Source organism: Dromiciops gliroides, chromosome 2, assembly GCF_019393635.1.
Source record: "Dromiciops gliroides isolate mDroGli1 chromosome 2, mDroGli1.pri, whole genome shotgun sequence".
Taxonomy (NCBI): Eukaryota; Metazoa; Chordata; class Mammalia; order Microbiotheria; family Microbiotheriidae; genus Dromiciops; species Dromiciops gliroides.
In genome coordinates this window covers 318272513-318416691 of record NC_057862.1, presented here as the reverse complement: position 1 = coordinate 318416691, position 144179 = coordinate 318272513, and the positions used below count along the sequence as shown (strand labels likewise).

The window sequence follows — 144179 nt, the reverse complement described above, 5'->3', positions numbered from 1 at the left end:
CCTTTGGAAACACTCCAGCTTGTCCTTCCCAAAATTCCATGCTTAGAACTGAACCTAACATTTCACAGGTAAGCTAACCAGGGTAGAGTGTATGGGTGTATAGGTGTTCGGGAGGACCTCTGTTGTGAAGGCTTGCTGAGCCCTTTTCAGGGCTGCTCATCCACCTTTGATGTCCACCCTTTAACCAGCTCTTACCTGTGGCTCCAAGAAGCTATAGCATGTACAGTGGCCACACCCTGGTAAAACAGGCTCAGTAGGCTAAACCAGGTTGCGGGTCACCAATGGGCCTAAAACCTATTGTTGAGTTAGGGGGATATCTACCCACACAAGTGAAGATTCCCCCCAGCAGAGTCGGTGGATGAGAACAATTTGTTCCAATGGCCATGAAGGTGGCTGAAGTAGGTGCTGTGAGAGCTTAGAGCGTGGTCAGACATAGAAGATGCCAGGATCATCCAAAGCATCCTGGGCCATCACCAGTCATCTTGACTTTTGTCTTGCCACTGGACTTTGATGACGCTGGAAGAGTAAAGCTGATACTTTGTGCAATCCTGCCTCACTTAAATCCAATTCACACAAGAGTCAAGACATCTCCCTGTGATGTCATTGGTCCTCTTCAAAAACAATGGACAAAGAAAAAAACCCCAATGGACAAACAACAAAAACAACCAGGGTAAGAGAACAGTGGGGCCATTCCTCCTTCTGAATACTCTGCTTCTATTACACAGGCTAAGGTGATAATTACTTTTTGGCTTCAGTGTCAAATATTATTGACTCTTGGAACTCACAGTTTAGTTAATCTCTTAGACCCTTTTCTTACCCCTGAATTTGTTTGTTTGTTTTTGCAGGGTAACGAGAGTTAAGTGACTTGCCCAGGGTCACGTAGCTAGTAAATGGTCAAGTGTCTGAGGCTGGATTTGAACTCAGGTTCTCCTGAATCTAGGGCCGGTGCTTTATCCACTGCACCACCTAGCTGCCCCCTCTTAGGCCTTTTTCAAGGAGTTTTAAAGAAACCTGGGAAACTTGCATGAACTGATGCAAAGTAAACTGAGCAGAACCAAGAGAACCATTTATGCTATAACAATATTGTAAAAATGAACAGCTGTGAATGACATCATCATCATGCACATCATCATAACTAACAAATACATAGTACTTACAATGGGCCAGACACTGCTGAGCACTTTACAAATTTTATCTCATTTGATCCTGTGATGTTTAAAATCTAAATGTGTGGTCGCCTTAAATTAGAAGCTTTAGCACCAGTCTTTGGACATTAAGCATTTACTAAAGCACACTAGGTATTAGGGGAAAAAAAAGAACACATGGAGTTAAAAAAAGGCCTATCTAGCCTAGAGTTGCAGTTCTGGTCTGGTTCTCCCTCAAGTCCTTCGCCATGAGCCTGCTTTAACCATGAACTCTCTCAAACTGAGTGTGGAAGCTTTTTATAGGTCTGGAGCAGAGTCAGTCCTTACATGCTGCTTCAAGCTGATTGGTAGGTGTCATCCAAATCCATTGGTTCACTGAACTTGAAGGTGGTCTCATGTTGAGTTCAAAGTCCTTAGCTTCTGAGAACAAGATCTTCTTAAGGGCCAGCCATGCATGGTTACATTCTAATTAACTTGAAGTAGGCTAATCAGCAAAGTCAATCACTCTCACTTAATTCAATCAGTTTAGATTAATCTCCAGGTGAGCCTTTGAGTATCTGCCTAAATCCCATTATTTTCTCACAATCCTTATAACAATCCTAGGAGGTAGACACTATTATGATCCCCCTTTTACAGGTGAAGAAACTAAGGTAGAGGTTAAGTGACTTGCCTAAGATCAAACAGATAGTAAGTATCTGAGGCTGGATTTGAACTCAGTTCTATCTGACTTCAGACTCAGCACTCTCTCCACTAATGCTCTTACCTACCGTTATTCCAGAGGCCTGATGATAGAGATTGCTGATAGAGAGTTGATGGACTAAACAAGCGAAATGAGACACACATTTTTTTGTACATGGACAATGTGGGAATTTATTTTGCTTATTACGTACATTTGTTACAAGGGTTCTGTGGATTTTTCCCCCCTTCATTATGGGGAAAATTGGAATGGAGAGAAAATAAATGGAAAACAATTAATTAAAAAAATTACAAGGCAAAAACCAAACAAACCCCAAACTCCTATATCTTCTTCACACAATTTGTGTGTGTGTGGGGGGGGGGGGGCAATGAGGGTTAAATGACTTGCCCAGGGTCACACAGCTAGTAAGTGAGGCTGGATTTGAACTCAGGTCCTCCTGAATCCAGGGCCGGTACTTTATCTACTGCACCATCTAGCTGCCCTTGACACAAATTTCTATTAGCTATACCTCCTCCTTCCTGTAGTTGTGAAGTTGACTTCCTTGAACCAAAAGGGGAGATTTACATTTATCCTCTCAAAATTTCTCCATTGTTTTAGTCACTTGCTAGCTGATGGGATTGTGACCAGACACCATTTTGTAATATGTGTATTCATCTGGGTCCTATCTCCCTTGCTGAAGGTGGGCTTCCTGAGATAAGGAAGATCTCATTCTTCTCTGTTGTTGTTTTTTTCCCTGTCAGGGGCCAGCACTTGGTCCGGGGCAGAGAAGTTTCTCTGGAATATTTGTTAAATGAATGAATGAACAATCAGTTAAAATAAGTGTCCAAAGGAACAACTGTGCCAAAAAGCTGGCTGGTGAAGAAGGGAAAGGGATCCTCTTCCTTTGCCCATAAACTGTTAGAAAGGTGTAAAACGTGTAACTGGAGTTCAAATCCCACATCAGACAATTACTGCCTCTGTGAACTTGGTCAAGTGACTCAATGTTCCTGAGGCTTGAATCAGATGACTTCTGAGTTCTCTTCCAGTTCTAGATCTATGATCTTGATTCCAGTGGAGGGTAGAAAGTCTGCAGTGACCTGCCTTCTTCTAGATGGTGATCCAACATGGATTTGTTGTTGTTCAGTTGTGTCTCTTCATAATCCCATTTGGGATTTTCTTGGCAAAGATACTGGGCTGGTTTGCCATTTCCTTCTCCAACTCATTTGACATATGAGGAAACTGAGGCAAACAGGCTTAAGAATATTTGCTGGGGGCAGCTAGATGGCACAGTGGTAAAGCACCAGCCCTGGATTCAGGAGTACCTGAGTTCAAATCCAGTCTCAGACACTTGACACTTACTAGCTGTGTGACCTTGGGCAAGTCACTTAACCCTCATTGCCCTGCAAAAAAAAAAAAAAGAGTATTTGCCCATGGTCACACAGCTAGTAAGTGTCTGAGGTCAGATCTGAACTCAGGAAGATGAGTCCAGGCCCAGAACTCTACCCACTGCACCACCTAGCTATCCTAACATGGATTAGTAAAGTCAAATACTAGACTTCTTCCAGAGAACAGCTAGAAATGGAAGCACGAACCAGTTATCAGGGAAAAAGAACTGAAGTATGTATGATGGACGGATCTCCATGTCATATGAGTGGCCAACCTGATAAAGCCACCCAGATAGCCTAGGAACTGCAAATCCAGTCAAGGCAGAGTCTTGACTGTTTCCCTTCCCATCTATAACAGGAAATCAGTCACAGGGGAACAAAGCAGGAATATAATCACTGACTAATCCAGTTATCAAGGCCAGAATGAAACCAACAGAAAGTCTGACTGAGCCTCCTCTCCTTTCTCTACATTCTCTCCCTTTGCAAACTTCTCCATTGCCATGGTATCAATTATCATCTTTATGCAGATGACTCCCCAAACTGTTGCTCTAGCCCTGACCTCTCTACCCAGATCTAGCCCTGCATGTTCAACTGCCTTTAGGCTATGTGGATATCCCCTCAATTCTGCAAACTCAGCATGTCCCAAATTGAGCTTATTATTTTCCCCTGAAACTTGCTCATGCTATTGACCACTATTTCTGTTTGTGGCACCACACCATTCACTTGGTCTGCCATGTTCTAAACCTTGAGGTTACCTTTTACTCTTCCATCTCCCTTAGCTCTTCATATCTAATTAGTTATCAAATCCAATTGATTCAACTATCTCAAGACCTCTCCTGTATGTCCCTTTTCCCTAGTTCAGGCCCTTAACACCACTCTCCCAAAATAGCACAATAACTTCCTAAAAAATCCTCCTACTTCCATTCCCTTTATACCTTTAACCCTCCAAACTATTCTCCATATTACTGCAAGGTTAACTTTCAATGTGTTTAAATCTGATCATGTCATTCTTTTGCATAGAACCCTTTCATTTGCTCCCTGTCATCTAAATAAAGTTCAAATTATTCTGCCTGACACTTAATGCCCTCTTGTACATTAATTATCTCTCTAGTCTGATCTCACACTATTCCTCTCTACATGCTCCATAATCCAGCTGAAACATGCTATTACTGTCTCTCAGTACATTTCTTGAACTTTCCTGCCTTGAATGGGTGGTCAGTGAAGAGATGCCATTTGCCAAATTTTTTCTTTTCTTAATTTCTTTTACATCCTACCTTATTTTTTTTTGTGGGGCAATGGGGGTTAAGTGACTTGCCCAGGGTCACACAGCTAGTAAGTGTCAAGTGTCTGAGGCTGCATTTGGACTCAGGTCCTCCTGAATCCAGGGCCAGTACTTTATCCACTATGCCACCTAGGTGCCCCCCTACCTTTTTTTTTTTTTTTTGGTGAGGCAATTGGGGTTAAGTGACTTGCCCAGGGTCACACAGCTAGTAAGTGTCAAGTGTCTGAGGTCGGATTTGAATTCAGGTCTTCCTGAATCTAGGGCTGGTGCTCTATCTACTCCACCACCTAGCCACCCCTCAACATTCACCTTTTAACTTATTTATTTATTTATTCATCTATTCATTTATTTATTCAATTATTTATTTATTTGCAAGGTGGTGGGGGTTAAGTGACTTGCCCAGGGTCACACAGCTAGTAAGTGTCAAGTGTCTGAGACCAGATTTGAACTCAGGTACTCCTGAATCCAGGGCTGGTGTTTTATCCACTGCGCCACCTAGCTGCCCCAACATTCACTTTTGATGTGTGTGGTTCTTCTTCCATTTAAATTGGTGTAATTTATTGTATATATTGTTTTCTTGACTCCACTTACACCACTCAGCATCAGTTCATACAGATCTTTCTTTGCTTCTCTATATTCATCACACACATCAATCTCTTACAGCACAGTAATATTCCATTACATTCAGGTACCACAATTTGTTTAGCCATTCCCCAATGGATGTGCATCTATTTTGTCTTCAGTTCTTTACTATCACAAAAAATGCTGCTATAAATATTTTGTCATATATGTGAATTTTCTTCTTTATCAATGGCTTCTTTGGAGTGTAAGCCCAATAATAGAATCTCTGGATCAAAGGCTATGGATATTTTAGATGCTTTATTTGAATAATTCTAAATTGCTTTACAAAATGATAGTTCCCATTCAAAGTTCCAGAAATAATGCATCAAGTGTGCCTATCTTCCCACAACCCCTCCAACACTTTTTATTCTCATTTTTTGTCAACTTAGTCAATTTGCAAGGTGTGAAGTGAAACCTCCGGGTTGTTTTGATTTGCATTTCTCATCGTTAGTGATTTGAGCATTCTTTCAAGTGGTGGTTAATACCTCGCAAGTCTTTTGAGAACTGTTTGTTTATATTCTTTGACCCTTTATCTATTGGGAAATGGCTACTTACCTCTTCTTATTATACAAACAACCCCACCTTAGTTCTGGTCCTCATAACCTCTTACCTGAATTATTGCAACAACCTACTAATTGATCTCTCTGCCTTAAATCTCTTCCTTCTCTGGGCCATCCTCCACATGGCTGCCCAAGTAATTTTCCATTAAACACAGCTTTGCTGGTGTCACTCCCCTACTCAACAAACACCAACAAGACCTATTTCCTAGAAGAACCAATAGTAACTCCTTTGTTTGGCATTTAAAGACCTTCACAACCTGCCGCATCTACCTTTCCACTCTTATTAGACATCACTCTTCTTCCCAAACTGGCCTTCCTGCTAATCCTTTCCATCCCTTAGCCCTCTCTTCCCTTTGTATCTTTGCTCTGACTGATCCTCATCCCTGGAATTCTCTCTCTCCCCCCCTTTGCTTCCTAGAATCCCTTGCTTCCTTTAACACTCACCTACTTGAAGCCTTTCCTGATCCCTCTGCGCCTCCAGCTGCTTGTGCCCTCGCTCCTAAACTGCCTTGAATTTATTTTATACATAGCCTTTATATACTTCTATAGGTATATATGGTTTCTCTTAGTAGAATACAAGCGTCTTGAGGGCAGGGTTTTTGTAACTCTACCACCTGACACAATGCTTGGCACCTCTGTGATTAATAAATGCTGGTTTTCATTGATAGTCCTGAGTCAGCAGAGCGCTGAGGGCAGGTTGCCTAGGGTGAAAGTTGGCTCACAGATTTCAGTCTGTTATATAACATTTTGTGTTTTCCCCTTCCTTCCATCATATACCTCAGTTCACCAACAGAAAGAATATAATGGAGGTGGGGGAGGAAGCACTAGATGTTGTACCTACCCCCTGAACAATGGAGTGAGATAGTAATATCTGTATAGTATTTTAGGGCAGCTAGGTGGTTCAGTGGAATAGAGTGCCAGCCCTGAAGTCAGGAAGACTTATCTTCCTGAATTCAAATCTGGCCTTAGACACTTACCAGCTGTATGACCCTGGACAAGTCACCTAACTCTGTTTGCCTCAATTTCCTCATTTGTAAAATGAGCTGGACCAGGAAATGGCAAAGCACTGAAGTGGTTTTATTTCATTCATTCATCCATTTATTTATTTATTTTGGAAAAAAAATCCAAATGGGATCATGAAGAGTTAGACATGACAAATGACTGAACAACAACCCTGGGAGCTAGGCAGGACAAGCCCATTTTACAGATGAAGAAACTTAGTCTCTGAGAAATTAGATAATTTGGCCAGGTTTACACAATCAATAAATGTTGGACATGGTATTTAAGCCCAGGTCCTTCTTGATTCCAAGTCCATGGTTCTTTATATTAGCAGATGCTGAATAAGACCCCACTGTTCACACCAGGAAACACTTGCTGATGACTCCTTTTTGCACCTTCAGCCTCAGCCAAGAAGTACACTGTACCATGACTTCACCCTATATCCTGCTCAGTGTGAATCGGGGACAAAAGTGTTTCCGGTGCCCCAGCTGGTTCACCTGACTCAGAAGTTACGCAGGTTATGTTGTGTGGAGATGTCACTGGACAGCTTAGCAGCGCCATGCCCGGCATCGGCCCAGATGGCTTTTATGGGATTTGTTAAGCAGGCCAAGCACTTGGGGCATGTGTGGGTGTTTATGGCCTGTCTGTCTGACTTATACTCAAGGCAGCTGGGATGGTGGCAGGAAGCACATCAGTCGTAGCCTCCAGAGATGTTGGAATGATACTGCGGCTCAGGGAGAGTAGTGGAGAAAGCTGGTGATTTCATACAAAGCAGGAGCTGACTGAGCCTGGTCTCTGGCTGATGATTATTCTTCTTCCTCCCCACTCCATGGATTAATCTCTCCACTGGCACTTTTACTCCCAAAGGGGTATTTACTTTTCTTTTCTTATTTTTTTTTCAAAGGGATATTTGCTAAGAAGATATAGCAGCTAGGTGATGCAGTGGATAAGAGTGCTGTGTTTGGAGTTAGAGAAACCTAAGTTCAAATCCAGCCTCAGATACTTACTAGCAGTGTGACCTCAAGCAAATCACTTAGCCTTTGCTTGCCTCAGTTTCCTCAACTGCAGAATGGGGATAATAACAGCACCAACCTCTCAGGATTGTTGTGAGGATCAAATGAGATAATAATTGTAAAAAGCTTATTTATAAGCACATAGTTGTTGTTTGTCCTTCATTCTTGGAGACCAATGACCTCACAGGGTGATGTGTTGACTCAGATGTGAAGTGGATTTAAGTGAGGCTGAGTTGCAGAAGGCATCAGCCTCACTCTCTCTTCCAGAATCATGGAAGTCCAGTGGCAAGACCAAAGGATGCTGGTACGGGATGCAGTGAATGACCATGACATCTTCTACTTCTGACCAAGCACTTGTGCCTGATTCACGGTCATGGGAGCAAATTGTTCTCATCCATTGCACTGGGGAGAGACATCCCCCTAACTCATCCAAAAGTTTGAGGACTAATGGTGACCTTCAACCTGGTTTAGCCCGTCTGCAGAGCCAGTTTCCAGGATGTGGCCATTGTGCATGCTACAGCTTCTTGGAGCCACATGTGAGAGCTGGTTAAAGGTAGGAATGAGAGTCAGAACACTTCTTGCTCACTACCAGACCTTCCCTCTCTTACCCTCACTCATCAATTTCTCCTCCTTGGAGGGTTACTTTATCCATGATCCAGATCTTACTAATTGTATCTATCAATCCCTAAGATATTCTTCCTTTTTTTCCAATGAGTCCAGCCCCTGGTTTACAATCTCCCTCCCTACCCCAACTCCTGCTTTCATAGTACAAGACTTGAACATCTATATTGATTTTCCCTTAAATATCCTAACTTCTGGATCCTCAGTTCTCATGGCCTACTCCTCTGCTCTACATAGGGATGTCATACTCTTGATCTTGCCATCACTTAAAAATTTTACACATTCATGTTCTAAAACTTTGGAATTCTTCTAACTCACCAACACCTTCCATCATCCTTTCTCTTCTCTGCCTCACTCCTCCTATTCCTATTCTTTATCTTCCCAGGGAACATCAATCTCTACCCTTTCAGTACTTTCTCAAGCCATCATCCCTGCTCTGTCTATATTCTCTTCCCTTCCCAATCTTGCCCCCTTTTGAGAACCAATTCAACCCTACACTGTCCTCTACTCTCAACCTTGTCCTATCCCTGTTCATATCTCACTAATCTCCAACTTTGGATTATTCCCACCTTTCTCCTTTCCCACTTCAACTTTATATGTTGCCGAATAGAACTGGAGGCAGCTACAGAACTGTGCTGACTAGGTGCACTATCATTTTATGTAATTCAACCAAATGGACCTTCTGCATAGTAAGGACATCCTTTTGCTCCCCCTTAATGAAATCTTTTTTTTTTGGTGGGGCAATGAGGGCTAAGTGACTTGCCCAGGGTCACACAACTAGTAAGTGTCTAGTGTCCGAGGCCACATTTGAACTCAGGTCCTCCTGAGCCCACAGCCAGTGCTTTATCCACTGCACCACCTAGCTGCCCCCATTAATTAAATCTTTTTTTTTTTTTTAGTGAGGCAATTGGGGTTAAGTGACTTGCCTAGGGTCACACAGCTAGTAAGTGTTAAGTGTCTGAGGCTGAATTTGAACTCAGGTCCTCCTGACTCCAGGGCCGGTGCTCTATCCACTGTGCCACCTAGCCACCCCATTAATTAAATCTTTATCTCATTTGCCTTTGCAGTTGTTCCAGACCTTCCCCTCTCTCCTCAAACCTACCATAATTCCATCACCCTACTGCATCATCTTCTCAGATGAGAACCTCATCTCATGCCTTATAGAGAAAATCAAAGTCATTTGCCACAAAGCTCCTTCTCATCTCAGCCCTTTTACTTTCCTCTCTTCCCCTACTATGTCTTATTTTACTCTAGGATCTGATAAGAAGACATGGACTTTATTCTTTGTTTTAATTTTAAAGTAGTAAACATTTTTATTCATACTTTTGGGTTCCAATTTTTATCCCTCCTTCTCCCTTCCTCTCCTCCTCCCTGAGGTGGTAAGCAATCAGATATGGGCTATATATGTACAATTATGTAAAACATTACCATATTAGTAATTTTGTATAAGAAAACTTGAATAAAAGAAAATAAATGAAAGAAAGTAAAAAGTAGCATGCTTCAGTTTGTGTTCTATTAATATCAATTTTTTTCTTTGGAGGTGGATGGTATGCTTCATCATTACTCCTTTAGGACTGTCTTGGCTCATTGTATTGTTGAGAATAGTTGTCATTCACAGTTCTTCATCAAAAAATATTGCTGTCTCTGTGCACAATGTTCTCTTGGTTCTGCTCATTTCACTATACATCAGTTCATAGAAGTCTTTCCTGGCCTTTCTGAAGTTATCCTGCTTGTCATTTCTTATAGCACAATAATATTCCATCACCATCATATACCACATCTTGTTTAGCCATCCCCCAATTGATGGGTGAAATTCCTTTGATTTTCGATTCTTAGCTACCACAAAAAGAGCTGCTATAAATATTTTTGTACAAGTAGGTCTTTTTTTGCTTTTGGGGGATGTCTTTGGGATATAAACCTAGCAGTGGTATTGCTGGATCAAAGGGTATACACAGTTCTATAACCCTTTGGGCATAGCTCCAAATTGCTCTCCAGAATGGTTGGATCTTTTCATGATTTCACCAATGGTGGATTAGCATCCCAGTTTCCCCACATCCCCTCCAACATCCAATATTTTCCCTCTTTGTTATATTTGCATGGACTTTATTCTTGCTAAAGCAAATTCTTCTGTGTCCCTTCGTTCTCACTTCCTCCCATTTTCTTTAGTGGATTGCCCCACTCTGTCATCTTCAATCTCTTCCCATACTTGTTTCCTCTCTGCTGCCTACAAACACACCCATCTCCCCCATCCTTAAAAACCAAAACCAAAATCTCTTGTTATTTCCCTTCTGACTAGAATCCTATCTCTCTCTTCCCTCTCTTATCTAGACTGATGAAGGAAAAGTTCCACCCTCAGTGCCTCCACTTCCTTCTTCTCACTCTCTTCTTAGTTCTCTGCAACCAATGTTCTGATTTCATGACTCAACTGGAATTGTTTTGTCCAATCACCAAGGAGGTATTATGTTTCTTGTATTACATTTTTTCCCCAATTAACAAAGAGCTATTTTCTCTTCCAACTCTCCCCTTTCCCACTGGAAGAAGAAAAAAAAAAGGGGGGGGAACCACAATGACAAATATCCATAAACAAGTAAAGCAAATTCCTGCATTGACCAGGTGCAAATATTTACAAATCTATGCAGATATATGTTTTGTCCAAATGTATATGTCTAAATATATCTTACTATGCATTAATTCTGCATCCCCAGTCACTTTCCCTCTCTATAAAGTGGTAGGTAGCATACTTCCTTAGAGGTCTTCTGGAATTACCGGTGTTCATTGTGTTGAACTAATGATCTCTTAATTGCTTGATCTAATGGCCTTTTTTCTCCTGAATCCTCATCCCTCTTGTTTGTTTGTTTGTTTTTGGCTGGGCAATGAGGGGTAAGTGACTTGCCCAGGGTCACACAGCTAGTCAGTGTCAAGTGTCTGAGGCCAGATTTGAACTCAGGTCCTCCTGAATCCAGGGTTGGTGCTTTATCCACTGCACCACCTAGTTGCCCCTTCCTATCATCCTTCTTGACCTCTCTGCAGCATTTGACACTTGTAACTGCTCTCTCCACCTGGATACCCCCTCTTTTTTGGGTTTTCACAGCACTGCTCTCTCTTGGTTCTCCTCTTACCCTTCTGACCTCTCCTCAGTCTCCTTTTCCAGATCATCATCTGTGTTCCTTGTCTTGGGTCCTCTTTTTTCTCTCTATTTTCTCACTTTGTGACTTCATCAGCTCCTATGGGTTCAATTACCATCTCTGTGCAAATGATTCCCTGATCCATCTATCCCAATTGAAATCTCTCATCAAAGTCCTAGTTGTGCCTTGTGAATCCCCTATTGTTGTTGTTGTTCAGTACTTTCAGTCATGTTTGACTCTTTGTGACCCTATTGGGGGTTTTCTTGGCAAAGATCCTGGAGTGTTTTGCCATTTTCTTCTCCAGCTCATTTTACAGATGAGGAAACTGAGGCAAACAAGGTTAAGAGACTTTTCCAGGGTCACATAGCTAGTAAGTGTCTGGGGCCAGATTTGAACTCAGAAAGATGAGTCTTCCTGCCTCCAGGCCCAGTACTCTGTGCATTGTTCCAACTATCTGCCCTGGTGCTACCTAGCTATCCAAATGTTATACTCCACCTTCTACCTCCATGTCTTTGTACTACATGTCTCTCACATCTGGAAAGCTTTCCTTACTCACCACTGCTTTCTGGAATCCTGGTTTCCTTCAAGACTTAGATCAAGGGACAGCTAGGTGGCACAGTGGATAAAGCACTGGCCCTGGATTCAGGAGGAACTGAGTTCAAATAAGCCTCAGACACTTGACACCTACTAGCTGTGTGACCCTAGGCAAGCCACTTAACCCCAATTGACTCACCCCAAAAAATTCTATTTACCTGTATATGACCATATTGTCTTCCTCATTAGAATGTATGCTCCTTAAAGGTAAAGGCTATTTTGTTTTTTATTTTGTTTTTCTCTTTATATGCCCAATGCCTTAGAGTGACTAATTCAGTTTTCTTATGGATATGAGAGTTATACTTGAGTCAATTATTCTTGAAATAGGCTATGAATTGTAAGAGTTAAGAGCAGAATTTAAAATAACTAGGAAAAAAGTATAGTAACAAGATGAATCAGCCTGCAATTAAGAAGATTAAACCTAAATTACTTAAACAAGTAAGTAACTGAAAGTCAAAAATGGGAAATGGACAATAGAAATGACATGGACACTGATTATGATAATTTAATTCAGGAGCTAAACTGATGTGAATTTATTGCTACAACAAGAATTCCAAAAGAACCCAAAGTGCCTTAGTCAGCAGATATTTGACCTATTTACTAAGTAGAGAGAGATGACTGCCAAAGGCAGGCTGAGAACACTGAGTAAGAACATAAAGTCATTTGTAAAATCCACTGAAGAAGAATGATGGATAATTATGAGTAGTATTTTTTTTTCATAAAGCAGAGAGAAGCAGTGGAGGGTAAAACCAATCTAAAGAAAGCTTGGGAAGATATTAGATAAAGTAAGATCATCCCCAAGGGCATTCAGAGGTGAAAATAGAAATAGAATAGAGAATAGAAATAGAAAAAAGAAAAATGGAAAAGATTTGCAAAAAATCTATTTTCTCCATCAAGGATAATGGTATCACCACACTTGGAGTCTAGTATCTTGATCCCCAACATGTTTGCAGAGGAAATAGAGATGTCCCCAAAGAAAAATAAGATGGAAATAGCAGCTGGATTGAATCAAGTATAGGAGAGGAAATCTATATTGGAGGCATTATAATTGTGAAGGCATTGAGGGACAAATTTATGAGGCATCTAAAGGTGACAAAAATACTGAAGGCATAGAAAAAGGCCTCAGATCTTATTGATTTTGAAAGAAGGTTCCCCCTCAAATACCATCAATCATGATCTCATATCCCTATCCTCCCATCTATTTAGAAGCTGTATGAGGACTGTCTATACACAAATTGAGCACGTCCTTGATGAAGATATTAGTATGGAACAAGCAGGCTTTTACAATGTTCAATAATGCACCTAGTTGAGGGGTTTTCATGTTATTTTTTTCAAACGAAGATCCATCTTGTCTCCCTCCCATTTCCTCTCTCCCCAAATGGGAAATCAATAACCCCACCCCCATAACAAACATATATTGTCAAGCAAAACAAATTCTCACATTGGCCATACTCCACCCACTCACCCCCATCCCACCCCAATTATGTCCCAATTTTCACTTTGAGTCTATAACCTATCATGTTCCACATCTGTTAAATGAGCTGGAGAAAGAAATGGCAAACTACTTCAGTATCTTTGCCAAGAAAGCCCCAAGTGGGGTCACAAAGAGTTAGACATGACTCATTGTACAGATGATGAAATTGAGGCAAACAGGTTTATTACGTGACTTGCCCAGGGTCACACAGCTATTAAGTATCTGAGGAAAGATTTGAATTCAAGTGGTTCTGACTCCAGCCCCAGTGCTCTATTCACTGTGCCACCTACCTGCCTTGCAGAACCTTATTATACCTAGCAGGTATTCTACAAGTGCCCATTGAACTTAATTGGCTAGTGACTGCTAGTGACTGCTAGCCAATGAGTGTGCTGGTAAATCTTTTAACAATCCACCCTCCTCTAGGCTCTCTTTTAAGTTTAATTTGATTGATTAACATTTTCTCCAACACTTTCTTAAGTCAAGACAATAACATATTAAGCCAAGCCCTTGATTTATGTATAGTATTTGCAGATTTCCTGAGGTATAAATGCTCACACAGAAAATTTAACCGTCATCTTGGGAGCTAGTACGAGCTGGCTCCAGCAGACCTGTGCTGCTAGGTTAAAATGGCTTTTTTATAGGAAAATAGAATGTCAGACTAGGAAGGATGTTAGAGATCACTTAATTCCACTTCCTTATTTTACAAAGGAAGAAACTGAACTCAGAGAGATGAGGGATCACAGAGGTATGATTTCAACCCAGGTCTCTCCAATATGATTTCAGTGGGTTTCTCTCTATACCATACTTCCTCAGCCCAGGATATGGACTTATGGCCTTTTCTCTCTTATATTTTAAAGATGGACAATGAGGTGGCACAATGGATAGTGTTACAGGCCTGGAGTCAGAAAGACTCATCTTCCTGAGTTCAAATCTGGCCTCAGACACTTACTAGCTGTGTGACCCTGGGAAAGTCACTTACTCCTATTTGCCTAGGTTTCCTTATCTGTCAAATGAGTTGGAGAAGCAAATGGCAAATCACTTCAGTATCCTTGTCAAGAAAGCCCCAAATGGGGTCTCAAGGAGTCAGACATGAATGAAAAACGATGGCAATAGCATGGTGGGTGTTAGCAAACTACAACATATAACTAGCAAGTAACTGAAGGACAGGAAATGTCATCAAAGCATTATGAAAAAGAAGATGGTATGGTGAAGTGGCAAGAGTGAGGGCTGACAAGGCAAAGGTGCTCTACTGATATTTTCATAGTGTATAGGGAGAAAGTGAGCAAGGTGAAACAAATGTTGAAGAGGACAAGGATGAGGCTTACACAGGATGGGCAAGTATGGACAATTCCATCTTTTGGAGGAATTCCCAGATAAAGGTAATCATAGATCCACTAGAGTAATGAATATTCCACAGTGTCTAGCACATAGTAGGCATTTACTAAATGTTGATGGATTGATTTCTGTTCAATTCAACAAGCATTTATTAAGCACCTACTATATACATATACATATGTAACACGTACACATACATATACACATCTGTGTATATACACCAGGCACTTTCCTTAGGTACTGGAAACACAAAGACAAAAACTAAACAGTCCCTGGCCTCTAAGAACTTCTATTCTACTGGGGAAAGCAACATATGTGTGTACGTATACACACATATGTGTGTATATATGTATGTATACATATATGTGTGTATGCATATATTATATATTTATTATATATATGGTGGCATTTCCTAGGATGTGGAGAATACTATAGGTCAATATTTTTTAACAATAAAATGAGGTATGATCCTGGGCAAGTCACTTAATCCTCACTGCCCTGCAAAACAAAACAAAACAAAACAATAAAATGAGGTTCCAGAGAAAATAATGAAAGGATATGATAGAACAGGACAGGGATATAGGAGAAATGAAACTAACACGGATAGGTACAAGAGAGAATGGTGACTATCAAAGGGATTTCTGCTTGGGCAGTCTACAACTCAGAATCCCAGGGATTTTAAGTGAAGATTGTCACTCTTCGGAGTAGCAATGGTAATGCTGATTTAGTTGTCAATCCCTTTTCCAAGGGCAAAAGGGATGATGGAACCAAATGTTGTATGTCAAATACTTCGCAAAACTTTGAGTGCTATATAAATATCAATTATTATTATTCTAAGAAAATGCTGTAGATACCATTATTAGGTCTTTATCCCAAAAAGATCATAAAAAAGGGAAAAGGTGGGGCAGCTAGGTGGCGCAGTGGATAGAGCACCGGCCCTGGAGTCAGGAGTACCTAAGTTCAAATTCGGCTTCAGACACTTAACACTTACTAGCTGTATGACCCTAGGCAAGTCACTTAACCCCAATTGCTTCACCAAAAAAAAAAAAAAAAAAGGAAAAGGACTCACATGTACAAAAATATTTATAGCTGCTCTTTTTTTGCGTGTGATGGCAAAGAATTGGAAATTGAGGGGATGCCCATCAATTGGGGAATAGCTAAACAAGTTGTGGTATATGAAGGTAATGGAATACTATCATGCTATAAGAAATGATAAGAAGGAGGATTTCAGAAAAAACCTGGAAAGATTTACATGAACTGATGCTGAATGAAATGAGCAGAACCAGTAGAACATTGTAACACAGTATCAACAACACTGTGTAATGATCAACTGTGTTAGACTTAACTCTTCTCAGCAATACAATGATCCAACATAATTCCAAAGGACTCATGATATAAAATGCTCTCCACATCCAGAAAAAAGAACTGTGGAATCTGGATTCAGATTGAACCATACTGTTTCTATTTTTTTTCTTTTTTGAGGATTTTTCATTTTGTTCTGATTCTTCTTTCACAACAAGACTAACACAGAAATATGTTTATTGTGATTGTACATATATAACCTATATCAGATTACTTGCTGTCTTGGGAAAGGGAGAGGTAAGGGAGGGAGGGAGAAAAATTTGGAACTAGAAATCTTATAAAAACAAATGTTGAAAACTATCTTACATGTAGCTAGAAAATAATAAAATAATTTTATGATGATAAAAGTTAAAAAAAAAAAGTACTGCAGAGTTGTGAAAAAAAATACTGGACCTGGAGTCACAATTCCAGGATTCTGAGATCCAGGTTAAATCACAGCCTTTCTGAACTACAGTTTCCTCATCTATAATATGGGCTAACAATACTTGCCCTCAGGAGACTTTTCTGACTGTCAAGTGAGAAAAATGGATGAAAAGTGTTTTATAAAATATTATGCAAATATCAGCTGTTATTATTTTTCTATGGAGGAAGGAAGGAACTACACCATGTTAGCGGCTGGCTGTAGCTAATAATAACTCATTTCTATAGCACTCACAAGCTTATAAAGTGTTTTCCTCACAACAATCCCATGTGGTAGGTAACACATTATTAACCTTATTTTGCAGACATGGAAACTGAAGGTCCAAGGGTTCATAGACTTCAAAAGGACCTTAAGGACCATCTAGTTTGTTGCTCTCATTTTACATATGAGGCTCAGAGAAGTTACTTGTCTAAGGTTACACAAAATACTAAAGGTCAGAGTCAGATTTCAAACACAGGTCTTCAGACTTTAAATCCAATGCTCTTTCCACTGTACCTTGAAGCGAATTGCTCTAAATAAGACAGCTGGTGTTAGAACCAAGACTTAAATCCAGCCCTTGAAACCTTGATTACAAATCCAATGTTCTCCCACTACACCAGTGGATAGTAATTTTTTTTTAATTTAATTTTTTTTGGATGAGGCCATGAGGATTAAGTGACTTGCCCAGTGTCACACAGCTAGTGTCAAGTGTCTGGGGGTGGATTTGAACTCAGGCCTTCCTGAATACAGGGCCAGTGCTTTATCCACTGAGCCACTTAGCTGTCCCTGATAGTAATCTTAGAGCCTTTTTCAGGTCTGTGCACTATAGCATGCACACAATGGACTTGTTCTAAGTAGGAGGCCCAGAGTCTCTGGACTGTTGATAGAATAGTAGATTGTTGATTCCATACTGTTAAGACCAACTTTGTGTAAACAAGTCCTAACTTGGAGTTTCAATGTTTTCAGAACCAATGAAAACAAAAGTAATTCTGTGTTATTGTTGTTCAGTTGTGTCCAACTCTTCATGACCCCATTTGGAGATTTTCTTAGCAAAGATACTGGAGTGATTTGCCATTTCCTTCTCCAGCTCACTTTACAGATGAAGAAATGGAGGTAAACAGAGTTAAGTGACTTGCCCACACAGTTTATAAGTATCTGAGGTCAGATTTGAACTCATGAAGATGAGTCTTCTTGATTCTAAGCCCAGTACTCTATCCACTGCTTCACCAAGCTGCCCTGAAAGTAATTCCACTAATACTCAAATTACCCCCTACTACTCAGTTATTCTCCCAATACCTTTTTCTTCTCTAATACTATATAAACAATCACACATATTTCAGACCAGCAGCACCACTAGATCCTGTCTTAAAGGTGATGTCTTAAATGGCAATGACTATTTAATTATATCAATTCTAGAATGCGCCCAGGGCTCTCTGTGACTGTGATGATGGGATCAGCAACATTACCTGTGGCCTGACTTCTGACCTCACCTCTCAACTCAAAATCCTCTCTCAATGTGACAAATGATCTCACTGTTCCTAAATCAAATGTTTTTTCCCAGGCTTTATCCACCTTGATCTTTCTTCAACTTTTGATTCCACTGATCAACCTCTTCTGTTTATTTATTTGTTTATTGGGGGGGGGGCAATGAGGGTTAAGTGATTTGCCCAGGATCACACAGCTAGAAAGTGTCAAGTGTCTGAGGTCAGATTTGAACTCAGGTCTTCCTGAATCCAGGGCTGGTGCTTTATCCACTGCGTACTAGCTGCCCCCAATCAACCTCTTCTGAATATTCTTCCCTTCTTTGGCTTCTGAGATAGTGTTTTTACCTGGCTCTCTTACCTGTCTGACCATTTCTTCTGGGTCTCTTTTGCTGGTTCTCCTTCCTTTTCTTACCCCCCAAGTATGGGTGTCACCTAAAGCTCTATTCTCTGTCTCTATCTTTGTTTCTGTCTCTCCCTTTCTCTCTGTCTCTCTGTCTTTTGCTCTGTTTCTACCCCAAAGAGAGTCTAGAAAACTTTAAGCCCTCTTTCAAAGCAGGAAAGAAGAATATTTCTCCTCTCCCATGCTCCCAATCTAACCCTATCCCTTCTCTTGGAAGGCAGTGTTATATTATCATCCTCTCCACCAATGTGGAGAGTCATATGTAAATCAACTAGCCTTGAATCCTAGGCTACATGTCTAATGCAAACTAACAAAAATACCTTCTTATAATCTGATTTTAGGGATCCCTGGGGATCCTTGAGATTCCTTCAGGGGACCAATGAGGTAAAAATTATTCTCATAATAATACTAAGATGTTTTAATTTCTAATATTGCAACTATCAATAGATACAATACACATAAACAAAAGGTCTTGGTGTGGGGGGGTGCTCAAGAATCTGTAAGACTATATATATGAAAACCAAAAAGTGACAGGATTTGAACCTGGGACATCCTAACCTTTAGATCAGCTATCTGTCTGTTATACAATATTGCCTTTACCATTTCTAGCAGCTATAAATAGGAGAATAAATAGCAAAAGTGAGAGCCAATTATTCCAAGGATACAATATCTAAGAAGAGAGCCAGTAATAAAATTCATGACCTCAGATGTCCCTATACAAACACATAAAATATGTGTAATAAACAAGGTGAACTAGAGACCTTAGTGAAAAGAAGACAAATTTGTATGTTATTGTATTTGTATATCATTAGTATCACTTCAGACTTGGTGGTATGAGGAACTCATATATATGTATATGTATATATATGTGTGTATGTATATATATATATATATATGTATGTATAAAATAACCAACAAATATGGTTCTGGAAGGCTATATTTCATTTAAAAGGAACTGAATAGAAAAAGGGAAAAGGTGGAGCAGCATATTATATTTACAATATGTATATTTAAAATAATTATTTACTTTTAATGTATTTTATAATCATTTATCTCTCCCTCTCACTCCCCACTCCTCCACTGAATAATTAAAAAATAATTAAACCCTTATTACAAATATGCATAGTCCAGCAAAACAAAGTCCCACCTTGACCATGTTAAAAAATGTATGTCTCGGAGGCAGCTGGGTGAAGCAGTAGATAAAGCGCTGGCTCTGGATTCAGGAGTACCTGAATTCAAATCCGGCCTCAGACACTTGACACTTACTAGCTGTGTGACCCTGGGCAAGTCACTTAACCCCCATTGCCCCACAAAAAAAAATGTATGTCTCATCTCGACTCTTAAGTCCATTACCTGTCTGTCAGGAGGAAGGTGGCACGTTTCATCTTCAGTCCTCTTGGCTCATGGCTTTTCATTGCTTTGATCAGAATTTTAAAGTCTTCCAAAATTGTTTCTCTCCATAATGTTGTTTTCATTATATAAATTGTTTTAGTTTTACTCACTTCACCTTAAATCAGCTCATGAAGGATTTTCTAATTTCCTTCAACAGTAATTTTTAAAAATTTCTTAATTAGCAATTATAGTCCAAAGCATAAACCATGATTTGTCTAGGCATTCCCTAATAGGTGGATACCCCCTTAGTTTCCAATTTGGGGATACTATAAAAAAGTCACCATACATATTTTTATACATGTAGGTAATTTTCCTCTTTCTTTGATCTTTTTGGGGCATAGACCTAGAAGCAGTTGAACTGGATCAAAGGGATGCACAATTTAATAACTCTCTAGGCACGGTTCCAAACTGAAAAAGTTATATTTTTGTAAGGAATTCAAAGGAACTTCCAACAATGTAGAAAACCTGTTGAATAGGATTAAAGAACAGAAAAACCTAAATGATAATATTATGGGAATATACCTCAGTCCACCTGGAAAGAAGGATGGAATAGACAAGGAATTCAGGAAACAAATGAGTAACCTGGCATATTGTTGTGATGGGGAATTTCAAGAATTCATATATGCTACTGGAGATCTGCCAAGAGCAGAGCAGTTAATAAATTTTGACTTGACTTAATGAAAGTGAATACTTCAAAAGGCATAAGAATTAGTCTGGCACAACCACTGGGCCAGATCCTATACAGAGGGATGAGCAGGAACAGGCACTGTAGGATATTTTTCCCCCACTTTTACCTCCTATGGCCAGACAATGACCACTCCCTCTCCTCCATGTCTACCATTTCTGGAAGAAATCCAGAATCCTCATTTCACTCTAGGCTTCAGGTCTATACCCCCTTTCACAATGGTGGTGGGTTGGGTCCCTCCAACACCCCCCCTCCTCCTTGGCTGGATGGACATGTCCATTTGCATTCCTTGCATGAGCAGGTAATTAAAAACTACAACCTCTCTACTAAGATGGAAACTCACTCGGCCTTACCACCTGCCCTGCTACTACACTCTCTGCTCCACTCAGACTTACCATCTGAACCTCAGCTGTGTCCTCCAGAACCCCAGACATTGCTATATGACCTTAAATGCATCCTAAGGATCCCTGGGATTTGATGCCTGCCTTGTAATGGAACCCTTAGAAACATTGGCCTTTCCCTCTTCCCTGCAGTGGAATCCCCCCATAAGTATTATCTTCCCCTATTAGAATGTGAACTTCTTTAAAGCCTATACTGTCTTCACTTTTATATTTGTATCACCAGCACTTCACATAGTGTTTGACACATAGTAAGCACTTACTAAATGCTTTTTCATTCATTGATTCATTCACTCATTCACTCATTCATTCTTTTGAATTTTATTCTTTCTGATCAACAAAGAACTAGTCGCTAAAGTAGAAAATGATGGGAGTCACATGAAGGGACCACTTCATTTTAGAATTCATTATGGAAAAAGAGAGGAAAACTAAGCATATTCAGATGTAAATCCTCAGTTGTTTTTCTTAATCATTGCTTTTTGTTTTTAAATCATTGCCATATCACAATATAACCCCTACCCAATGAACCCTCTCTTGTAAAAAAAACAAAAACAGGCAAGTACACCCAACTAGCATAGTAACTGCTTCATCCCACTTCTCTACCAAAAGAAGGAATACTTCATCATCTGACTTATAGGGTCAAAATTGACTATTATAATTAATGAAAGTTTGGCTTTCTTTTAGTGTTGTGGTTTGTTTTTTTTTTCTGTTCACATTATTGTAGTCATTAGATACAGTACCTCTTGCTTCTACTTACTTTGTCCTGCATCAGTTCATAGAAGCCTTTCAATGTTCTTTTGATTTTCTCATGTCAATCATTTCTTACAGTACAATAGTTATTTTGTTGCATTCATATAACAGTTTGTTCAACCATTCCCCAATCCATGGGCATCCACTTTGTTTCAATGTTGGGTTTTTGTTTTTGTTTTGCCTTGTTTTGCTACCACAAAAGTTCTGTTTGGAATATTTTGTTAATTTGGAATTTTCTTGATTTTTTTTTACCTCCTTGAGGTGCATGTCCAATAGTGGGATATTAGGTCAAAGGGTATGAACATTTTTGTGTTTTTTTTCTTGAATAATTCCAAACTATTTTCCAGAATGGTTCAATCAGTTCAAAGCCCCATCAACAGCATTTTAATGCACTTCTCTGTCTGCAGTCTCTCCTTCATCAACTATTTTCTTCTTTTATTGTCTTTGCCAATTTGATAGGCATGAAGTGAAAGATCAGTTATTTTAATTTGCTCTCATTATTAGTTATTTGGAGCATTTTTATGTGGTTAATAGTTTATAGGTCTTCTTTTGGAAAAGGTTTTTTTCCTATCCTTTGACCACTTATCTATTGGGGAATGGCTTCTATTCTAGATTATGAGAGACTGGATGTGAAAGGATTTGTGGAGTAAATAGGGAGGGTGCTATGGTCCAAAATTCTTTAGTGAAAGTTCATCCAAGAAGGATGAAAAGCCCTAAAGAAAGGAAGTAGGGAAGAAGAATAAAATTCTGAAAACATAAATAATTCCCCTCAGTAATCAAGCATTTATTTTTATTTCCTCCCTTTTTCCTCCCCACTGGGGGCTGGGAGGGGGGGCACCCAAAGCTTTATAAGAAATTTGCATAAATCAGCAAAAGAAATTCCCTTATTGGTTAAGTCTGAAAATGTAGATCTCAGTCTGGATATTTAGTCTATCAACCCTGTCAGGAGCTGGGTAGTATTCTTCATCATGGGTCTTCAAATGGAAATAATTTTGATAAAGAATAAACAGGGGAGTTGGCTACAAAGGGAACTCAGTGACCAATTCAGATTTTTTTAATGGTATATAAAAAGCTGATGGAAGCAAGAGTGGGTAACTAAAGATGAATGCAAAAGAATTTCATAGTCCTAGGAGATTTGTGTCAGCTCTGCTAAAGCACAAAAATGAGCTGAGACTGGCAGTGAATGCTAAAGGTAACTAGAAGGATTTTTTTTTTTGGCGGGGCAATGAGGGTTAAGTGACTTGCCCAGGGTCACACAGCTAGTAACTGTCAAGTGTCTGAGGCCGGATTTGAACTCAAGAACTCCTGAATCCAGAGCTGGTGCTTTATCCACTGCGCCACCTAGCCACCCCCAACTAGAAGGATTTTTAAAAGAACTATGTTGGAGGTGAGAGCAGACAAGGGATAGGACCACTGCCTGATGTGTATGGGATGATGATAGTGTGCTAGATGATGGTGAGAAAGCTGATAGGAAGAAAGCTGAACTCCTAAATCTTTGTTTTGCTTCTGTCTTCTTTTCCAAGGAGAATAATTTTTGGACTGAAAGATAGAGGAAAGATGATTAACAGTGAGTGGAAATCCAAGACAAATAAAATGATAAGAAAGCACTTAGTTGCCCCCAATAAGTTCAAGTCTTCAAGCCCAGAATGTCTAGTTCAAGGGGTTCAGCAGTAATTGGGCATATGAGTCTGGCAGTCAGCATAGAGGTTAGGGATGGATAAGTAGATCTGAGAATCATCAGCAGTGAGATGATAATTGAATCCACAGGACCTGATAAGATTTCCAAGTGGAACAAAATAGAGAGAGAAGAGAAAAGTCCCCAGGACAGAGCCTGGTGGTGCAGTAGATAGACACTGGGCCTGGAGTCAGGATAGTTCAGGATCTTCTCCCAACTAAACATTCCCATTTGCTGAAAGCAATTTTCCTATGGCATGGTCTCCTGCCCCCTAACTCTGTCACCTTAGTCACCTGGATACACTCTGGCTTATGAATGTCCTCTCTAGAATGTGGCACTGTAACTGAATACAGTAGTCCAGATATGGCCTGATCATCATAGAGAATGCTAGAGGTTCCTTATTCTGGGCCATCTGCCTGACTTCAAGTTTTTTTTTTTTGTTGTTGTTGTTGAATTGTTTTTTTCAGTTGTGTTCAACTCTTTTTTTTTTTTTTTGCAGGGCAATGAGGGTTAAGTGACTTGCCCAGGGTCACACAGCTAGTAAGTGTCAAGTGTCTGAGGCTGGATTTGAACTCAGGTACTCCTGAATCCAGGGCCGGTGCTTGCCCCGTGTTCAACTCTTTATGAGCTCAATTGGGGTTTTCTTGGCAAAGATACTGAAGTGGTTTGCCATTTCCTTGTCCAGCCCACTTTACAGATGAGGAAACTGAGGCAAACAGGATTAAATAACTTGCCCGGGGTCACACAACTAGTAAGTGTCTGAGGCTGGATTTGAACTCGGGAAGATGAATCTTCCTGACTCCAGGCCCAGTGCTCTATCCACTGCACATGAGTTTTTTGGGCTGTCATATCCCGCTATTGATTCATTTTGAGTACACTAAAACACCAAGACAATTTTCAAATGTCTAACCACCCCTCATCCATCTTCACCTCTGAAGCTCAAATCCAGCCTCAGGCTCTTACTAGCTGTGTAACCCAATGCAAGTAATTTAAACCTCTATTTGCCTCAGTTTCCTCATCTGTAAAATGACATACATCTCAGGCTTGTTGTGAAAATAAGATGACATAATATTTGCAAAGCACTTTGCAAACTTTAAAATATGACATAAATACCAGCTGGAGAAGTGGCTGATTGTGTGAACTTAAAGAAGAGTCATTAAAAGCACAATATCAAGTCAAAAGAAAGTCTCTGGTGTAATCTCCCAGCGCTCTTGCCTTTGTTGTGTGCTGTTTTTAGTGACTTAGATGAAAGCATAGAAAGTGTGCTTGTCAAATTTGCAGATCATAAACAGCTAGGAAGAATAATTAAAGCATTGGGTGTCTATCAAGATCTAAGATCTCAAAAGACTAGAAAGTTAGCTGAATCTAATAAAATGATTTTTTAACAGAGAAACATTTAAATTCCTACTAGGTTTAAAAAATAGCTTCAAAGGTCAAGATAGATGAGGGGTGGGGCAGCTAGGTAGCGCAGTGGATAAAGCACCGGCCCTAGATTCAGGAGTACCTGAGTTCAAATGCGGCTTCAGACACTTGACTAGCTGTGTGACCCTGGGCAAGTCACTTAACCCCCATAGCCCCGCCAATAATAATAATAATAATAATAATAATATAGATGAAGGGTGGTTAGAGAACAGTTCATATGAAAATGATGGTGACATCAATAATAATCAAGTTGAATCAATTTTGTTGTTTAGTCATTTCAGTTGTGTCCAACTCATCATGATTCCATTTGGGGTTTTCTTGGCAGAGATACTAGAGTGGTTTGCTATTTTCTTCAGCTCATTTTACAGATGAGAAAACTGAAGCAAACGGGGTTAAGTGACTTGCCCAGGGTCACACAGCTAGTCAGTGTCTGAGTCCACATTTGAACTCAGGAAGATGAGTTGGTCTGATTTTAAGCCCTGTGTTCTATGCATTATGGCGCCCCCTAGCAGCCCTAAATGAATTAACAATGACAGCACAAAAAAGCTCATGCTGTCCCAGGCTCCCTGAAGATAGGCAGATGGCCCAGAAAAAGGAAGCTCTGGTGTTCTCTAATATGATCAGGCCACATCTGGAATATTGTATTCAGTTATGAGTGTCATCATAAGCTGGAGTGTATCCAGAGAAGGGTGACTAGGGTGGTTATAGGACAACAGACTATGCCACAGGAAAATCAGTTAACAAATGGGAATGCTTAGTCAGGAGAAGACTGACTGATTCTCTAGAGTTCTGAAGTAAGTAAATAGAGATCATTTTACTTCCTCTTTGCCTTCTGTTCAGGTTTCAGTCATATCTGAGTCTTTGTGACCCCATTTGGGGTTTTCTTGGCAAAGATACTGGAGTGGTTTGCCATTTCCTTCTCCTGCTCCTTTTACAGATGAGGAAACTGAGGTAAACAGGGTTAGGTGACTTGTCATGGATCACACAGCTAGTAAATGTCTGAGACCAGATTTGAACTCAGGGAGGTAAGTTGTACTGACTCTAGGCCCAGTGCTCTATCCACTATACCACCTAACTGCCCCTTTCGTTTTAGATACTTTTGATTATATTAAAGAAAGGTCTTTTTATTTCTATGATTTCAGTACATTTGAACTTAAGTGCTTTCTATGTTTTGTCAAAGACCTTTCCTACATCCATTTAATTTTTTTCAATTAACAAGCTTATAATTTTTCTCCTTTGCACTTCTTTCCTACAATTGGGGAAGGGGGGAAGGAAAGAAAGACCAAACCCATGAAACAAATATGCCTGGTCAAGCAAAACTGATTCCTGCATCATCCATGGCCAAAAATGTGTGTTTCATTCTATACTTTGAGTCCATCACCTCTATCAGGGGGTAGCTAGTATGCTTCCTCAATGACTTTCTAGATTGTGAGTCTATTGCTGTGATGTCAGTTAGTCAGTAAGTCAATAAGCATGTGATCATGTGATTTTTATTATTTGTTATTAATATAATTTATTATGTTTGGAATTTTCCTGATGTTGAGCTATCCTTGCATTCATGATATAAATTCAAACTGGTTATAGTGAAAATTTAAAGAAATATTATTGTAGCTTCTTTGCTACTATTTTATTTAATATTTTTGCAGCTGCATTCATTAATGCTGTTGCTCTATAGTTTTCTTTCTGTGCTTTCACTCACTTTCCCTCTCTGGTTTAGCTATGAGAGCCATATTTGTTCCATGTAATGTACCTTCCTTCCTTTCTATTGAGTTATTTATTCTTTATGTGTTTGACAGAATTCACTTCAAGATCCATCTAGAGACTGTTAAAGCTTTCTTCTCTCACTTTGGGATTTCACTTATGGCTTCCTTGAATGCTCTTCTTAATACCAAATGATGAGGTAACTAGGTGGTACAGTGGTTAGAATAACCACTCTTGAATCAGGAGGACCTGAGTTCAAATCCAGCCTCACATACTTACTAGTTGTGTGACCCTAGGTTTTCAACCCTGTAAAAGGGTTTTCATTTTCCATTTCCTATTTTGTTAATCTGAGTATTTTGCATTTTTATAAATATCCATTCATTTCATTTAGGTTTTTAGTTTCCTGACATATAATTGGATATAAGAGGTTCTAATAAATTTATTATTTATTAGACTCATAATAATGATAAAATAAATATATTTTATTAAATTGGGAGGGAGAGTATTGAGAGGGGAGGTACAATAGTATTTGAAAGGCTGTCAGGTGGAAGAGGAATTAGATTCATTCTATTTGGCCACCAACGCCAAAGCTAGGAGCACTGAACTAGATTTGTAGAAATACCCATTTTGATGTAAGGGGAAATTTCCTATTAACTGGAGTTGTCCAAAAGCAGAATGACCTGCCTTGGGAAAGAGTGGAATCCTCTTCAGTGGAGGTATTCAATGGAGACTTGACTTTTTGTCTTGTCTGCTGTAATCAGGCTTCTGATTAGATGCTGCTTGGACTAAATGACCTCTCAGTTCCTTTCCAGTTCTGAAATGCTGTAGTTCAGAGTTGGTTTCAAGCATTGAAGAGCTGTTGGGTGGACAGGGAATAATCCTGGCTCTACTTGATCCCCAAATGTAGAACTAAAAACTAGATGCAGAGAGACAGAATTCAGCTCAATGTCAACAAGGGAAAGCTTTCGAATACTTTTCTGTGGTTGTTCAGTTGGTTTTGTTGTGTCCGACTCTTCATGACCAAATTTGGAGTTTTCTTGGCAGAGATAGAGTAATTTGCCATTTTCTTCTCCAACTCATTTTACAGATGAGGAAACAGGTAAACAGGGTTGAGTGACTTGCCCAGGGTCATATAACTAGTAAGTGTCTGAGTCTGGGTTTTAACTCAGGTCTTCCTGACTCCAGGCCTGGTGCTCTATCCACTGTGCCACCAACTGTCCCCCTTCCTAATAATTAGAATCATCCAAATGTAACCTGGGCTTCTTTGGGAAGCATCGTGTTCTCTAATACTAGAGGTCTTCAAACCAAGACTTGAAGGAATTTCCTCAGACACAAAGAAAGGTTTTTGAAAAGCGAGACATGGAAACCAGATCAGGGTTCATGGTCCTTTTTTTTTTTTTTTTAAACCACAGCAGACTTCTTCCCTCTTAAAGATGGTAGATGCTATTCTAAGAGATAAGCAGCATACACATTTTTTCAGCAAATATTTGAGCTCCACCAACGGTCAAATAGTCCTTGGGTTTCAAAGCCCATGCCAATAGATTTCAAATCCTCTTTGGCCTCAATGCCCTCAAATACAGGCTTGATGATGGCCTATGTGCCTGTCATGTGGGTCCAACCTGGTGAAATTCAGAAGGGCACATAGTGATTTTTTTCAGTGACAGTGACTAACATAGGCTATTGCCTAAGGAACAAAGAACTTGCCGTCTGCAATGCAGGAGTGAAAATTAAAGAGCCCTGAAGTAGTTGACTCATTTCAAAAATTCTTCCTTCTGATTTACAGATTATAACTTTATCATGGCGGCAGGGAGGGAGAGAGGGAACACATTTATTAAGCACCTATTAGGTGCCAGATGTTGCACTAAGTGCTATATAAATGTTATCTTGTTTAGTCGTCAGGACAATCTTGGGAGGTTGGAAACTGAGGCAAAAAGAGGTTAAGTGACTTGCCTAGGGTAACACAGTCTGTATGTAATCTGAGGCCAGATTTAAATTCACGTCTTCCTGACTTTATCCGCTGTGCCTAACATAAGATATATTGGATCCATTCCACATATGGAATAACCAAAAAACAAGGACCCACTGGGACTCATGCAGGCAGTAATAAACAATGTGCAGCTCAGGACTCTAAGGGAGGAGTCAAATAGTTGAGGGGTGTGTGTATTTACAGTGGCAGTTGGGTATTCTGCCCAATTATTCCCCAGCAAAGCCCAGTGCAGGTCCAACACCCTACCCTGCATGGTATCAGCAAGGTTATCTATATCTGAGCCTTCAGTGGATTATGATAGTGCTTTACCTCAGAGCGAATAAGGTCACATGAGGCCTGCAGCTTCTACTTGACCAAAGAAAGAAGACTGGGATTGGCCTGTTACTTTCACAATGGAAACAACCTTTGGACTTTAAGAAAACATTTTTACTTTCACTGTGGAATGCCTCTATCTATTGGCTGGCGATCTCTATCAGAGGAAAGCAACCAGTACTTCAGGGAACTTTCAACCATGCCCTATCAAAATCAACACTCAAAGAGTGGTTAATAGATAATGTCAATTTGAAGAGAGTTCTCAGTGCTCTATCCTTGCCTCCATTTTTTTTCAACACTTAACCCCCCCCACCCCCCCCCAACAATTTAGATGAAGATTTAAAACAAAGCTCAGCCAATACGTTGGGTAACAGATTTCAGATCAGAAAGACATACTGAAAAACTGGACTGAGTTAATTTTAGATGAAAATTGAAGAAATAAATTCTACAGTTTAAAAAACCAACTGAACAACCATAGATTGGGAGAGACATGACTAGATAACAGTTATAGACGGGAAAAAAAAAACAACAACCTGGAGTTCTAGAGTGCTGAAAGCTCATTATGAGTCAATGTTGTGACATAGTAACAAAAACAAAACCCAACAAAACTAGTATCACCTTTGTTGTTGTTCCATTGTTTCAGTCATTTCCAACTTTTCATGACCCCATTTGGGGTGTTCTTGGCAGAGATATTGGAGTGGTTTGCCATTTCCTTGCCAGATCATTTTATAGATGAGAACACTGAGGCAAACAGGGTGAAGTGACTTGCCCAGATACTAGATGTATAAGATGAGTCTTCCTGACTCCATGTCCATAACTCTATCCACTCTGCCACCTAATACCAACCACCTGGGGTTGCTTTTTAATAGAATCCATTGTGTCAAGAAGGGTGTAGGTAGCCCTGCTGTTGTTAGTCTAGGTCTGATTATAGTTGGAGTATTTATGTTTCATTCTGGATGTCATATTTTTTTTTAACTTTTTTTTTTTTTAGTGAGGCAATTGGGGTTAAGTGACTTGCCCAGGGTCACACAGCTAGTAAGTGTTAAGTGTCTGAGGCCAGATTTGAACTCAGGTACTCCTGACTCCAGGGCCAGTGCTCTATCCACTGCGCCACCTAGCTGCCCCAGGATGCCATATTTTAAAAGGGGCATTTACAAAGTGATTTAGGTCAAAAAGAGGATCACCAGGAAGGTGAAAAGACTGAAAACCATGACATTGTCTATAAGAACTAAGGCCATTTAATCGAGAGGATATAAGGCTTTTGAATGGGGGTGGGGGGTACATAGTATCTGTCTTCATGTATCTGAAAGACTATTATATGATTGAGAGGCTAGACTTATTCTGCTTTGTTCCAAAGGCAAAACCAGGGCCAAATGGTGTTCACAGAGACAGATTTTTAACTCAACAGAAAAGCATTCTACCAGTTAGAGCTGTCTAATGTACTGCTCTGAGCATCCTGCCTGGCACATAGTAGCCACTTCATAAATGTTGATTGATTAATTGATTGATTGATTGATTGATTGAGTTCCCCATCACTGGATTTGTTGTTAGGGAAAAGGATTCACTGGGTGACCACTTGTCAGGGATGTTGTGGTTGGTATTATTGTAATGGGCAGAAGGTTGACCTAGATGATCCCTGGACCTCCCCACCCACCCCCACCCCCTCAGATCTGAGAGGCTACGATTCTGTAAAATTTGCTTCTCAAAGATAACATTTCAGCCTGACAGCCCAATACTGGGTACTTTTCATTAAACAAGGCGCCTAGATATGAAAACCTGTTCTTTCCCTTGCATCTCTAGCATGTGTCTAAGATGGGATCTTACTACCACCTAGTGGTAAAGAGCCCTAAATGCACTATGTGAAACAGGACAGTCTGTCCCTTTCAATTGTTCATAGATCATAGGCTTCCAGATGGAAGGAATTTTAGAGATCAATTAATCCATTCCCTCAGGGGAATTGAGGCCCAGGGAGGTTGCCTACAGTTGTACAGGTCACCTGACTCCGAATCTTTTTCTTTTTCTTTTTTTTTCCTCATTGGGTCCAATCCCAACTTTCTGAGGACAGGAATCTTAATTTGTATTTTCAGATGAAGAAACAGTATTAGTGGAGGTGCTAAAGGTAAAACCAAGGTCTTCTGATTTCTAAACTGGAGCTCTTAAAAAATAAAAGTTTTATTGAAAATACCAAACATTAATACAACCAACTAAAACTGCTTATATCTACCTTTAAATGGATTAATATCAAAGCATAAATCATCATAACTTTTGGTGGTCATTCCTTCCAAACTGAAATCATCATTAGGTATTTTTGTCCTCATTCACTTTTCTTCTTATATGGTTATAGCATAGAGGCAGTGTAACATAGCAAGGCCATCTCCAAAGTCAGGGTCACGATATCCTAGCCTGACTCTAAGGGTGGATGTGAATCAGACAGTGAGAAGATAGGTCACAACCTGCCTTTCCTGTGTATTAGCCAATCATAGGGTTTATCTCCAACACAATCACACCTACTCCTATCCCCCAACACTCCTTCATTCCCTCCTTGAGAAATCACTCAACTTCCTTCCCCCACCTCCCAACCACACCCCCACCAGATCCAGATGTCTTCCCCTCAGGGCAGTTTGAATCTAACCTCTGCAGCAACAGCTCTTCAGGTACCATTGGGAAAATCCCCAACTCTACCAGTCCCAGTTTCCCACCTTCTGTTTTCCAGAACAGCTCACCTATCTGATCAGTTACCATATCTTATTGTTTCTACCTCCATAATTTCTCATGCATGTTTCCATCTCCCCACTCACATGAGCTCTTATGACCTTTTGCCTATACTATTGCAAAATTAGACTCCTTTTCTCCAGCCTCTTCCCTCTTTTATCCATCATCCATACAGATGCCAAAGTTATTTTCCTAAAGTTCAGGTCTGATGATAAAGGATCAAATATTATTTGAACTGTATCTGATCCTTTAAAAAATGTCTACTCTGGGGGGCAGCTAGGTGGTGCAGTGGATAAAGCACCTGCCCTGGATTCAGATGGACCTGAGTTCAAATCTGGCCTCAGACACTTGACACTTACTAGCTGTATGACCCTGGGCAAGTCACTTAACCCTCATTGCCTCGCCAAAAAAAACCCGTCTACTCTAGTGAAATTTTATAATGTATATATTTTTCTTTTTAAAATTAAATCATCTTTATTAATGAAAATCCATCTTCTCTTCCTATCACCCCACCTCCACTAAAAAAGGAAAAAGAAAACCTTTATAATCAATATACATAGTCAAGAAAAACATTTTAATTAAAATTGTCCATGTCTAAAAAATGTCTCAGTTTATACTCTAAGTCCATCACTTCTATCAGGATGTGCATAGTATGGTATATCTTGGCCAATATGTTGATCAGAGTTCCTAAATCTTTCAAAGTTGTTTGTCATTTCAATGTTCTTATTGCATAAGTTATTCTCCCAGATCTACTCAATTCATTCTTCAGCAGTTTATACAGGTCTTACTAGGTTTCTTTGAAACTGTCTCCATCATTTCTTAGAGCTCAATAGTATTCTATTACATTCATATACATAACATTTTCAGTCATTCACCAATGGATGTTTCTGGTTCTTTGTCACCACAAAAAGTGCTGCTATAGATATTTTTGTACATATGGGTCCTTTTCCTTTTATCTTTTTGGGGTTATAGAGCTACTAGTGATATGACTGGGAATCAAAGAGCACGTGCAGTTTAATAATTGTGGGGGTATAGCTCCAAATTGCTTTCCGGAATGGCTGGATCAGTTCACCGCCTTACCAATGGTACATATACCTATTTTTCCCATGGTCCTCCCAGCATTTGTTGTTTTCCATTTTCATCTACTTTTGCCAATTTGATGGCAGTGAGGCAAGACTCAGAGTTGCTTTAATTTGTGTTTCTCTAATTAGCAGTAATTTAAAGAATTTTTATATGACTATTGACAGCTTAGATTTATTCCTCTGAAAACTGCTTGTTTATATTCTTTGACTATCACTTGGGGAATGGCTCTTATAAATAGTAATCAGTACCCCATATAAAATGAGAAACGAGACCTTTATCAGAGAAATTTGCTCCAAAAGATTTTCCCCAATTACCTGTTTCTCATCTAAGTTTAGCTACACTGGTTTTGTTTGAGCACAATCTTATTAATTTTATGTAACCAAAACAGTCCATTACCTCCTGTGATGATTATTCCTTATTTGGTAATGAGCTCTGCTTCACCTACCCATAGATCTGACAGATTTTTTTTCTTTCTTATTCCTCTAATTTCTTAATGTCACCCTTCATGTCTAAATCACAGACCCAATAGGAGCTTGGTATAAAGTATGAGGTGTTGGTTTATGCCTAGTGTCTACCATGTACTGCTTTCCAGTTTTCCCAACAGTTTTTGTTGAATGAGTTCTTGCCCCAGTAGCTGGGATCTTTGGGTTTATCAATTACCTGGTTACTGTGCCATTTGCTTCTATATATTTTGTACCTAATCTGTTGCACTGATTTTTCTATTTCTGATGATTCTGATCATTCTTCTTTGTATTGATTCTCTGTATTGATTATTTCTTTGTAGTACAGTTTGAGATCTGGTGCTGTTCAAGCCTCTCTTCCTTCCCACTTCTTTTTCATTAATTCCCTTGAGGTTCTCGACCTTTTGTGACTCCAGATGAATTTTATTTTTTTCTAGCTCTACAAAATAATCTGTTGGTAGTTTGATTGGAATGACCCTGAATAAATAAATAAAACTAGGTAGGATTGTCAGGTGTGTTTTTTTATATATCTCCTTAGCCACCCGTGAGCGATTAACATTTCACCAAATTATTTAGAGCTTTATTTGTGTAAAGGAGTTCCTGTGTGTGTTTTAGAAGGTAGGCTCTTTTGTTCTTTTTGTACTTATTTTAAAGGGAATTTCTCTTTTTTTCTTTTCCTGCTGAATTTGTTGGTAATATACAGAAATGATGATGGTTGGTGTGGGCTTATTTTATATCTTTCACCGTTGTTGAAGTTATTGTTTCAATTCATTTTTTAGTTGAAGAATCCTCTAAGTAAACCAGCATATCATCTGAAAAAGCTATATTTTTTCCTTTACCCATGCTTATTCCATTAGTTTTTTTTCTTGTCTTCTTGTATTTATTCATAAATTATATACATACAGGGAATAGATACTAATTCTTTTTTACTAATAATTAAAATTTAATACATAATTTAAATTTATGTATTATATAATGTATTATTTATTTTATTTTTAAACATTTGGACACCATTGCGATAGCAGAGAGCTTTAGAAAAAAGAAAATCTGTTTTAAGTCTTTTCTCTGATACACACTGGCTGTAAGAAACTGGCCAAATCACTTGTCTCATCACCCCCAAGCAACTCTTAAAACTTTAAGGTATAAATTGCTCTGCATTAATAGAGGAAGTTACCTACAACACAATTTGCACATCCCTTCCACCCTCCTCACCCTCAAAATGCTTATAGTTAATGTGTATTACCATCTTCTGGTTCTGTTCTTTTCCCTTTGTATTATTTCGTGAAGATCTTTCCATATTCTTCTGCTGGTTGGTTTTAATTACACTACAGAATTCCATTACATTTAGGTTGCTTCTAGGGTGTGTGTGTGTGTGTGTGTGCGCGTGTGTGTGTGTGTGTGTGTGTGTGTGTGCATGCGTATGTGTATGTGTGTGTTTTGCAATTTCATGAAATGCTGTTATGAAAAACTTTGAACAGATAGCTTTTTAAATATTTAATAACATTTTCAGAGTATAAGGATGTGTTTATTTTTGTAACTTCTTCTGCAAACTGCCAGATTGCTTTCCAAAAATATTCTACAAATTTGCAATTCTACCAGCAATGACTGAGGGTACCTACTTTTCCCTATTCCTGCCAGCATTGTGTCATTACTTTTAATAGTTTCTTGCCCTTTTGATGAGTGTGAAATGGTACTTCATTGTTGTTCTAATTTGTGTCATTTGAGTAGGGAAGTCAAACTTTTTTTTCAAGTGATTATTAGCAATCTCTATTTCCTCTTTTGAAAATGATCTGTTCGTGTCCTTTGACCATTTATTTATAATGTCATGAAGTGGTAGTCAATCACTACTGTGAGTTAACAGCTTGTTATATGTTTTAGATGTCAAGCTTTTATCTGCTATATTTGTTCTCCCCAATCTGTTATTTTTCTTTTAACTATATGTATTTTTGCACAGAAATTAATTTTTGTGCAGTGAAGCATATCTATATATCTGTAGATGTATATCTCTATGAAGATCAGCACTTGACAGACATCTTCATCTTAAAAGATGTGCCTAGAGTTCTAGAACTGAAATGACTTTACCAGGGTCACACTATCAATGTGTGTCAAAGTCAGCACTTGAACCCAGTCTCAGATCTTGTCCAGGGGATATTCTCTGAAGTCTCTAGTGTAGTGAGCTGGGGATAATAGAGATTGCTAGCTTTTCTCCAGAGTCTTTCTCCCTTTATGGACCTGAAGGGACATCAGAATCATGTATCTTCTCTCTTGATTCTGGAAGCCAGAAGAAAAACCAGAGTTTTTTCTTTTCTTCCCCTTGTGGAAGCACAGAGTATAGAGTCATCAATACCCACAAATGAGGAAAGAGTCCAGTGCAATCGGTCCTTTGAGCCAAGGATTATATATGCTTTCTATATTGTCCTTCCCTTGGCTATGCTGCTTCAGACTCTGGGGATTCCCCCACAAGTCCACCTCACCTCCCAGCTACCGACCCATGTAAGGGATTACCCTTACTTCTTCATCTAACTGACTCCAATTTTTGCGTCCCATCTCTCAAATGGAAGAAGGGAAAGGGAAGTGGGAGGGGGCAGGAGGGATGGTGCAGCCTGATACTGTGCAGAAAGCATTGGGTTTACAATAAGGAAACCTGAGTTCAGATTTTCACTTTGTTTTCTAGCTGTTTGGTCACTAGCAAATCAAATAACTTCAGCCTCAATTTCTTCACCTGTAAAGCAGGGATGAAAATACCTTTAAGCATTCCAGGGGTGGGTCCTATCCTAGCAGTCAAGGTGAGGGAGGACAGTTCATACCCATGGATGCATTAATGGACAGCAAGAGCAGCAACAGCTGTTCTCCTGATCTTCTGACCAACCCAAGTTTGCCTTAGGCCTTGCCACTCTGGGGGAAAACCCATAGAAAACTGTCCTTTTCTCCGTAAGACCTGCTAATATCTACCTTCTTTCCGAATCTTTGGCTTGGAATGTCCTCCTTTGAAATGCTGCTTTTACTAAGTAAGATAGGATTATTTTGATGGTGATCCAGAAACAACTGAAAAAGCAAATTAATCAAATCATAAGATCACAGAGCCAGAAGGCACCTCAGAAGTGATCTAGGTCATTCTTAATTTTTTGTTTTGTTTTTTTTGGGGGGGGGGTTGGTTTGTTTGTTGTTGTTGGTGGTGGGTTTTTTGGTGGGGCAGTGAGAGTTAAGTGACTTGCCCAGGGTCACACAGCTAGTACGTGTCAAGTATCTGAGGCTGGATTTGAACTCAGGTCCTCCTGAATCCAGAGCCAGTGCTTTATCCACTGTATCACCTAGCTGCCCCCTGAACAGAAATGTTACAGAAACATTCTTATTCTTTTTTTCTTTTCTTTCTTTCTTTCTTTCTTTCTTTCTTTCTTTCTTTCTTTCTTTCTTTCTTTCTTTCTTTCTTTCTTTTTTTTTTTTGCAGGGCAATGAGGGTTAAGTGACTTGCCCACAATCACATAGCTAGCAAGTTTCAAGTGTCTGCTGAGGTCAGATTTGAACTCAGGTCCAATACAGGGCCAGTGCTTTATCTACTGTACCACCTAGCTGCCCCCCCTGAAACAGGTTTCAAAACTAGGTTCTCTGACTTCAGAAGTAGTTCTCTTTCCTCCCTACTTAGACTGATTCCCTATCCTTATTACTTCCTACATTTAATGGCAATTGCCTTCTAAATTAGTGATTTTTACAATTAATTCACCACTACACCTGGGGAGGAAAGAAAGAAAAGATGGAAATTCTATACTCTAATGAGGTTAATTGAAGGATATTCTAAGTAGCCAGTAGAGGTCTCTGGAGAGCTGGAGATTAGACCAGATTACCCTCAGATCTGTGTCTCAAATTGGTTCTCCACTAGTCATCTGATTAGCACAGAGGCCTGTGGTCTCAGATCACCTAGTAGGGTTTGGTAATGCCTACATATCTCAGGAGGATGATGGCACCAAAGACAGGATAGTAGCACTCCAGATGGGGCGCCAACATCAATAATGGCTAGTGGGAAAGGGGAGGTACAGGGACCAGAGCAATAGAAGCAGCTTTCCTCTTTTAATCCAGAAAAGGTTCCATGGCTGATACATAAACAATAATGTTTCCATTTCCTAGTTCTCTGAGATTTTAGGGCAGTGATGGGCTAAATGAGATGGAGAGCATAGTATCAGAAGACTCATCTGATTAGGATTCAGAAATTTGTTTTCTAGAGAAAACTAGGGTGCTAAAAAAAACCCGAACCTACTTCATTTGGGTTAAAATTAGCATTAAGGTAATTTTGGAAATAGGGAGAGATCTTCCCAGCAGTTTAGCATAAAGGTAAGAGTAACTGGGTAAAGATTATATAGATAAACTGAACAGTCAGTGAAACTGTTACTTTGTCTCTAAATAAATCGACAATTGCCAAGAATAGCCAAAGCTTTCCTTTTAAGGACTTACAACTTTCCCTTGAAACATTTTTGGCAAGCAACATCAATTTATTTCCTGGGATAGCGTTGTAGGGTCAGAAGTCCTAAATGATAGACACATTCTTATATCCACTAAGGAAAAGGATATAGAAAAACAAAACATAAATTATGGAATGGATTGCAGCAGTCAAAGTTTAGTTGGCCCCATCTATCACACCCATTGAATCCTATTTCCTTCATGGGCATCTTTAGGAAAGGAAAGGAATCTTATAGTGCTGTGTGACCTTGTGCAAAGTTGTTTCCTCTCCCTAGACTGAAGTTGCTTTGCCTAAAATAAAACAATTAATTAATTTAATTTAATAAGTGAAGGTGTTGGAATTGATGGTTTCTAAAGGTCACTTTTTATTCTAGAGGTCTTTGTTTTGCCAAAGGGCTATACCTATAGTAAAAGCCCTAAATAAATATTGAAGCTCAGTAAAGTTATTTAAGTCCAGTAGTCCCATGCTGACAAGAAAACAAAACAAAACAAATTTTCATACAGTTAAGTACTTTATTTCAAGTAGTCTTCAATTTTCTACATAGCCAATTTTTAGATTATTTTCCATCACATTCTCCTTCATTCCTATGTTCCCATCACAACATAGGCATTGTTTTTCCTGTTTCCTAGATCAGGAAGTTGAATCACATGGAAAGTAAGTAGATCTTAGGGAGGGATAAAACTGGACGTATCTTCTCTCTCCCAGGAATAAATAGAAGTGATCTTATTTAAGTTCTAGATTCAGGACTCAAATAGCATAGCACATTATAAAACATGTGTTTACCAAGTAATAAATATATCACAGTAAAACGGTTCTAATTCTATATGAAGGCACATTCTTAGGCCATGAACTCACAGGCCCTACATACAAATTCATGATCTAGAGCAGAAGTTCTTAACAGTTGTTTATTTTGTTTCATTTTTGTATCATGGCCTCATTTGGCTCAATCTGGTGAAGCCCATAGACCCCTCCTCACAATAATGTTTTTAAATGCATAGAATAAAAAGGAAACCAATTCTATTGAAGTAAAGTTGTAATGTTTTGTTTTGGTTTTCCCCACCCAAGTTAATGGATCCAAGATTAAGAACCTCTGATGCAGAGAGATTGAATCAATCAGGTGGATAATTTTTAGAAATTTAAATTCTTTTATACAAATGGGATATACAGGTTTGGCTCCCCAGGTACCCGGTCATGGTACAGGTCAGTAACAAGAGCATGGGAGGAAATAAACAGTTCCCAAAATCTAAACTCTTTTTGGTATTAGTTTATATAAGATCCCCTCCCCCCACCCAAAAAGCATTTAATTTCTCTCATCCCAGGTCTCCCATCCTGGAGCCTAATCAGCCCTTTAGGGTTCAAGGCCTGGGCAAAACAAATAATACCTAAGACATGTAGCCAATTTAAAAATATTTATAGAGTAATAAATACATCACAGTGCAATTAATGGCTCTGATTCAATACAAAGGCACATTCCACTAAACCCCCTAAAGATACCTGAGGACTCATTCATTCCCCATCTTTTCCAAACTGTGACTATCTCAAAATCTAATAAATCTTAATCTAGCCATGTAGGTCATGGGAACAAGGATTCCGCTGGTCATTAAGAGGTGAAAGTGAGCAGGACCACTGGGTATTCCAAAAGGGTTTGCAGGAAAAGAGAGGAAAGAAGACAGTCACTAGGAGGCATCATAAGGTCAAGTGTAGGTTTTTTCAAAGACCCGAAGAGCTCAGGGTGAACAGAATCAGAGCAGGCAAGAACCCAGAAGGTTGCTAACTAACCCACCCCATCGTTCCACAACCTGCCCCAGATTTGAACTGCCTCCCAATGGCAATCGCAGATCCCAGCAAGCCTCACCACCACTGGGCCCCAAGCTCCTGTCCCTTCCCATTTTTTCCTTTTCATTTGGCCTGTGAAGGGTAACTCTTCCAGCAGCATGACATCTCGGTGACACTTATCAGGGCCCCAGTCTCAGGCTCCGTTCATTGGTTACCCTCAGTCTCATTCTGAGCTCCCAGCAGGACCTCTATTATGACACATGCTGGTAAAGGGCCAAGTTAAGAGGCAGTATGTTCTGCTACTTACTAGCTGTGTTATTTTAGGGATGTTACTAGACCACTCAGCCTCAGTTTCTTCAACTCTAAAATGGGAATAATACTTAAAACTGCTGATATCACAGGGCTGGGAAGAAAGTGTGTTGTAAATACTTAAAGTGCTATGGAAATGAGTTATTATTGTTACTGAGAAACACACTGGTCTGGCGGAGAGGGGACTGGCATTGGAGTGAGGAAGATGTGGGTTCAAGGCCAACTTCTGGCACAGAGTAGCTGTGAAAGGAGATTCTATATTAGGAATTCCATATACTGATGAAATCACAGGTTTGAACTCCCACTCTCCCCAAAATCATCATTAATACTAACAGTACTTGGCTATTAGTATTAATAGCTTGGCACAGTGCCTGGCACATTGTAGGCATTTAATAAATATTTTTTGACTAATATAAACAATAAGACTCATATTTCAATGTGCTGTGATGGACTATGAATCTTCTCCTACAAGCTATGGAGCAACTTTTATTTCCCCTACATGAAGAAATGTAGGTGCTATTAGCATCTTTCATTACTTCCTTTATTTCTAAAAAAAAAATCAACTTTTGTGCAGAGTTTCATAAAATACATTCAACAAGAAATACATCTTCAGGATTCCCTAGATCAACAGGTCCAGTTTTAATCTGGCCTCTTACATCATATTTTCCTTTTCTTTCTTTTTTTGGGTGGGGTGGGGGGGGCAACAAGGGTTAAGTAACTTGCCCAGAGTCACACAGCTAGTAAGTGTAGTCAAGTGTCTGAGGTCATATTTGAACTCAGGTCCTTCTGAATCCAGGGCCTGTGCTCCATCTAGCTGTCCCCTACATCATATTTTCTTTTCTTTTCTTTCTTTCTTTCTTTCTTTTTTTTTAGTGAGGCAATTGGGGTTAAGTGACTTGCCCAGGGTCACACAGCTAGTAAGTGTTAAGTGTCTGAGGCCGGATTTGAACTCAGGTCCTCCTGACTCCAGGGCCGGTGCTCTATCCACTGCGCCACCTAGCTGCCCCCCATTATTCTTTCCATTGCACCAGAAGGAGGGAGGACAGTGAGCTTAGGATGTTAGATAAAGTAGATCTGGAGCTGGTGAAAGGAACTGTGTGGACTAAGCTTCTCTCATTGCCAGGCAGCATCCACCCTTGGAGGAACTCCAGAAAATGAATTTCCTGGTACCCATAACTATGAGGCTCTATTTTTTCTGTGGCCACTTCAGAAGGCATAGCTCAGACTGCCTTAGGTGCTACAATGACAATAACAGGATAGGACATTGGTCTGATGCTTCCTTTTATTCCTAAATCAAAGGTTACTTCTCATGCTTGGAAGCTCACTCTAATTTCGTTCCATCTATTTTTTTTTTTTGGTGAGGCAATTGGGGTTAAATGACTTGCCCAGGGTCACACAGCTAGTGTCAAGGGTCTGAGGCTGGATTTGAACTCAGATCCGCCTGAATCCAGGGCCAGTGCTTTATCCACTGCACCACCTAGCTGCCCCCATCTATTCTTTATCATTGCAAAATTTTCCATGCTATCCACTATTTGCTCTGTGTGTCTTGCAATGAATGTTTTTTATCCTGTGCCTAAAAGCACAGACATTCTGACGTTGGGCCCAAAATTCTAGCCAGAACTAAAAATATACATGATCTCTCCCAATCTAGATCTTTGAAGAGCTGGCTGAGTATGAGCTTCTCCACAAACACTGCTGATTGCTTTGGGACATGAATGACTACTGGAGACTGACCCCTGTCCTACACCTTGCCCCCGCAAAGTGGCAAGCTTTCCCTGAAACAATCATCAAACATATGCTACATTTGTAATTGGAATTCTCATTTTGCTCCAGATTTAAGGGAAATTTGCTAAGAATCACAAAACGTCTAAGAGATAATCACTGAACTACAAACCCCATCGCACGCAAACCCAACCACTAAACAAAAAACCTCCAGGACCTCCAGAATCTTCCCTAGATAGCTAGTATAATAAATAATAATTAACAATAATAATAAATAGCATTTATGTAGTGCTTCCAATGTGACAGGCACTGAACTAAATAAATATTGTCTCATTTTACCCTCACAACCCTGGGAGGTAGGTTCTATTATTATCTCCATTTTACAATTGAGCAAACTAAGGCAAATAGGGACTAAGTGACTTGCCCAAGGTTGCACAACTTTTAAGTGTCTGAGGCTGGATTTGAACTCAGGTTTTCCTAACTCCAGACCCAGCATTCTAATACACCGTGCCCCAAGATGCGCCTACTATATGTTGGGCATTTTATAGATCATACACATCAAGGAACTGCAGTTCAATCCACCATACTCAGGCACGGAGCTTCTGCCCAGATCCCCGATCCCCTCCTGGGATCAAGGCTCCCACCCAGTATGTATGGTTAGTAGCGCCACTCCCCTGAGAGAATTCCCAAAGTCCTCCTTACAAAATGACTAATGGTAAGAGAGGAATCCTTATTATACCGTTTCTCAGCCAGGCATCACATCAAGAAGCTCTCTCTCGACCTTCCCAGTTCCTGGGCTGAGAGCTTCATCGTATCACAGAGTTAGGACTGAGAGGGACCTCAGAGACCATCTAATGCACCCCCCTCATTCACAGATGAAGAACCTAAGGCCCACAGGGGATAACTGACTTACCCGAAGTCACAAAAATAGTACCTGGGAGAGCCAGAATTCAAATCCAAATCCTCTACGTCCACATCTGGCACAGTGATACGTTTCTCTCATATATGGCTTCTTGCTATGTATGACTGCAGACCAGTGGGCCAAGCCCTCATGGACCCTCTCTGCCTATAACAGCTCCACAGAAAGACAGTCTAAAGCCTTTACCCCCTCATCCATGCCCCTCACCCTCCACCCTACTTCGTTAGCAGCAGTGGAGATGTATCTAGTAGGTCTGCCTTGTCTCACACCCATCTTACTTACCCCCATCAACCCACTGTCTGACTGAGAATCCTTCACATGCCCCCTCCTGCCCTTGCTATTTTACATGTGGGATGGGGGGCTGTCGCAAGGGGGCAAACTCCAGCCCCAGGGTGTGGGGCTTGGAATCTGGACCAGGAAGTTGGAGGGCACATAACCCCTCTGTCCATTCACTTCCACGAGGCTCCACGCTGGGTTCCCCTTCTTGTCCTGCCTCTCCAGGATTGTTACTGGTTGCCCTGCTTGCAGGCTCACTTCATGGCTGCTCCTGGCTGCAAATGGATATGCAGCTACCACCTAAAAACACAGGGAGTAAAAAAACAGGGAGATGAAGGAAGACTTCATAATCAAAGACGAAACTGAAGCAAACTGGTTCCAATTCTTTTTTTTTTTTTTTTTTTTTTTGCCATCAGTGACTAGGGAAGCAGTGTGGTACAGTGGAAAGGGCATTGCACTTTGACCAGAGTCAGAGAGCCTAGGTCTGAAGTCTGGTTCTGCCACTTACTACTACCTTTGAGCGAGTCATTTCCTTTCTCTGGGCCTCAGTTTATTCATCTGTAAAATGAAGGGTTTAAGGTCCCTTCCAGCTCTCAGTCAGTGTTCCTAGGATCCTCACTCTTTCCCATTCTCTCTGTTGGCCATTGTCTCTCCTCAGCATTCCTCTTGCTGTTGATCTCTTGGGGTTTTTTGTTGTTGTTGTTTTTTAATTGTTTTATTTTTAGTGAGGCAATTGGGGTTAAGTGACTTGCCCAGGGTCACACAGCTAGTAAGTGTTAAGTGTCTGAGGCCGGATTTGAACTCAGGTCCTCCTGACTCCAGGGCCAGTGCTCTATCCACTGCACCACCTAGCTGCCCCTTGTTTTGTTTTTGTTTGTTTGTTTGTTTGTTTTTAGTGAGGCAATAGGGGTTAAGTGACTTGCCCAGGGTCACACAGCTAATAAGTATTAAGCGTCTGAGGCCGGATTTGAACTCAGGTACTCCTGACTCCAGGGCCGGTGCTCTATCCACTGTGCCATCCAGCTGCCCCGCTGCCCCTTGTTGATCTCTTGTTAATGAGGAATCTGACAATGTCTCCAGCTCTTTCTCTAACTTAGGGATGAATGGCTGTCAAAGAATCAAAGACTTTTAGAGCTGCAAGAAACCTAAGATGCCCAACATCCCTTACTGGTGGCACTTCAGTTTTTATTTAAATACTTCTGGGGATCCAGACCTTACATGGCTAATTCCCTTGTTACCATTATTCACTCCTTCCATCCCAGGTTCATGGCCAAAGTTGTTTTTCATTTCCCTTCCAGTGGTTTTTTGTTTTTGGTTGTTGTTGTTGTTGTTTTTTTTTCGTTTTTTTCCGGGGCAATGAGGGTTAAGTGACTTGCCCAGGGTCACACAGCTAGTAAGTGTCAAGTGTCTGAGGCTGGATTTGAACTCAGGTCCTCCTGAATCCAAGGCCAGTGCTTTATTCACTGCGCCACCTAGCTGCCCCCTGGTTATTGTTTAATCCCTAGTTTTGATTGGTACCTGGCCATCCTAGAATGAGGAGTTTGACTTTCCCTTAGCAATAGAAGTACTATTCCTCACCTGCCAAAAATCCTCAGGGCTGTTTTGGAAAGTGTGGCATCTATGAAATCCTGTGGCCAGAGATAGGAGGGTGTGTGTGTGTGTGTGTGTGTGTGTGTGTGTGTGTTTTCAAATCCTGCCTCTAAAACTTGGCTATGTCACCCTAGTCAAGTCATTTACCTTTTCAGGGCTCTAAACCAGTAGTGTCATACTCAAATAAAATACTAAACCACACATAAGCATCCCTGCTGGTTGTGTATTGACTTAGGAAACCACACATTTACATTATCTATACCTATAGCTCTATCTATCTATCTATTTTTTTTTTTTTGGTGAGGCAATTGGGGTTAAGTGACTTGCCCAGGGTCACACAGCTAGTAAGTATCAAGTGTCTAAGGCCAGATTTGAACTCAGGTCCTCCTGACTCCAGGGTCAGTGCTCTATCCACTGTGCCACCTTGCTTCCCCGACATTATCTATACCCTATTGCATTTTTATTTTGTTAAATATTTCCCAATTACATTTTAATCTGATTCAGGTCACACTCAGAAGGGTTGTGGGCTACAATATGGGTATGTTTGAGGCCTCTGCTCTAGATAATTTCCTAAGACTCTAAGTTGAGAAGAAGGTACTAATCTATACTGGTATATAGAATATCCTCACCCAATATTTTCCTATACTAATTGACTCACAACCCCAAACTCTATAATACACACACAGACATGCATGTTACACACATAATTATATATGCATGGATATGCACATATATGTATTCATGGAAATCTGGAATGTCACTAGTGTGGGGAACTTCTGTGAAAGAAATCAATAAATGATTCAATAGGCTATGGGTCAGATGCTTTGCCAGAAGCTAGGGATTCAAAACCAAAAAAAATGACATAGTCCCTCCCCTCAAAGAGCTTACATTCTACCAAGGGAGAAAACATGTAAATATATCTGCATATGGAAGACACATACCGACAAGCTTATTGCCATACCCACTTGGCTTAACACACTGCCTGGCACAGAACAGGCATTAAATGAATGTTTGGTGGTTATTGAGTGACATTACGTTTTATCTATGAGTCAATAATATCCATTTTGTGCTCGTGAAAAATTCTTATCGGGGCTTTTGCTGTTCAGTAGTGTCTGATTCTTCTTGACCCCATTTGGGATCTTCTTGGCAAAGATACAGGAGTGGTTTGCCATTTTTTTTCCAGCTTATTGAACAGATAAGGAAACTGAGGCAAACAGAGTTAAGTGACTTGCCCAGGGTCATAAGCTAGTGTCTGAGGCCAGATTTGAACTCAGGAAAATGAGTTTTACTGACTCTAGGCCCTGCACTCTATCCACTGAGCCACCTAACCGCCCCCTCACTGGGGCATCCTTGGCCAAGCAGCTACGTGAATTGCCAGTGCTGGACCCCAACCAAGAAAGGGATCTCAATCCACTTGGCTGGGATTACTCAAGTGACCAAACTGAATATTTGAATTTTATAGGCAAAGGTTTACAGTGAATGCATGTGATAAGTGGAGCATCCTAGAAAACTCAATAGACCCACATATACAGATATTTCTAAATGTCAAGCTTTTGTCTAATCAATCTGCTGCAAATACTGTTACTGGCCTGCTTCTTTCAGCTAATTTAGAGATGCTACCTTTTGTTGCTGTTGCACACAATCCTATTATTTCTGTATAGTCAAGCACATTGACTGTCTCTAATAACTTCTACTATTTGCTTGATTGATGGAAATGTTCTTTTTCACCATGGCTGAGCCTACCACTTCTTTTTTCTTTCAGCATTCTACATTTTTAAAAATATTCAGATTGTTGATATAGAATTTATCTTCATGTGTGATGTAAGGGATCCAATTCTAGTTTTTACTATCCAATTTTTGTGACAGTTTTTATTGGATATTGATTCCATTCCCCTAGATCTTTCAAAACATGGGTTTGTCAGACCACGTGCGTATACACACATGTATAGACACACATGATGTGTATGTACACACATGTATAGACACACATGATGTGTATGCACACATACATTATACATGTATGTACACATGTGGGTACAGGGGTATATTGGGGTACAGAGAGATAGATACATAGATCTATCTAGGAATATACAGAGTGTTCCAAAAGTTTGGGTGCATCTAAATGCACCCAAGTGCATGTGTGTGTATATATACAATACAACACACACATATATGTGTATATCCCCAAAGTGCTCTAAAATGTTTATATGTATACACACACATGCAGAGAGACAGAGACAGAGACAGAGAATGAGAATTGTTTCTATTTCTAGGTTCTCTATTCTATTCCATCGATCTGTTTTCTCTTGACCCAGATGGTTTTTAATAACTCTTGCTCTAGAGAGTACATTACAAATTTGATCAGGCAAAGTCTCTGGTCATCATTTCTTCGTTTATTGCTTTTCTTGATATTCTTTCCTGTCTATGTTCCCATATGAATTTTGTCAGGACTTTGGGTTATACCAAGAAATGATCTGCAAGGCAGAGTTGCACAGTGAATAGAAACTTGCCTTCAGAGTCAGGAAGATTCACATTCCAACTCTTATGTCTGCTGGTTGTATGTCCCTGGAAAAGTCACCTAAGTCAGGGCTCCTGGCACATTACAAGACTAAAAATTGCAGAACTGTTGCAGATCTGCTTTGGTAAAGCTAGTTTCCTCATTGGTAGTATGTATGTGATCGGCAGAGCACCCAAGACAAGTTTATATACCGAATATATAGCTCCAATAGGTTCTAGATTTCAGGATTTCGTCAGCTTTATTTGCTGTAAACATGTTTGCCTATCTGCTTCTATACTGTCAGTCTTCTCTATACTGACAAGATCAGAGTTCTGAACCAAGCCTCTCCCTACCCACTGAAGAAATAACCTATTAGTATTTTTTTTTTTTGGTGAGGCAATTGGGGTTAAGTAACTTGCCCAGGGTCACACAGCTAGTACGTGTTAAGTGTCTGAGGCTGGATTTGAACTCAGGTCCTCCTGAATCCAGGGCCAGTGCTCTATCCACTGAGCCACCTAGCTGCCCCAACCTATTAGTATTTTGACTGGTATTATGTTCAACCTGTAAATGAGTCTGGGAAGTAGTCACATTTTTATTATATTTGTTAAACCTAACAATGAGCTAGAGCCATGCCTCTGGGCAGTTTTTCTTGGACTTCTGTCAAAAGCATTCTGAAAGTATCTTTATATAGATTTTGTGTTTGTCCTAATTAAGTTAATGCCAAGTATGTGATACCCTTTATTGTTATTATAAAAGGTATTTCTCTCCCAATTAACCCTGATTCTTTGGGGGAATGTATAAACATGAAAATTATTTCTATGAGAATTTTATATTCCTAATACTCTACGGGAGTAGTAGTTTTACCCCTACTAATTTTTTTTGCTGTTGACTATGTTGGTTTCTGTAGATATATAATCATGTCATCTACAAACAGAGATGTTTCTAACTTCCTGATTGTCAGTGATTATTCCTTTAATGTCTTTATTGCTCTTGCTAAAATTTCTCTCTTTTTCTTTAAAGATTTATTGATGACAGGATTTCACATCACAGTCATCTACCCACATCCTCCAGTGACCCTTCCCTTTGAACAAAGAAAACGTATTAAGTAACCATGTTGGACAGTGTTTAATGACTGACATTTTAAGAGCATGTCCAATGGGATTGATGCTTCATAAAAATAAATAATTAAAGCCTCATTTACTTCTCTCTCCTGAACTCCATTCCCATACCTCAAACTCAACATATCCAATCCCAAAACCCTTCTCTTGCCTCTCAGACTAACCTCCTCCTATTATCTTTCCAGTCATAAAGCTGTATGACCTCAGTACCATCCTTAATTCCTCACACTCACCCCACATATCAAATAAGCTGGCAAATCTCGTCCTTTCTATTTGCTCAATTAACCTTGCATTAGATTGGATTAGATCCTTGCTACTTACACAGTGACCACTGTAGTTCAGGTCCTCTCATCTCTCATCTATGCTATTTCTTTTTTTCTTTTTTTTTTCTTTTTTTTTTTTTTTGGTGAGGCAATTGGGGTTGACTTGCCCAGGATCACACAGCTAGTAAGTGTTAAGTGCCTGAGGCTGGATTTGAACTCAGGTCCTCCTGAATTCAGGGCTGGTGCTCTATCCACTGCACCACCTAGCCGCCCCTCATCTATGCTATTTCAACAACCTCCTAATGTGTTGTTTGAAATATTGGGGGCTACACCTGCTTCTGGACTAAATTACTGGGGAACTAGGCTGGGCTTTTAAAGATATTACTACTTATAAATGAGAGGCTATTGCACCAGTTTGGGCAGCAAACATTTATTATTAATTTGCCCGTGTGTCTGAATAACTTCCCCATTAGTTATATACCCAGCATGGAGCCCCAGGAAGGGGGGCTGGGGAGAACGAGCCCAGGATAAGAGAATGCGTGGCTCACGCAGGTCCCAGGCACAAGAGACAACAAGCCTCTTGCGGTCCAGACGTCTTCCTCCTTCAATAGAGGCAGCTCTTACACTGCTCAAAGGGAATTGGCTAGAATCATTCAGTTCCATTGGTAGACGTGACCTGAGGGTGGGCCATGTAAGAATGAGCTGTACCTTGGATATGTCAGGGTCTAGTGAAAGACAGACCCTCTGAGGGCAAAGGCTTTCAGATAGGTATGGTTTCTATTGTCTCCACCTTACTGAGTTAGTCTGATTTCTCTTGTCTCTGGGCTGGCTTGAAAGAGATCAGTTAAGAGCTAAGGTTTCTGAGCTAAGCCCTCGAGAGGAGGGGTGGGGGGGAAACCCCATTATTAATAATTATTTTCTCACACTAATCAGGGTTCCTACCCCAAGCCTCTCCTCACTCCCATCCACCCTCCACAGCTGACAAAAGGATTTTCCTAAAGTATTGGTCTGACCACATTACCTCCTTTCTCAATAAACTCCAGTGCCTTCTCATTGTTGCTACGATCAAATATAAATGTCTCTGGTTGCCATTTAAAGCCCTTTACAACACAGTCCTTCCCACCTTTCCAGGCACTCATCACCCACCTTTCTTGTTTGTTTTTTTTTGTTTGTTTGTTGGGTTTTGTTTTTGGTTTTTTGGTCAGGGAATTGGAGCTAAGTGACTTGCCCAGGGTCACACAGCTAGTAAGTGTCAAGGTTCTGAGTTTAAATCCAACCTCAGATCCTCCTGAATTTGGTGTTCTATCCACTGCGCCACCTAACTGCCCCATCACGCACCTTTCTTACACATCACTTCCTTGCACACACTCTGAGATGCAGCCACACTGGCTTAGCCTCTGTTCTACACAAAAGGCTCTCTCTTGCATCTCTGTACTTCTGCACCGGCTTTCCCCAGGGCCTGGAATGAACTCTCTCATTTCCTTTAGGGTGAAGCTCAAGGGCCACTTTCTACACAAAGCCTTTTCTGATTCCACCCCCCCCCCTACAGTCAGTAATGCCCTCACTATTGGAACCAAAACCACCTTATATTACACGTGCACTTAGAGAGAAACAGACTGCCCTCTTGGTTAGGATGTAAACTCCTTGAATGACTTTTGTCTTTGTAGCCCCAGCACTGAGCACATTGGAGGTCCTTGAAAAATGCTTGATGACTGATCAATGACTAGTTTTATACCTGTTTTAATGGAAATGTATATTGTTTCTCCCAAAGTACATAACGTTAACTTGTGGCTTCAAATATATCCTTTTTAATCATATGAAGAAAAGATTCTTGTATTCTTACATTTTATAATTTAAAATATTAACATGATATACTTTTATCAAAGGCTTTTTATGTCTCTAATATGACCACATAGTCTTTATTTCTTTTCCTGTTGTTATTATTGGTGGGTTTCCTATTTTTGCTTGCATCCCAGTTGTAAATTTTACTCGGATCCTAGGAGCATAAATTTAAAGCTGAAAATGACCCGCTCATTTAGGGATGAAGAAAAAGGAAGTCCAGAGGAGTGAAATTACTTTTCCAAGGTACCCAGATGGTAAGTGGGGGGACAAGGATTTGAACGCAGGTCAAGTAAGGAATATTAAGCCATGAAAATGGTTAACTGCCTATATGGAGGACAGAATGAATACAGGAGAGACTTGAGGCACATAGACCAATTAGGAGGTGAGTGCAGTAGTCTGCATAAGAGATGATGAGGCACTGGAATAGAGTAGTGGCTCTATGAGTACAGAGAAGGGAGACATCTGTGAAAGATGTTAAATATAACATAAATAAAATTGACAAGATGTGCCAACTGTTCAGATGTGTATGGTGTGTAAAGGAGTCACTAAGGTGGCAAACTTGTATAACTGGAAGGATGATGTCACCTTTGGCATTAATAGAAAAGTTCAAAAAAAGAATGAATTGGGGAAGAAAAATAATGAATTCCATTTTGGACAAATTTAAGTTTAAGATGTCCCCGAGATAACTAGTTCAAATGGACAGGTCATTATATAGGACAAGAGCTCAGGAGACTAAGACTGAAGATATAGGTCTGGGAATCATCCACAAAGAGGTCAAATTGAACCTATGGGAACTGATAAGATGACCAAGTGAGAGAGTAAAAAGGGAAAAGAGCCCAGTACAGTGCCTTCTGGTACACTCACATTTAGTTAGGGAAAGGGACAGAGAAAATTAACCTGCAAAGGAGAAATGGTTGGGAGAAAAACCAGGGAAGAGTAGTGTCATGAAAGCCCAGAAAAGAGAGGGTATCTATGTGAAAGTAGTGGAATATTGTGCCACAAGAAATAATGACTATGAGGGGCGGCTAGGTGGCACAGTGGATAAAGCACCGGCCCTGGATTCAGGAGTACCTGAGTTCAAATCCAGCCTCAGACACCACACTTACTAGCTGTGTGACCCTGGGCAAGTCACTTAACCCCCAATGCCCTGCAAAAAAAAAAAAAAGAAAAAAGAAAAGAAATAATGACTATGACAAATGCAGAATGCCATGAGAAACCTCACCCAAACTGATACAGAAAGAAATAAGGAAAATCAAGAGAACAGTATATAGAATGATTACCTTATGGTGAAGAAGAAAACAGCACTGAAAGAAAACACAACTGATTGATGCCGTGAACAATTTTGACTTCAAAGGACTGATGGTGAAACATGCCTCCCATCTCTCAGCAGAGGGGTCAGTACTACAGGAATGTGTTGTGGGCCAGGATCTTGGTGCAACCAGGGAGGGATGAGCAACTCCCTCCCCACTCCCACAATTTCCTCAGGGAGGGTTGGGAGCTAAGAAGCTATGGAGGAGACTTGATGCAATCTGAGTTAACTGCCTCCAGGTGAATTGATCTGAGACCCAGTAGGGGGACCTTTGGGCAAGAAGAATAGAACTTTAGCAGAGTTTCTAAGACACTAGGGAACTTCCTAGCCACATGCTTTTACTGCAGAGAAATACCTTCCAACTGCCTTGAAGACTGCTTGCCCCTGAGGATATATGAATATGTTTTTAAAATTTATTTACTTATCTATCTATCTATTTATTTTTTGGATATGTTTTTATTAAAGGGAATGTTTAATTGCACCCTCAGGCTCTGAGTGCACCAGCTCCCCAGACACAGGGAGTAACAAACATAGGATGGAATGAGGACTATATTGTCAGACATGACGAATGAGTTGCTTTGATTTTTCTTACCTATTGACTTTTATTATAAGAGAAGGATCTATGGAGGCAGGGGCATGAGTCATTGGACAGTGAAATTGACATAAAACAGCATTATTAAAACTTTTTTTAAGAGCTTTGAGCTCCCTAGCAAGGGAGAAAATAGAGACATTTACATACAAAGAGTGACAGCACTTCAAGTTGTTGTCCTTTCTTTCAAACCTACCTGAAAAACAGGCATGACAGGATTGGCTGATGCCCTGGGAGCCTCTGCTGGAGGGAACCTGAGACCATCGCCTGACCCTGCCTGCGTGCTGGGCTCCTCACGTGGGACCACCTGATACGGCTCTAGTTTTCCAGCTGGCGCATACCCTCGATAGCCTGCAATGCACATGGACATTTCTCTGAGATGGGCACTTAGTTCTCTGGTGCAGATAAACAAGTTTCCAATTTCCTCATTCAACAAAAATTTATCAAGAGGGTAAAAGGCTGTGCTGGGTCCTGGTGGGGAGGTTCAAAGTTCAGACAAAACAGTGGATCTGCCTCCATGTCATTTATGTTATAGGAAAGGGGTCAGACATAAATGTAGATATGTGTGACAAAGTGAATCAGAAGAATAAAATGCTATGTGAGGTCCAAGGGGAAAGGTCATTACAGACTGAGGGGTTGAGGGAATCAAGTAAGGTGCTTAGGGAGTCTATAAATGAATTAAGCTGAAGAACTGGGAATCCTCCTATATGACAACTAGCAAACATGCCCAAGGTTTTATGCTCAGCTCTGGCCCACAGCCCTGAGTGCCCTCTTCCTGGCACCGTGGATTCCCCTTCTCTGGGTCAGGCCACCATTAAGAAAAGGACAGGACACATGAAATGAGCTCATTTCCCCAAAGAAAGGCCCATGAATGTGAACACAAAATAAAGCCTGTTGTTGAACACTTAGGGCATTCTGGAGCTTTGCCCAAGCACTTCAAATATACTTCAGCCAATAGGAAGCACTGGCATCTACATCCAATACTGACTGCAATTGCCACCCACAATGGGCATCTCATGCCAACTTTTGTAATACAAAGGCCTGAAATGGAGGGCTCTAGCACAGACATGATAGGACTCACTCAGCACTGACCAATGAGCCCAGGAATCTAAGAGTTGGAATAGATCCCAGAGGTCAATGACATTGTCCAACCCGCAATTGGATAGAGATCTCTTCTTGAGCACTCCTGATGAATGGCCTTCTAACAGCTTCTTGAGTATTTCTCAAGTGAGAGGGAGATGGCTGCCTTGCAGGACAGTGCATTCCATGGCTGGACCGCTCTGATTACTGGAGATTAATTCTTTATTTTTAGCTGCTCTAGTTCCCACAAATGTCTACCTGTTGCTCCTAGTTTTGTCTGTCAGGGCCCAGCAGAATAAATTTGAGAATTTAATAATAACAAGCTTGGCCAAGTAGATAGTGTCAGACTTGGAGTCACGAAGAACTAGATTTGGGGATACTCTCTGAGGCTTGTCATGTGACCCGGGAAAATTTCTTAACCTCCTTTTCCTCATCTATAAAATAGAGACGATTGCTGTGATGATCAAAATGAGATACTATATGCAAAGTGCTTTATACACCTTAGAGCGACACATAAATGTCAGCTCTTAATACTTCTATTTCTCTTTCTCCATGATAACCTCTCAGATATGTGAACACTGATCATGTACTCTCTAAGTCTTCTCTTCTCCAGGGGAAAAAAAATGCTGTTTCTTCTATTAGTCCTTATGTGACATGGTTGACATGATTCATTGACTGTTCTACAGAACAGCTTTTGCCCCATTAGCCTTTGTGGAATGGCTGGTGGGCCTTCCCCAGAGAAAAAAGAGAGACTTTCCAGGTTCCCTGTGCACATACCTCCAGTATCGACCAGCCAACGATTAGTATTGCCTTTGGTATCCCTGTCCTGAAGGAGAGCCACAATCTGCCCTCTCTGAAGGGTCAGAGCCAGATTTCCACTCCCACTGATGTTACTTGTCACCTGGTAGAGCTTGCTAGGGCCATACTTGCTAACGAGGGCCTGGGCCTGTCTTTCTGCAGCAGGTTGGAGTGGCTAGGCAAAGGAGAAGTCGTGATGAGTCATAGAGGCACCCAACTCCTCCAGTTAGAAGGGACTCCCCCCCGCCCAAAAAAAAACCACAAATACAACCTATTCCTGAACATTTCCTTTCTACAACCTAATAAATGGGCATTCAATCTCCACTCCCACCCTGGCACAGCAGCCCCCTCCTTCCGACCTTCTAGGCCGCCTTTGTCTGGACAATGATCTCAGCCCATTCTTTTGTGGGTTCTACTGCTCCAGGAATTGTCCTATGGCATTATTTGGAGGATTTTTGGAGAGATCGTGCGGTGAGTTCTGAGAGTTTACTCCATTCAGTCTCTACTTGAGAGGGACCTCACTGTCTCCAGGAGTCAGCTCATCATGAGAAAGGCTTTTTTTTATATTGAACTATAAAACATGCCTCCTCACTCTGCCTGGCTTTGTCTTTTCAGGCAAACCCAACCACAGCTGGAGTGCAAAGAGCCCTGTGTTGAGAGTTAGGCTTTCATTCTAGTCTAGCCTTTGTAACGATTGGAATGACGCCACCTGCTGGAGACTTACTGTAGAAGAGTTACGCCCATGAAGCGAAGGTCTTTGAGGGCAAGACCAGGAGTCTATTCTTTGGCGTCAGGAAGTGACTCGGGATAGTGGGAGGAGGAAGGAAGAGACTGGGCTCCGTCTCACTCTCTTTCCTGAGGAAGCTGGTGGAGAGGGGAGCTAGAAATGCGCTCTCCCTTTAATAGATAGGAATCTAGGCCTTTCTCTCTCTCTTTACCAAATTCTTATTCTCCTTAATAAACGCTTAAAAATCTAACTCTTGCTAAAGCTTATAATTTTTTGGTGACCACTCATTGGATATTTTAGACAGACTAGCTAGAATTTTAGCCCTTAACACCTTCATTCACTGTGTGACCTTCAACAAGTCTCTTTCCCTTTCTGAGTCTTAGATCCCATATTTGTAAAATGAGGAGCAGTACTTAGATGCCAGAATCTTGGAGTTGATAAAGAAGGAGCTTAATGGTCCTTTAGTCTAAATTTCACCTTCAAGTTTTCTAGCTCCACAGAACTATAGTTTTTTGTTTTTGGAGGCAATCAGGGTTAAGTGACTTGTCTGGGGTCAAACAACTAGTATCTGCAGTCAAATTTGAACTCAGCTCCTCCTGACTCTAGCGTTGGTGCTCTATCCACTATATCACCTAGCTGCCCCAGTGCTATAGTTTTAATTGTGAAAATCCTCCCAAGCCAGCAAAACTGTTCCCAAGAGGGAAAAACTAAACGTAAAGAGTACAATTAAGGTGGTATTCCACTATAACAAAATCCTGCTTTTACAGACAATGAATATTTACTTATTTCTACTTTGTGCACAGCCCTGTCTGTGTTAGGAACCCTGGGGGTTGGGGGGAGGGGATGATGGGGAGAAGGTGGGCCTGCCAGGAACGTTTACACTTACTTGTGTTACTGGAACTGGCAACACCTTCTCAAAGCTCTGGCGGAAGGAGTGAAGCTGGGCATTGGTTTTGCTTAATGTGTCTTCCACCAGCTTCCTGAAGTCAGAGTCAGAAACATGGCTGTGGGGCAGCTGAGGAAAAGAGACTGAAGTCAGAGACTAACCAGGAGAAGATGGATTAGAAGAGAGGAGAATGAAAAAAAGCCTTGTCCCATGCAATAGATGCAAAATTATTGCTTACTTAACAAAAGCTAATTATTTTCTTTGCTCCAAGCAGGTAACCTATAGATCAGCTATTGTTTTGTTCAGTCATATCTGCCTCTTCATGACCCCAATTGTGGTTTCCCTGGCAAAGGTACTGGAGTGGTTTGCCATTTCCTTCTCCAGCTCATTTTATAGAGGAGGAAACTGAAATAAACAGGGTTAAGTGACTTGCCTAAAGTCACATAGCTAATAAATGTCTGAGACCACATTTGAACTCAGGTCTTCCTGACTCCAGATTCAGTGTTCTATCCAATGAGTCACCCAGCTGCTGCCTACTGACCAGGTAGGGCACAGTGAATTCCATCCAGTGATTCAATTTATATAATTACTCTAAGGCAATGATGGGCAGTTAAGTGGCACAAGGGATATAGTGCCAAATCTGGAGTGGGAACGAATGGAGTTTCAAATATGGCTTCAGACACTAGCTGTGTGACCTTGGGCAAGTCATTTAACCCTGTTTATTTCAATTTCCTCAGCTATAAAATGAGCTGGAGAAGAAAGTGACAAAACTTCAAAATCTTTGCCAAAAAAACCCCAAATGGGGTCATGAAGAGTCAGACACAACTGAAATGACTGAGCAATAAGGCAATGATGGTAAATGGTTATACATTCTGATTGCAAATCAGGTCAATATCCCTGATAGGAAAGATGAGTCTGGGATAATGGAGAGAATTAAGTTTTCCACTATAGAACATTAACAGATACCAATGAGATTGTCATCTATTGGTCAAATAAAGAAGAGAGACAAGGTTATCAAATATTCTTAATGTATGGTATTGTTCCATACTCCAAATCTTTGTCCTGTAGCTTGGAAATATTGTTCCACAAACTAGAGACCATTCAGATATCCCAACTCACTTGGAAAAGGGATTGAATGTGCCGTCCCTTCACCTCTCTTTCTTTTTTTTTTTTTAACTTCTATTTCTTAGTTTGGGGAAGCTAACCCCTTTCTCCCACAAGAATCCAGTACCTTTCTCCCTCCCTGCATGGCCTATATAAAAGAGGGCAACCTCAAAAGCCTACCTAGAGAACTATATGCCTTAAAGGGAGCTCAAAAGTTGTCTAACACAAAGTAACTTTGGGCAAAGGAAGCATGTTCGCCATCCAGCTAAGGGGTTAGTCATTCATTTATACTGGAACCACTGAAGCAATGATCTACGTTCACTAAGTCTTCTCATCGTGATATGGAGGTGACCTTAAATTCTTTTTATTTTTTAAAATTTCCAACAACTTCTACTTTTAATTCAATGCTCGGAAGATCAGTAAGTTTAGCTGGTGTAGGCAGTCGTTCCCCTGACTTCATTCTGATTGCTATGAATACCTCTGTGGCCAAAATACAAATTTAGCTGGCCCTACAACTTGACTGGCATAAAGCTTTTTTAGCTTGGGTGGCACTTGCCACTGCTTTTCCTCTACTGTAACATCTTTTAAAAATCAAGGATATATATGTACAAAAATATTAGTAGCAATATTATTTCTTTTTTTGTTTGGCGAGGCTATGAGGGTTAAGTGACTTGCCTAGGGTCACACCACCAATATGTGTCAAGTGTCTGAGGCCGGATTTGAACTCAGGTCCTCCTGAATCCAGGGCCAGTGCTCTATCCACTGTGCCACCTAGCTGCCCCCAGAAATATTATTTCTGATAATACAAAGCCAAAATTAAATCCTGTCCAAAGACTGGGAAAAATTATGTCATGTCACAGAATCCCAGGGTTGGAAAAGACCTCAAAAGCCATCTAATCAAACCTATATCTGAACAAAAAATTCCTCTAAAATATTGACCTGACAAATTGACCTTGAGTTCTTGAAGAATATGCTACCGAGCATGAATTCCAGCAGGTCCTACCAGCCATATTTCTGTAACATGAGGACCAATCTAGCTGAGTGCAGGGCATTTGGCCACCAGAGGGCAGAGTTTTTCTAGCCATAGGAACTCATTCAACATCAGGGACTAATTATGGAATGTATAAGAGGAAGAGGAAATAGGGATGCCAATGAAATGATGGTTCTTTTGAAGTAAAGTACTCATATGTATGAGATTGGAATGATACTCCATTAGAATGAGATGTGACAAACCCATGATGCTATTAGGGTCAGACTCTGATCCATTCAGTGCAGGATTTTGCCTCCAATAGTAGCATCAAAGGATGTATGTGATGTGAAGGATTATGGTCAGTCTCCATGATATCAACCTCAAAGATCAGAGATGTCCCCACCCCTGACCCCCAAACATTCTAGCTTCCTTCAAAAATCTATGCTGGATTTTTCATCCATGAATTTATCTAATATTTCTATTTTTGGTTTATTACCAAAAGAGAAATATTAGTTATGTTCTATTATAATATTTAAATAGCTTAATGTTTTCTAAGTTGACAACCAGATGAGTAACAGAATACTTCCTCTTATATAACATAAACTTGGAGAGAGAATGTGGCATGATGGACAGGGGCCCAGAATCACTCCAGAAGACCTGCTTTTGATTCATATTAGCTGGTCACTTAACCTCTCAGTATCTCACCCCACCCCCTACCTCAGACATTTCTCTAAGGCTAGAAGTTACAGATGAGTTACTGACCAGTCAGTGTGGAAGGAATGTCCACAGTAGAAATTTTCCCCAGGCTGATGAAATCACAGGTCTGGATGAACAAAAATCCTTAACCTACAAACTTCACAAGATCTTCCTTACTTCCCCTGATGCTTCCTCAAACATAGAATCTTCTCTGTCTAAAGTTACAGAGCACCTTTGGGAGGACTCTGTATCCAGGCAGTGACAGGAATGAGTAAGATCAAGAGGGAGTGGACTGTGGTGGGGTGAAGTATCTGCTAAGCTGCAGCTGGTCCTTTGTAGGAAACAAACGGTTCACCAACTGGGAATTCCAATTAAAAATTCCCCGCCCCTGGCTTGGCTTCCAAACTCTCATCATATTTCTCTTTCCTGCCCAGCCCTCTGAAGCAGCTACTTCTAAAATTTCTGATTGAATTTCTGTTCCGTTCAGAGCTTGCTTTCTTGGATCCCTGGAACACTGTGCTTGGCTATCTTCAATGCCTCACCCCATTTTCCCTGTCTATCATTGTGGACTCCCTAGCCTGTTAATCACTGGCTATTCCCCAGGATAGAGGTGGCCTCCTCCTCACCCCTTTAGGGGCACAGAGAAAAGAGGTTCAGATTTTCTTTCTGTTTTTAGTCTTATCAGCTGGAATTATTCCTGGAAAGCAGGGACAAAAAAAGAAAGATTAAGTCATGGCCACTTCTATCTGGAAGTGAGCTGAGGAGTACTGCAAAGAATCACAAAGGGGTTGGTAGGTGAGTGGCTCTTTGCAGTTCCTGCTCAGAACCCAGAGGACCCGGGGGTCTTCCTTACCTGAGCCAGCTCTCCTTCGGCCCTCTGCAGCACTTGCTGGGCAAGATCCCTCTGGAGGGCCATGAGTGTGTGCAAGATCTGACCCAGCCACTGTGTGGCCACCTGGTTAAACTGGGGAAGCTCAGACACCAGCAGAGAGTTCAGGGCCTGGTAGGTGTGCCTGGTGGCTTCCTCTTCGTACGTCATGCTGCCCATTTCGGCCAGCTTCTCTTCTATCCGCTCAAAGTCCAGCAATTTGTCTAGACGCTTCTTGATCAGGTTCTCAGGCCCTAGGAGGGCTTTGGACAGGTGGCCCAGTGGGTGGTACACTAGCCTTTCCAAACGCTGCTTCTGTTGGAGAGAAGCATGCATCATTCAAGACATCGTGCCACACCCCAAAGTGGTACAACCTAGGTAGGAATTTGGGAACTGTCTCATGTCTTTAAGAACTGTCATACAGGAAAGAAACAAACAAAAACTGTCATACAGGAGATAAAATAAAAGAGGGCATAGCACTCATCCTCCTGATTTGAGGCAGAACCAAATCTGACTGACACTACAGAAATGAGGATCTATTTTTAAAGCTCCTCTCCAGCCTGAAAAAGACTATTAGTAAATTCTGTGTGTCTGACTCCCTTGTTCTATACCATAGGCTTTCCAGCTCTATCTGTCCACAGGTAGAAAGTGAGTGTCTGATGATCATCCTTAGAATTACTACTGTTGCTGCTGCTGCTACTGCTGCTACTACTACTACTACTACCACCACCACCACCACCACCACCACCACCACCACCACTACCACTACTACCACCACTACTACTACTACAACATTTTCATGGTGCTTTTTTTTTGGTGAGGCAATTGGGGTTAAGTGACTTGCCCAGGGTCACACAGCTAGTGTTAAGTGTCTGAGGCCAGATTTGAACTCAGGTCCTCCTGAATCCAGGGCTGGTGCTCTATCCACTGCGCGATCTAGCTGCCCCTTGATGGTGCTTTTTGAGAGTACTTTTATCCATGGCAACCCTCTGAGGGAGGGAACATAAATATTAGATAAGGTGAGTTCCTCCCTAGAATCTCCATTTCAGGAGTGAAGCCAACCATACTTACTCTTTCCTCAGATCCATTCCACCTTGCCTCTCATGCCTGGGTATCTTCCCCATTCCCAACTTCTCAGCTCCCTTTTATGTGCTATCCTCTCCTTTTTTTAAAATCTTCCAGGAATCCAGGGATTGCTGAAGGCAGGAATTATCTTTCTTTTTGCATATATGTCTCACGATGGAGTAGAAAGTACTATGTTCCAGGCCAAAAAGAAAAAGACCAAGGCCAAGGAGGACAAAGAAGGACTAAGGAAGCTGTATTCCTGCCTCTCCTCCCACCTTTTGTCCATAATGCTCCAGAAAGCTCACACCAGTCCTAGACTTCACACACTAGAAGTACCCATGCTCCATGGGCTCCATCATCTACCTGAGGAAGAAACAAGGGAACTTACAAATTCCAAGAAGACGAGAAGGTGCAGGTTTCTGGTAAGGCAGCAATACTGTTGCACAGCTCCACCTTCCATCTCCAGATCACATTCATGTGGTTTGATCCTGAGGAAAGTCTGGGCCAGAACAAGGGACAGACACAAGCACCAAGGTAATGAGAACCCATAGATATGAGCTGCAAAAGGACCATAGGCATCCTCCCCTCTGGGATATAGCAGCACGAGGGACAAGGATTAAAGGGAAAACAACTGAAAATGGATGGTGAGAAAGACCAACAGCCCTCTGGTCAGGGCTCCAACAGCATTCCCTCAAGGAAAGCTTTTAACCAGAGTGAATTCTCTGAGTCTGTGCCAGTCTGAATCTGCTCATCAGCTTGGACAGGCTGAGGGGTTCTGAATGGCCTCAGAAGTTGAGGCCAGGAGGCTTGTAGTGTTCTTTGTTGAAAGGGTACTCGCTGGCTCAAGCGCTTGGTGGCTGATGGTCATCTTATTAAGGCTGGCACTTTGTAACACAGAGGCTGAGCTAGAAAGGAGCTCTGAGTTCAATGGCCCAACCTGTACCTGAACAGGGTTCATCAGGATACATTACAGAGTCTGAATGTTGGAAAGGACCTCTGAGTCAGGCTGGACCTGAAGCAGGGCCAAATGGACTCTAGAGGCTAACTAGTTACTCTCATTTATCTTTGGCTTCAATTCTATTTTTTTTTTTGTGAGGCAATTGGGGTTAAGTGACTTGTCCAGGGTCCCACAGCTAGTGAGTGTTAAGTGTCTGAGGCTGGATTTGAATTCAGGTCCTCCTGACTCCAGGGCTGGTGCTCTATCCACTGTGCCACCTAGCTGCCCCTTGGCTTCAATTCTATTAATCATTTTCATTCTGCCCTATCCAGGTTAAAAGATCTTTCTTCTTAGCAGAGAAAATAAGCAGAATGAGAATTAAGTTACTTTATCCCTTCTCTGTCATTATTCCATCAACCTTGAGCAGGGGCCCTACTCTATCTTATCCCCAACATAGCTTTAAAAAATAAGAAAAGCAGCTGGATTTTCTTCTTGTTCTTGATATGCCTCATCAACTTGAGAGCCCCTTGCCCTGTTTTACCAGACCGTGCAGTTCCTGAGAAGGCACCTTCCGTCACCTGCCCTACCTTCCAGCCTTCTAGATTATGATGACGTGTGGGGCCCCGAGGGTCTCATTTGACATGGAGAGGAGTTACCTCCAAATTCTCCAGGTAAGATGCCACATTGCTCTTCAGTTCATTGACACACAGCGCCACCCGGTGGAATTTCTCTTCCAAATCATCAAATTCCCTGTCTTCAGTCTAAAATTCAAGGGATGAAAATTATATTTCAAAAATATTAATGATAACAACTGATGGTTTTTTAGTGCTTTGAGATTTTGCAGAGCATTTTACATATATGTTACTTCATCTGAGCTTTACAAAAATGCAACGAGGTAGAAACTACAAGTATTAATATCTCCATTTTATAGATAAGGAAATAGCTTCAGAAGCTAAGTGAGTAACTTGCCCAGGGCCACACAGCTAGTAAATACTGAAGATAAGATTGGAATCCAGGTTTTCCTGACTCCAATTCTAGAATTCTACTCATTATGCAATAATTATTAAGCAACTACTCTGTGCAGAATGAGGCAGCAAGATGGCTCAGTGGATAGTGTGTTAGGCCTGGAGTCAGGAAGACCTGAGTTCAAATCTGACTTCAAACATTTACTAACTGTGTGATCCTGGACAAGTCACTTAACTTCTATTTGCCTAGGAGGCAGGTAGGTGCCTCAGTGGATAGAGTGCTGGGCCTGGAGTCAGGAAGACCTGAGTTCAAATTTGGCCTCAAATACTTACTAGTCCTGTGAACCTGGGCAAGTCATTTGACCTCTGTTTGCCTTAATTCAAAGGAGAAGGAAATGGCAAACCATTCCAATATCCTTGTCAATAAAACCCCATGAACAGGGGCAGCTAGGTGGCACAGTGGATAGAGCACTGGCCCTGGAGTCAGGAGTACCTGAGTTCAAATCCAGCCTCAGACACTTAACACTTACTAGCTTTGTGACCTTGGGCAAGTCACTTAACCCCAATTGCCTCACTAAAAAAAAAAAACAAACCAAACCAAAACAAACAAAAAAAACCCTCCATGAACAGTATAGTGTACAGGGTCATGAAGAATTGGACACACTAATCAACAAATGTGCAGAATACTACTTTAGGGAGAAATACAAAGTTTGGAAAATACGGTTCTCTCATGGGGCTTACAAAGGCTATACTATAATCGTATAAGAGCAGGTATAAAATGAAGGACTCTGTGCAATTCAAAAAAAGAAGTCAGTATCAAACTATAGGGGTCAGGGAAACCTTTATGGAGGGATGGGAAACTGAGCTGGACCTTAAAGGATGTATAAAACTTCAACAGCTGGATGATGGAATAAGCAGTCATGGAGCAATGAGAATATATGACATAAAGAGAGGACAGTGAGAGTCACCTTGGGTAGAGTTTATTGTATGTGTAGAAGTGGGCACGTAGTATGAGAAAAGGCTAAAAAATAGGAAGGTGACCTTAGATTGCAGAGGATCTTGAATGCCTGGCTGAGTTTGAATTGTATTCAGTAAGCATCAGAAGCCATTCACTGAAAACTTGGATTTTCAGTCACCTAATCAGAATGGCTGCTCATGAAAACAGTTAAACCATTCAACCATTGCTCAGAAATGTCAACAAGGAAGCATTAGGACAGACTCCAAAACAATGCAGAATGAATCAACAACCTTCATTCCCACCGGGAATGAAGTCACAGAATGGCCAATCTGCCTTGAAAATAACAAACCTTCCCAAATATATCCCCACAACTCCCCCGCTTATGAATCAGGACAAAATGTTGGAGAATGATAGGCATTTTCTGATCCAAAGTGTATAGCAAGTATTCCTATAGAACCATATCTTCTCTGGGGACACAGGGGAGCAGGAGTTTCCACAGAATGAAACTGTACTGCATCATGCCTGTCTTACCCTAGGGGAACCTCGAATTTGAAAGCTCTGCGGGGACAGGAGGACCTCAGTGAGAAGCTAGAGCAGCTGAGACCCAGAAGGGTCTTGTTGTTGTCTCAAATCATTTGGGGAACAGATTCCCAGGCGCTGATATGAGTAGACTCAGTATGGCCTAAGAGTAAACTTAGAGATGAAGTCCTAAGGAAGGAGAAAGGGCTCAAGTCACTGAAGTCAGGAATCAAAGTCTGAAGTCCACAGACTCAAGTCAGAGCCAGTACATCAGAAGCACAGTCACGTGGGCTAAAGTGGCCATGTTGGAGTGGGTAATGGCAGTGACAGAGTCTATGCAGGCCCATTTTGAAGGCTCTGGATTATTTTTGCTGACACCATCCCTCTGCATCTCTAAAAGGCTTCCACTGACAGTACCTGTCTCTTGAGGCTTTGGTGGAAAAATTTAAATGTAAAAGCCTTTATTAAGGTGAATTCCCACTAAATTATGACTAGATTGCTCTTTAAATTCAGAGCTACAAGTGGTTTTACGTGGAACCATGGCCTCTTCACACTTTTTTCAGCTTTGTCACTAATCCTACTGATGTACCAGTAGTCAGTCACCCTCAATTTCCTCATCACATCATCCTTTTCCTTCTCTTCTCCCAGTAAAATGTAAAATCCTAGTCTGGGATAATCCAATTTTTTATTTTGTACCCCCAGCACCAGGTCTTGCACATAGTAGGGTAATTATCAATGCATATTCAGTTGATTTTGCTAGGGCTACAAGCTTTCACATCCTGGAATAGTTAACATTTTTCATACTGGGTGACAAGAGACCAGAACAATTGAAATCCATATTCTCTAGTCCACAAGAGGCACAACTGGGCTTCCTATGATGAGAGGAAATGTGATATAATAGAAGGAACACTGTTCTTAGAAGTAGGAGACCCTGGGGGCAGCTAGGTGGCGCAGTGGATAAAGCACCAGCCGTGGGTTCAGGAAAACCTGAGTTCAAATCCGGCCTCAGACACTTGACACTTATTAGCTGTGTGACCCTAGGCAAGTCATTTAACCCTCATTGCCCTGCAAAAAAAAAAAAAAAAAAAGGAAGTAGGAGACCCAAGTTCAATGCCTAGCTCCACACTTCATAGGTATTTGATCTAAGGTCTCATTATCTATTTGAGCCTCAGGTCCCTCACCAATAAAACAGAAAGAATAAATACTTGTACTACTTAATTCACAGGACTGTTATGAGCAAAATATTTTGTAAATATGAACACGCTATAGTGAGTTATGATAGTTACATGCAGGACACTCACTGGACACTCACAACCTCTGAATCTCCTCCCTGTAGAGCCACAGTTGGAATGTTGTGGTCTGGGCTTTGCCACAGGTGCCAATATCTAGGGGGCAGTGCTCCTCAGAAGGGAATGTTTCAAAGAGGAATGTCTTCATGCTAGGACTCATACCCATGGAGGAATGTGGGGGAAGGTAGGCCCCCCCAGACAAAGGCAAATAAATGGACCTAGTAGAGAGGACCAGGGAAGGATAGGAGGGGAAGGGATGTGCTGCTACTTTATTACTGACTAAACTATCCTCTATACCCACCATTCTTTTTTTTTTTTGCAGGGCAATGGGGGTTAAGTGACTTGCCCAGGGTCACACAGCCAGTAAATGTCAAGTGTCTGAGGCCGAATTTGAACTCAGGAACTCCTGAATCCAAGGCCGGTGCCTTATCCACTGTGCCACCTAGCCGCCCCCTATACCCATCATTCTCATCTCAACTATCCCCTGTGCTCTCCCCAATTGCTTTTGCCCCAGATAAAAAGAATTCTCAGTTACACATCCAGAGTCTTCTATCAGAACTTCCTCCTACTGCTTGTAGGGAGCAGGACAGCAAGGTACCAGGAGATATAAGTAACAAAGGACTCTCACCCTGGTCACAATCCCAGCTTCTTGCTTGAATAACTGACTTAGACGCAGAGTCTTCTTGGAGATAGAGTGTGTATTAATCCGGGCCAACCTCTCCCTGACTGTCAGATGCTCCAACTTGTTGTATTTAGTGGCTGTGGGGGAGTAAGGAACAGAGAGGGGGAGGGGAAGGGAAACATGAGAGAATAAGACTTTCCCTTAGAAGTTTGGTCTAGAACGAGTTTGGGGTCACTGCTATGGAACAGAGCACAACAGGAAGGGGAATGAGTCAGAAAAAGCCTAGGGACCATAATGACAAGAAAAAGAGACCTGAAGTCCCTAGCCCATAAAAGGGTGATGGGGCTTACAGTGTTATAGCAGAAGCCACATATTGCAATAGACAGAGCACACTATTCTTGGACAGTCTTGGGGTCATAAGGCCTAGGGGTTTGAGTCCCTACTCCTACCAGCCATATGGCCTTCAGTAAGTCAACCAACCACTCTGAGTCTTTGCTTCTTCTTTCATCTATAAAATAACACAACTCTCACTATCTATTTCACAGGGTTGTCATTAGGAAAGTGCTTTGAAACCTGTAATTATATTAATTGTTGTTAACATTGGACTTCTCTGTACTTGGGAAACTTTCTGTCTTTGGTGGGTCACATTATCTCCTTAAAATTCAGTTTCTTTGGAACCTTACATTTTCCAAGTGCCAGGATGCAGATCACTTAGAAGTCTGGGGGTCTTTCCCAACTGGCCAACATCCTTACCGATTTCCTTACGCCTCTTGTACTCATTGATGTTGGAATTGACCTCGTGCATGGCTCTGGTGGCACTCTGCAAGGCCTCATAGGCATGGTCATCAGGTGGTGTGTTCTCTAGGATCTTCTGCAGCAGCAGTGGGTACTTGGTCACCCGCTGCATTGGCATCACCAGCAAGAAACTGAGGCCTGAGGCTCCAGCCTGTGGCCTAAGGGAAAAAATGGAGGGACAAATGAGTCAGGTAGACTTATGGACTGGAAAGAGAATTGGGAATAGGAATCAGAGACCTATGTTTTAATCCCAGATCTGCCACTAACTCACTGTGTAATCTTGGGAGAAGGCATTTATCTTCTCTGGGCCTCATTTTTTTTATTTTTAAAATGTGGAGATTGAACTATATAAGGGATTTGGGGCCACAGACCCCTTGGCAGACAAAGAAAGCCTAAGGATGTGTTTAAATGCACAAGATAAAACATATAGGATTACAAAGGAAACCATTTATTTTGAAATAAAGCTATCAAAATATTCAAAGTGCCAGTTCATAGACCCCAGTTTTAGTTTTAGAACTCCTAAACTAGATAATTACTAAGGGCCCTTTCAGCCATAAAATTCAGTGGGGATTCTGGAGAGCAATTTGAAACTGTGCCCAAAGGACTATAAAACTGTGCATTCCCTTTGACCCAGCAATACCACTACTAGGTTGGTATCCCGAAGAGATCATAAAAAAGGGAAAAGGACCCACGTGTACAAAAATATTCATAGCTACTCTTTTTGTGGTGGCAAAGAATTGGAAATTGAGGGAATACCCATCAATTGGGGAATGGGTAATTAAGTTGTGGTATATGAATGTAATGGAATACTATTATGCAATAAGAAATGATGAGCAGGCAGATTTTAGAAAAACCTGGACTTAAATGAATTGAGGCTAAGTGAAATAAGCAGAACCAGGAGAACATTGTACATAGTAACAGCAACACTGTGTATTAATCAACTATGATATATTTAGCTCTTCTTAGCAATACAATGATTCAAGACAATTCCAAAAGACTTATGATGGAAAAATGCTAGCCACATTCAGAGAAAGAACTAGGGAGTCTGAATGCAGATGGAGGTAAACGATTTTCACTTTTTTTGATTTGTTTTAATTTTTTTCTTGTGGTTTTTCCCTTTTGTTCTGATTTTTCTTTCACAACATGACTAATGTGGAAATATGTTTAACATGCTTATGCTATATAACCTATATTAGACTGCTTGCTGTTCTGGGGAGGGCAGAGAGAAGGAAGGGAAGGAGTAAAAGTGGAACTCCAAATCTTACAAAAATGAATGTTAAAAACTATCTTTATATGTAATTGGAAAAAATAAAATACTATTAAGTGGAAAAAAAACAGAAGTTAAAAAAAAAAACTAAAAAAAAATTCAATGGGGATGTTGTAGAAGAGAACTGGTGTATCACAACTTGCCAAAACCCAGACCTGGGTTACCCTCCTCCTGAGGGAATGTGCTAGTAAAATGTTTAGCAACAGACTTTTCAAAAAGAAAAGTACAGAAACATACTTTCACCTGTACTCTGCATTATTAACTTTTTCTCCATCACTTTATTCAGTTAGCAGTCAACAAAGCAATAAATCTAGCCCTGACTTGTAGTGTTAGCCTATTTCCAAGACGCAAATGTTCACATTTTAAAAATCATCTCTCTAGAGCAGGTTCAAGCCGACTTCAGCATACCCCTGGTTACCATCTGCCTTCTGTACTCCTACTCCTGTGTGAGAGTACTGAAGAAAGTCACACATTCAAATCGACTACTCCCTTAGTGCTACACAGCAATACTTTTATTATCCCTTATTTGATTCTTCATCACATTTCCCATACTGGCTGTTCTAAAATTTCTCTTCTTCCTCAAATCTCCTACCACTCTCCTTCCCTCTCCGTTAGCAGATGATTTTACCTCCTACTTCACTGAGAAAATAGGGGCCATCTGTTGTGTACTTCCTCTCTCCTTCCTTACCCTGAACCTCCAAATCCCACTGAATCACTTATTCTCGCCTTTGATTTAGTCACTGATAAACAGGTGCTCCTTCTTCTTGCCAAGACCAGTCCCTCTTCCTGTGTCCTCCCATTCATAGCCACATTCCTGGGGAGAGGAGGTCTACAGCATTCTTCTGCTTCCTCTCGTCCTCCTACTTGGCAGTCCAGCTTCCCCACCTAATCACTCTTATCTTTTGATCAAAATTGTTCTCTTGGGGGCAGCTAGGTGGCACAGTGGATAGAGCACTGGCCCTGGATTCAGGAGAACCTGAGTTCAAATCTGGCCTCGGACACTTGACACTTACTAGCTGTGTGACCCTGGGCAAGTCACTTAACCCTCATTGCCTGGCAAAAAACCAACCAAACAAAAAAACCTGTTCTCTTCTAGGTTACCAACAGTCTCTTCAAAGTCACCACCAATCTGTTAATTGCTCCATCCAATGGCCTTTTCTCATTCCCTGTTCTTGACCACACCCTCCTCCTGAAGTCTTTCTCCTTCATCAATTTTCTTTTCTTTTCTTTTTTTTTGCGGGGTTTAGGGCAATGGGGGTTAAGTGACTTGCCCAGGATCACACAGCCAGTAAGTGTCAAGTGTCCCGAGGTCGGACCTGAACCCAGGTCCTCCTGAATCCAGGGCCAGTGCTCCATCCACTGGGCCCCCTAGCTGCCCCTCCTTCATCAATTTTCATGACACTTCTCTCTTCTTTGCCTACTATTTTTACCATTCCTTCAAAGTCTCCTATGCCAGATTAACATCCATGTCTCACTCCCAACCATGGGTGTTGTGATGTTTAAAAAGTTCGAGAGAAATAGTTTCTGGGTAATAAGTCATTTTATTAATAAAAGAGGCCAATGGCCCCCTCAAATGCCAAAACCCTCATGGAACCCACTCAACTCTTATATGCCTGTGGAAGGTGAGGGTGGCAATCAACTCCGATAGGATAACAACTGATGAGAAAATGAACATTATGATGAGATGTGGGCTCATTCTAATTAGGGTCTTGGGGATCCATGTCTTGGATTACCCAAGTCTTGATCAAAGAGATTTATCAATTTCCTTATTAACTGTCGGACAAAAAGGAGAATCTATCATTTCCTAGACCTGTCTGAGTAAACACTGGCCTAAACTTAGAATTTCTTTTACTGTATTTGATTAGATCTGAGCCTGGGTATGTCTTCACCCAAGATTTTCCACACTGGTTGATTTCTAGATGAGAAAGTAGAAAAATGAGAAAAACCTTGATGCTAATTCAATAATTAATTATTTATTTAATACAAGAGAAATAATCATTTCTCTCAGTGTCCTACAAATCTCTGTCCAGAGTCTCTTTTTTTTCCCCTCAGTAGCTAAGTCTTAATTACCATCTCAATGCAAATGACTACCAAATCTACTTAACTAGCTTTAGACTCCCAGGGCTCTGGGAGTATGAACAGTAAACTTGCCTATATTTAACTCTTCCTAATCAAGAGAACCACCAATAAAGCTGATAAAACCATATATACTTTTCTGTGGCTCGTGCAATATTGGAGCATATGGCTTAATAGATAAAATGTTTTGATTCTGGATATGAAATTGAGAATTTGAATACCCTTTGGATCCCTTTAACAGAAAGGTCAAAGGCAGCTGGGTAGCCTAATAGATGGAGCACTGGGCTTAGAATCAGAAAAACGTGAGTTCAAATCTGACCTCAGTCACTTACTATATGTACGATTCTAGGTATGTCATTTAGTCTATGTCTGCCTTAGTTTTCCTCAGTAGAAAAATGAGGATAACAATAGCACTTACCTCCCAGAGCTGTTTGTAAGGATCAAATGAGATATTTGTAAAGTGCTTGCAATAATGCCTGGCATACAGTGGGTATTTATTCCCTTCCCTTCCCATGTTCCTTTTTCCAATGCCCAGCACAGTACCCTGCAAACACTAGGGACTGTGTTTGTTGAATGTGAGGAAAATGACTCCTGCTCAATATTCTCTGGAACTCAGTGGGCAGTGATGTGTCAAAGGCTCATTTACTGTCATTCTCGCGAGAATGGGCAACCCAGTATGCAGCTGGTGGGTGCAAAGAATGGGGGCTCACAGGTCCCTTTTTAAAATCCTAGTCCTTAATGTGAATGGACCCTCCCCTTTATCATCACTGGTCCAAATCACTCAAGGATTACAATCTACAAGCAAAAACTAGCTAACTAGAATAAAGTATTCCTAACCCTAATTTCCATAATTATTCTTTGGGGTTCTTAGCCAATGGGGGAGGTGACACAGGGACATTTCTTCATCTTCCTTGTATGGACACAGCCCAGAAGAGGACCTAATTGAGACTAGCTCAGGGCTCCTTGAACGATGTGATCTTGTTTGCTGGAGGGAAAGGAAGGAGACTGAGACCTTTTTCCTCAAACAGATCCAGAGGAGTGTAATTTGAATGGTGAGTATTATATCCTTTTTTTTTCTTTTTGTGGGGCAATGAGGGTTAAGTGACTTGCCCAGGGTCACAAAGCTAGTTAGGTGTCAAGTGTCTGAGGCTGGATTTGAACTCAAGTCCTTCTGAATCCAGGGCCAGTGCTCTATCCGCTGTGCCACCTAGCTGCCCCCCGAGTATTATATCCTTATTGAGAAGAGACCATTTCCCATTCCCTCACATTGAACTAAATCAAACTACTGGAAAATAGGTAGCCCCCAAGAACCACTACAACATAAACAATTTATTTCCCCCCAAGGAAGAAATTAAAATTTTCTACAGTGGAGAAATATAACTTCCAGGCCTTTCTGAATAGCTCAAGGATTCACCAGGAGGCAGTGGGATCCAGTAGAAGAGACAGACTTGAGAATTTTAAGGCATGGATTCTGTTTCTGCTACTAATTTGCTGTGTGACACTAGCCAAGTCACCTCCCCTCCACTCCCCTCCATTTCTGCATCTATATAAGGAGAGGGTTGGACTAGATAATCTTTAAAGCTCCATCCAACCCTAAAAATTCTCTAAATCTAGAATTGGCTTGAAATGAAAGGTGAATGTTTGCTTGAATGTAATCTTTGCCTCTGCAGTTTCTGAGTTTTACTCTGGGCATTTAGTGGCATTAAAGCTTAAAATTCATGAGTCAGGTCCTCTGTAAGGAACATCAGATAACCAAGGAACTGGATTAGGAGACTCCTTAGTTTAAACCCAAATTCTACCAACAGGGGCTGCTGCATGGCTTTCCACATAGGAACAGAAAGCAGAGGTTGGCCAGAAAATGCTGACTACAGGTTTGCTTTTCAGCCTGACAAAACAGTCTTTTCTATAAACAATCCTCCAGTATTACACAAGGGTGAGGCAGGCCTTAGAAAAGCACAAACGACTGTCTATTAGATAACTGAGACAGAACCTCCTTAGCCTGATGGATTGCTTCCCATTGGCATTTCTTCTTAAAGGCAAAGCCTTTTATTTTCTGGAGAGAGATAGAAAGGAAGAGGAGATGGGGAAGAGGTGGAGAGAGGGGAAGACAGGAGAGAGAGGAGGAGAGAGAGAAGGAAAATAAGGAGAAAGAGCAGGGAGAAGAGAGGACAGAGAGAGGAAGAGACAGAGGGAGAAGGAAAGATAGAGGGAGAGATGGGGAGAGAGGGAGAGATGGGGAGAGAAGGAGAGATGGGAGAGAGAGGGAGAGGAAGAGAGGAGAAGAGGGAGGCAGGGAGGAGGGAGAGAGGAAGAGGGAGGGAAGGGAGAGGGAGAGAGAGAGAGGAAGAGGGAGGGAAGGGAGAGGGAGAGAGAGAGGAAGAAAAGGGGGAGGGACAGAGGGAGAGAGGGGGAGGGGGATTAGCCTAGAGGGTAGGAATCAGAAGGACTACTGGTCTAGGGCTTTTACTCCTAGGGATTCTTTTCATAAAGCATTTTTAAAAACTCCTTCCCAGGGCTGTTGAAGGAAGGTGATTTCTACACTTTTAAGCACTGTATAAATGTGAGGGATTGTTAACATTCTTGATTTGTAGAAAGCTGCAGAACAGATGGGCAGTGAAGGCTAAAATGGATTATAGTGACATGACAACAGCAACTGATCTTCAGTTAAAAGCAAAAAATCCATTGTTTCAGCTGCCTGTGCAAAGGGAAGGCAGAGTCAGCTAACAACCTGGAAATTTTCTGGTCTTGATCTTCTGTGTTAGGAAAATGGGCTCAAACAATCTTAGGGAGTTCACAGTCATCATTACAATTTATGGACAATAGGTTAACCAGAGAATAATCTTTCATTCCCTTTTTGGTCTTAATCATCATCTCATCTGCCCCAGGCTCTCAAGGTATAACTATGCCTTGAGGAAAAACATGATAAAGAAGGTCAACCCTAGAGGCAGGAAGACTTGGTTCAAATCTATCTCTGATATATACTAGAGGTATGACCATAGACAAGGCATTTAACACCTTAGTGTTCCCCCTAGCTCTAAGAGCATAAGTTAAATATAAGCTGCCAATCTCTATCAGAAGAGGTAATTTGTGTACAGGTAGTTTCCCATACCAGTGACATCACAGATTCAAATCAATCACACACATATCTACAATAAAATACATACAACTATAATAAAACACAACAGAATATAATATAAATATGCATACAACAGAAATATAATTGTTGATTCTGCTATAACACTCGTTTTGAAAACATGAATTTGTTCCAAAGCAATTCATATATTGGTGAAGGATTTGCACATCACACAAATCTTGTGTTTTCATCTTCAGAAACATGGAAAGAACAAAGAATCACTTCACAATAACTTGCAAGCTTTAATCCTTCCAAGGCCCACATCCACAAGCAAACTTTGGATCTTTTTCAAAGTAAATTGCCATAATTATTATACGTCTTCTAATGCACAGGAGCTGGTGGGCAATGGAGGGCTGGTCCAAACCACCCCTCCCCTTTCTGCCAAGGCCTCAGTCACCTCAGGTCCAGAGTGGGGGCCTGCCCAACTTCCAGGCCCAAGTGGAACTGGGGCACAGGCTTTGCAGCACAGCTTGAGGCAACAGATGCTACTGTTTATTACAGTATTTATGTATTTTCAAACCATTTAACATGTATAAAAATTGGGGCTACTGGTTTGATAAAAGTTCCTATCTTTTTTTTTTTAAAGGCATCACTGTTGAAGTTTTTGAGTGTTGTGCCTTCAACCTCATTTTACCCATGAGCCCTGTGGGTTTTTTATTGTGAGATCTTGCATAGATAGAATGGTGGTTTTAAGGAATTTATTTTTTAGGAATTGCAACATAGCAGATCTGACTGTAATTACAAACTTTTCACAACTCTACCTACATCTGCTTCAGACAATGTAGTAATCATGAATTCCCCAAGCCTATAGCTATGACTAGCATTGTAGAATCTCAGAGCTAAAATAGTGTTAAAAGGTCATCTCTTCCTTTCCTCCCCACCAATGCAGGAACTTCTTTGACTATAACAGGAGTCAATCAATTCTGTTTGAACATCTCCAGGAACATAGCAACTCCTTCCATTGCTAAAACAACTTAATTGTTAGGACCTCCCAAACTGACTCCGAGTAACTTCTATCAGGTTGCTTCCTCTGAGGTCAAATAGAACAAATACAATCCTTTTTCTCTAGGACAGGGTTCCAATATTTGACCTTGTGCCTCCTACGTCTTCTATACTCCAAACTAAAAATCTCTAATTCTTTAATTTTCAGCTCATCAATTTCCCTTTCAAAATGTGGTACCCAGAACTTGATGTGGCAATATGACCAGGGATGGAAGACATTTGGACAACCAGTTCTCTTGATAGGGGTCTTAATAGATGGCACGAAGTTTAAAAATATGCTTTTAGCTTCTTTCTACCTCTTACCCACCCCTCCCTCCTGGTGTTTCAACTCACACCAGTGCGGTGATGACATCTTGAATTGCCTTCTGTAGCTTGGGTACCTTCTTGTACGACTCCACCAGGGCCAAGGCCTGATCATAGCTGGCACAGTAGACCTTATAGGTGCTCTCCATCTCCTCGTGGAACTGAAGGAACAGATTACCTAGTGGTCCAAAAATAGAGATAAATGATTTCCAACAAGGCAGATTTCTTTGTATAAAACTCATTACACACAAATAACCATAATCTCTTTTGTCTCACACACACACACACACACACACACACACACACACACACACACACACACACGAGTACTTCCAAGGACTATGGGTCAAGGCCATATTTCCCACAGAGATTTCTAAGAGACCTACTTTACAAATCAAGTTCAGGGGCAGCTAGGTGGCTGCACCAACCCTGGATTCAGGACGACCTGAGTTCAAATCCAGCCTCAGACACTTGACACTTACTAGCTGTGTGACCCTGGGCAAGTCACTTAACCCTCACTGCCCTGCAAAAAACCAAAACAAAACAAATCAAGTTCAGGGCTTTCAGTCACCTAATCATAGTGCTAGCCCATAAGTAGTACCAGCCAGCCTCTCTTCTAGCAGTATCCATTGAACCTACATGCGCAAGGCATCTGTCACTATGGGTTGCTAATGAACCCTGCCCAAGCTATATACGTCTCACCCAGGACCACCCATACTCTAGAAAGTGACATCCATCCTATTCCTGATTCACAGATCCTGAGCAGGTTGATCCCAAGGCTTATAATTTATCTACTTATGGTCCCAGTCCAACACACTGCCTCATGTAGTAGAAAAAGTATTGAACATAAGTCAAAAGACCTAGTTGATCTTGTAGTCCCAAACCCACCTAGGGAAATTAGGAAAGTTAGCTGAATTCTTCCAAGTCTGTGTGGCATAATGGAAAGAAAAGCATCTTTGGAGTCAGGAGACCTGGACTTAATCCTAGTTCAATAACATACTAAGTATTCTAAATTATCTTAAACAAATAGCATGACCTCTCTGAGCATCAGTTTTATTACCTGTAAAATGAGATAATAACACATGCACCAAGTTCCTCACAGGGTTGTGACAACCAGGTATGGTCATGGATGGAAAGCATCTTGTAAACCAAGAAGCTCTATATAAAAGTGAGCTACCACCCAGGTTCAGGTACCCGTCAAACCTTTTGCCTGGTCCATACCATGTTGTTATTTAGTCCTCTTTCAGTTGTGTCCACTCTTCATGACCTCACTTGAGGGTTGTTGTTTTTTTTTAGTGAGGGCAATTGGGGTTAAGTGACTTGCCCAGGGTCACACAGCTAGTAAGTGTTAAGTGTCTGAGGCTGGATTTGAACCAGGTACTCCTGACTCCAGGCCGGTGCTCTATCCACTGCGCCATCTAGCTGCCCCTCACGTGATGTTTGTTGGCAGAGATACTAGCAGTGGTTTGCCATTTCCTTCTCCAGCTTCCTTCAGCATACCTGAAGTATGAATGTGAATACTTTTTACAAATGAGGAAATGGAAGCAAACAGGGTAAGTGACTTGCCCAGGGTCACATAACTAGTAAAAGTCTGAAGCTGGATTTTGAACTCAGGGAAGATGAGTTTTCCTGACTCCAGGTCCGACATTCTATTCATTGCGCCACCTAGCTGTCCCAGATTATTCACAAAAACCTCCTAATTCACCATGCTATCTGAAGTCTTTCCTTTTCCAATTCACCCTCCAAGCCAAAGCAATCTTTCCAAAACCATAAATCTGACTACATCAATTCTCTGTTCAATAACTCTAGTGGCTCCCTATTATTTCCAGGATCAAATACAATATCCTCTGTCATTAAAGTTCTTTATAATCTGTGTACAACCTACTTTCTAATCATCCTATAGATGACTTCTTTTTTTTTTTAATTTTAGTGAGGCAATTGGGGTTAAGTGACTTGCCCAGGGTCACACAGCTAGTGTTAAGTGTCTGAGGCCGGATTTGAACTCAGGTACTCCTGACTCCAGGGCCGGTGCGCTATCTATTGCTCCACCTAGCTGCCCCCTTAGATGACTTCTTACACACTCTTTTGTCTAGCCTTGCACTTTTTTTTTTTTTTTGGTATGAGGCAATTGGGGTTAAGTGACTTGCCCAGGGTCACACAGCTAGCAAGTGTTAAGTGTCCTGAGGCCGAATTTGAACTCAGGTCTCCTGAATCCAGGGCCGGTGCTCTATCCACTGTGCCACCTAGCTGCCCTAGCCTTGCACTTCTTAATATTCCTTATATGTGCCACTCCATTCCCATGTGCACGCTGTCCCATCACACCTAGAATTCATTCCCTCCTCACTTCTGCCTCTCAGTTTATGGTACCACTTCCTACATGAGACCTTTCCTAATCTTCCCAGCTACTCGTGCCTATCCCCCCTTCTCAAAATTACTTTGTATTTATTTTGTGTATATTTGTATGTATACATGTTGTCTCCCCTAATAGAATATAAATTCCCTGAAGCCAGGGAATGTTTAATTTTCATCTCTGTATTATCCCTAGAGTCTAGCACAATGTTAGGCAAACGATAGGTGTTAAATAAATGCTCGTGGGTTTTTGTTTAATGCATGTTGATTGATTGGTTGATATGAAAGGCTGGGAATCAAGAACCCAAGTTCTAGTCTGGACTTAATATTTGTGATCCTGGACACAAGGGACAACTAAGTGGCCCAGTGGATAGAGTGCTGAGCCTGGAGTCAGGAAGGTTTAAGTTCAAATCTGGCCTCAGTCACTTAGTAGTCATGTGAACCTGGGCAAATCACAACTTCTGTTTGCTTCAGTTTCTTCATCTGTAAAACCTACCTCCCAGGGCTGTTGTGAGGATCAAATGAGATCATGGTAAAGTTCTTATCATAATGCCTGACACATAGTAAGCACTACATAAATGTTAGTGATTATTAAATCACAAAACCATAGAATCATAAAATGTGGAAAGATTTTAAAAGATCTATCTATCTATCTATCTATCTATCTATCTATCTATCTATCTATCTATCTATCTTAAAAGGTCTATCCCATACCTGAAGTATGAATGTGAATACTTTTGTTTGTTTGTTTTAGCAAGGCAATGAGGGTTAAGTGGCTTGCCCAGGGTCACACAGTTAATAAGTGTCAAGTGTCTGAGACTTGATTTGAACTCAGGTCCTCCTGAATCCAGGGCCAGTGCTTTATCCACTGCACCACCTAGTTGCCCCATGAATGTGAGTACTTTTAATCTAATTTCAGTTACAACATCTCCAACAAGTGTTTGTGTTGCCTTTACTGATAGTCTTCAGTGGTGAAGGTGAACCCATATCATACAGGGACCAGGTCAAGTAACTGGGCATATTTAACCTAGAGATGAGAAGACTTGCTGTAAATATGATAACTCTTTAAATACAGAAGACTATTGTCCTGTAGCAGAGGGATTTGAAAACTGTTATGCTCGACTCCTGAAAGGAGATCTTGGAACACAAGACTAAAGTTGCAGAGGCAGATTTCACCTTAAAGGAAAAACTTCTAAATCATCTTTGCACTTGAAACCTTCCATTAGATGCCAATGTCCCCTTCAAATACCGTAACTTTCTAGTTCATTCGACCTTCTCAATTCCTATTTACATTTTCACTCCATCTGGCGGCTAGCTGGTACAGATGGACAGAGCACTGGACCTGGAGTCAGGAAGATCTGAGTTCAAATCTGACCTCAGACATTTATTAGCTGTGAGACCCTGGACAAGTCCTATAACCTCTATCTGACTCAGTGTCTTTAACTTTAAGGTGAAGATAATAATAGCACTTACCTCCCAGGGTGTTGTGAGGATCAAATGAGATACAGTTTGTAAAATATTTAGCATCCTACCTGGCACATGGTAGGCACTTGATAAATGCTTATTCCTTTTCCCTTCCCTTACATCTCAGCTACACATAGGAAATGATCATACCCTTGATGGTCATCATCCACATGGATGGCACCTCCACAATCAGCAACTCTAAAAAATTCCTCTATCTGATCCTGACCTTCCATCTCTCCATGTACCTTACTCTCCCTAAAACAAATACTTTGTCCCTCACCAAACTCTCATCACTCCACCCTTCCTTAATTTTAGGCCATGACCCCCAGCTCCATCCTTACTTTCTTCTTCCCTTTGAAATCCTGATCTGTTGGGGTTTCTGTTCAACTTCACAGACTTTGAATCCCTTGCCCCAGAGTCTTACTAGTGCTCATCCTTTTCAAGACTCTAACCATGGCGGGGGGTGGGGTGGAGCAGAGCCAAGATGGCAGAGGAAAGACATTAAATGCACAGAGCGCCTGATACAATTACCCCAAAACCAGCAATAAAAGAACCCCTGAGCAGAAAAAACCCACAAAAATATGGGCTGAGATTATTTTCCAGCCATAGACATATTAAAGGGGGGCTGTGCTGAGCTACCGGTAAAGTCTAACCCTGTGATCTTGCCGAGAGAGACCCCAGGCATGCAGCACCAGAGGAACTTAACCCCTGAGCCTCCAAATCAGGCTGCAGCACCAGCATCTTCTGGAACTTCACCTGGCGATCAGGTGAGAGGACTGAATGGCTGGTCAGGAGGGAAAGTACAGGGGTGTCAGCGGGACCTAGGGAGGAATTCGGCTGTCCCTCCCCAGCAGGGAACCAGGAAGAAATCCTGAGCGGTGAGAGGGCCCAGGTAGGAGAGGGGCCAGGCTCATCGAAGCTAAGAACCACACCACAGAAAGCTTTGCTGGTTGGTTGTTTAGGAAGTAGTCTTGAGGTTATCTTTGGACCAGAGAACAGCCCAGGTGAGAGAAAAACCTGCCCTCCCTCAAACCAAAACACCTGGGACCCTCTGAAGCTGGAGACAGTAGTGTAGCCTGAAAGCAGGGCCCCCCAGTGGGGAGTTAAAAGTCAAGTAAAAGAGGGCAAGATGAGCAAAAAAAGTTTAGAATTATAGAAAGTTTCTTCAGAGATAAGGAAGATCAAGATGCACCCTCGGAAGAAGATAACAACCTCAGGGCCCCTACATCCAAAGCTTCCAAGAAAAATATGAACTGGTCTCAGGCCATGGAAGCTTTCAAAAAGGACTTTGAAGAGAAAATAGTAAGGATAGAAGGAAGATTTAGAGAGAGGGAGGAAAGAATGGAAAGAGAAATGAGAGCAATGCAGGAATGTCATGAGAAAAAAGTCAACAGCTTGAAAAGTCAAATGGAAAAGGAGTTTTAAAAGCTGTCTGAAGAAAATAATTGCCTAAGAATTAGGATTGAACAAATGGAAGCTAGTGACCTTAAGAGAAATCAAGACACAGTAAAGCAAATCCAATTGAATGAAAAAATAGAGGGCAATGTGAAATATCTCCTTGGAAAAACAGTTGACTTGGAAAATAAATCCAGAAGAGATCATTTGAAAATCATTGGACTACCTGAAAATAAGGACCAAAATAAGAGCCTAGACATCATCTTCCAAGAAATTGTAAAGGAAAATTGCCCTGATATTCTAGAAGCAGAAGGTAAAATAGAAATTTAAAGAATATACCAATCATCTCTTGAAAGAGATCTCAAAAGGAAAACCTCCAGAAATATTATAGCCAAATTCCAGAGCTCCCAGGTCAAGGAGAAAATATCGCAAGCAGCTAGAAAAAAAGGAATTCAAATACTGTGGCGCCACAGTCAGGATAACACAAGATCTAGCAGCATCTACATTAAAGGACAGGAGGGCGATGAGATATGAAATTCCAGAGGGAAAAGGAACTGGGACTACAGGCCAAAAATCAGGCATTTGTGATGAAATAGACCTAAAGTGATAGTAGAAAATTTGACTTTCGAATACAAGACCCTGAAGAAGCATAAAAGGTAAACAGGGGGCAGCTAGGTGGGCACAGTGGATAGAGCACCAGCCCCAGAGTGAGGAGGACCTGAGTTCAAATCCGGCCTCAGACACTTAACCCTTACCTAGCTGTGTGACCCTAGGCAAGTCATTAACCCTAACTGCCTCACAAAGAAAAGGTTAACAGGAAAAAGAAACCATGAGGGACATTAAAAGGTTAAACTGTTTACATTCTTACATAAGCAGATAATACTTCCAACTCATAAGAACGTTTCTCAGTAAGGAATACACAGAGGACACAGGTCTGAACTGAATATAAAGGGATGTTTATCTATAAAGCATTCAATTTTTTTTGTTTATCCTTGTTCTTTGTGGGGCCAGATCTGGCCTCAGGGCCTCCTGGGTCCAGGCTGGTGCTTTGTACACTGTGCCACCTAGCTAACCCATTATAACATCTTTAAATAGGTTGAGGGGTAGAAGGAATAGACTGGGGGAGGGGGAAGGAGAGAGGTAGAATTGGGGAGAGGTAGCTCACATGAAGGAAACAAGGAAAAAGCTTATGGAGGGGGAGGGGAAGAGGGGGAAGGAATAGGGCAGTGAGTGAACCTTACTATCATCAGAATTAGCTCAAAGAAGGAGTAACATACATACTCAAGATGGGTATGGTAATATATTTTTGCCCTGTGGAAAAGTGGGTGGGGAAGGAGATAAAGGGGGGTGGGAGAAGAGGGGAAGAAGGGGAAGGGAAGTTTGGAGGAGGGAGTTGTAAAAAGCAAAATACTTTCGAGAAGGTGAAGATGTTCTGCATAATAGCACATGTATGACATATATTGAAATTGCTTGATTTCATAGGGAGAGTTAAGGAGAGAGGAAGAAAAAATTTAAGAAAACAAAATTAGCTCAAAGACCCGTAACCTCATTAGAGGGGGGCTCAAGGAGGGAATAACACACACACCCCAATAGGGAAGAGTAATCTCTTAACCCTACAGAAAAGAAGGAGGGGAAGAAGATAAAGAGGGAAGGGTGAATGAAGGGAGAGTAGAACAGAGGAGGGGGCAGTCAGTAGCAAAACACTTTTGAAGAGGAATAGGGCAAAATAAGATAGAAAGTAGAGTAAAAAAACCTCCAACCATGGACTTCTTTCCAGTATCAACCCTACCCATTACCTGTCTTTGCTACTCCAAGAGCTGCTGAATGACACTGGAGGGAGACACATAATCATGCTGACCGGGTCCACTCGACTGTATGTTCTCTACTCTCAACTAGGTCCTGACTAATTGCCTCTCTCACCCACTAACCAACAGAACTTGGTTCCAAATCTTTTCTTCTTAGGCCACCTATAGTAATACCCCTCTTTCCTCCTCAGCAGAGGGCTTTGCTTTCATTGCTTCACTGAGAAAAGGGAGGCCATTGCTCACAAGCCCCTTTAGGCATCACATCCATAATTCAAGTCATCTCACATCACCCATTGTCTTGTCCTTTAATCCAGAGGAGAAGATGGTAGTTTTCTTCTTGTGCTGTTAACCCCCCTCTACTAATGCCTTTGATCTCAGCGTTTTCCATCTCTTCCAGGAGTTTGCCCCTTCAAGCATTCCCTCATTCCCTCTCTAATTTTCACATTCTCTTCACCCACTGGCTCATCCTGTCCAGATATCCCAATCCTGAAATTACCTTCACTTGATCCTGCTATCCTCCCACCCTATCATTGTACTCTTTCCTCTTGAATAGCCAAACTCTTAGAAAAGAGTGTCTATATTCCTTGCTTCCACTCTCTCCTCGCCTACTCACTTCAGTCTCTTATAATCTGGCGTCTGTCACCACTGAAACAGTGTTTTCCAAATTCAGTCATAAGTTCTTTGTTGCTAAATGCAACGGTTTTTCTCAGTGCTTCATCCTTCTTGCCTCTCACAGAGATAAAGGATTGCAGAGTTTCAAGGAGTCATCTAGAGCAACCTATACCTGACCAAGAATGTTTCTCTACAACAGCCAGTCTTCTCTTGGAAATGTGATCCATCATCAACCCATCATCCTTTTTGGATAGCTCTAGTTCTGAAGATGTTTTCTCCTACACCAAATCTATGTAGTTTGAAACTTTCTACTTTGTTCTACCCTCCGGGTCCAAGCAGAATAAATCCAACCTCTTTCATGGAACAGCTTCTCAGGTACTTCAAGACAGCTATCATTCCCCAAATCCAGAAGTCTTCTCCAAGCTGAACCCTCCAAAGTCCTTTGACTGGTCCTCATGGGACATGACCTTGAGGCCATTCACCATCTTGGTTTATTAAAGTCATTCCTAATATATACTACTCCTGATAGGTTCTGACCAGGGCAGACTAGAATAGGCCCACCATCTCCTTCTTTGACATTTGTTGTTATTACTGAATTATTTCAACCGTGTCCAAGTTGTTTTCTTGGCAAAGATACTGGAGGGGTTGGCCATTTCCTTCTCCAGTCCATTTTGCAGATGAGGAAACTGGGGCAAACAGAGCTAAGTGACTTGCCCAGGGTCACATGGCTACCGTGTTTATGGCCAGATTTGACCTCACGATGAGTCCAAGCCCAGTGCTCTAACCACTGTGCTATCTAGTTTCCCCATCATGGTTCTCTTAATGAAGCCTACATTGCACTGTCCATGAAGAAAACTACTATTGTTGAAAAGCATTTGGCAGTGAATTTCATGGCCTGTAAACTTGGACTACATGCAATTTTACTCTTTTTGGCTGATATGTTACACTGTTAGGCCTGATCTACTTGCAAAGTGACTATGTCTTAAGTGTACAAGTTCCAGTACAAAGAAAAGAATGATTAAATGGTTAATAACAATTAGGGGGCCCAGAAAAAATAAAAGTATAGCTTATTTCTTTCTCAGGAAGCAATTTAGAGCTAAAGAGGTATATTTAGATTTGTTATGACATTTGAAGAATCACAAATAAGTCTTGGAGAGAATCCAAAGTGATAAAAGATATATTTTAAAGTAAATTGATGAAAGGTTAACTAAACTAAACTTCTTCGGCACAATAAAGCATGATTCTCAGTACAGTGAAGTATTGTCACTATCAAACAGCATAGTTATTAGGCACTCACACTCATGTGGCAATTCTCTATAGAAATACACAGAAGAATTCTAGCCAAAATTATTCAGTGATCACACAATAGAAACTACAGCCTTTCATTACTGCTTTAGTAAAAAGTTGAACTAAGGAGCTTGAAAAGCCTCATCATTTGACAGTGTTGAACAATAACTACCTCTGGACTTTCTTCCCTAGTTGTGTAACACAACTTGGTTATGTTTTTCTTTCTACCTATGTGACCGACTCTTCTCCATCTCCTTTATATGAGCAGGGAGAAGGAAAGGGAACATGCATTTACATAGCACCTACTATATATCAGGTACTATGCTAAGTTGAAGGTTATTGTTGTTCAGTTGTTTTGTTTGTATCCAACCCCGTTAGGGTTTTCTTGGTAAAGATAGTAAAGTGGTTTAACCATTTTCTTCTCCAGATTATTTTATAGGGGGCAGCTAGGTGACAGCAGATGGCTAAAGCACTGGCCCTGGATTCAGGAGGACCTGAGATTCAAATCCAGCTTCAGATATTCGATATTTTACTAGCTGTGTAACCCTGGGGCAAGTCACTTAGCCCTCATTGCCTCACAAAAAAATATCCTAGTCACAGATTATTTTATAGATGAGGAAACCTGAGGTAAACAGAATTAAGTGACTTGCCTGGGGTCACATGGCTAAATTGAGGTCAGATTTGAACTCTTGTCTTCCTGATTCCAGGCTGGCACTCTATCCAACGGAACCACCTAGCTGCCTGGAAGTAGAAGGTAGGTGCTGTTAATATCCCCATTTTACAATTTGAGGAAATTGAAGCAAACAAAGGTTTAAGCAATTTGCCCAGGTCACACAGTTACTAAGTGTCTGAAGTTGGATTTTAATTGAGGTTTTCCTGACTTCAGGTCCAGCCATCTATCATCCAAGTATCAGCCCCATGTCTCATCTAGGTACAGGCCCCATATACATCCCTAGGTCCTGAGGGCTTCTACTCTTTTTTTCTCTATATTCTATCTCTTGGAGATCTCATCAGTTTCCATGGATTGAATCCTCATTTCTACCCATGATTTCCAAATCTACATATCTAGCCATTCTCTCTCTCTTGAGCTCTAGGCCAATATTCCACTTGCTTTCTGGACATCTCTACCAAATATATCATAGACATCACAACTCAAAACTTCAAAATCTAATTAATTATCTTCACCCCCAACCCCACTTCTTCTCATATCCCTATTTCTATCTAGGGGCAATTCTCTCTAGTCATCCAACCAAGGAGTCATCATCAACTCTTCATCCTCACTCAATCCCCATATCCGACCAACTACCAAATCTTGTCAATTTTATCTCCACAGTATTAATTGTATCTATCCCGCTTCTCTCAACTCATACCACAACCATTCTAGTCTAGCCCTCACCTCCTCTTTCTTACACTACTACTTGCTCAAAAAAGTTCAAATGACTCCCTTTTTTTTGGTGGGGCAATGAGGGTTAAGTGACTTGCCCAGCTAGTAAGTGTCAAGTGTCTGAGGGTCACATTTGAACTCGGGTCCTGCTGAATCCAGGGCCAGTGCTTTATCCACTGTGCCACCTAGCTGCCCCCCACATTAATATACTTTTGATAGATCTGTGAATTCGTTCAGCAATTCTGGAAAAATAAGTTGGAACTATTCCCCCCAAAATACTAAACTGTGCATACCCTTTGCCCAGTGATATTGTTACTAAGGCAAAAAAAAGAGGGAAAGGGCTCATACGCACAAAAAGTTTTACTGTAGTTTCTTTTTGTAACAGCAAAAAACTGGAAACTAAGGAGGTATTCATAAATTGGGGAGTGATAGAACAAATTATGGCATATAAATGTAATACTATTGTACTATAAGAAATGGAAAAAAGGACAATTTCAGAGAAATCTGGGGAAATTTATATGAATTGATACAGGTGGATTTTTTTAGTTTGGGTTTTTTTGGTTTTGGTTTTGGTTTTGGTTTTGGTTTTGGTTTTTGCAGGGCAATGAGGATTAAGTGACTTGCCCAGGGTCACACAGCTAGTTAAGTGTCAAGTGTCTGAGGCAGGATTTGAACTCAGGTCCTCCTGAATCCAAGGCCGAGTGCTTTATCCACTGTGGCCACCTAGCTGCCCTAGTTTTTATTTTTTAATGAACAAAAATCTATTTTCTTTCCTTTTAAACTCTCTCTGTGGAAAAAGAAAAAGAAAAAACTAAATCCTTGTAGCCAAACTACCTGGTTAAGCAAAATGGATTCTAACATGAATTACTCTTTAAAAATATAGACTTCATGGGGCAACTAGGTGGCACGATGGACCTGAGTTCAAATCTGGGCTTCAGACACTTGACACTTACTAGCTGTGTGACTCTGGGCATGTCACTTAACCTCATTGCCCTACTATATAGAGATAGAGATAGAGATAGAGATATATAGATATATAGATATAGATATAGATATATATACTTCATTCTGTACCCATAATTTAACACCTTTCTATTAGGATAGAGTAGCATGTTTTGCTTACCGTTCCTCTGGAATCATGGTTGATCATTGCCTTGATAAGAGTTTTTTTAAGGAAAAAAAAGGCTCAAGAAGGTTACTCAGTGGTATATTTAGATAATGCTAGAGAATCAACTAAAAAACTATAAAAATAATAATTTCAGTAAAATTTCAGGATATAAAATAAACCCCACATAAATCATCAGTATTTCACATATTACCAACAAAGTCTAGCAGGAAGAAGATAGAAAGAGAAATTCAATTTTAAATCACTGTAGATATTGTAAATACCTGGAGTATACCTGTCAAGACAACCCCAGGAACTACATGAACACCATTGCAAAACATTTGTCACACAAATAAAGTTATTGTGGGGGAGAAATTGTATATTCAATGGATGTGGTTTGCCTATAACATGGAAGATGTTCTGCACAGAAGCCAAATGAAAATGGATGGTAAGATTTCTAAATGCTCTTGTTTACTATTTGTATTTTGTTGGTTATATCAAACTTCAGAGTACTGGAAGGATTTCCTCAATAAGATTTATGATGATGTGAAAAAGCCTAACAATCCAGATAGGAAAAATCAAATGAATGAAGAATGTCCGAGTGTCCAGACTGAAACATGCAATTGGACCAACAGGCTTTAATTGATCATTAATAGGGGCAGCTAGGTGGTGCAGTGGATAAAACACTGGCCCTGGATTCAGGAGTTACCTGAGTTCAAATCCGGCCTCAGACACTTGACACGTTACTAGCTGGTGTGACCCTGGGCAAGTCACTTAACCCCCACTGCCCCGCAAAAAAAAACAAAAGAAATAAAATAATTGATCATTATACATAGCTCTTGAATAGACAATATGGATGGACAAAGAACTAGGCCCAGAACCGAAAAGAAGAAAGGACTGTATCATATTTGGGAAACTAGCTGTATTTTCAATGACACAGCACTTTCCCTAGACAAAATAAAATGACAAAAAAGATTTTATCATTTTTCATACAATTATTGTCCTGTAATGCTATATAAACATGCATCAAAGATTTTTAAAAAGCAGTTGAACCTACATGCAATGGAGAGATACATGATGGACAAAAAGCAACCTATAGTATATTATACATGATGTCATCTAAAATTGAACTAATTATATGCCTCTAAAACCCATTCCTACCTGAAATTTCCCTACTTCTGTTGTTGGGACTACCAACCTAGTTACTCAAGTTTGTAACTTTAGAGTCATCCATGACTCTTTGTTTTCATGCAATGCCCATATCCAATGAATTGCCAATGCTGTTGATCATAGCTTACAACTCTCACATCTATCTCTTTCTCCCAACTCATGCAGCCCTCATCTCCTCTTGTCTGTTACACTATCCGCAGTCTCTTAACTGGTCTCCCTGCCTTCAGTGTCTCCTTTCACCAATCCTTCTCCCATATAGCTGTTAAATGGATAGTACTAAGACACAGATTTGACCATAGTATTCCTACTCAAAAATCTCCAATAGCTCCCTACTGCCTCTAGAAAAAAAATATAAGTCCTCTCTCTGGCATTTAAAACTTTTCACTATCTACTTCTCATAACTTTCTAGTCTTGTTTCATAGCATTTTTCTATCCTATACTTTCCACTTCGGTCAAGTTGGTTTGTTAGTTGTTCCCCTGTATGCAACGTTCCATCTTCTGCCTTCATGCCTTTGCATAAAATGGTCCCTCACATTCCTTATGTATTCCCTGCTAATCTCTACCATAAGGAATTCCTAGCTTCCTCTCAAACATAGTTCAGGCACCATATAGCTACATAAGTACCTTCCCCTTCCTCCCAGTTATTAGTTTTCATTTCATTTTGAAATTACTCTCTATTAAGTAAATACAAAGTGTATTAAACATATCTGTATACCTGTTATCTGCCCCCAGGAAAATGTAAATCCCTTGTGATTATGGACTTTTTTCATCTTTGTACCTCCCTTGATTAGCATGGTGCTTTGCACATAGGGATAGTGAATTGGGATTGGACTTGTGATCCTATAACTCACTTAACTTCTCTAAGAATTTGGATGCTGTACCACTTGATGCATAAATGTTTTAGTATTGATATTACTCCCATTGTCTATGGTATCTTTTTAGCAAGATGTAGTTTCCTTCCTTAACTCTTTTAATTAGGTCTATTTTAGCTTTTGCTTTGTCTGAGATAAGGATTGCTACCCCTACTTTTTTTTTTTTAACTAGCTGAAGCATAACATATCTCCTCCAAACCTTTTACCTTTATTCTGTTTGTATCTCTGTGCTTCAAGTGTGTTGTAAACAACATATTGTAGGATTCTGTTTTTTTAATCCACCTATCTGCTTGTTTTGTGGGAGAGTTCATCCCATTCACATTTACAGTTATGATTACTAACTGCATCTTATTTCCCCCCTTGTTTATACTTTTCTCTCTCTTCCTTCCCCCTGTGCCTTCTCACCAGTATTTTGCTTCAGACCACCACCTCCCTCAGTCTACCCTTTTTTCTTCTTTTTTTTTGCGAGACAATTGGGGTTGACTTGCCCAGGGTCACCCAGCTAGTAAATGTTAAGTGTCTAAGGCTGGATTTGAACTCAGGTCCTCCTGAATCCAGGGCTGGTGCTCTATCCACTGCACCACCTAGCTGCCCCCAGTCTACCCTTTTTTATCACCCCACTTCCCTTTTTCTTCCTAGTTTCACCCTCCCTTCTATCAGCACCCCAACCTTTTCTTTCTCTTTCCCCTCTTACTTCCCTATAGGGTAAAATAAAATTCTATACCCAACTGAGTGTGTATGGTAGTCCCTCTTTAAGCCTAATCAGATGAGAGTAAGGTTGAAATAATGCTCATCCCTCCCTTCTTTCCCTCTATTGTAATAGGTCTTTTTTGCTTCTTCATGTGATATGATTTATCCATTCATTCTGCCTTCCTTTTCCTCTTTTCCCAGTATAATCCTTTTTGTTACCTTCTTATGGTTTTTTTATATCATCACATCAAAATCCACTTACGCCCATGCCCTCTGTCTATGTATACTTCTCCTATCTGCCTTAAAAGAGACACGGTTCTCAAGAGTTACAAGTATCTTATTCTGGGTGGCTAGGTGGTGCAGTGGATAAAGCACCGGCCCTGGATTCAGGAGTACCTGAGTTCAAATCCGGCCTCAGACACTTGACACGTACTAGCTGTGTGACCCTGGGCAAGTCACTTAACCCCTATTGCCCTGCAAAAAACAAAAACAAAAACAAAAAAAACCAAGTATCTTATTCCCCTGTAGGGATGTAAGCATTTTAACCTTATTGAATAACATTTTGGTGTTTTTTCCCCCATTTTACCTTTTTAGGCTTCTCTTGAGTCTTATTTGTAGATTGAGTTTTCTGTCAGTTCTGGGCTTTTCATTAGAAAGGTTTTTAAGTCCCCTATTTCACTGAATGCCCATCATTTCCCCTGAAAGATTATGATTGATTTTGTGGGGCAATACATTCTTGGTTGTAATCCAAGTCCTTTGCCCTCTGGAATATAATATACCAAGCCCTCAAATCTGCTAATGTTGAAGCTGCAGGTCCTGTGTAATCCTGATTGTTGCTCCTTGATATTTAAATTGTTTCTTTCTGGCTACTTGCAGTGTTTTCTCCTTTACCTGATAAATCTGGAATTTGGCTATGATTAATAATCCTTGGAGTTTTCTTTTTGGGTTCTCTTTTAGGAGGTAATTGATAGATTCTTTCAATGAGTATTTTTTCCACTGATTCTAAGACATTTGGGGGCAGTTCTCCTTGATAATGTCATGAAGTATGCTGTCTAAGATCTTTTTATGATCATGACCCTCTGGTAGTCCAATTATCCCTCCTGGATCTATTTTCCCAGATCTGTTTGTTTTTCTGAAGAGATATTTTACATTTTCTTCAACTTTTATATTCTTTTGATTCTGCTTTACTTCTTCCTGTTGTCTCATTAAGTCATTAGCTTCCAACTGCCTAATTCTGATTCTTAAGGAATTATTTTTCCCCAGTCAACTTTTGCACCTCCTTTTCCATTTGTCCAATTGTATTTTTAAGGTGTTATTTTCTTTTTCCAAGCTATTGACTCTCTCTTGCATAACTCTCTTTTCACAATTTTTCTTCTACCTCTCTTATTTGGCTTATAAAATTCTTTTTGAGCTCTCCCAAGAGGCCTTTTTAGTCTTGAGACCAATTCCTCTTCCCCTTAAAGGCTTCACATGTAAGCATTTTGACATTGCTGTCCTCCTCTGACTTTATGTTTTGGTCCTCCCTGTCACCATAGTAATTTTCAATGGTGAGGGTTCTTTTCTGTTTCTTATTCATATTTTAGCCTATTTCATGCTCTTTTTTTTTTTTCTATTCAGTTCAGGTCTTTCATCATGAATACTTAAAAGTCCTCTTTTTCACTGAAGTACCATTTTTTCTCCCCTGAAAGATTATATACAGTTTTGCTGGATAGGTGATTCTTGATTGTAATCCCAATTCCTTTGCCCTCTGAAATATCATATTCCATGCCCTCCAATCCTTTAATTAGAAGCTGCTAGATCTTGTGCTATCCTGACTGTGGCTCCACAGTACTTGAATCAGTTTCTTTTTTTTGGTTTACAATATTTTTTTCCTTGCCCTGGGAGCTCTGGAATTTGGCTGTCTGGAGGTTTTCATTTAGTATTTGATGACTTTTAAAGTTGAGTTCTGCTTCCTAGGGTACAGCATGCACTGTCTCAAGCTTCTTTTGCTGGCAACTAGGGTTCCAGTCAGTGGCATTCTGCTCTGAGGCCTCAGCAGCTTGCAGCTTGCTTACTGCACTGGAGTGGCCCCAGCTTAGTTGTACCTGTTGGGTAGTAGATACCACAGCTGGGAGATTGCCTTCTGCATTGGGGCTGAGGGCTTCACAACTGGCCTGCTGTGCCACTAGCTTGCTGAGCTAGGACCAAAGGTCCCTCAGTTGCTGATGTGTGCTGTGGCTCAGAGCCTTCTGCTGGCTTTCCCAGACTCCCTCTGTGCTCAGCTGAGCTCCCCTTTTGCCCAGGTGAGACAGACCTTTCCTGAAAACCTTCAAGGTTATCTTAAGCTGGAAGATTGTTTCACTCTGTCTTTTATTAAGTTATGCAACTCCAGAATCCATTTAGAGGGATTTCATGGGAAATTTGAGAGAGCTCAGGCAACTTCCTGGCTTCTCTATGCCATTTTGGCTCCCAGAAACTGGATCTCTAGATCTTTGATTTCACTAATAAAGGCAACTCCTGGATTGAGGAAACTCCCTCTACTGATGCAGATCTGTACCTTCACAGTCATTTATACTCTCAAGTTGCATAGAACACTGACAAGTGACTTTCCCAGCATCAACAGTGAATGTGTCCTAAGTCAGAGGCAAGACTTGAACCCAGGTCTTTCTAGCTCTATGCTAGTGCCACATTGACATAGATATAGTGCACATTTAATAAGTATTTATTGAATGATATCTGTAGATGTGGTAGCATGACATCATATAGGAAATGTATAGCTAAAAAGGGAGATAAGCTGGTTATGTGATAAGAGATGAGTTGTCCAAGTACTATACTAGTACCCATGACATGTTAAAAGAGTATCTGAGGGGCAGCTAGGTGGCGCAGTGGATAAAGCACCGGCCCTGTATTCAGGAGTTCCTGAGTTCAAATCTGGCCTCAGACACTTGACACTTACTAGCTGTGTGACCTTGGGCTAGTCACTTAAGCTCCATCGCCCTGCCAAAAAAAAAAAAAAACCAAAAAAAAAAAAAAGGAGCATCTGGTGCAGATCATAATGGAGTATTATGGAAGGATGCCAACAAGAATCTTATAAGGAAGAGAATGCACAGATAGATTGTTACTCTGCATGGTTTGACATAATATTCATATTGATGAGATCAGAGATACACTGAATTATTGATAATGCTAACCCTTTCCCCTAACATTCATATTTCCTTTCAATAATACCTTTTATTATAATTCTACATTAAATAATGTCTAATAGTGACTAGTTGTCGACTTTCTACTATTAGTTAATAAACGAGATATATTTTTATTAGCAAAAAGTACTATTGGGGGTCCAGCTAGTGGTGCAGTGGGATAAAGCACTGGCCCTGGATCAGGAGTACCTGAGTTTCAATCCGACCTCAGACACTTGACACCTAGCTGTTGTGACCCTGGGCAAGTCACTTAACCCCCATTGCCCAGCAAAAACAAAACAAAACAAAATGTACTATTGGCTATATTTTAGGGATAGCATATATATGGGGGAGGGTATCATCTAATATGAATAATATGGTAAAATGGATGAGATTATCCAGCTACAGAAGTACCTTTAAACCCAATAATGGTTTTTATAAGACTATTACCAATGAGACTAGAATGACTCTCCAAATATCATTACTGAGACAAATTAAATTAACACAAAATAAACTGTTCTCTAACTACTTGGCAGTAGAAAGAACATTGGACTGAAAGTCAGAGTGTGACCAGCTAGTTTAAGAAACCAATGTAAGACAATTTCTCTGAGCCTTTTTTGTTTGTTTGTTTTTTTGTTGTGTTTTGTTTTTAGTGAGGCAATTGGGGTAAGTGACTTGCCCAGGGTCACACAGCTAGTAAGTATTAAGTGTCTGAGGCCAGATTTGAAACTCAGGTACTCCTGACTCCAGGGCCGGTGCTCTATCCACTGCGCCATCTAGCTGCCCCTCTGAGCCTTTTTTTTATCTGAAAAATAGAAAGGGAAAAAATTGTTTATACTACCTACTTCATAAAGTTATTGAAAGCAAATGTGATAATGAATATAGTATGCTTTAGAACAGACTCCAATAAATGTAAGCTATTATTACTGTTGCTGTTAATAACAAGTCAAGGTAACAAGCATTTATTAAGTATCTACAATTCCTTGAACTAATATTGCTATAAAGAGAAGGGCAAGAGGCTGCATGGAAACAGGAAAAAGGAAGTGAAGAATCAGAATTGAATAGAAAATCACTTGACAACACCTCTAGGCAACAGGGATTCGATGTGGGCCCATTTCATATTGTTAGGAAGTTATTCTTTATACTGTAAGATAATCTGCTCTTGTAACATCCACCAACTAGTACTAGTTGTGCTGAGCTCATAGAGTACCACTATGTGGTACTAGGAATATTTAAAAACAGGTCTTGAGTGGGTCAAATTACTAGGGAACTAGAGGTAGTATTAAGCACTAGCTTTAGACTAGACTTAACTCCAGGATTATGATCCCCATATCCATCAATATAAGGAGTAATTTAGGTAGAATTGTAGAATGTGTCACATACTCCATCACTTATGCATAGAATCCCCGTCATAAACATGTGTTGAATAAGCAGCTGAATTTCAATTGGGGACAGATGCTCAAGTCGGTTTACCTTAGTAACATTCTACAGAGTGTTTGTGTACTTACCAAGTAAGCAGAGCTGTTCTTCATCAGAATCTGCCTCTTCTAGGCCTTTGAGGAAACGGCTATTGACCTTGATAATATCATTAATGTTTGAGAATATCACGTCCAAGTCTCCCTCTGGCAGCTAAAAGGCATAGAAAACACAACAGGAGTCAAAAGCAGGGATATGAAATAAATGAATGTCTTTTTTTTTTTTAATTGAGGTCTAGATCCAAGACCCCTGCAAAACTACCAAAAACCTCAGAAGATAACAAAACATCAACAACAAAAACAGTAGCAACAAAGCTAGAAATTTCTCAGATGATAAAACAAAATTGATAATAAATATGTGGAGGCCTATTAAATGTAATTAGAAAAATCATATTTTAAAATAAAGATGAAACTAAACTATAGAAACCTCTGGAAAAGATGATTGTGATACTCAACAGTCTGACAAAATCCATTAATAACATAACAAAAGCTACAGATTTGAGGGTTAATGGAAATATTTTATTAAACATCAAAATAATAGCAGAAAGAACAGAAGAAAATGAAAAGTGGCCCCAGCCTAGTTGTACCTGTAGGGTAGTAGATACCACAGCTGCCAGATTGCCTTTAGAAAAAAATTATGGTTTTTAATTAACATAGGCAATAGTTATAGATATGGAGGACAGTAAGGTGTAAAAAATTAAGTGTCAAGATTCCCAAAGACCATGTATAAGAAGACAATCTGACCACCATGTTACATTAAACTGTACAAAAAAAAAATTGCCATAAATATTGAAAAAAGGGATAGATTAGGAAGAAACCTGATGCAGTGGATTTAAAAGTCAGAAGATGGATTTGGGATCATGATTCAAACATGAAATAGATGGAAACAGGAAACAGAAAGTGAAGAATCAGAATTAAACTAAAAAATCATAGAATCTCAGAGCTGGGAGAGGAATTCACTTAACAACATCTCTAGCAACAGGGATTCAATGTGGCCCATTCTAGTTAGGAAGTTATTCTTCATACTGTAACATAATCTGCTATTTATTAATCATGATCTCAGGCAAGTCACTTAAACTCTTTTAGCCTTCCTTAGTTGCCTCCACTGTAAAATGAACGAGTTGAAATATACGAACTATAAGGTCCCTTCCAGTCACTAGACACTAATCACCAGTCAATAAATGTGTATTAAGTGACTACTATGTGTCAGGTATTGTGCTATGTATTGGAGCTGCCAGGTGGCTCAATGGACAGAGCACCAAGTTTAGAGTCACAAAAACCTGAGTTCAGAATCTTACTAGCTGTGTGGACCCCGGGCAAGTTATTTAAACCCTGTTTGTAACAAATTATGCTAGGAAAAAAGAATCTCTGTCCTCAAGGAACTTACAATCTAATGGGGGAGGATAATACAGAAGAAAAAAGGTAAAAAGCAGGTACCTGGCAGGCATGTTGGAGAAGCCAAAGAAGTCTAAAAGGAATGTAGCCAGGAGGAAAATGAGGAAATGTCTGAGGAAATGAGATATCACTAATCTGTCACAAAGCTTTTGAACAACTGCTTAGGTATACTCCCTAAGTAAGTAAATGCCTAGATAGAGTGAATGGTACCACATTTACAAACACACTTTTTGTAATTGCAAAAAAAGTGGAAACAAAGTGATCACCCATCAATTGGGAGATGGTAGAACAAATTGTGTTATATGAATGTAATGTCCCATAAGGAATGATGGATAAAAAGAATTCAGAGAAACGTGGGAAAACTTGTATGAACTGATACATAATAAAGTAAGCTGAATGGAGAGAATAATTGTACCATGATCAATATAAGAAAGAAAAATAATATTAAAAGACATGAAGACTCTGAACAAGGTAATGAAAAATCTTGACATATCTTCCTCCTTCCCTGTTGATAAACTGGGAAGGCATATGTTATCAGAGGTGGCTAATATGTTGTTTTTATTTACTTATACTTTTCTCTTTTTAACAAGGGAGAACTAGGCATATTTCAGGGAGAAGGGTTATTGAGAAAGAAACCAATATTCTTGTTTAAAGAACCTAATAAAACTTTTTTAAAAGACAAAAGGTAATAATTTCTAAAGCTACATGCATTTGAGAAATTTATAGAGGGAAGGACCAAACTTAAAAGAGATTTGATTGGGGGCAGCTAGGTGGCGCAGTGGATAGAACACCGGCCCTAGAGTCAGGAGTACCTGAGTTCAAATCCGGTCTCAGACACTTAACACTTACTAGCTGTGTGACCTGGGCAAGTCACTTAACCCCAATTGCCTCACACACACACACACACACACACACACACTCACACACACACAAAGAGATTTTGATTTATTAGAACCAGAAGAGCACAGAGACTTTGGGTCAAACTTAGGTATCAGAGTTAAGTATTCTGAAAGAAAAAAAAAAAAAGAACAAGTAAGAAGGCAGAGGAGTGAAGAAGTGAAGGAAGGAGACAATCTTAGGATAAATAAGTTTGAATCATTTAATAATTATAGTTTGGCAAGCTGGTTAGTAATATGTCAAAAAACAACAACAAAAATCCTTATATCCACACCTAATACCATGTACTACATTAACTTCAGGTAGATTATATGTAAGCATAAAAACTATTGAAACATGCTAAAAAGATGGAAGAAGGGTAAAGCACCGGCCCTGGATTCAGGAGAACCTGAGTTCAAATCCGACCTCAGACACTTGACACTTACTAGCTGTGTGACCCTGGGCAAGTCACTTAACCCTTATTGCCCCACAAAAAAACCCAAACCAAACCAAAATAAAACAAAACAAAAAGATGGAAGAAAAAAGGATAATATGTTTATCTCAACTCTAAAAGGGAAAAAATTTTCTCTACAAAAGCATATAAATAGGGGGGCAGCTAGGTTGGTAAGGTGGATAAAGCGCTGGCCCTGGATTCAGGAGGACCTGAGTTCAAATCCGGCCTCAGACACTTGACACTTACTAGCAGTGTGACCCTGGGCAAGTCACCTAACCCTCATTGCCCCTGCCAAAAAAAAAAAAAAGCAAGTAAATTATTAGGAACAAAGTAGAAATATTAAATTCTATAATAACGAAAAGTTTCTAAATATACACATATAAGACTAAAAAAGAAAAAAACCTGGGTAAATGTTATGGGAATATAACAGAAAATAGGGGAAAAATCAACAGCCAATTTAATGTCTAAAATTTTAAAGATATTGACAAAAATATTCAAGGGCAAAACCCAAATGTGTAAATGGCAGGTTGAATAAGTTAAAGTTATAAAAATAAGTGTAATAAGAATACAGTTTACAAAAGAGGAAAGACAACTTGTAAATTATAATCAAAAACCCCTCAACTTTACCAATAGTAAAAAATGAGAGAAGTCTAAGGTACCACCTCACACCTATCAGATTGACCAACATGACAAAAAGGAAAATGACAAATGTTAGAGGAGATGTGAAAAATTGAGGCACTATTGTACTGTTGGTGTTGTGAACTGATTCAACCATTTTGGAGAGCAATTTAGAATTGCACCCAAAGGGCTATAATACCATGCATAACCTTTGACCCAGAAGTACCACTGCTAGGTTAGTATCCCAAAGAGACTACAAAAAAGGGAAAAGGATCTATATGTACAAAAATATTTCTAGCAGCTCTTTTTGTGGTAGCAAAGAAATATAAATTGAGGGGATGTCCATCAATTGGGGGAATGGCTAAACAAGTTGTGGTAGATGACTGTGATGGAAAACTATTGTGCTATAAGAAATGAGAAGTAGGATGCTTCAGGAAACCTAGAAAGACATATATGAACTGATGAAAAGTGAAATGAGCAGAATCAGGAGAACATTTTACACAGTAACAGCAACATTGGGTAAGGATCAATTGTAAATGTCATTGACTCCAATCACAACAATGATCCAAGACAATTTCAAAGGGACTTATGATGAAAAATGTTATTCACAGTTAAAGAAGTGATAGAGTCTGGATGCAGATTGAAGCACACTTTTTAAACTTTATTTTTCTTCTAGGGGGCAGGGGGTTGTCTCTTTTTTTTTTTCTTTTAACAAGTACAATGCAGTCTTTTTAAATTTTTTTTTTTTTGGTGAGGCAATGGGGGTTAAGTGACTTGCCCAGGGTCACACAGCTAGTAAATGTGTCTGAGGTCCCATTTGAACTCAGGTCCTCCTGAATCCAGGGCCAGTGCTCTATCCACTGCGCCACCTAGCTGCCTGGTTACAATGCAGTCTTGAACACTGGCCCCAGGAGTTCAACATGCTATTTACATTCACATTGTGGAGATGTCCATGTGCTTGGGAAAAAAAGTCCATAGGCCCCCATCCCTTCCTGAACTGGAGGGATTCTGTTTTCTTTCACAACGTGACTAATAGGAAAATATATTTTTCATGACTGCACATGTATAACCTATATTAAATAGTTTATCTTCACCCACATGTACAAACATATTTATAGTAGTTTTCTTTGTGGTGGCAAACAATTGGAAATTGAGGGGATGCCCATCAACTGAGGGAATAGCTGAACAAGTTGTGGTATATGAATGTAAAGGAATACTATTGTGCTGTAAGAAATGATGAGCAGGCAGATTTCAGAAAAACCTGGAAAGAAGACTTAAGTGGATTGATGCTAGGTGAAGTGAGAAGAGCCAGGAGAACATTGTACACAGTAACAGCAACAATGTTATAGACTTAGCTCTTCTCAGCAATACAATGATCCAAGACAATTCCAAAGGACTCATAATGGAAAATGTTCTCCTGAAAAAGAACTGTGAAATCTGAATACAGATTGAACCATACTGTTTATTTTTTTTTTTTAGGTTTTTCCCTTTTGTTCTGATTCTTCTTTTACAACATGACTAATGCAGAAATATGTTTAATGTAATTGTATATATATAACCCATATTAGATTGCTTTCTGTCTAGGGGAGGAGAGAGGGAAGAGAAACATTTGGAACTCAAAATCTTATAAAAAGAAATGTTGAAAACAATCTTTATATGTAACTAGAAAATAATAAATTACTTTAAAGATAAAAATAGCTTACCTTCTCAAGGTGGGGTACGGGGAGATAAGGAGAGAATTTGGAACTCAAAAATGAAAAAAAAAACAAATATTAAAAATTATTTTTACATGTAATTGGGGGAAAAATAAAATATTAAAAAAAAGACCAAAAAATATTGATTTGATCAGTTACTCCAGAAGTATGTGAATTTGGAGGGCAGTAGACAAAGATCTCATATGTAAACTTCTAACAGGTAAATTAATGCACTTGAATGGTCTAACAACAGTTACATTATTAACACACTCTACTCAACTTCCCACCCCTCTGTTACCATCACTGTACAAATGGAAAAAGAGCTATTTAAGACCAAGAATCATTTTCTCTTTTTCAAGGTTTCATGGCTTTCTTCTGACATGGAATTAATCACCTTTTGGCTAAACAAGCTGCTGATGAACTTCTCTATGCTTAGCTAGGTTGGTCCTTAGGCCAGCAGGGAGAATTTATCACCAAGACCATACTCAAAGTTTTTCCAGGTTAGTAGAACTGGCAGAATTTAAACTCCATTGGTATAGTCATGAACTCAAAGCCCACTACATGCTGTGGTGAGAGATTAGGTTAGAATTTATAGAAAGAAAGAAGCAAGTATATTAATGAAGAATTTGTATTTTAAAAAGAAGAAAATTTGATTCAATCAACAAATATTTATGAAATAGCCACTTTTTGCCTGGCACACTGCTAGGCCCAGGAGACTTAAACCAAAAAAAATGAAATAACCCCTCCCCACATGAGCTTATATTAATATTGTGGCAGAAGAACAACATGTATATAGATAATTAAATACAAAATGCAAAGTGATTTACATGGGGAGGGTGAATATTGAATATGAAAAGCTGTTATCAACAGAGCAGGAGTCACAGAGCACAATGAAAGTAGAGGGTAGAGCGAGAAGAAGATAAGTTTGACAGATACGAGGGAGTAAGGAATTTGGGCAGTCTAAGACTCAGCATTCTAAGTAGAACCATATGGCAACAGATTGTCACCACCTTAAAAAAATTAACGGTCAGTTTCTTGTGCAATCATCTTTGTTTTAATTATACTATGTTAAGGAAATGCTTGTTTTACTCCATAAATAAAAATAAAATAGGATAAATTTTTTTAAAAGTAAAGGTAATGTTGATTTTGTTTTTAGGAAGTCTGTTATTGAGTAAGCTTCACGACTTTCTGTTCTAAGCTAGTCATTCTCTTTCATTATTTCATTATTTCTCCAAGAGCTTTTATTTCATTTTTTCACCTCCTACTTCATATCTTTTAGGTATTCATAGAGTCCTTGTAGAAAGTCCACTTTTTTCCCTTCGAATCTGTTTGCAGTTATTATCGAGTTACTCAATCCTTCTTCTAGAGAATCTTTAGATTTACAGCGATTTTTTAAATACTAGTCAGCATTTTCTTTGATTTACTTGCCTCTCTAGCTTTTGTTCCTGAGTTCGGGCTTTGTGACAGAGCCAGGCTCCAATCCTGCTACACTTTTGGGTGGGGTGGTCAGCCCTGTTTGGTCTTGCCTTGGGGTTTTGTGCTGATCTCTACCTCCTGAGGTTAGCTACTCACTCCATCTTTGAAGTTCAGAGTACTAGCTATTCATTGCCCTCCTGACATCTCAGGAAAGAGTGTTAAGGACCTCAAGGTCTTTGAACTTGAGGAGTCCTGGTCTGAGCACTGTAACACCATGCTGGTCATTGCCTAGAGCCACTCCCTGGCACTCCAAGTACTCCACCTTGGGATGGGGTTTGTCTAGATTTGTCCTATTTGTCTAGTTTTCTTGACCATCCTGGGGTTTTCTAGAGGAAGCCTTTCATTCTTACTCCCTTTAGACACAAAGCCTTACAGGCTCTGTGTGTTCCTGGCCCATTTCTGATGCTGACTTAGCTAAATGCCCCTTTCCTTGGACTTCTAGATGATTTCTTGCAAAGTTCTAGGGTGGAAAAAGGCACTTAAATATTAGTTTCTCATTGGATATCTTGATCATCATTTGGCCTGATGCTAACTTCAGGGTTTCACTGGAGTAAATATTTGGCAGTTGGGTGGGCTGCCTCCCATTCAGGCAGCCATCTTGACCAGAAAGTCTTAATTAATATAATTAAAGGACCCCAGAGTTTAATGCTAAAAGGCGCCTTGAAAATCATCCTGTTCAACTTCCTCAATTTGCTGAAAAGGAAAAAGTCATTGAAGGATAAGTGGCTTACCTTGCTAGGGTTATATAAGTGATAGTTTCTTGCTACTACTAACTACCATTATAGAGTTACTGTGAAGACAAAGGTTGGTAAATCTTAAGGCGCCATAAAAATGTAAGTTGTTATAATTGTCAAATAATTGAAAAATCATAAGTTGCCACAGGATTTAGAGCTGGAAGTTTGCGCTTAGAAATCATACAGGCCAACCCCTCTCATTTTGCAGATGAGGAAATAGAGGCCATGATACAGTAAACAATTTTATAAAGGTTTCACAAATAATAAGCAGAAGTAGTATTCAAGGAGAAGTCCCTTAATTCCAAATGTAGAGCTCTTTTTGCAAAATGAGTGACCTCTAAGTGTTAATGTTTGTAATTTTGTGACTGCTGATTCCTGATTTAAAAAAAAAAAAAGAGAAGAGAAAAAGAGGCCTATTATCTGACTCTTGGATTGAAGCAAAAGTCAGTTTATACCTGTGAATGCTGAGTTCAGTTCTAAGGGTTGATTAGCTACAGTGACTAAACATCTTAGAAAGATTGGATTACCCTCTGGAAAGCCAATCCTCTTCCCTACCTTGTCTCTAGAGTATAAAACCAATCCTTATTGGTTTGAAAAAAACTCACCTACATTAGGAAAGCTCTTGTTTTCTTTGATTCTAGGCCTTGAACACAAAGAACAATGCCAGCTACAAGGAGAACAGGAATGACAACTACCTTGGCTCAATACCTCAGTGAAACTTTATAGGATACAGAACTGAGCCCAGGACCCAAGAGATCTAAAAACAATCCCTATTCATACAGCATTCCACACACAGTACACATATAGTAGGTGAGACTAGACAATACCTAATGCCCCTTCCCATGCAGAGGTTATTTTTTAAAAGTCTTATTGATGCCTTTTGTTTCCTATATCACATCCATTTCCAAGCTATATCAATTTCCCCACTCCGTCACTGATCCTTCCCTTGTCAAAGAAAACAAAACAAAAACAGTTGAACAAAACAAAGAAATGGTTATAAATTCTTTGGTGCTTCAGTTATTTCAGACAGGGTTAGCCTCTAAACAACATGGTTAGAGATTCTCTCTAGGAAGAGGGCATCAAGGTCTAAAGGGTTCAAATGTCTCTATGATAACCAGCTAAACTCATTGTTAGGCTTGTCAAGTTTAGCTGTGCAAGGCAAACCAAATTTTTTCTCAGCTTGAGCCAAAGACTGTGTTAATAAGCATTTATATGTTCTTCTCTAAGAAGCATTACATCTGAAACAGGGGCCTCCTACTCCTGTTAGACCTATCCTTACTTCCACAGATTTCCTGTTTGTCTTACTTGGCAGCTTCTAATGATAACAGAAGTTTGATTTCCAGCATCAGGGAGATGATAATTCAGCTGCCTTCTGCTCCGATCAGTCAAAATATGGACTATTAGGACAATTCTAGGTTCCATGTTTTAGAAAGACATTGGCAGGGGTGTGTGTGTGTGTGTGTGTGTGTGTGTGTGTGTGTGTGTGTGTGTGTGTGTGTGTGTGTGTGTGAGAGGGGGGGGGGAGGGAGGGAGGGAGGGAGGGAGAGAGGTTACAAAACCCTACCCTACACGTGTAAGCTGCTTTTTCCCATGTCCAGAGAAACCTTGGAGGACTCTGATACTGGAGAATACTACTCAGAATTTCCCAAGTTCCTTTAGTCTTGACTTTAGCTGGGACAGACTAACTAGAATTTTCAGGTACCCTGACCTTGGACTTTAAAGGGGCTGTTGGGAAAAAAGGAAGAAGCTATTACAGTCAACTTAAGGTAAGTCAGAAGAGAGAACAGAGGATCAGAATGAAGCAGCTAAGTACAGAGTGCAATGACTGGAGTAGAAGACAATGAATGTATTAGGATTACGAGGTACTATGTAGGACCTGTACTGCTGACTCAGATATAAATTGGAAATATAAGACTGTGATCTTCTCTCTCCCATCCTCACACCAAAGAGAGGCTAAATTTTCCTTCTTGGTCAATCTCTTCACTTCCTATTTCCCATTCTCCTTTTCCAACTGTTTTAGTCAATACTGAGAATACTGATTTTTCCCCATTTAATTTTATGTTTATGCGATTTAACTGGTGATCCTTTATAAAGCACTTGTTGTTCAACAAACCTTAGCTATTTGTTGTGGTTATTGAATGTACAGAGTGCTGAATTCAGGAAAGATCCTCTTTCTTAAAGAAATGAAGATATTTTTGCTCAGAAAAGCAGAGATGGAGGGGGAGGGAGCCAAAGAGAACAAGAGTCTTGATGTTATTATCTTTAAGTTTTTCAGGGGTACACATGAACCTTATTAGCTACCTGAGACCAAGAAAAACTATCCCCAGAACATATGAGTCAGAAAGTCTGTGACCTAGGAAGAACAACCACTTTTAGTTTGTGTGGCCTTGAGTGGCAGCTCCCTTTCCAGTCTAGTCCCAAGAGGAAAAGGTCAAGACTCCAGCCATGTGTCACTGTTGTGAGCAGGAGAGCTCACTATGTATATATCAATGCCTGGACCTCCAGGGCCCCCGTCCCCATCATGAATTCCCCCTTGTGGGTAAATACGTACAGGTTGGAAGAAATGGGGGTGTTTAATCTAGGTTAAGGGAAGATTTGCCAGTGAGGAAAGGAAATATAATAGATGTCTTCAAGTATACAAAGTGCTCTCAAATGGGAAATAGGTTAGGCTTGCTCAGCTTGGTCCCTGAGGACATAATTAGGACCAGTGGAGAGAGGCAGACTTCAATTCAAAATAAGGAAAAACTTCCTAAAATTGAGAAGGGGAGGACAACCAAATTCTTTAAGCTTCTGTGAGAGATTATATAAGGAGGAAAAGAAGACTCAAAAAGGAAAAGGAGAAGGGAGTTGGGAAGGCAAGGTAAGTAAGAACTTGTAAATGATGTAATTAGAGAGTAAAGCAAATTGACAAAGTGGATTATTGGGTGGAGAAAACTGGTAAAAATAAAATGAAGGTTGGCCTAAAGCTGAAGGTGTAGCAGATACTATAATAGTTGATAATGAGACTAAGGAAATGAAGTTGAGTGAGGTTGTCAAGTACTTAAAAAGTGGTAACTAGCCTAAAAGTTTTAATGAGGCACTTAGGGTTGAGACATAAACCCTTGTATTTTTTTTATAAGGCTGAAAATCTCAGACATTTCAGAGAATAGAGGAAATTGTGCAGTGACTTGCATTGACTATGCAATGTCTATATTTCTTCCACAGCTGTATGACTATCATCTGTGTTCCAAGTATAGGTTGATTTCTCTCCTAGAAAAGAAGGTGACAGGACTCAAAAATGTCTATCTAAGCTTTAGGTTGTAAGGAAGAATGAAGCATTCCTTAAAGAAACAGAAGCAAGGCTTTAAAGGGGCTGAGGGGAAGAGATCTGAGGTCAAAGAAGGGAGATGACCCTTGGGGAAGGAAAAGGATAGCTGAACGATTTGAATTAGGAAAAAAACCCAAAAAACAAATTTGAGGCCCTTCCTGAAGAGGAGAGAGCTGCATATTCTAAGGAGGAACAAAATTTTTGTACTCAAAAAAAGGAACAAGAATAGCAATTGAGACAAAATTCAAGAAAGAAGCCAGTAGTAAAACTTCAAGTATGTGGTATACAAGTACCCAGAACTGAAGGAACAATAAAAGGATCCACAAGGATAAGAGTTGGATCTGCCTTGTTGAAATGAAACCCATAAGTGAACCATGGCTCTGGATGGGCATACCATATAAAAAACAAGATACATGTGTGTTTATGGGTGTCAGAGAGAAAAGTAATCTTGTATGTTAAGAAGGCATACTCATGTGAGAAAATTCAGAAACCAGAGGAAGAAAGCATGATGGAGAATATTTAAATTAAGATCAATGGAATAAGAAACAAAGTGATATTTATTATTAGTGGGGGGGCAATTGGGGTTAAGTGACTTGCCCAGGGTCACACAGCCAGTAAGTGTTAAGTGTCTGAAGCCGAATTCGAACTCAGGTCCTCCTGAATACAGGGCCAGTGCTCTATCCACTGCGCCACCTAGCTCCCCCAAAGTGATATTTTTTTCACTAGAGTATAGTAAGAAAGTACCCAGTTGGGGGCAGCTAGGTGGCATAGTGGATAAAGAACTGGCCCTGGATTCAGGAGGACCTGAGTTCAAATCCGGCCTCAGACACTTGACACTTAACTAGCTGTGTGACCCTGGGCAAGTCACTTAACCCTCATTGCCCTGCAAAAAAAAAACCCCAAAAAACAAAACAAAAAAACAAACAAAAAAAAGAAAGTACCCAGTTGTCCTTGATGAATTCAACTCATCGGACCAAAATGAATTACATCTTCAGGTTATATAAGAATTGTCAGTGATATCTGAAAGAAATAAAAAAATGGAAGAGGTACCCACCCCAAGATTGGAGAAGGGCAAATGTCCCAGTTTTCAAATGGAGAAGAGAACAGAGTCTATAGGCCAGTGAGCCTAACTTTAATTTTTGGGAAAATTATAGAATGGACCATTAAAGAGATGGTTGGCAAACACTTAGAAAAGGAAGTAGTGATTACAATGAGTCATTATGGTTTCATCAAAAACAGTCCATGCCACAACATATATTGAATTGCTTGATTTCATAGGGAGAGTTGAGGAGGAAGGGAGGAAGAAAAATTTAGAAAACAGAATTAGCTCAAAGGCCTTACCCTCATCAGAGTGGGCTCAAGGAGGGAATAACACACACACCCAATTGGGAGAAGTAATCTATCTAACCCTACAGGAAAGTAGGAGGGGTAGAGAATAAGGAGGGAAGGGTGAATGAAGGGAGGATAGAACAGAGGAGGGGGCAATCAGTAGCAAAACACTTTTGAGGAGGAATAGGGCAAAATAAGATAGAAAATAGAGTAAACATCATTGGAAGGGAATGGGATGGAGGGAAATAGTTATGATGTTTGACTACAATGTCAAAACGTATGGTACCTTCTCTGCTGGGCTATTGTGAAGAAAATTCTCTGTCAAGTTCAAGGTACTATATAAAAATTATGATGAACAGGATGCTATCAGAAAAAGTTGGAAAGACCCACATGAACTGAGGTAGAGAGAAATGTACTGCATACAAAATAACAGCATTAGTGTGAGATGATCTGCTGGGAAGCACGTGGTTATTTTCAGCGAGGCACTGATCCAATATAACTCTGAAGAACTTAAGAAAATTGCAGCCCATCTACAGAGAAAGAACTGATGGTATCTGAAAACAGACTGAAACACATTTTTTTTTTGACAATTCCTCAATCTGAAATTTTGTTTTTATCTGTTTTCTCTCACAACCTAGATTAAATAGAATTTTTTTCCATGACTACTCATGTATAATTTATGTTGAATTGTGGAGTGGGAGTGGGAGGGGAGGGAGGAAGAGAAGTTGAAACACAAAGTTAAAAAAAAATGATGTCAAAATTTGCTTTTACATGTAATTTGGAAAATAAAAGTCTAAAAAAAACAAAAACAAAAACACCAGTGCATGCCAAACTGACTTCATTTTCTTTTTTTTTTTATAGACAAATGAAGGGAAACGGTTTACCCACATTTTACCAAAGTTTTGATCAAATATATCATACTACTATTGTGGAGAAGATGGAGAGATACAAATTAGACATTAAATAATCACATAGATTCGGAACTGGTTGGCTTTTTGGGTTCTAAGAGTAATGGCTCAATGTAATTGTGGAAGAAGGGCTCCAGTGGAATACCCCAGTGATATGTGCTGTTTAATATTTTTATCAACAATTCAGCAGAAATAGGATTAATGTTATTATGTGTATATATATGTGTGTATATGTATATATATATGTATATGTATAGAGATATATAGATATAACCTATATCAGATTACCTGCTGTCTAGGGGAGGGGGGAGGGAGGGGAGGGAGGGAGAAAAATCTGAAATTGTAAAGCATGTATAAACAAAAGTTGAGAACTATCTTTACATGTAACGGAAAAAATAAAATACCTCATACACTAAAAAAAAAAAAACAATTCAAACAAAAGCATAGATGACACACTCATCAAATTTGCACATGGCATAAAGCTGGGAGAGAAAACTAACACAATGGATGGCAGTCAGGACCCAAAAGTAACTTAATACATTTTTGCATAAACAAAACTGATGCAGTTAAAATTAGAAGGAAAACAGTTAACTAGGGGAAAAAATCTTTGCAGAAAGTTTTATTGATATAGGTCTCATATAAGGAACTGATTCAAAATTATAATAAAAAGCTCAAACAAGAGCTATTCCCCTATTAGATAAATGGTCAAAGAATATAAAAAGTTAGTTTTGTTTTATTTTTGTTTTTGCAGGGCAATGGGGGTTAAGTGACTTGCCCAGGGTCACACAGCTAGTAAGTGTCAAGTGTCTGAGGCCGGATTTGAACTCAGGTACTCCTGAATCCAGGGCCAGTGCTCCATCCACTGCGCCACCTAAAGCCACCCTAAAAGTTAGTTTTTAAAGGCAGAAATTGAAGCTATCTACCAGCAAAAAAATTCTTTAAATAAGTAACACTTAGAGAAACTAAAATTAAAACAACTCCAAGGTTCTCCCTCACACCATTCAAACTGAGAAAGATGACCAAAAAAAGCAAAATGACAATTGTTCAATGGGCTTTGGGAAAAGACACACTAGTACCTATGAAAAAGCTAAATAGCTCAGTAGATAGAGCACCGGACCCCTCAGAAACCTATTGGCTGTGTGTCCCTGAGCAACTCACTTGGTCCCTTAATTCTCAGTTTTCCTCATTTGTACAATGGATACAATAATAAGATCAACCTCTCAGAACTGGTTTGAGAAACAATAATATTTACTTATATAGCATTCTTTTTTTAAAAACACATTTCCCCATTAGTCATGTTCTGAGAGTAGAATCAGAACAAAAGAAAAAACAAAAACAAACAAAAAACCCAACAAAAACAAAAGTGAAAATAGTATGGTTCAATCCACATTCAGACTTCATAGTTCTTTTTCTGAATGTAGAGAGCATTTTCCATCATGAGTCTTTTAGCATTGTCTTGCATAATTGTATTGCTGAGAAGAACCAAGTCTATCACAGTTGATCATCACACAATGTTCTCTTCTTTCTGCTCATTTCACTCAGCAACAATTCATGTAAGTCTTTCAAGGTTTTTCTGAAACCTGCCTGCTCATCATTTCTTACAGCACAATGGTATTCCACTAAATTCATATGCCACAACTTGTCCAACCATTCCCCAATTGATGAGCATACCCTCAATTTCCAATTCTTTGCCACCACAAAAAGAGCAGCTATAAATATTTTTGTATGTGTGGGTCCTTTTCCCTTTTTTGTGATCTCTTTGGGATGTAGATCTAGTTGTGGTATTACTGGGTGAAAGGGTATGCAATTTTATAGCCTTTTGGGCATAGTTCCTAATTGTGCTCCAGAATAGTTGGATCAATTCACAGCTCCAACAACAGTGCATTAATGTTCCAATTTTCCCACATCTTCTCCAACATTTATCACTTCTCCCTTTTTTTTTTTGTCATATTAGCCAATTGGCTAGGTGAGAGGTGGTACCTCAGGGTCGTTTTGATTTGCATTTCTCTAATCAGTAGTGATTGAGAACATTTTTTTCATATGGCTGTAGATGTAATTTCTTCATCTGAAAACTGCCTCTTTGTATCCTTTGACCATTTCTCAATTGGGGAATGACATTCTTATATATTTAATTCAATTCTCTATATATTCTAGAAATGAGACCTTTATCAGAAATACTGGATGTAAAAATTATTTCCCAGCTTACTGCTCTCCTTCTAATCTTGGTTGCATTTGTGCAAAATCTTTTTAATTTAATGTAATCAAAATGATCCATTTTGCATTTCATAATGTTCTCTATCTCACCTTTGGTCATAAATTCTTCCTCTCTCCATAGATTTGACAAGTAAACTATTCCTTCCTTTTCTAATTTGCCTATGGTATTACCCTTTATGTCTAGATCATATACCCATTTTGACTTTACTTTGGCATATGGTATAAGATGTTGGTCTATGCCTAGTTTCTGCTATACTTTTTTCCAGTTTTCACAGCAGTTTTTGTCATAGTCAGTTCTTATCCCAGAGACTAGATTCTTTGGGTTTATCAAATAGGAAATTGCTATATTAATTTACTGCTACTTTGTGTACTGACCTATTCCACTAATTCACCACTCTATTTCTTAATAAGTACCAAATAGTTTTAATGGTTGCTGCTTTATAATTTAGTTTTAGATCTGGTACAGCTAGGCCACCTTCCTTTGCATTTTTCCCTTGATATTCTTGACATTTTGTTCTTTCTGATTAATTTTGTTAGTATTGTTTTAGCTCTATATAATGATTTTTGGTAGTTTGGTATGGCACTGAATAAGTAAATTAATTTAGGGAGAACTGTCATTTTTATTATATTAGCTTGGCCTAGCCATGAAAAATTGATATTTCTCCATTTGTTTAGATCCAATTTTATTTGTATAAAAAGTATTTTATAATTGTGGTCATATAGTTCCTGGGTTTGCTTTGGCAGGTAGACTACCAAATATTTTATATTGTCTATAGTTATTTTTTAAAGTAATAAATGTTTTTATTTATACTTTTGGGTTTCATTTTTTAATTCCTCCTCCCCTCCCTCCCCATCCCCCTCCCTGAGGGGGTAAACAATCAGATATGGATTAAACATGTACAATTACGTCTACAGTTATTTTAAATGGAATTTCTCTATCTCTAGCTGCTGTGCTTTGTTGGTCATATATAGAAATGCTGATGATTTATGTGCATTTTATATCCTACAACTAAAAGTCAAATTGTTTCAAGTAGCTTTTGGTTGATTCTCTAAGCATACCATCCATGTCATCTAGAATATATTCATCCATTTCATTTAGATTGTCAAATTTATTGGCATATAGTTGGGCAAAATGGATCCTAATTACTGCTTTAATTTCCTCTTCATTGGTAGCGAATTTATCCTTTTCGTTTCTTTTTTAAAAATCAAATTAACCAAAGGTTTATCTATTTTATTGGGTTTTCATAGAACCAGCTTAGTTTTATTTATTAATTCTATGGTTTTCTTACTTTCAATTTTATTCCTTTCTTTGATTTTCACAATTTCTAATTTGGTATTAAATTGGGGGTTTTTAATTTGTTCTTTTCCTAGCTTTTTAAGTTGCATGCCCAAGGGACAGATAGGTGGCACAGTGGATAAAGCACCAGCCCTGGATTCAGGAGTACCTCAGTTCAAATACGGCCTCAGACACTTGACACTTACTAGCTGTGTGACCCTGGGCAAGTCACTTAACTCCAATTGCCTCAGCAAAAACAACAACAACAACAACAAAAACAAACAAAAAGTTGCATGCCCAAGTCATTGATTTCCTTTTTCTCTATTGTATTCATGTAGGTATTTAGAGATATAAAATTTCCCCTAAGAACTGCTTTGGCTGCATTTCATAAGTTTGGGTATGTTGTTGCATTATTGGTATTCCTTCTGATGAAATTATTGTTTCTATGTTTTGTTGTTTGAGCCATACATTCTTTAGATTGAGATTATTTTCCAATTAATTTTTGGTCTATCTTTCCATGGCTCTTTATTACACACAAATTTTTATTGCATCATGATCTGAAAAGGATGCATTTATTAATTTTGCCTTTCTGCATTTGACTGTGAGATTTTTATGCCCTAATACATGGCTAATTTTTGTGTAGGTGCCACGTACAGCTGAGAAAAAGGTATATTTCTTTCTATCCACATTCAGTTTTCTCCAAAGGTCTATCATATTTAATTTTTCTAAAATTCTATTTACCTCCTTAACTTCTTTCTTTTTTATTTTGTGGTTAGATTTATCTAGCTCTGAGATGGGGAGGTTGAGGTCCCCCATTAATAGAGTTTTGCTGTCTATTCATTCCTGTAACTCATTTAACTTCTCTAAGAATTTGGATGCTATACCACTTGGTGCATAGATGTTTAATATTAACATTACTTCATTGTCTATGGTACCTTTTAGCAAGATGTAGTTTTCTTCCTTATCTCTTTTAATTAGGTTCATTTTTTCTTTTGCTTTGTCTGAGATAAGGATTGCTAACCCCATTGGTTGTTTTTTTTTTTACTTCAGCTGAAGCATAATATATTTTGCTCCAGTCTTTTACCTTTAGTCTGTATATATCTCTCTGCTAAAAATGTGTTTCTTGTAAACAACATATTGTAGGATTATGGTGTTTTAATCCACTTTGTTTCTGTTTTATGGGAGAGTTCATCACATTCACATTCACAGTTATGATTACTAACAGTATTTCACTGCATCTTATTTTTCCCCTTCTTTATACTGTTCTCTTTCCCTTCCCCCATCCCTTCTTACCAGTGTTTTGCTTCTGACCACCACCTCCCTCAATTTACCCTCCTTTCTATCAGCCCCACCTCCTTTTTGCTCTTTCCCCTTTTTTCTCCTAGTTTCACCTTCCCTTCGATCAGCTCCACTTCCCTTTTCTTTTCCCCTTTTGCCTCCTAGTATTACCTTCCCTTCTATTCGCACTCTACTCTCTTCTTACCCCTTTCCCCTCTTACTTCCCTATAGGGTAAAAAAAATTCTACACCCAACTTATAGTGTATATTATTCTCTCTTTGAGCCTAATCAGATGAGAGTAAGATTGAAACAATGTTCACCCCTCCCTTTTCTTCCTTCTATTGTAATAGACCTTTTGTGCCTTTTCATATGATATAATTTTCCCATTCTGCTTTTCCTTTCCTATTCTCCCAGTATAGTCCTTTTTGTCACCTCTTAAGGTTTTTTTAATATCATCACATCAAAATCAACTTATGCCCACATCCTCTGAATACTACTTATATCTGCCTTACTAGAGAGACAATTCTCAAGAGTTACAAGTATCTTCTTCCCCTGTAGGGATGTAAGCATTTTCACCTTATTTAATAACATGTTTTGGGTTTTTTCCTGTTTTACCTTTTTATGCTTCTCTTGAGTCTTGTATTTGTAGACTGAATTTTCTGTTCAGTTCTGGGCTTTTCATTAGGAAGGTTTTAAAGTGCCCTATTTCATCGAATGCCCATCATTTTCTGTAAAAGATTATGCTGGGGCAGCTAGGTGGCACAGTAGATAAAGTACCGGCCCTGGATTCAGGAGGACCTGAGTTCAAATCTGGCCTCAGACATTTAACACTTACTAGCTGTGTGACCCTGGGCAAGTCACTTAACCCCAATTGCCTTACCAAAAAAAAAAAAAAAGATTATGCTCAATTTTGTGGGGTAGTACATTCTTGGTTGTAATCCAAGTTCCTTTGGTCTCTGGAATATCATATTCCAAGTCCTCCAGTCTGCTAATGTTGGAGCTGCCAGGTCCTGTGTAATCCTAATTGTTTTTCCTTGACATTTAAATGGTTTCTTTCTGGCTGCTTACATTATTTTCTCCTTTACTTGATAATTCTGGAATTTGGCTATGATATTCCTTGGAGTTTTCCTTTTGGGGTCTCTTTCAGGAGGTGATTGATGGATTCTTTCAATGGCTATTTTTTCCTCTGGTTCTAAGACATTGGGGCAGTTCTCCTTGATAACGTCATGAAGTATGCTGTCCAGGCTTTTTTTTTTTTTTATCATGGCCCTCAGGTAGTCCAATTATTTGTAGATTGTCCCTCCTGGATCTATTTCCCAGGTCTATTGTTTTTCTGAAGAGATATTTTACATTTTCTTCTAGTTTTATGTTCTATTGATTCTGCTTTACTTCTTCCTGTTGTCTCATAGAATCATTAGCTTCCATCTGCCCAAATCTGATTCTTAAGGAATTATTTCCCCTAGTCAGCTTTTGAGCCTCTTTTTCCATTTTCTTTTTCCAAGCTATTGACGTTCTCTTGCATAATTAATTTCTTTTCCCAATTTTTCTTCTCTCTTAGTTTATAAAATCCTTTTTGAGCTCTTCCCAGAGGGCTTTTTGGTTTTGAGACCAATTCCTCTTCCCCTTTAAGACTTCACATGTAGGTATTTTGACATTATTGTCCTTCTCTGAATTTATGTTTTGGTGCTCCTTGTCCCCATAGTAATTTTCAATGGTGAGGGTTCTTTTGTTTCTTATTCATATTTTAGCTTATTTCATGCCTTTTAAAGTTGAGCTCTGCTCCTGGGGTACAGCAGTGCACTGTCCCAAGCTTCTTTTGCTGGGGGCCAGGATCCCAGTCACTGGCTTTCTGTTCTGAGGCATCAGCAACTTAAAGCTTGCTCACTGCACTGGAGTGGCCCCAGCCTAGTTGCACCTGTTGGGTAGTGTGGTAATTATTTGTGGTAAAGATATATATCAGAAGTTTTATTTTGAATCTCACAGTAGTAGATACCACAGCTGGCAGATTGCCTTCTGCATTGGGGCTGGGAGCTTCCCAACTGGCCTGCTATGCCACTAGCTTGCTGAGCTAGAACCAAAGGTCCTCAGTTGCTGATGTATGCTATGGCTCAGAGCCTTCTGCTGGCTTTCCCAGACACTCCCTGTTCTCAGCTGAGCTCCCCATTTGCCCAGGCAGGACAGACCTTTCCTGAAGACCTTCAAGGTTATATTAATCTAGAAGATTGTTTCACTCTGTCTTTTAGTAGGTTCTGCAGCTCCAGAGTCCATTTAGAGGCTTAATTTAACATTGTTTCCAAGGGAAATTTGGGAGAGCTCAGGCAACTTCCTGGCTTCTCTCTACCATCTTAGCTCCAAAACCCACTTATAAAGCCTTCTGCAAATCTTAAAGTGCTGGTTATTATTATTATCAATGTATCAGTGATATGGCTGTACATGATTTAGCCATTCTGGAAAGCATTCTGGAAAGTCATTAAACTTTGATCCCATGATATCACTATTTCGCCTACACCTCAAAGAAAACAAAGGAAAAGGAAAAAGATCCTTATATGCAAAAATATTTATAGCAGCTCCCTTTATTACAGGAAAAAAACCCTGAAAACGAAATGGGCACTCATAAGTTGGAGAACAGCTGAACAAATTATGAGACATGAATGTAAAAGAATATTATTTCACCTTAAGAAGTTACAAAATGGGGCAGCTAGGTGGCACAGTGGATAGAGCATTGGCCTTGGAGTCAGGAGGACCCGAATTCAAATCCAGCCTCAGACACTTAACACTTACTAGCTGTGGGACCCTGGGCAAGTCACTTAACCCCAATTGCCTCACTAAAAAATAAAAGAAAAAAAATTAAAAAAAAAAAAAAGAAGTTACAAAACAGCTGGAGCAGCCATTATCCACCTTCAATCAGCTTTACCCAGACCAAGAAGACATCAAAGAACCCGGAGTCTTTGGCCAGAAAACATCAGCTTGCAGACAACCAGGGACTATTCTGAGGAGAGACAATGAAGCCAGAGAGAATGGCCTCTGGGACCCAGAGACCCTCATCCCAGGAGTTGGTGACATTCAAGGATGTGGCTGTGGATTTCACCCAGGAGGAGTGGTGCCTTTTGGACCATTCTCAGAGAGAATCATGCTGGAGAATGTCCAGAACCTGCTCTCTGTGGGAATTCCAGTCTCTAGAGAAGATATGAGCTCCCCTTTCCAGGAAGGTCCATGGGGCTTCCGTCCAGAAAGGCATGATCAAAAAAAGAGTGTGGACAGCATTTTTCAAGAAATTATCAAGCAAAACTACCTTGACATCCTAGAACCTGAAGATAAAATAGTTGTTGAAGAATCTACTGATCCCATCCTGAATTAGATCCCAGAATTGAAACTCCAAGCAATATTGTAGACAATGAAGTACTATGAATGCTAAACACCTAAACCAAATTGTATAACATCTAAATACTTAGAAGAGAAGTTGAGGGAGTTACAGTTAGAAATGGAGAGTAAAACTATAGTAGTGGGGGAACCTCATGCTCTCCCTCTAAAAATTAGATAAATGTAACTACAAAATAAACAAGAAAGAAGTTAAGGAAGTGAATAGAATTTTAGAAAAGTTAGATATGCTAGACCTCTGGAGAAAAATGAATGAGGATACAAAGGGAATATACCTTTTCTCAGTGGTACATGAAATCTATACAAAAATTGATCATGAATTAGGGTATTAAAAAAAGCTTACCATCAAATACAGAAAGGAAATAATATTAAATGCATTCTTCTCAGGTCATGATGCAATAAAAATAACATGTAATAAAGGGCTTTGGAGGGGGCAGCTAGGTGGCTCATTGGGTAGGGCACCGGCCCTGGATTCAGGAGGGCCTGGGTTTGGATCTGGCCTCAGATACAATTAAAGCAGCGACACTCAGACACGTGACACTTGCTAGCTGTGTGACCCTTGGCAATTTAGTTAACCCTCATTGTCCCCCCCCACAAAATAAATAAATGAATGAATAAATAAATAAAGGCTTTGGAAAGAGATTTTTAAAAAAAGTTACAAAACGGATGGTTTCAGAGACATGAGAAGACTTGAATGAACTGATAGAGTGAAGTGAGCATAACCAGGAGAGTAATTTATGAGTATTATAGAGAAAAATAACTTTGAAAGACTTAAGAAGTCTAATCAATGCAACGGTCTTCAGTTTTGAGAGCTGCAGTTTAAAGATACTGAAAAGCTGTTGTGTCTGGAGGGCTGTGAAACGGATAGTGAAAGACCTGGAGTCTACATTTCAGGGCAATCGGTTAAAGGAACTGAATATGTTTACCTTGGAGAAGAAAAGACTTGGAGAGGAGAGGGGAGCCATGATGGCTGTCTTCAACTATTTGAAGAGCGGTCATGTGGAGGAAGGACTGGACTTGCTCCATTTGGCTCAAGCACAAAACCAGGAACAAGTGGAAGTTACAAAGAGGCAAATTTAAGTTTGAGGTCATGATAAACTACCCAACAATCAGAGCTCTCCGAAAGTGGATGGGTTGGACCTTCAGAGGTGGAAAGTTCTCCCTCCCAGAACAGTCTTCAAGCAGAAGCCAGACAACCAGTTGCCAGGTATATTATAGTTGGAATTCCTTTCATGCATAGGTTAGACTAGGTGGTTACTAAATTCTGTGATTTTGAAGAATGGGCCACCACAGAAGATAATAGCAAATAATAATAATAATAATAACTAACTTCTACACATAATATGTTGAGGTCTGCAAAGCACATTTACAAATTGTTTTCATTGGGACACTCCTCACAACAATCTTGTGGGGGAACTGCTAAAGGTGTTATTATCCCCATGTGACAGATGAGAAAATTAAAGCTCAGAGACGTTCATTGGCTTACCCATCATCACATAACTAGTAAGTATCAGAGGCGGGATTATACACCCAGGTTTCATTAAACTAAATGGTGCTGCTGCTAATAGTCGTTAAGTTTCTTATCACTGGAAATTTTGAAAAGAAAGCATCATTGAGCCTGTACTTCTCCCCAAAGAAGGAATGACAGAGAGGGGATTCCTGCCTTAGGATAGAGGTTAGACTAGACCTCCAACTCTAAATGTCCATGGCAGTTAGTGGGGACCAGAGTCTTTTTCCTAAAGCCAGGGGCCAAGATGGACAAATCTCACTTCATACCCCTCAGGCAGGCTTCAGGCAGGAAGGGTCAGGAATCAAACTAGATCAGATTGCTCTTTGGCATGGACCTTGTCGAGCAGGCAAGGACTCCCCAACCTCTTGGGAAGAGGGAGTGAGCCACAATGACCCCTAAAAACAATCATAAAATTTAGAACTAGAGGGAACCTCAGAGATCATCTGGATCAATTTCCAAATTTTATTTTCCTTTTTTTCCTTTGACGTTATTTCCCTTTTTTTTAAACAAACAAAAATTTACTAATAATGTGTTGATACAACTTCCCAACAAAATAAACAGCCAAACAAATCCCCTACAAAGTACATTTCCCCATAACAAAATTGTTTATAAATTGTTAACAAAAAGAGGGAGGATGTCTTTGGGTTCTGATAGCACATTAACAGTCTAGTGTATTGACCAGAATTTGGTTGCTTCTTTGCCTTTCTTTGTAAGCCCAACTCTTAACAGTGTCTGGCACAAAAAAAGGGGCACTCAACAGATACTAATTGACCAATGGATTTAATTTGTATTTTGTTCAGATTTTGCACCTTTTGATTCTATCTTGACCTCCCACATTTCTCTGAATTCTTAATTTCCACATTCTGTTACATTCATATGCCACAATTTGTTCAGCCATTCCCCAATTGTTGGGTACACTTTCCTCAATTCCTCCCCTCAACCCCCCACCCCCTTCCCCCCACCAGCTCTTTGTAATCACAGATAATGCTGTTTTGAACATTTTGTTTAATGTGGTCCTTTTTCCCCCCAGAGGCAACACAGCATAGTAGATACAGTGTTAACCTCAGAATCAGGAAGAATTGAATTCAAATTCCCATCTCTTATGGGCTGGGTGACCTTGAGCACTAAATCTCTCCAAACCTGTTTCCTCATCTGTAAAATAGAGATAACCTGTAGTCTCTAACTTACAGGGATATTTTGAGACTCAAATGAAACAATGCTTGTAGAGTACTTCATACAAGGTAAAGTGCTATATAAATGTAAATTGCTATGATGATTATTATTGCTGCCAAATAATCTCCTTGGATATAGTCCCAGTCATAAATTACCTTGCTCAAAGTATTTCTAGATGAGACCCAGAGAGAGTATGTAATTTGCTCATAATTACATAAGTTATAAATAGCAGAGCTAAGCAAGAAAGCAGGGATTCCCAGGACTCAAGAGAATAAGGACAAGACTCAGTTGCTTTTATGACCTGCCTTAATTTGCCTGTTCTAAATTTGGGGATAGACCTGGACCTTAGGAGTAGTTGGTGATCTTCTCTCAGGGAATGAAGATTTCATTCCCTCTACTCTTGGAAGGTCAGTAAGGGCTGAAGTACAGTGCTAAAACTCTATGGTGATGGGGGCAGCTAGGTGGCACAGTGGAAAGAGCACTGACCCTGGATTCAGTAGGACCTGAGTTCAAATCCGACCTCAGACATTTGACACTTACTAGGTGTGTGACCCTGGACAAATCACTTAACCCCCATTGCCCTGCAAAAAAACAAAACAAAACAAAACAAAACTCTATGGTGTTTCCCCTCAATGTAACCAAGAGCATTGGATGCTGGTCTGGGCACTAAGATGTCTCTATCAGCAGAAATGGTCATCTTCTACATGCACGTTACCTCATGTAGTTGGCTCCGGATGTCAGAGGCACAAAGCTGAAGACTGTGCACATACTTGGCCTCTGTGCTGACCAGCTCCTTTGCTGCAAGTCTCTGATTCAGTTTCATTTTTTCAAGGATCCTAATTGCTTCATCCCCTTGAATTTCATCCCCTGAGCTCTCCTCAGGAGAGGGAGGCTCACCTTTCTGGTAACTGGCCATGGCAGGAAGACCTAAGAAATGAAAAAGTCAAGCATCAGTGAATCAAGCCACAAGTAATTATTAAGTGTCTACTATGCACTGGCCTAGACAAAAGTGATATAATCCCTGCCTGCAAGAAGGTTACATTCTATTGGTTGAAACAACATGTACATACATTAAGAAGATAGAAAATAAATACAAAATAAATTCAAGGCAATTTTTTTTTCTGGACATAGACGAAGACCCACGTATGTAGGTGACTCTTGAAGGAATCTCAAGCAATATAAAACGTGGAAGTTAATGAGTTCATTCTAAGGAAGAGAAACAGCTTGTACAAAGGCAGGAAGATGGAAGGGAGAATGTTATGAAGAATATTCAAGGCCAGTTGGACTGGAACTGAGAGAGCAAAAGTTCAGTCGTGACTGACTCTGGGACCCCATTTGGTGTTTTCTTGACAGAGATACTATAATGGTTTGCCATTTCCTTCTGTACAAAAAATTAATTATTCATAACTATAACTAACCTGGAAACATTATATATAATTGGATTTATGAAAAATTATGATTATATGAAAAATGATAAATTTAGAAAAATTATAATTGGGCTGTAAGTCCCTTTGTGGTCGCCATTAAAATGTAAAATATTTTTGTTAACTAGGGCTAATTTGGGGAGCTAATCTGACTGGGGTACTTATTCTGGGATTGTTGACTTGCTGGCTATCTGACTGCGTTTAATTTAATATGGGCCGTTTATAAAGTTCCACCACACTGCTCCACTCCCAAATTGATAAGCACAGGATTAAGAAGCCTCTTAACTAAATAATCAAAGCAGAGTTTATTTATGAGATACTATTTCAAATTAGGAATACAGGGAAATATAGTACAATCTGACTGCTTTCCTTCGGTCTCTTTCCACTGTGTCTCTTTCCCACCTGCTGCTCCTCGAACTTCTTGAATACAATAAGGGCCTTAGCCGCCTCCGGTCTCAGGGCACATTACACTTTCCCTGGTTTGTATTAAGGCCTGTAACCTTGTCAGCCCTGTCTCTCCTTTTCCGAACCGAACTCTCCTCCATCCTTGTCCGAGCTCCCCTCTAGTCACACCCTCTTTCCTTCTTCAATCTTGTCTATCTAGTCTATCCTCCTCTAGTCAGCCCCTTTCCTTAATCTTGTCTCTCTATCTAGTCTGTCCTCGCTCCTACTTTCAGTCTGTCCTCCCTCCTGTCTCACTCCCAGGTCTATATATATACACCTTTTCTTCTCTCCACTCAAATCTCGGGGCTTCCTTCGCCCCCACAGACCAAGCTAATCCGCCAGGCAGAGCTGCAGCTTGTGGGGGGGGGGCGGTGTGTGCTCTCGAGCCTCATGCCTCAGCACAGGCCATCCGGGATCCTTCAGATAGCTCTGCTCAGGTCGGAGGGAGCTGGGGGCTTTTTCCCCCCAAGCTGTCTGACCTGGCATCTTGTATATCCCAAGGGGGTTTTTCGCTCTGCTGAAGCTGAGGAGGAGGGAGAAAGACCCTGAGGGCCTAAGGCTTTCTAATCTCAGCCTGAAGGTAGGGTCCCCAAATCAAAATAAACTTCCACACTTCTCTAGCTTATTTTATGGATGAGGAAACTGAGGCAAACAGGGTTAAGTGACTTGCCCAGGGTCATACAGCTAGGGTCTGAGATTAGATTTTAACTCAGGTCTTCCTGACTCCAAGGCCAGAACTCCATCCATTGTGCCACCTAGTTGCCTGCAGAAGGAGAGTAAGGCATTTTTCCAGTAAGGCTAGAGAAGTAGTTTGGAGCTAAATTGTGAAGGACTTATGCCAAACAGAAGACTGTGTATTTGATACTAGAGGTAATAGGGAACCACTGAAGTTTTTTTGTTTTTGTTTTTTGTCATCATTGTTGTTGTTTTTTTACCACTGAAGTTTACTGATCAAGGCTGTGACATGATCAGACCTGTGCTTTAGGACTATCACTGGAGGTTGTATGAAGGATGAAAAGATATAGGGTAACAGTTTGAGGGCACTCAAGAATCAAGGAAAGGTACTTAAGGTTTAGGGAAACCTGGGCATGTCTATAGGAAGTAGGGAATACACCTATACATGTAGATATTGAAGATTAGAGAGAAAGGAAATACGTTAGAGAAATCTGCTAAAGAGTAGGCAGGAGGGGAGATCAAAGGTGGAAGTAGAGGAGTAGCCCTTGGTGAGAAGAGCCACCTCTTCATCAAGGACTGAGGTAAAGGAGGAGAAAATGGTTAGGGGGAGTGATATAAAGGCATTCTGAGATATAAAGAAGGGGAACAGCTAGGTGGTACAGTGGATAAAGCACCGGCCCTGGATTTAGGAGGACCCGAGTTCAAATCCGACCTCAGACACTTGACACTTACTAGCTGTGTGACTCTGGGCAAGTCACTTAACCCTCATTGACCCGCAAAAAAATAGATAGATAGAAAAAAAGATATTAAAAATAAAACCAAAAAGTGTCATGAATCCATACCTGGAATAGTGTGTTATTGTGGCTATGGCATGTAACGAAATAATATCTAGGCATATTTTGGAGATATTGTGAGTTCAGTTGTAGGCCACTGCAATAAAACAAATATTGCAATAAAGTGAGATGTAAAGAACGGGAAAGGAAGGAGCTCTGGGTTAACGGCCTCTGTATTTTCTCAATAAATAATAAGAGCTGGAATTTTACCTATCCCTTTTTCTTGTTTTGTTTTGTTTTGTTGCTGGGCAATGAGGTTTAAGTGACTTGACCAGGGTCACACAGCTAGTAACTGTCAAGTGTCTGAGGCCGGATTTGAACTCAGGTCCTCCTGAATCCAGGGCTGGTGCTTTATGCATTGTACCACGAGCTGCTCCCCCCTCCCCACCCTTTTCACTTAACATAATCATAGGAGGCTCAGACACCTCGAATTGAACAACGAACAGTATAAACTAGGTATTTAAGAGTGTTCTTAATATTCCATCATAATGTATGAATAAGTGAATGAATTTAAGAGGATTGAAGGGTTTGGGCCATTGGATGAAGACATATGACAGCATATAGGAAACATCTTCTGATTGTTCAAAAGATTGAGACACAAATCCTAGGCCTATATATAAAAACATCCAGTTGTGGAGGTCACCAAGTTTCTAAACTGAAGATCAGAGAGTTGAAGTCCAACTCCTGAGAGGGAATGACTAGATTCTTAACCTGGTATGACACAGTTAGCACTAGGTAACAATCAGATTGTGAGATTTGGCAATGAAATCATTGGTGATCTTATGACTCACTTAAACTCCTCCTTCCAGTATCATCACAGATTTATTATATAAACAACCTTTTCTAAATTCTCATCTTTTGTAGAGCACCAGACCACCCTTTGCTAACAAATACTCCATCCTCTAAGTTTTCCCAACACTGCTTTTTCGTAGTTCTCCTCCTGCATTGACAACTCCTCAGTTCCCTTTACTGAATCATCATTCACACTCTTCCCTCAATTGTGAGTATACCCAAGGGCTCTGTCCAATGTTCTCTTTTCCCTCTACATTCTCACTTGGTGATCTCATACATTCCCAATTATCTTAACACACATGATTATTCAATCTATATATCCAGCATTAGTCACTCTCTTAAGCTACAGCCCCATATCATGAACTACCTATTGGACATTACATATCCTGTGGGAATCTCAAACCCACACGCCCCCAAAGAGAATTCATTATCTTTCCCCCAAAACCCATCTCTTTTTCTGAACTTCCTCCTTACTGATTCAGACTCCACTACCCTTCCAGAAATTAATGTTGCACTTCTCCCCCTCCCCCCATCTTCAACTCCACCCTTACTCCCCCTACATAAGCCAACTAGCTAAATCTTGTCATTTCTAACTACGGGACATCTCTAGCATGGGTCTCTTTTCTCTACTCCCAGTTACTTACTAAGTACAGGCCCTCATCACCTCTTAAATTAACTATTACAAAAGCTTCTGAATTGATCTCCCTGCCTCAAGTTTCTTCTCACTCCAATCCATCTTCTCCAGAGGTGCCAAAGTGATTTTCCCGAAATACAGGTCTGAACATGCACTATTCTCCTTTTCATTAAGTTTCTTCTCACTCTATCTCTAAGATTAAATATAACATCTACTGTTTGGCATCTGAAGCTTACTGGGGCTTCCTATATTTCTAGTCTTTTTTTTTTTTTTTTGGTGAGGCAATTGGGGTTAAGTGACTTGCCCAGGGTCACACAGCTAGTAATTGTTAAGTGTCTGAGGCTGGATTTGAACTCAGGTCCTCCTGAATCCAGGGCCGGTCCTCTATTCACTGCGCCACCTAGCTGCCCCTATTTCTAGTCTTCTTATCCATTACTCCCTTCTCCCTCTTCTGTGGTTCAGCACTACTGGCCCACCAGGACCTTAATGTCTGCCACATCCATGCCTTTGCATTGGCTATCCTCTATGTCTGGAATGTTCTCCCTCCTCACCTCTGCCTCTTCAAATCCATGGTTTTCTTTAAGATAGTTCATTTTGGAGAGAAATCTGGAATCTTGCCCAGAGAGTTATTAAACTGCCTATACCCTTTGATCTAGCAATATCACTGTTAGGTCTGTTTCCAAAGATGATTAGGAAAAAAGGAAAAGAACCTCTATGTCCTAAGATATTTATAGCAGCTCTCTTTGTGGTGGCAAAGAACTGGAAACTGAGGAGATGCCCATCAACAGGGGAATGGCTAGACAAGTCGAGGTATATGATTGTGATGGAATGCTACTGTGCTATAAGAAATGATGAGCTCAATGATCTTAGAAAAATATGAATAGACTTGAACAAATAATGAAGAGTGAAATGAACAGAACCAAGAGAACATTATGTATAGTAACAGCAATAGTGATGTAAGAATAGCATTGAGTGAATAACATTTTGGCTATTATAAATACCCAAATCAACTACAAAGGACCTGTGAAGGAAGAAACTATCTGCATCCAGAGAAAGAACTAATAAATAGGAGTTATGTATAGAATGGTTTTACATATATACATATTTGTGTCTAAAGGGAGCTGTCTCTAGGGCAGGGAAGGGAGGGAGGAAAAAAAGAAAAAAAGAAAAAATTATATATGACCTTATTATGTATTCAAAAGGAATACTAATAGATTTGCAGTTTCATGTGCAATCATTTTAAAAATTTTACTATATTATTGAAAGGCCTGTTTTATTCCACAAATTAAAAAATTAATTTAAAAATAAAATAAAAAAGACTCAGTACAAATGCCACCCTCTACAGTGGGCTTTCCCCATCCCACCCCCAGTTTCTAGCACTTTCTTCTTTAAGATTACCTTGGATATCTACTTTCTATGTATTTTATAAATATTCTGTGTGTGTGTGCGCACACACGCATGTGCGTATACATGCACATACACACACTTTTTCTTCCTCATTATAACATAAGCTCCTTGAGAGGGGCTTTCTTCATTTTTTCTTTTTATCCCCAGAGTTTAACATAGTGCTGGGGCAGCTAGGTGGCCCAGTAGATAAGAGTACCAGCCCTGGAGTCAGGAGTACCTGAGTTCAAATCCAGCCTCAGACACTTAACACTAACTAGCTATGTGACCCTGGGCAAGTCACTTAACCCCAATTGCCTCACTAAAAAAAAAAAAAAAACTAAAAAAACCATAGTGCCTGGGACAGAGTAAGGCTTAATAAATGCTTGTTGAAAAAACAAAGAAAACAAAACAAAAAATAAATGCTTCTTGAATGATTGATCGAGTATAAATATCTTCAAGGCTTCAGACAACATCTCAAGGAATCATGGGATCTCAGGCCTGAAAGGTACCTTTGAGGGGAGGGTAGTTAGTCCAAACTCTGATCATGTAAATCCCTTCTACGAAATTTCCAGCAAGTTCAAAAGAAGTCGAAATATTCTGTTTGTAAGAAAAACTATTGAACATTAAAAGACTGTCAGATCATTCAGACAACAGAAAGAATTTTTTGGCTCACGTCTAAGCTATGGTCAATAGACAATAGCAGGGTTTGCTTAGCTGAGGCCCAAATTCCATCCTTTGATCATTGCCTAGACTAGGGGCAGATGAAGTTTCAGTCCCAGTTTCCAAGTCTATATCCCTAGACCAGTGGAGGTTATTTGTTCTAGGCTATAGCAATCTCCTGCTCTTACCTTCCTCCAACTTCCAAAGATTCCTGGTTTCTAGGTGAAGGTCCTCACCTTGACTGACACAGAACCCAACACCTGCTTCCATATCCCTAGTGAACAGTCTTGTACATTGCTGTGACCAAAATCATCCAGAAATTGAGAATGATACTCTCTACTTGTTGAATCTTTAAATAATTGTCCTAAGCCCTAGGCCTGTGTTCATCAAAGCCTTTCCAGCTTGCTAGGCCAGGGCTGACCAGGGCATCTGCTCTACTCCACTGGCTTTGTTTTCAGAACCCAATGTATTATCTCCATGCCCTGGTGGGAAAGTGGAAGCTACTTTTACCACACCCTGAAAATAGGGTACCAACCTTGGGTAGCGAAAGAAGTAGAGTGATTCAGTGGAATAAGTACTGGATTTGGAGTCAGAGGGTCTGGGTTCAAATCCCACCTTTGAGATTTATTACCTGTAGGATTCTGGGAAACTTACTTATCCTTAATGGGCACTGGTTTCTTCATATGTAAAATGAAGAGACTAGCGTCCCTTTGAGCTCTAGATCTGTGATTGGTAAAGAGAGAAAAAGTGCCCATACAGGTTGTCACCACCAGTCAGTCTGGTCTTATTTGATTCCTGACCAATCCCCACACCCTACTTCCTGAATATTGCCTGGGATTTGACTATAGATGTCTCCCCATTTCTGGTATGTGGCCCTACCCTGAATTGGTAGCAAAAGCTTGCCTGTCTATTCATTACCTGACTGTAAGAGAACACAGATCCCACCTAATCAGAATTTATGATGATTCAACATAACTCTGCTTATAAATTAGATAAGACAGTTGTAATTAGCAAGATACATGCTTCTTTACATCCAAATAACTGATATAAAATAAAGTTCGTTTTCTCCCTGAAAGCAAGGCAGGGAAAGTCTGAATCAATAAAACCTAGCCATTAGTCCTAAAGTATGTGGAATTGATTAAATTATATTCATTCAATTCATTTTGGATTTTTTTCCATTTTTAAAATTGAGAACTTAACAAGCACCAACTAAAATGAGCGCTTTCATATACACAATAACACAGGATTATACACGAAACTGTAAGCCTCTGTCATTTACTTTTCAAGTCTCATTCATTCAATTTAACAAATAAGAGGAATTTTTATTAAGCACCTATTCCCTACAAAGAGCACAATGCTCTGAACTAGGTCATATACCAAGATGAAATATGACAGCTTATGGCCTCAAGGTAAACAAATATTTACCAAGGTCTGGGTCCACCTGCTATACTAAAGAATAGCATGACTAAGACTTGAGAAGCCTAGTTCTCAGAAGGTTCTAGTTCATAGCCTTTGAGCTAGGATAAATTATTCGATTTCTCTACAAGCCTCAATTTCCTCCTTTAAGAAATCATAGAAATTGAGAGGGGGAAGTGATCTTAGCAACCACTGAGTTTCATTCATGGGGCAGCTAGGTAACTCAGTGGATGGATTCAGGACCTGGAATGAGGAAGACCTGAGTTCAAATGCAATCTCACACATTTCCTAGCTGTGTGACCCTGGGCAAATCAGTTAACCTGTATCTGCCCAAGTTCCCTCATCTGGGCATAATAATACTTTTTTTTTTAAATAAAAAAGGCACAATATTAACACCTTTCTCCCAGGGTTGTTATGAGAATGAAATGAGATATTTGTAATCCCCACTACAAAATATCATGTAGCCTTTGTTTGAAGATTTCCAATGAAGGAAAACTCACTTCTTATAGAGGCATCCTTTTCAACTTTTGGACAACTCTCCTCATTAAAGAAGTTATTCCTGACATTTGGTCTAAATTGGCTTGGGGGGGGGGGGACAATGAGGGTTAAGTGACTTGCCCAGGGTCACACAGCTAGTAAGTGTCAAGTGTCTGAGGCAGGATTTGAACTCAGGTCCTCCTGAATCCAGGGCTGGTGCTTTATCCACCGCGCCACCTAGCTGCCCCCTAAATTAGCTTCTTTGCAATTTCCACCCATCGCTCCTAGTTCTGCCCTCTGGGACCAAATGGAATAAGTTTCACCCCTCTTCCACATGGCAGCCTCTCAACTGCTTGGGAGCAGCCATCATGTTCTTCCCACCCCCCTCACCCAGTCTCTTCCCCAGGCTAAACATGCCCAGTTTGTTCACAGGATCCCCATATGGCACAGACTCAAGGCCTTTCATAATCCTGGCTGCCCTCCTCTGCATTCTCTCAAGCTTATCAATGTCCTTCTAAAATCGTGAGCCCAATTATGCCTTATGTCTTCTCTGGCTGCAACATTGCATGAATAGATATGGTTTATGAAAACACACTGGATAAACAGTAAAGCACTTTAAACAGTGTAAGGGATTGAGACATTTATTCAGTATTTCACTAATCCATCCCCTGATTTCTAATGCAGACAAAGCCAAGTTCAGTCAGAGCAATCTTGGCATCTTTCCCGTTACATTCCCTGGCCTGGCAAGGCTTCTCTCAGAAAAACAAAACAAAAATCCTTCTCCCAAAACACAGTATATTGAAGTAAGTCAGCTATGGGCCAGCTCACTGACTCCCTACTTTGTGCTAACTTATCCAAACAGAGGTGTTAACATTCCCCTATAATTCCCTTAGACCTGGATCTCAGTCTACCAACCACACATCACTAAGAACACCAAAAGATAATAACTATCCCCCAAAAGAACTTGGACTTTTCAGAGTAATAAAGGGCTCCTTCTGATCTGCATAAAAAACATCCTGAAATGTCAACATGTTGGATGTGTAACTGGTTTTTTGTTTGTTTGGGTTTTTTTTGCAGGGCAATGGGGTTCCAGGGTCACACAGCCAGTAAGTTTCAAGTGTCTAAGGTCAGATTTGAACTCAGGAACTCCTGAATCCAGGGCCAGTGCTTTATCTACTGCGCCGCCTAGCCACCCCCAGACCTGTAACTGTTAAAGAGAGAAAATAATTCTAACTGCACTTATCAAAGGTGTATTAAAGGCCTGCTGTGAACAAGACACTGTACTAATGGGCAAGAATACAAAGATGGAAAAAAAATGACAATGCTCCTGCCCTCAAGGAGCCTATAGTCTACTTGGAGAGAAATACAGATGCATGAAATATAAGGTGGCATGAAGAAGAGGAGGAGAACAGATCGAAATAGTGCACTAGGAAAATTGTAGGTTGGAAAGGATGCTTTTAGCTGGGAAGAGAACTGGGGTATAATACGGTTAAGGAAAGCTTCACGGAGAAGGTGGTACCTGAGCTGAGCTTGCAGGAATTATGACAAGTAGAAATGAGAAGAATCTAGCAGTCCAGTTTTACTGGTAAATAGAACATGGAAAGGGGAATAATGATTTTTTGTTTGTTTGTTTTTTGCAGGGCAATGAGGGTTAAGTGACTTGCCCAGGGTCACACAGGTCCTCCTGAATCCAAGGTCAGTGTTTTATCCACTGCACCACCTAGCTGCCCCAGGAATAATGCTTTAAAGTTTTGATCAGCTAAGCTCAATCTTGGGGTCATGTTTTACAAATACTTTCTTCGGTTATTCCCCCACTCAGGATGTCCCTTTGGAACATCACACTTTAGGTCTTTACAGAAGAGATACAAACTCTCATCTTCCATGTAAATACTCTGGCTAAGAAGACATCAAACGAAGCACAGAAAATGTAATGCGGGGCAGCTAGGTAGCACAGTGGATAGAGCACTGGCCCTGGAGTCAGGAGGACATGAGTTCAAATCTGGCCTCAAGACACTTGACACTTACTAGCTGTATGACCCTGGGCAAGTTACTTAACCCCAATTGCCTCGCCAAAAAAAAAAATTTTAATGTAATGCTACTTTTGGTAGTGCCTCCCCCATAAAGAAGAAATCATTTGGGCTTGCCAGGGAACCAAATAATTCACTCCTAGAATGAGTCCCACTCACCTCACCCCAGGAATCTAAACAGTCCTCAAGACTTACAGTACCACTAAATGGCTGAAGCTCCCCTACAAAGAGGAAGCACTTGGGGGTTACAAAAAAAGTTAACTCCTTTTCTCTCAGACCAGCACAGTCCTTATAACTCACAGTACTAGTAAAGTACAAGTTCTGAGTTTGTTCCTCCTTGATTATTCAAGTTTGGTCCCAGAACTACTCCATTCAATCCAAGAGTCTGGCATTGTTCAGGAGCTACTCCTGTGTATATAATAATATATAACATATAATAAGACAAGAGTCTTATTCCTGAAACCCCTCTCCTCATTCTCTGAGCTCCTTTCCTGCTCTGCTACTGCTATCATCTCTGGACTGAGGTATCCTAGGGGACCTTCTGGGATGCAGAGACCCCTTTTGCCCAACCCATAGGGCCCCATCCACCCTCTTCATTTCCCTCTAGTACTAACTTTAAGGGCATTCTAAGTATATTTGCAGCAGGTGTTCACTTCATCATCAATAAGGTATTGATGGCAATAAGTATCCAGGAATTTAATCAACAAGATGGGACCAATTTAGATATACCCTAAAACAAGATCAAAGTATTAACTTTTCAAGGGAATTTCATACCTTGTTAAAGAGATGTTTTTGAAACCATTATCAGTTGGTTAATTTTTTTTTTTTTTAGTGAGGCAATTGGGGTTAAGTGACTTGCCCAGGGTCACACAGCTAGTAAGTGTTAAGTGTCTGAGGTCAGATTTGAACTCAGGTCCTCCTGACTCCAGGGCTGGTGCTCTATCCACTGCGCCACCTAGCTGCCCCCAGTTGGTTAATTTTTAAAAATTGAGAGAATTTGGAGGCACAACCTCTATATATGAAATAAAACTAAAAAGGTAGATCAGAGCCAGATTGTAGAGAGAGGACTTTAAATGTCTGGAGTTCATGTTTTCTTGTATAAGGAAATAGAGACCCAATGAAAATATGAGAAGAGGTTGTTGTCGCTGCTGTTTCAGTCACGTCCAACTCCCCTTGACCCCATTTAGGGTTTTCTTGGTGGAAGTGCTGAAGTAGTTTGCCATTTCCTTCTCCAGATCATTTGACAGATTAAGCAAACTGGATTAAGTGACTTTCCCAGGGTCACACAGCTAGTAAATGTTTGAGGTCACACTTGAATTCAGTTTCTCCTGATTCTAGGGCCTGTGTTTTATCTATTGAGAGCATGGTCAGTCTAGGGTATCAGGATGATTATTTTGGCAACTCAAAGCCTGTGAGATGTGTTATTATTATCCCAGTTTTACAGATAAAGAAACTTCAACTGAGGGAGATTAAGTGATATACCAAGAGTCACACAGCTAGTTAGAGTATGAGGTCACGTTCAAACTCAGGTTTTCCTGACCCCAAACCCAGTACCCTAACTATCCACTATGTATTACATAAGTGCATTAGTGGGTCCCATAGGAAAGTAGAACTAGCAAGAACTAGTTAAAAGAGGGAAGATTGGAAGAAGGAAGAACAGCCAAAATTAATGGGATTTGGCTGAAGAAGTTTTGTTTTGTTTTGTTTTGTTTTGTTTTGTTTTTAATTTTTTGCGGGGCAATGGGGGTTGTGACTTGCCCAGGGTCACACAGCTAGTAAGTGTCAAGTGTCTGAGGCCGGATTTGAACTCAGGAACTCCTGAATCCAGGGCCAGTGCTTTATCCACTGCGCCACCTAGCTGCCCCTGAAGAAGTTTTTAAGAGGAAAACATATCCTGAACATATATTAGCAATTAAGAGGACAATTGGAATGTATAATTAAAAAATTAAAATCTAGAACATCAGCAAAGTAATAAACCCCCAAATTTAATTAAAACTGAGTTGTTGGAGAGGGGAGATTTTTAATCAGGCTTGGGATTTCAGCAGGATAGACAACAGCAGGGAGGGATCCCATCCATCAAAGCAAATCACTTGTCTTTGTTATTGTCTTGGAGAGCTACCTTAGACACTCAGTGGTTAAATGACACGCCCAACATCACATAGTCAGTGTATGTCTGGGATCCAGGTCTTCTTGATTCTTTGGCCTTCTTCACTTTTGAGGAGCTTTAGAAGAAAAGAAAAGAGAAAAAAGATTTTTTTTTAAATGAGAATAAACCAAACTTATAAAATACAGAAGGAAAAGGGAGAAATCACCACAAATAGAGGAAATAAGATGATCAGAAATTAATGTATAGAATTCTATGGCAAAAAAAGTCAAAACTCTAATGTAATGTATGTATATCCACAGGAATGTAAGGTGCCAAAATAATAAATAATCTGATCTTAGGAGAACTTTGGGAAATCATAAAAAAACTTCTAGAGTAAAAACAAATAGCTTCAAGCTCCAAATGGCTTGACAAGTGAATTATATTAAATAATTTAAAATACAAACAAACAACCCAAAACCCTATGCCACAGAAACCTTTTTCAAATAGAAAAAAATAGATAGCATCCCAACCTCCAATGAGACAAATGTGGTCCTCATCCCAAAGTAGAGAACAGTAAAGGGAGGTGGGAGTGGAATTGCAGACCAATTATACTATTGAACAGGGACAAAACAATTACCAAACTCTGGCAAAAAAAACAAATTTATAGTAATTTTTTAAAATTTTGTATTTTTTCCAATCATATGTAAATACATTTTTTTTTTGCAGGGCAATGGGGGTTAAGTGACTTGCCCAGAGTCACACAGATAGTGTCAAGTGTCTGAGGCTGGATTTGAACTCAGGTCCTTCTGAATCCAGGGCCAGTGCTCTATCCACTGCACCACCTAGCTGCCCCCTGTAAATGCATTTTTAACATCTGTTTTTAAAATATTTGAGTTCCAAATTCTCTCTGTCCTTCCTTCCCCCCTCCTCGATAAGGTAAACAATTTGATATAGATTATACATGTAGCTGAATCTGGCCTCAGACACTAGCTTTGTGACTCTGGGCAAGTGACTTAACCTTGTTTGCTTCAGTTCCTCATCTGTCAGATGAGTTGGAGAAGGAAATGGCAAATCACTCCAATATCATTGCCAAGAAAACCCTAAATGGGGTCATAAAGAGTCAAACAGGCTTCTAAACAACAACAGAAGACTGCAGTGTAATACAGCATTCCCTTGTTGGAAGAAACAATGATATAAACAGAGAAGTATGGAAAGATGAATTGATGAAAAGAAATAAACAGAGACAAGAAAACATTTACAACACACAGATACTACTACATCTGTGCAAATGTTAGGAGTAACCACCTCTCAACAGCTGAATCGAATGTTGTGAAATTATAAAGAACAAGCTTGACCCCAGAAAGAGATGAGAAGATGCCTCTCTCCCTGTTGCTGTGCGGAAGGGGAGGGGTCCCTGAGTATAAAAAAATTGCATATATTAGATTTTTTTAAACTTATTGATTGATTTTGCTGATTTTTAAAAAATTATTTGTTAAGCTCCCTGGACCAAGGAGGGGGAGAAAATGAAGAAAATCTGGATGATATAAAAATAAAAGATATCAATAGAAAGGTCTAATTTTTTAAAAAAATACTTAATAGATTGTTGAATTGAATTTGAGACTACTCTAATAGGGTCATGAAGAGTTAGACATGACTAAACAAGAACAAAAATATATGTAGTGATATGACCACACTGTAGTTATATCAGAAATGGAAGAATGGTTTAGTATTTTTGTTTGATTTTTTTTTTTTTTTGGTGAGGCAATTGGGGTTAAGTGACTTGCCCAGGGTCACACAGCTAGTAAGTGTTAAGTGTCTGAGGCCGGAATTGAGCTCAGGTCCTCCTGACTCCAGGGCTGGTGCTCTATCCACTGTGCCACGTAGCTGCCCCGATCAATGGTTTAATATTAGGAAAGTAATTAGCATGATAACTCCTTACTTATAAAAACTTGATTATATCACTAGAAGTAGAAAAAACCTTCCACAAAATACAGTACTCAATTATGTTAAAAATTCTAAAAGGCATAGAAGTGGAGAGACCTTTGCTTTAATATGGCAAAAATATTTATCTATATCTAACCCCAAAAGCAGTTATTTAGATTTTACTTTATGTATAGCACTGTGCCAAGAGATTGGGATACAAATTTGTTATTTAATCTCAAATGGGCCCTCCAGCACTCCTTCTCAGGGAGTTGCTGATAAATGTTTAACAAGCTCTCCCATAAAAGGATACATTTTAAAGTTTAACCTGCTTTACTAACTTTTTCACACCACTTTCTTAAGTCTACACAATCCACAAAACAATAAACCAAGCCCAGATTTGGGGTAATTACTAATTTCTGAGGTGTAAATGCTCACACACTGAAAATTTAACAAAAGAATCCCAGGAAAACAATATTGAAAGATGACAGAACTCAGATCAATGTTGTCCAATCCTTTTAGTCATGTCTGCATCTTCATGATCAGTGAGTGATAAGGGGATGATTAAATATTTTGTGGTAAACTAATGGAATAAAACACCAATTAACTATGACCATAAAAGAGGAGTCATAAATAGGAATAAATGGACAAACCAAGAATCCTAATAGATAGTAAAAGGAATGACTGAAAAGTTACATTTAATGCAATGCAATGTATTTATTGAAATGTAAATATTCACAAAATTTAATCCATTGGACTTATACTTGATATTATTAATAAGAAATCATTATTTCTAAAAAAGAAAAAAGTGAGAACAACCCAGTGGTCAGCAGATGACAGCTACGATAGGAGGCGAATGGCACAAGCAAATTTCCTGAACTCTGGGAGAAGAAATGTCACTGCTTTCACTCTTCCCCAGCACAAGAGGCTAAGAAGAGGATGAATCAACAACAAAAAAAATTTAATCAATAATAACTTACCCCATGCGAGGCGCTGTGCTACCCTCTTAAAATACAACAAAAATTTTGAAAAATAGTCCCTGTCCTCAAGGAGTTTACACAGGGTAGTGGTTTGGGGAGAGGAATTGGAGATGAGGGATACAAAATGCAAACAAAAGTAAATCCAAGGAAATTTGAGGAAGGAGAGAACATTTAAGCATTTGGAAAGGCTTCCTATTGGAAGTGACATTGGAGCTGCATCTTTAAGGAAGTTCAGGATTCTAAGAAGGAAAAGGAAGAAAGAAATATAGGCTTGGGAGGAGAAGGATACCGGTGCAAAGGCAAAAAGGTGGGAGAAGGAATGACAAGTTCCATGAATAACAAGTAAGCCAGTTTGATGGAACGCAAAGATAGCTTTGAGGTTACAGTAGGCCGGAAATGATCTGAAAACCACAGTAGGGAGCAAGAACTGGGTCCCTTTTCCTCTTCCTGGTCCCTTGCTGGAGTGGAAGTAGCAGCCACCAGTCTTCTCAGGAGAGAGGGAGCCAGTAATTCTAGATACTTCTTCCTTGGCCTAGCCTAATCTGCAGAAATCAGAGCCAGAACGTTCTTTGCCACAATGCACTTTTCTTAGGAGTAGAAGGTGGAACTGGACCTAGAGCTTTCCCAGAGAAGGAAAAGTGAGGAGGACCCAATCTACAAGGGAGCAAAAAGCTCTTCGTCATTAAATGGCAATCTTACTCCTCCAGCAAAAAAGGCTTATGAAGCTCTTCATGAGACAACGTACATTATTCCAGTCTATGAGCCTAGCCCGAATACTCCCTTCCAACCAGCTCCCATTTCAGCCCACTGATTGGCTTTTTGGCCCCAGTTAAATTCCTGACCATAACCCATTATAATTCCTTATTTTCCCTAACTTTTATCAAGTGTTGTGTGTGGACCACACCTGCCTTTGTCCCATCAGCACTGGATGAAGAACAGAAAACACAGACAAGGCTCAGGCAGAATGACTTTTTTCAGGGTCTTGCAGCCTGTCAGTGGCAGAACCAGAATTAAGAATCCTAAAATCGGGGCAGCTAGGTGGCACAGTGGATAAAGCACTGGCCCTGGATTCAGGAGTTCCAGAGTTCAAATCTGGCCTCAGACACTTGACACTGGCTGTGTGACCCTGGGCAAGTCACTTAACCCCCATTGCCCTGCAAAAAACAAAAACAAAACAAAACAAAAAAGAGTTCAGAGAGTTTATGAACATGGGCAGAAAAAGAATCCTAAAATCTAAAAGTTGAGATCTTAGAGGGTCTCTAGTTCCATTTATATTGAAATAGGTAGATCAACAACATTCACAATATGCAGTCTGCTCCCTAAAAGCAGCCCATTCCTTTTGGGAGATAGTGTTAAGGAAAAAAAATTTTTTTCTTTTACAGAGCTGAAACCTGTCTCTCCGCTTCTTCTGCCCTACAATCCTCTGCTAGGGCCATGAAAAATAAGCTGACTAGCTTTTCTAGAATATTTTAATGCACAAAGCCATCATAGCCCCTTAGCATCCTCAAGTTTTGTCTTCTCCAGGTGAAGCATCCTCAGTTGTGGTGGCAAAACCACTTGATTTAGAATCCAAGAATCCTGGCATCCAGTCCTCAACTTGACAATTTGGGAACATTATTCATCTCTTGGAGACTCAATTTCTTCAAATTTCTTTACATGAGTGAATTGGACTTGATTATCTCTAAGGTTCCTTCCGATTCTAAATCTATGATATTATGTTCCCATGGTAGGGTTTTTAGTCTCCCCACCATCCTGGTTGTCCCCACTTGGATATGCATCAACCTGTCTTTCCTAAAATATGGCAACCACTTGACACCAACTCTTCTTAAATTAAATCTAGTAACCCTTACACAATAACTCATCATGCTCTCAAGGCTGAAAAGGGCATTAGAGATCACCTAGCTTAATTGCCCAATTTTGCAGATGAGGAAACTAGAGCTAAAAGCAGTGAAGTCACTTGCCCAGGGACATGCAGCTAATGGAAGAATCTGGTGGGTCAGATTGCTAATATTTTTTAAAATGATTTTCCTATATGTCATTTCTCACCCCTCTTCCTCTCTAGTTCTACATGTCCCAAATCAGTCAACATGCAGTATAATGCACTAGACTTCTACCACTGCCTTCCTATGTGACCTTGAAAGTAAGTGAAAAGAGAGTAAAGGGGAGGCTATGAGTATAGACCACTCTTTTAGGAGTTTGGCTAAGAAACTGAGGTGATATACCTGAATAATTTAACCAAGGGGTTCTAACTCTTTTTGTGTGGAAGACTATGGTTCTCATCTCAGAATATATTTAATACATAGGATTACAAAGGAATAATCATATACATATTTTTAAAAAGAAAAGGTTCACAGGTGCCAGATTTAAGAAGATAATAGGGTCTACTGAAGATTTTTTTTTTCAAAGGATGAGGGAGACTTACAAATGTTTGCAACTAACAGGGAAGGAACCGTAGATAAGGAGAGGTTGACTGAGGTTGTAGTCTTTTGGAGAAGAAGGGAAGAGAAAGGGTCAAGGGCATATGTAAAGAGGCTAGCCTTTACTTGCTAATTTATTTTAAATATTTTTATCATCATCATTATTCATATTGTTTTCAATATTAATAGTCATAATTACTCAGTATGTTTCAGTTTACAATGCACTTTCCTTATAGAAAACCTTCGATTCCACCTCCATTTTTGCAGATCATTGAATTCAAGTTCAGAGAGGTTAAGTAATTTATTAGTCCATAGCCATACAGATAATAAGTGTTAAATAAAAAATCAGCAAGTTAATTGTTAGGGCCAAAACTTAAACCCCCAAGGTCTTCTGATTCTGGATCCAGTGTTATTTTTGCTACTCCTGATTGCCTCTAACAGTTTTGAAATACAGTGGAACATCAGAGTTAATACAAAAAGGTCTTCTTCATAGCTTTTAAAATAATTTGGGATGGAGGACATATCAGCATGAATTATGTAAGAGATTCAGAGGAGAAAGAGGGAAAAGATTAATCAGATTTCGCATAAACTATTTTATTATGTTTGATCGTAAAGGAAATAAAACAAAATAGTAACAGAAATTTGCTGTTAGGTAAATAACCTTGGAAGGTTATGACATTGTTGCAAAACCCAACAAAGAAAATCTGGGTTGTAACAAAATCCATGCTAATCTATGTAAAACACTAAATCTTTGTAAACCTCTCAGTGACAAAAACTTCTAGTCTCAAGATGAAGTAAGAAGCTAATAGAAGGGGCAGCTAGGTGGCGCAGTGCATAGAGCACCGGCCCTGGAGTCAGGAGGAACTGAGTTCAAATCCGACCTCAGACACTTAACACTTACTAGCTGTGTGACCCTGGGCAAGTCACTTAACCCCAATTGCCTCACAAAAAAAAAAGAAGCTAATAGAACATTAAATAAGAATGAACTGTATAACTCACATGGACAAACGTCTATAAATGGACATGGGGATGGGTTGCTCAAATTGGTTAGGCATGGATGGTTTGCAATCTGCATTTGGAGACACTTTAATTGTTAAGGGTTTGTGGTAGTAAATATTATGTTGTTTATAACAATGGACTCATTTCCTTCTCCTCATCACAATGCATCTTCAACTGTGTAATCAATAGAAAAATAGGATTCATTTTACAGAGAACCTATTTCATTAAGCAAGGAAGGACCTGTATTTGTGCTATGAGCAATCACAATAATAATAACATAGTAAATTGTAGTCAATCCCTTTCTCACCCATTATCTCATTGGATCCTTAGAACAACCCTGTGGGATAGAGAGTATGTGTGCTTATCTCCATTTTTAAAATGAGGAAAACAAAACTCGGAGATGTCACATGACCTGCCAAATCTCATGGGGTAGGTCGGCAAAATGAGGACTTGGACTCGATTTTCCTGGGGCTCCCCTGTTAAAATGCTTTTATATAAGCTAAAATTTATATAACCTAAAATCACAGAGACGTGCCCCAATTTCTTCCAACCCACAGACCCAGATTTGCTCGGGTGCCAATTAAGAATTGTTATCAGCACATCACCTGCTTTTTAAAGCGCCGAATGTAATTGCCTGAAAAGTTACAGCCCGGATTCAGAACTGAACCATGACTCTTGGCATAGAGAGTTGCTTTTTTATTTTTAAAATTTCTCTGTAAACTTCCAGAGTTTATTCCCAGCCTGACATAGAAACGACGCCCCGCGTAGCCTTGTCGGGCCCAGTTAGTATGGGTCCTGACAAACCATGTCTTTCCTCAATAGGCTGGCTGGCTGAGTGAATGTGGCTCAGCAAGGTGGGCTGTCTTCCCACCAGACTCCTATGGCGACAGGCATCATTCAGCTGTCTCTTCCTAACCAGGCAACCTGTTTGAGATCTCTGACCATTCCTGGCCCTTAGCACTTGTCTTCAACTTACCTCCCAATCCACAGGGAACAGGACTTCTGCAGCCTCCTCCCCTCGGCTCAGGCTGCTCAAGGTAGTCCCTGCCTCAGAAAAAAATTAGTAAGCAATTGACTCTTTCTCCATGGCCAGCCCACGGATCAGGGAAAACCAAACCGGCAGGCGGGACGGGACCTGCCTCCACCGTAACGTGCATGCGCAGGAACAGCCTCAGATCCTTTTGTTGATTGTCATTCAGATTGCTTTTTTTTCCCCCAGGCTGAAAGACTGAATCCTATAGAGTCAGTCCGGTGGCTGACAAAGCAGCCAATTTGGGGCAATTAGCCAGTTGAGGGATCCCGGCTGACTCCGGGTTATTCTGCTCCTTTATCTCATCCACCCACAAGCTCTAATTAAGCTTCATCCCAGGGGGTTCCAGGAAATAAAAAGTCTAACATAGGCTTTAAACCAGGAATTTCTTGATGCTAGCGTTTCTATTTTTAGAACTATACAGATGCTACTCTAATCTTCAAGAGCCCGTAGGGCAATTTCCCCCCCCCCCCCATTTTACAGATGGGGAAACTGAGACTCAGAGAAGGGATTTGATCTCTGAGATCGTAGAGCAAGTTATTTTAGGCAGGGCTGAAATAAAAATCCAGGTCTCTTAGCTCCCAGGGAAGTGCTTCTAGGGTTCATTAATTAATAGGCATTAATAATTAATATGTATATAACTCCTACTACCCGACAGGTACTATGCTAAGCACTTTTATGTAGTTAAATGTTTTGCATTATCAGTTTATTCTCCTTCAAAATGGGAGAATAACGATCTTTATCTTACTAAATATGTACCTATATCCATATTGGGTAAAGATGGATGTGTGTGTGTGGGAGGGAGAGAGAGAGAGAGAGAGAGAGAGAGAGAGAGAGAGAGAGAGAAACTAGCTGGTGTCATCTTGATAATTCACATCATTCTGGTAATACAATAACGTTTACAAAGCATTTTCCTTACCATAACCCCACGATGTAGGTAGTACACCTTATTAATTTTGTACTCTATACCTGTGATTACATTGGTGGGGGAATTCCTAAAGAGGACATTTTTCTCATCCAATTCAGATTAGCACTATTCTGCCATCTAAAGTGAATGAAGAGGGAACAAGAAGAGGGATTAAGAAAGAGATGGATGGTGATGGATGGAATCAAAGAAGAGAGAAAAAGGGAGAGAGGATATAGTAAGAGAACATTTTACTACTGTCATTGAATTAAAGCTACAAGTTCTAGAGAAACTGAAGCTGGAGCTACGGAAAGAACTAGAGGCTGTGAAGGCAGCACTTTTGTCACTGATCTCTGAAAAATCATGCAGTACAGGGAAGCTGCTGAGCCACAAGCAAAATGTTCCAATTTTCAAAAAAAGAAAAAAAAGGTAGTTTCTTCAAACTATAGACCAATAAGCTTGACTTTGTTTCCTAGGGAAAATCTAGAAAACATTATTAAAGGAATGGTTTGTGAGTATTTACAAAGGGAAGGGAGATCCCCCTAAGAGTTAATGTGGACTCATCAGGAACAGATTATTCCAGAGTAACCTCATGTTGTTGTTTTTGACATAGTAACTATACAGACTGGGGGAATGCCATAGATCTATTATATCCAGATTTCAGCAAGGCATCTGACAAAATCGGTCATGAACAAGATGGAAAGGCTTGGATTAGTTGATAGTGTAGTTAGGTAGATTAAAAACTTATTGAATAGACTAGATCTAAAGAGAAGTGATTAATGAATCCATGTGACCATGACCTGTGGTATACCAAGAGATATGACCTTTGACCTTGTGCTGTTAGACCTTTTTATCAATAGCTGAAAGGAAAGCATAAATGAATGTTTATCATACTTATGGTTGAGACAAAGCTAGAAGAGATAGTTAAAACATTAGACAACAGAATCATGTTCCAAAAAAGTCTTTATTAGAAGATTGAGCTGTATTTAATCAGATAAAGATTTAATTTAATAGAGATAAATGTGATATTCCACATTTTTTAAATCATCTCATAAGTACAGGATGGGAGTATGTGACTAAGCAACAATTTGAATTAAAAAGATCTAGGGAGTTTAGTGGGTCACAAGCTCAATATAAATAAACAGTATGATAGGGTAACAAAAAAATAACTAACATTAGCTAATGTCATCTTGGGAGCTCAATTTTTTGTAATGCTATATGGTTTACAAAGCATTTTCCTTACAGCAATCCCATTATATACACATAATGTATTTTTTAGTATCAACCTCTGATTTCATTGGTTGGGTTCACTGCTAAATAGGATCTTTTCTTACCCAGTTCCAATTAGCAACTACTGTGCCATGTATAGTCTTTTGGAGTTTTGTGGGCTATAGTGAGAGGTAAATGATTTACCAAGGCTCCTATAGCCGGTATGAGTAAGAGCTAAGATTTGAACCCAAGTCTTCCAGACTCCAAGATTGATTCTCAATGGCATACTATTTTTCAGCATGGGTATTTTTATCCCTAATATTCAAAATGAGGAAATTGAAACTATTAGCCATGGCTTACCCATGGCCACACAGCCAGTAAATATCTGAGGTAAAATTTGTACCCCAGTCTCCTAACTTGAAGTTCTTTTCATTATGCTACATGGTCTCTTATATGCTAAGCCTACATTAATTAGGTCATAGTGTCCAGGATGAAGAAAGTGATAGGCTGCCTTGGTGTAACCCAAGTCTCAAGCCTGGAACATTTGTCTAAGACTCTCCTCCCTGGTGAATGAGGCTCACTCAACAATGCATGTCTTCATAGGGGCAGCATTAATGAGAAAGGCTGAGAGAAAAGAGACATTATTCTTCCTTCCTGCTTGGTGAGGGGACACAGAATTCCAGTCTCTCTTGGAGAGAGGTCTATAGAGAGAGATTACAGACTTTGGAAGGCACACATGTAAGACAAACTCAGTTCCTCAACGTGTCCCTGATTTCCAGGTTGCCTTCTTAGAGATTTTAGAAAATTTCCTCTTGAGGGAGATATAGATTTCTCTCTTGGTTGACCAGAGATATTTTACGCTGAGTGAGAGAACTCATTGACTCTATGTATTGTCTAGTACATTATAATCTGTATAATTTCTCTGGTTTCTGTTTGCTCTCTGTTTAGATAAATGAGTTTACACACTATTCAATATTTTTGATGGTCTTTTGTGCGACTAGTGTAACCCATTTCAAAGCCCATTAGGATAGGATTCTCTCCTTATTGTTGGAGATGAATGCCCCACTCTGAGTGAGGGACAGGCTGGAGTAGAAGTCTAGCCTTCAGTCCTCTTGGGGATTCTTCAAGGCAAATCCTTTTCAGGACTCCTAAAGCTTTAAGTCTCCTCCAAGCTTCAAATTGCTTTGGGAGCTTCTGGGTCCTAGCTTCAAGACAGAAGATAGAAGAGGGTGACTCCACTTTAAGCTGCTAAAGGAAAAAGACCCTAGAAAGACATGAATGGAGGGCAGTTTCCATCACGTCCTTGTCCCAGCTTGCTATTCTAGAGACTTCAGGGAGTTTTCTCTTGGGTGAGATCAAGGACTCTCCCAGTGGGAGAGCTCCTTCACTCGGTATTGTGTGGTATATATTTTCCTATACATGCCTTCTCTGATCTCTATTTTGCTATGATATGGATAAATGGGTTTCTTTGCTATTTACTTATGTGTGTTAATTGTGGACCTGGTATGTTGATGTTTCAAGCCTTAAATATAGAACTTGGGGTCCTGTCCCCCACACCAACAGTAATGACAAAGTGACCAGAAACTAGACTGAATTTGATCACATCCCCTAGATTAATAATATTTAAAGGAACAGGTAGATGTAATCCTATCCTGGTACTTCTCTCTAAGAACAGAGTGACCTTATCCCAAATTTCCTGCTTCCCCAGCTGGCAAGAATGAAAATCTTCCTTAGAGTAGAGTAGGGGGAGAAGAGGATAGAAATGTCTATTCTGCTTCCCTTTGAGCCACACCCTCACCACCCAAAGGCCTCTCTACACTTGGAGTTTCCTTATACTGCTGCTCAGTAGAAAGGGATGGATCTTTTGGCTATAAGATTGGGGTACTCTTTCCTCATCAAGGGATAGAAACTAGAAATAACTTGAACCTTAAAAAATCATTCCCTAGTCTAGCAATATTTGGGGGGGGGGGCAGATAGAGAAAGCTATCATTCTAGTTTAGCATCCCTCTCTCAGAGGAAAACTGAGCAGCATCATGGCCCCTTCTCCAGCTCCCCTTCAGGCAGAAATTAGTGTTCCTTGGAGAGAAGTAGGGAAGATTTCAGAAAGCACTATTCATGCCTCCCAAAGAACCACATTTAGATAACTCAGGTGAACATATACATATAATCTACTTTGGCAATAAAAACACCTGACACCGGATAAACCACATCTGAGGTTTGGTGTTCGGTTTGGGCATCTCATTGGGAATAACATTGATAAACTGGAGGACACTCAGAGCTACCAAGTTAGTTCAAAGACATAGATATTATGCCATACTAGTAATGCTTGAAGAAAAGGGCAGTGTTTAGCCTCAAGATTACTTCATGGTGACATGCTATTTCAAGTATTCTAATTTTTTCAAGTATTTGATTTTTTGTTTTGAGTCTGGGTCTCCCTATCTTACCTTGGCTAGAAGTGCAGCAGCTACTCACAGGACAAATCCCACCCCTATTTGGCATGGGTGCTTTGACTCACAGGTTTTTCCAACCTATGCTGATTTTCCCCTCCTTAGGCAGCCAGGTGACACCCCCCCCCCCATTCCTGGGAACTCAGCATTAGGTGCTGGAGTTAGTAAGGATACCACAAAGGCTTAATCCACTTCATTTTACAACTTCTAAGCTGAAGCAACCCACCAATATTAGCTTCCCTAGTAGTAGGAATTACAAAAAGGTACGGGGTTGTTGTGAGGCTCAAATGAGATCGTGTATATAGAGCACTCTGCAAACCGTGAAGCTCTGTATAAATGCCAGTTATTATCATCGCCATCATCACCTTCATCCACCACCACATCATCATCGTTGTTATCATTAACTTACAGTCACCAGACTTTCAGTCTTCAGATGCCTCCAATCCCTGAGCTTTCTTCGGTAGTTCAGGTGAGTTCAAACATTTACTGAGCAGTATAGGAGTGTGCGGGTAAATGGTAAATGTTTAATTATTATGCTGGGCTGGGGGGGCGAAAGTATGTACTTGTACTTTTAAGCTTAATCTGTATTATTAACACTTTCTTAAGTCTAGACAATCAAAACAAATAGTCAAGCCCTGATTTGTAATGATTAGGATTTCTGAGGTGTAAATGCTCACACTAAAAATGGAAAAATCAACTTTCCCAAGTCAGATAGACCTGGCTCCAGCACACCAGGGTGTAGTTGCCATCAGTGACCTTCAAAGTGTGTTTCTTAGAAGAGGGATTGGAGTTACTCTGCTTGACTTCAGAGAATAGAAATAGGAGAACTAAGTGGAAGTTTCAGAAAAGTAGGTTTTAGTTGGATATAATAAAAACTTAATAAATATTAGAGTTGTACAAAAGTGAAATGTCCTGCTGCAGAGACAACAGAGATCTTTTTTAAGTAGAGGTTGAATGGCCATGAATCTAGAATCATAGGCTCAGAGATTCAGAGAAGGAACCCTAGGGGTCACCCAGTCCAACCCCCTCATTTTTAAATTTTATTTTTATTGATAGCTTTTGCTTCTACATCACCTTTAGTGCTAGTGCCTTCTTTCTGTTGCTTATTTCCAATTTATCTTGTATATACCTTATTTGTACATAGTTATTTGCACGTTGTCTCACCAGACTGTTATCTCCTTGAGAGCATGGACTGTCTTTTACTTTTCTTTACATGCTCAGTGCTTAGCATAGCACCTGACACATAATAAGTACTTAATAAATTTTTGTTGATTGACCGAGTGACCTTCATTTCCTAAAATATATCCCTGTTCCCTCTCTTAACCAATGAGTTATCCCCTAGAACAAATATATATTTTTTTAGTGAGGCAATTGGAGTTAAGTGACTTGCCCAGGGTCACACAGCCAGTAAGTGTTAAGTGTCTGAGGCTGGATTTGAACTCAGGTACTACTTTCTCCAGGGCTGGTGCTTTATCCACTGTACCAACTGACTGCCCCAAACAAATATTTTTCAAAGAAAGATTAAAAGGCAGTTCAGCAAAACCAATCAATACTTCAGTCATGTCTAATAATACATGAAACATTGCATATCCATATTCTCCTCCTCTTCAGAGAAGAGAGGGAGGTATATTTTCTGAACTCTTCTTCCAGTTCAAACTTGGTCATTCTTATTTAAGAGCATTCAATTTATTTTTTTCTTTCCTTTACATTGTTCTAAACTCACCCCTTTTACACATGGAGAAATTGAAGTCCAGAGAAAGCAAGTGATTTGCCATAGATAGGATTTTTATTCATGTATGGGTTTGGTCTACTCTAGATGGTCTTGAGGTCTTCAAACTCTGAGAATCATTGAGGATTAGAGACAATGGGAGGAGAGGGAAGAAAGAGAAAAGAAGAGGTAGAGAAGATAGAGTGAGATAGACTGACAGGAGGAGATGTAAACGTTACCAGACAAAATAAGATCTAGATCTGGGTTCAAACCTAGTGATTCCTCTTGCTAGATGTATTAGCTTAAACATCTCATTTCTTGGGGCAGCTAGGTGGCACAGTGGATAAAGCACCGGCCCTGGATTCAGGAGGACCTGAGTTCAAATCCGGCCTCATACACTTGACACTTACTAGCTGTGTGACCCTGGGCAAGTCACTTAACCCTCATTGCCCCACCAAAAAAAAAGAAAAGAAAAGAAAAAAAATCTCATTTCTGAAGGTCACTTTCCAAATATGCAAATCAGGGATGATATTTCTAGCACTACTTGTACTCTGAGTTTTGTGAGGATCAGAAGAGAAATGGCAAATAAATTTGAGTTAATATTATGGGAAATACAGCAATGAGGAAAAGATTTTCCCCAAGATCCCTAGTGTTGGTTTGTTTTTGTGAATTGCTGATGTAATGCAGTGTAACTCTGACATATACATTTTGCATCTTTTAATACCTCTTTAGACATAGGTACAAATCTGCTTCAAGCAATTAAAGTGTCTGAAGAGGGCCATAAAAAGAGGAGCTACCTGTATCATTTAATAACAACTCAATTTATAACAAAAAGACAAGCTAACAGGTGCATTTGGTGATACTTTTGTTTCCTAATGAGTCTGCAGCCTTGGTACTATTTTAAGATCCTATTATCTTGAGTCAAATTTCTAATGCTCACCCTGGAAATAGTGCCTCCTCCCACTTGCTCTATCTGCAGATATTTTAACATGCAACAGTCTGGTTTGACAACCCTAGAATAAACATTCTTTTCTTGACCAAGTGAAGGGCACTTGTTTGGAAGTAGAATGTCAGAGCTGAAAAGACACTTAGAAATAATTCCCAACCCCCTAGTTTCACAGAGGCAACAACTAAAGCTAAAGGAGGGGCTATGACTGGACCAAAACGGCATAGCAAGTTAGTAGTGGAGTCAGGACTAGAACCTCCCTCTCCTGGGGCTCAGTCCAAGACTCTTTCCACTACATTTCACTCCCTTTGAGGCCTCTGGTTTCCAAGAATCTAGCTCAGCCCTTGGGTTGAGCCAGATCCTTGATAAAAGTAGGACTGACCAGCTTCTCTCATACTGCCCTTGGAACCTGGCTTTGATTTGAATGAAGAGGGAACAAAGAAGTACCTGGTTTGAAGCTTTTGGTGCAGTATGATGATCTTTACTTTAATAGTCACACAATTAAAGGATTTAGAGATGGAAGGTATCTCAATGATCATCCGGTATGAACCCACTTAAGAATGTGTTCCCAAAAAGGGGAAGGCAGGTGAATTTTTATAACT

The 144179-nt window shown here is 40.0% G+C and overlaps 1 protein-coding gene across 1 annotated transcript; it reads right to left on the bottom strand.

The window, feature by feature from the left end:
• Nucleotides 1–41695: 41695 nt before the first annotated feature.
• ARHGEF37 (Rho guanine nucleotide exchange factor 37) lies at nt 41696–136473 on the bottom strand. The gene is made up of 14 exons (XM_043985548.1): nt 136310–136473; nt 129051–129153; nt 116879–117090; nt 92577–92697; nt 73808–73955; nt 65955–66154; nt 65208–65338; nt 61505–61609; nt 60300–60410; nt 58832–59161; nt 55209–55337; nt 53575–53770; nt 51914–52068; nt 41696–42809 (listed from the first exon to the last, which is right to left on the bottom strand). The coding sequence occupies exons 3-14, from the start codon at nt 117077–117079 to the stop codon at nt 42576–42578; spliced, it is 2061 nt and encodes a 686-aa protein (XP_043841483.1). The 5' UTR covers nt 117080–117090; nt 129051–129153; nt 136310–136473; the 3' UTR covers nt 41696–42575.
• Between the last annotated feature and the right edge of the window lie 7706 nt (nt 136474–144179).

Bases quoted from the DNA above. Each gene is read 5' to 3' on its own strand.
- ARHGEF37 (XM_043985548.1), bottom strand. From the start codon at position 117,079: ATGGCCAGTTACCAGAAAGGTGAGCCTCCCTCTCCTGAGGAGAGCTCA. The intron at 55,338-58,831 runs GTAAGGAAGACC...TCTTTTCCTCAG, and splicing joins CCGAAGGAGAGCTGGCTCAG to CTGCCCCACAGCCATGTTTC. The intron at 42,810-51,913 runs GTAGGTTTGAAA...CTGTGTTTTTAG, and splicing joins CTGTCATGCCTGTTTTTCAG to GTGGTAGCTGCATATCCATT.